The 129,737-nt window shown below is 37.2% G+C and overlaps 4 protein-coding genes across 10 annotated transcripts; all 4 read left to right on the top strand.

Moving 5' to 3' along the window:
* The first annotated feature begins 8,114 nt into the window (after nt 1-8,114).
* LOC127800461 (uncharacterized) lies at nt 8,115-22,057 on the top strand. Its single transcript, XM_052335079.1, has 2 exons — nt 8,115-8,470; nt 21,383-22,057. Exon 2 carries the CDS (start codon nt 21,464-21,466, stop codon nt 21,794-21,796), a length of 333 nt encoding a protein of 110 aa, XP_052191039.1. The 5' UTR covers nt 8,115-8,470; nt 21,383-21,463; the 3' UTR covers nt 21,797-22,057.
* A 3,738-nt stretch (nt 22,058-25,795) lies between these two features.
* LOC127799345 (ABC transporter F family member 5) lies at nt 25,796-45,502 on the top strand. 3 transcript variants are annotated; one of them, XM_052333293.1, is made up of 9 exons: nt 25,796-26,916; nt 27,806-28,147; nt 41,347-41,487; nt 41,586-41,765; nt 41,896-42,051; nt 43,100-43,201; nt 43,296-43,424; nt 44,792-44,896; nt 44,980-45,502. In XM_052333293.1, exons 1-9 carry the CDS (start codon nt 26,038-26,040, stop codon nt 45,073-45,075), a joined length of 2,130 nt encoding a protein of 709 aa, XP_052189253.1. In that variant the 5' UTR covers nt 25,796-26,037; the 3' UTR covers nt 45,076-45,502. The 3 variants fall into 3 exon arrangements, 2 of the variants coding, with proteins under 2 accessions (XP_052189253.1, XP_052189254.1); XR_008022603.1 differs by lacking the exons at nt 44,792-44,896; nt 44,980-45,502 and having other exon boundaries at nt 41,896-42,158; XM_052333294.1 differs by lacking the exons at nt 43,296-43,424; nt 44,792-44,896; nt 44,980-45,502 and adding an exon at nt 42,899-43,009 and having other exon boundaries at nt 41,896-42,158.
* A 4,241-nt stretch (nt 45,503-49,743) lies between these two features.
* On the top strand, nt 49,744-76,776 carry LOC127799346 (uncharacterized). 2 transcript variants are annotated; one of them, XM_052333295.1, is made up of 8 exons: nt 49,744-49,904; nt 50,199-50,299; nt 50,393-50,476; nt 50,604-50,701; nt 50,816-51,135; nt 51,404-51,638; nt 70,097-70,301; nt 76,121-76,776. In XM_052333295.1, the coding sequence occupies exons 2-8, from the start codon at nt 50,207-50,209 to the stop codon at nt 76,247-76,249; spliced, it is 1,164 nt and encodes a 387-aa protein (XP_052189255.1). In that variant the 5' UTR covers nt 49,744-49,904; nt 50,199-50,206; the 3' UTR covers nt 76,250-76,776. The 2 variants fall into 2 exon arrangements, with proteins under 2 accessions (XP_052189255.1, XP_052189256.1); XM_052333296.1 differs by having other exon boundaries at nt 49,755-50,041.
* A 20,267-nt stretch (nt 76,777-97,043) lies between these two features.
* Nucleotides 97,044-114,860, top strand: LOC127799981 (F-box protein At5g39450-like). 4 transcript variants are annotated; one of them, XM_052334317.1, is made up of 3 exons: nt 97,044-97,514; nt 97,672-99,573; nt 100,154-100,366. In XM_052334317.1, the coding sequence occupies exons 2-3, from the start codon at nt 97,712-97,714 to the stop codon at nt 100,206-100,208; spliced, it is 1,917 nt and encodes a 638-aa protein (XP_052190277.1). In that variant the 5' UTR covers nt 97,044-97,514; nt 97,672-97,711; the 3' UTR covers nt 100,209-100,366. The 4 variants fall into 4 exon arrangements, with proteins under 4 accessions (XP_052190277.1, XP_052190276.1, XP_052190279.1 ...); XM_052334316.1 differs by having other exon boundaries at nt 97,644-99,573; nt 100,154-100,365; XM_052334319.1 differs by lacking the exon at nt 100,154-100,366 and adding an exon at nt 114,426-114,860 and having other exon boundaries at nt 97,045-97,514; nt 97,644-99,573.
* Nucleotides 114,861-129,737: the final 14,877 nt, after the last annotated feature.

Raw genomic sequence — 129,737 nt, 5'->3', positions numbered from 1 at the left:
AGAGAACAGAGAAGCTAAGCCAAGCAAAAGACAAAAAGCACTCTAAAATAACCTCTTTGTAAATCTCAATTCATTGCTCGACTACCTCCACCACCCCTTGCCAATTTGCTGCTACGTGGACCGCACTAAGAAAGGTTGAGGCAACACCGGGAGTTGACTCCCACTGCAAGCCAGTCGAAGCTTAAGTTGAGGCAAATGACCCTCAGTGCTCCAGTTCGTCAACTATTGACATACTGCTGTCATTAACACTTAATGACATATCCGAGACACAATGGGTGTACAGTGTCAATACCAGACGCAATGCTATATGGTGTGTGACTTTTTAGGTTCATTGTCCGCTAGTAAACAAATAGCGCCAAAATCCGTTTAGCACCAACCAATACTCCTTGATCTATCAACAGAATCTCTCCATATCCCAATGATGATCTAAGAGGTTCTGGAAAGCGCCTAGCAGCGATCTAGGACAATATAAAAGACAATGAAGTTTAACTTCAAGTGAACCTATTATAGTTAACGATTACCGTGTATTATAATCCTTTCGTCACCTAATGTACTGACTGAGCAAAAGTCATTGAATGATAAACTCGTAAACTCAGTAACTATGTGTCAGATCTTATCAGCGTGACTAAATGATACCTCAGAAAACACCTTTCTTGATAATCAATCTACTCTGGCCAGAGACTGTCATGTCACACTAACAATGTACCACATAGGACGTTCACTTCATCAATAACGACAAGGGTGACGGATCCTACTCCTGAACATTTATCTCCATATACCAGTAATACGAAACCACATAAATGAACGTCCCCTCTTCGCAATTGGATGGTTTGGCCCATTAGCAAATCTTGCACACTAATATACAAGACAACCGAGTCAATTCAAATTTAAGGATCAACTACACTATCGTGACTAGACGACATGACTATTATCCACCATGTTATGTGGTCAATCATCAACGTCACATTTAGTGTGTTGTTGTCCAATAACCACCCACGAGTTTAAGGTAGTAAACTCTGTGTTAGTCTATACTTGACTAATTAGAGTCCCTATCCAATTACTCTAAGGACCAAGAATCATTTAAAAAATCTTGTCACCAGAGAATCTCGTCACATAATCTTTAAGAATAAGACTCTCATACAGGAGATTTAGGGACTCATTCATATATTAAACTGGAGAGTTTATGAATGAAAATAAACTCGCCTTTTATAGATATATACAAAGATATATTAAATGCATTTATTACAAGCCCAATAGACATCATCTAAATCTAGCATTAGAGCACATAACACTAACATCTATGTGGTGACAAGATTTCTAAAGGATATACATTAAAGGATATTTTTAATTATCTCTAAAATCTTACGATGTTACGATTCGAGTTTACAATTTGATTTAATAGACCCTTCTTCGATCCTATTGTAAAATCTCAAGTTTAACAGTCCCATCCCAAGTTGGGAAGAAGGCTCAAGGAATGAGCAAAACCAAGGAGGATGTTGGTTTGATGAAGGGTTAAACAACGGTACTAGTGGCAATGGAAAAATGTTGGAGTCACAAGTGGCTAAGATTCAGCCATGTTGAAAGTCTACTATTTGGGGGAGTTTGATAAGATTTGGAAGGAGATTGGTTACCTGAAGGAGTCCAACATGCAAGGGGACACTCAAACAAATATGTTGGACACTTGGTTGATGAAATCCATGAACAAATTCGGAATCTTTCCGTCTCTGAATCTGTCCTTGAGTGTAAAAAAAAGTATCATGGAATTTTTTCTACCTCTCAAGGTAAAAAAAAATCATTTTTATGTTTTTTTTAATAGAGATAGATTTTCTTCCATCTCTATTCAAAATACTAACTGTCAAATAGAGGCCTCAGAAACGGAAAATTTTCATCTCTAAATTGCAATTGTCTCAGAGATGGAATTAAAAACGGAAATATTTTGTCTCTAATTTTTTTTCCGAAAACGTCTTTAGAGACTGAATATTTTCTGTCTCTACTTGAGATTTGGTCTTACACCAATCTCGTCTTCCTTCTTTATTTGGGAAATCTTTTAGGTTTAGCCCTAACCCTTCTTTGTCACGTCATTAATTCTTTGTCCCTGTCGTTGTCCTTTCATCTTCTCGTTGGCATCCTTCCTTCTTCTTGTCATTCCATCGTATGCCCGTCTTCTCATTTTCTCGTCAACTACCAGCAACCACAACCACCACCATCTCCAAGGTCTTCATCTGGTGACCGCAACTCCATCCATCTCATCTTTGATCGCCAATGCAAGAACCATCTCCTATGAGTAACTATATTTTTATTTTTTTTGAACATTTTTTTTTTTTGCTAAGTTATTATTATTTGCTAACTATATGTAGTGTATATTTATGTGTGTTTATGGATGTATGTACATATATAGCTATGCATCCATAGGTTGAAAACTAATAGATTGAATATTTGAACTGGAGCTGTAATATGTAAATTGAAAGTTTGTTTCACTAACAAAGGACTATATGGGGGGACTTGTTTTTTGTGTCACAATTTTTTAGCTTGATCAATCTTATCTATGTTATTTATTCATTTCTTTTAAAAGTTTAATTTTTGTAAATTATAGTTGTCAATATATCATTATTTTTGTCATCATTCGTACAAGTTGTGAAACTATACACTTAAATTAACTATTTGTTTGCTGACTATTTGCTTGGTTAATCTGAAAAATGAGTAGGTTTTATTCTTGCTTTAATGCAAATATCTTTTGAGATATCATATAACTCCTTTCTGAATGGTAAAGCAGGGTTTCTGTTACCTGAAAATCCCTTCTCTTTCTTTTTTTTTTTTTTTTATTAATTAAAGATAAGCTTGGGTACCTAAAAACCCTTCCAATTTATAGAATTAAACTCAACCCCTTGTTCTCTAAGCATCTCCTCAACTGCCGACATGGAGTTGGAAGATTAGGATTGAGACTTTTACTCCTAGCTAGTTATTCTTGGGTGGATGGTCCAAGTTTTCTTTGCCTCCAGTGACAGCAGACTTCTTTTTGATTAACTGGGGGCCGGGAAGGAAGATCTCCACTCATTTCATTTATTCAATGCTTGCAGTGAGGCACAGCCCGAAAAAACAAGGATGCAAGCTTGCTTCTTGTGGCCTACTTTAGTAGATTAGGCTTGATAAAGTAAAAGCTAAAAGTTTGTTATGAAGGGAGAGGTTATGATTAGCTGGGAAGCCTTAGGTTCAACCATGGCCCATGACCTCCTCCTAGATGGCAATGGGGCTACGGTTGTGGCTCTGGCTGCAAGGGTTTTGTTGATTTATGTTCCTTTTTGAAATTGACCTGTTCCTATTGTTTAATGAAGGAGTACTAATAGTTGCATTAATTCTAAGCAGAACAACAAATCCCTTCGTGCATAGTTTTTATCATGTCCAAGTAAATCCGCTTCACTGGCTGTCATTCGTTTTCATGGATTAGTTATTGATACTTTTGATTTAAATGAGTGATTGTGATGGATTGTATGATGACGGATCACATTGAATTTATAATTAATGGCAAGTCAATTTAAGCCTAATTAAAATCAATGCTTAAGTGTATCCTCAAGATAGATGTTGTCTGCCGATGCCTTCTCTACATGCTATAGCTTTGTTATGGAATCTACGGTAGTGCAGTTTTAGAGAAATGCAAAATAAATGTCAGTTGTTACTTTTGAAGACAGCATAGAGACGTGCTTTTGATGATGAGTTTTAGCAATCATTTGGCCTTGCAGTTTTTTTTTTCTTTAATTACAATGCATGCAGTTTTCTTCTATGTTGCACGGAAACAGAAATAAGAAACGTTTTTGATAGAAAATGAAAACGTGGAAACGAACATTTTTCTAAAAAAATAGGCATAAATAGGGTTCGAAACGGGAATAAGAAACGTTTCGAAAACAGAAAAACGGCTCCTATAAGGTGTTTCCGTGCAACATAAGTTTTCTTATTCTTCTTCATGTATTATGTATATCTTTTCATGGAAATAAAAAGTAGGATTGCAAATGAGCTGAGTCGCGTGCTATCGACTCTGTACTCGACTTATTAAAAACTCATTTGAATTTGTTCGTTAAGATAAGCAAGTCGAGTTTGAATTTAACTTTAAAACTCGGTTTGTAAATGAGTCGAGCTTAAGCTCGAGCTCGGTAAGGCTCGACTTGGTTACTCGCGAGATGACTCAATTATAGGTTCGCGAGCTAGTTCGATTAGAGGCTCACAAGTAAGATTGATTATAGTCTCGTGAGCTGAATCATTTAGAAGATCGCAAGCAAACTCGATTATTTGCTCGTAAATAGGCTTATTTATAAATATATTAATAAATTTATTTATAATTTTATAAAAATATTATTTAACATAAAATTATCAAACTTTACATTATTATAATAGTATCATTAACAAAATTTGTTATAATAAGATATGTTGTAACTTGAAAATTAATCAATTAATATATGAGTTTAATAGAGAAATTATCATTTTAATCGATAGAATAAATGTTTAGTTAAGTAAATGTTTAGTTAAGTAACAACTAATAAGTATAAAGTACGTACTTAGCTGATTTTTTCTTTTAATCAAGTAAGACATAAACATTTAAGAGATTAATCGATTATTATTTATTTCATTCGAATTGTAAGAAGTTAGTGGTAGAATTCCAACCTGAAAAGCTAGTTTAATAGGTGGAGGAATCATCCTCCTTATATATAGCCCATGTCTCCCTTGTGGAGGCAATTTGGGATTCTCAGCATTCCCTCCCACGCCGAAGTTTCTTCAGTAACTAATACATGCCCAGGTGATCAAGCAGGGTACTGGTCCATGACCACGACAATCAAGAGTTAGCTCTGATACCATGTGAGAAGTTAAAGGTAGAACTCTAACCTGAAAAGCTAGCTTAATAGGTAGAGAGATCCTCCTTCTTATATATAGTTCAGGTCTCCCTTATGGAGGTGATGTGGGATTCTCAACATGAATATATGATGAAATAATATTAATTAAATAATCAAATAGTTAATCGACTAAGTGATGTATTAGTTGAGTAATTATAACATTTAACCGAGTAATAAATCTAAATTAAAATGGCAAGCCTCTAGACTTGTATCATTAATCGAGTAAAATTATAATTTACTTAAGTATCTAAAATGCTTACTTGAATAATTGCATATTTCACTCCCTCGAGTAATACTTAGTTTACTCAAATAATGTTACATTAAATTTTAAAAAATTAATCGTTACATATATCATTAAATACACATTTTAAGTATTTTATCTAGAAACAAAATTTATAAATTAGCATGATACTGAAAAATTTATAATAATTATATTTAAAATCAATAATAATTCGTAATAGTGATTAGAATTATTATTAATTTTAAATAAGATTATTATGAATTATGTAATATTACATCAATATATATAAATAATATTGTCATAAAAATATAATAATTATTTAAAAGATATGAAAATTTGTACATATTTTGAGTAATATGCCAAATAATTTTTTTTATTTTATATATTATATGTTATAAAATACATTAACACTATACATTAATTTTTAGACAATGCATATTTATTATATCTTATTTTTTAAGTCTAACTATTTATTATTAATTAATTTTATTATAATAAATGTATTTTCTAAACAAATATATTTAATGCTTGTTAACCATATATATGAATTACAAAAATTAATTGAGAAATCAAGAGAATTAAGTTAATTAGATTATATATTATATTTCATCATCTGTATGCATGTTTCTCATTCAACTAAATTTTTCTCTTGAGAATTTTATTGCGATGTTTTAACCATTATTCTTAGTTATTGTTATTTTTTTTGAAAAAAAAATGAGTTATATGTGAAAAATAATAGAACCTAAAAGATTAGAATAAAATAAATAAATGGTGTATGTGAAAATAATTTATAATTTATATGTTATAAATAGTATTATAAGTTGCAAACTTGGATTGCAAAGCAGCCTGCTGATTCGCTTAGGGCTGTAAATGAGTTGAGCCGTTCGCGAGTGGCTCGATGTTCAACTCAAAAAAAACTCGTTCGTATTTGGCTCGATTCATAATCGAGTCAAGCTTGAGTTTGGATTTAAAGTTCGAAAGTTAAACGAGCTAAGGTTGAGCAACCTAATACTTGGCTCATTAGCTCGTGAGCTAAGTCGTTTGTAAGTTCATGAACTAGCTCGTGATTTGGCTCAATAAATGGACTCGTAAACAAAGCTCGTGAGCTAACTCAATAGTATGCTCGCGAGCTAACTCGATAATTGATTCGTGATCAAGTTCGCCAATTGTCTTGGAAATGAACTCGCAAGCTAGCTTGACTATGAACTCGTTAATAAAATGAATTGAGTTAATAATTAAAGTTAATTATGTAAATTTAGCAATATGTCAATATGTATAAAATAAAAATATATAAAGAAATAATATTTTATTCCTTTAAATTAATGACTAAATAATATCAATTTTATAAAAAATAATCTTATAAAAATATTAATATTATATTAAAAATAATCTCTTGACAACCGCATGAATTTTTATATAATAAATTGAATATCAATATGTATAATCTTAAATAAGTCAACAAGTAAATAAATATTAAAACATTGCAATTTTAGAAAAAAAAAATACTATTTTTGTGATGATTCAAACCTACAACATTTAGATTTTTATATTTTAAATAGCCTTTTTACCATTAAATTAGGCACATTTAGTCAACAATTAGTGCTATATATTTTTAAATAAAAATGTATATAAAAATATAATATACACTTAGTTTCGTAATATTTGTTTATATAAAAATATATCGTATATTATATTTACATTTAATTAGATTTAGATATATATATGTATATAAATATAAGAAAATTAATTGAATTAATTATAGAATTTCTTGTTAAATACATATATGTTAATTGAATCAATAAATGTCAATTATTATTTTTAATAGGTTAACCATCAATAAATGCATTATGTTTGATTAATCAAACACTTACACTGTCATCTTATATATTTATTAATTAATTATTAAATATCATAATAAAATTTATCTTTCTCCTTATATATTAAAACATTAAATTGTAAGTAAAACTAATGTTTTCGTATTTTTATATTTGTATAATCTACATTTTAGTTATCTTAAGAAGAATATTGTTTCTCATATGCTTTTAAGTTTTGAACTTTTGGTGTCATTAGTTTGTTTAGGAATCAGGATTTGAAGACTAAAATTGACTTTTTTATATATATATTTTGAATCGAATATTAAACACTAAAATTATTATTTTAATTTTTATATATTTTATTAAACATTTTTCATCGGTAATCTTATTCTTTTTATATTTTATATTTTTATGCATTAAATTATTTTTGTGACATTTTTATTTAATATTTGTTTAAATACCTAAAAAATATAAAAATAAAAGATTAAATCTCTACACGGTTTATAATTTCTAATATCCCTCTTTTGCTCATCTTCTCATTTTTAAAATCTTTAAAATTTTAACAAATACACGACACCATTAAGCTCATAAAAATGTTCCTATAGAAATAGAGACAAAATTGTAAAACTTTGAATTTTTTTTCGTCATTTGTAGCGTTTCTCATATTGGTTAGTTTTTAGATCTATATTAGTTTCTGTTATCCTTCTCATCTTTTATATTTTTTATTTTTTTTTATTTTTTCATGTTTAGGATTATATTTACAATTTTTTTATTAAATTTATTTTTGTTAATTCTAATAAAAAATATTAAAATTAGTAATTCCTAATATAATTCTATAAATGCACCAATATAATTATTAAGCTATTATAATTAATTATATATTATTTATTTATTGATAATATAATATATTAAAAATTACTAATATATCAAACTAATTTATTATAATTATTAAATTTATTATATAATTAAATTTTTAAATAAATATTCACTTGATATAATAATTTAAATTATTCTACTATCAAAAGATGATTATCATAAATTATTTATTAATTATCATAATTTAAATAATTTTATCATTTATTACAATATTAAATTATTTTCTGAAACCACCCCCATCCCCCAAACAAATTCTCATTTCCGATTTCCCTCTGCGAAAAGTTGAAAACCCTAAACCCACCCCCCCTTCTCTCTCTCTCTCTCTCTCTCTCACTCACTCACTCTCTGAACTCCCGCCGTCGGCCCCTCCGCTTCCGTTTTCGGCCGTCGTCGCAGCCTCGAGATCTGCCGCCGGTCGCAGCGCCGCATCTAGATCTGCCTCCGCCTCCGCCCCACCGCCTTCGCCTCCGTTTTCGGTGGTCGTCGCCGCCTCGAGATCTTCTGCCGGTCGTCATCGCCGCCTCCAGATCGGCCTCCGGTCGTCGTCCGCCCCTCCGCCTCCGCCTCCATCTTCGGTCGTCGTCGCCGCCTCCAGATCAGCCTCCGGTCGTCGCCTAGGAGTTTTTTGCACCGAATCTGAATACTGTTCACACAGACTGGTAAGTTTTTTTTTCCCACCCTTTTCTTTGTTGATTCGTATATTTTGTATATATATTTATTTTGATTCTAATTTTTTATTTATATAAAAATGTATTTCTCAAAACTCCAAATGCAACCCGAACAGTGTTTTTCGATGTAATGTTAAAAGATTTTTTGGAATTAATATTTTAAATATACATATGTTAGTTTTATACAAAATTGTGTTAGGACTGCTAGTTACGTGACTATACTGTGACTATACTGATCGCACAGACTGCTGGTTATGTATAATTTGTCTCTTAATCTCATTTCTATTCCAGCATTGAATAAAGTTATTTTAATGCTTATTTTAGTCCAAATATAAGAAAAGTTATTTAAATTTGAGTTTTATTTTATTATTAGTTTAAACTCAAGCTCACAAACGAGCTTTTCTTGAGTCGAGCTCAAGCTTGGCTCGTGAACGGATCTAAACGAATTTTAAGCGAGCCAAAAGATAAGGGATTTTCACCTAAAGATAAGCTTGGGTACCTAAAAATCATTCCAATTTATAGAATTAAACTCAACCCCTTGTTGTTCTCTAAGCATCTTCTCAACTGTCGACATGGAGTTGGAAGATCAGGATTGAGACATTTACTCCTAGTTGTTCTTGGGTGGATGGTCCAAGTTTTCTTTGCCTCTAGTGACAACATACTTCTTTTTGATTAACAAGGGGGAAGGAAGATCTCCACTCATTTCATTCATTCAATGCTTGCAGTGAGGCACAACCCAAAAAAACAAAGATGAAAGCATGCTTCTTGTGGCCTATTTTAGTATATTAGGCTTGATAAAGTAAAAGCTAAAAGTTTGTTATGAAGGGAGATGTTATGATTAACTGGGAAGCCTTAGGTTCAACCATGGCCCATGACCTCCTAGATGGCAATGGGGCTACGGTTGTGGCTTTGGCTGCAAGGGTTTTATTGATTTTTGTTCCTCAAGATGTTCGTTTTGAAATTGGCCTGTTCCTATTGTTTAATGAAGGAGTACTAATAGTTGCAATTCTAAACTGAATAAATCCCTTGATGCTGTTGTCAGATTACGAATCTGACAAGGGTCGTTTCCTCGCAATTCAGCAAGGCTTGCGTGGGAAACCCGTGTATGAGGGAGAGAGAGAGAATAGTAAGGGAGAGAATTGAGAGAAGAGAGTGAAAGAGAGCGCGAGAGAGAATTGAGAGGGAAATATTGAATCAATTATATTCTCCAAGTTGCTTTCTCTGGACGCGAAGGCTGGTTATATAATACCCATACATTGGCGCCACTATTTGATTACATTTGAAAATCGGCCCATGTGCTGTAACGGCCAGCTTACTCCTTATTACACTAATATCCTATAATCTTCCCTTATTTACATTCTAATCCCGTGACAATCCCCCTTGCTAGAAACCTTACTTGTCCTCAAGTAATTCATAGGAGACCAGCGACCTTGGGAAACTGTTGCAGTAGGTTGGGAAGATATTCCCAAGTGTTGTTTTCTGGGTGCAAGTTGGACCAGCGAACCAACACCTCGGTGATAGGAGCCTGGTGTCAGTAGATGATTCTTCTATCGATGATGGCCATTGGTTCCGCTTCCTGGTATGCAGGTTGTATAGTAGTAGGTAATGTAGAACTGATAGGATGACTGCCTGAAGAAGGTTTGAGGAGTGACATGTGAAACACAGGGTGTATGTGCGACCCTTCTGGTAGTTGTAATTTGTACGCCACCTGCCCGATTTTGCCAATCACTTCAAAAGGGCCATAAAATTTGGGACTTAGCTTCGAGACGGCCTTAGGTGCCAGAGTCTTCAACTGGGCATGTCGCATCTTGAGATACACCTTGTCTCCCACAGCGAATTCCCGTTCGCTTCGCTTTCGGTCCCCATATTGCTTCATTCGATTTTGGGCAGAGGCTAGCTCCTCTCGTAAGGTCTGTAACAATTGTTGCCACTGACTTAAATAATCGTCGACGGTGGCCACTTGGCTGTGGCTGCCTCGCAATGGTAAGAGAGGAGGCTTGTAGCCATATAGGGCTTCAAACGGTGTCACCTTCAAGGAGGAGTGTGAAGTGGTGTTGTACCACCACTGGGCTAGGGAAAGCCATTTGTGCCACCCTGTAAAATGCAGTAAATTGACGCATCTGAGGTACGTTTCCAGACATTGATTGGTCCGTTCCGTCTGACCATCCGTCTCCGGGTGGTATGAGGAAGACATGTGCAGCTTAGTACCGAAAGACTTCATCAGTTCTTTCCAGAGGAGGCTAGTGAAGATTTTGTCTCGGTTCGAGACAATTACTTGAGGTAGCCCATGCAATTTACCGATCTGATCCAAGAAAACTCATGCCACCTCTTGGGCGGTGAAGGGATGGGCCAGACCCAAGAAATGGGCATATTTGGTCATACGATCCACTACGACCAACACACAGTCCTTACCTTCGGACTTCGGCAAACCTTCGACAAAGTCCATGCTGATGTGGGTCCATGCTTGAGCGGGAATGGGAAGTGGTTGCAACAATCCGAGAGGGTGTATGTTCTCATGCTTGTATCTGTTGCAAGTGTCACAACCTTTGACATACTCCATCACCTCTTTCCGTAATCCTGGCCAGAAGAAGAGTTGTTTAACTTTGCTGTAGGTGTTTTGGATGCCCGAGTGACCCCCCACAGGTGAGTCATGCAATGTTTCTAGGATCTTGTGACGTAGAGCCTGGTCCTCCCCAATTAGTATTCTATCTTTGTACCATAATAACCCATTTGTCAACACATAACCCGGCTTGCTGTCGGGTGTCAGAATGAGTTGTTCCAACAACTCTTTGATCCATTCCCCTTTGTTGTAACTGGACGCCACCTCTCGTAGCCAATCCGGGGTGATCGCGGTGATGGCTGCAGAGGCTCTTTCTTCCACACAATGAGACAGAGCATTAGCCGCTCTGTTCTCCTGGCCCTTCCGATACTGGATGCTATAATCCAGGCCCATTAGCTTCGACATGCCCTTCCGCTGGAGGTGTGTATGCAATTTCTGTTGTAGGAGAAACTTAAGGCTCTCATAGTCAGTTTTGATAACAAACGAGCCTCCTTCAAGGTAGTGTCGCCATTTCTCTACCGCGATGAGAACAACCAGGAGCTCTTTATCATAGACACTTAAGCCCAAATGTCTGGGTGCTAGTGCCTGACTGATAAAAGCCAACGGCCTCCCTCCTTGCACCAACACTGCCCCCACCCCTCCATCACTAACATCGGTCTCCAATATGAAAGGCTGATTGAAATCGGGCAAGCTGAGCGTGGGTACCGTACTCATAGCAGTTTTCAATCTCCTGAAAGCTTCCTCTGCCCTCTCATTCCAACGGAACCCTTCTTTTTTAAGCAGCTCCGTCAACGGTTTACTGATGATACCATAATCCTTGACGAACCTTCGGTAGTACCCTGTGAGGCCTAAGAATCCCCGTAAGGCTTTCACGTTAACTAGTCTGGGCCAGGCTGTCATGGCTGCCACCTTTTGTGGGTCGGTGCTAACTCCCTCTCCTGAAATAATATGGCTAAGATACTCCACTTGGGATTGTGCAAATGTGCACTTCGATTTCTTAACATACAACTTATTGAATCGGAGGATTTGTAGAGTAGTCCGTAAGTGCTCCAAGTGTTTGTTAAAGGAAGGGCTGTAAACCAAAATATCATCAAAAAATACCAAGATAAATTGGCGGAGGTAGGGTTCGAATATTTGGTTCATAAGTGATTGAAATGTGGGTGGGGCATTGGTTAAACCAAAGGGCATAACCAAGAATTCATAGTGGCCTTGATGAGTTCGAAAGGTTGTTTTGTGTATATCTTTGGGATGCATTCGGATTTGGTGATATCCCGACCTAAGGTCGAGTTTAGAGAAAATGTTGGCACCCCGCAATTCATCTAAAAGGTCTTCAATGATGGGTATAGGGAATTTGTTCTTTATGGTTTGGGAATTGAGTTGGCGATAATCAATACAAAATCGCCAACTCTCATCTTTCTTCTTTACTAACAACAAGGGTGAGGCATAAGGACTGATACTAGGCTGTGTAACAGAAGTGTGTAGCATGCCTTTGATCATGCGCTCAATTTCTGCTTTCTGTTTTGGGGGTATTTATATGAACGGATATTGATGGCTTCAATATTGGGTTTGAGGTTAATGGTGTGATCAAGGGGGTGGCAGCGACTTTGGTTCCTCAAACAAATCCACAAATTCATCTAAGAGTAAATTAAGAGAATCGGATTGAGTTACCTCCCAAGGAGCGGCCGTCACCTTAACTAAGTTAAGCCTGTAGTGCTCGTCATCATCTGTAGTTTCTCTCATGTCCATAGTCTGTATGGAGAATAACTGGGCTACTTGTGTCCACTTACTTTTGAACAACTTTTGCAACCTTCTTCCTGAAATCATCTTACAAGCTCCAGTCTCTATGCTGCCCGTCAGAGTCATTCTCTTTCCCCCTTTCTCAAATGTGACCTCCATCTTGTTAAAGTCGAAACAAATGGGGCTCACTTCTCTCATCCAATCTACACCTAATACCATATCACATCCCCCCAGCTTAAGCAATTGGAGGTCAGCTTCAAAGTCTTCCCCCTGCATCTGCCAACAAAACCCTACACAAGCTAATTTACACAAAACCTTTTGCCCGTTAGCTACAGTCACAGACAAGGGTTGAGTTCTCGAAAGTCTGCATTTCAGTGTCCTTGCAATCCTCTCATCCAAGAAGCTGTGTGTGCTTCCACTATCAATTAGGATCATCAGGCTATCTCTTGCTTTGCCTTCCACTTTGATAATCTTGTTAGTCACAACTCCCCTTAGTGCATGTAGGGAGATCTCGACCTTCTCCTCATCTCCAACTTCTTCCACAATGTTGCTATCCTCCTCTTCCAATCCTCCTCCGTCTTCTTCCCCTTCTAACAATAATAATTGTCTTCGACATTGATGACCAGGTGTGTACTTGTCTCCACACCTGAAGCACAAGCCGGCTAACCTCCTCTGCTCGATCAACTGTCCTTGAGGCGGCTGGGTAGGTGCTGGTAGGGCAGCCAATCCTCTGCTACCCGTTCCCACATGTCCCCCATTCCTTCCCCATCCCTTGTTATTGGATGGTAAGGGCGTGGTTTGCCATACTCTAGCCCCACTCTTCTGTTTTTTAACCAGAGCCTCCACTGTTAACTCTTGCAACCTAGCACATTCAACTGCTTGTTGGACCGTCTTGGGCTGGAACATCTTAACTGTGGGACGAACTTCTTCGTTCAAGCCGCTAATGAAGCTTGATACAAAGTAGCCTTCTGTCAATGTGGGATTTGATAGTAACATGAGAGCCTTCAGCTCCTCAAACCTCTGTTGGTAAGCCTGTACTGAACCTCCCTGTTTCAGTTTATTAAACTCTTCTACCACATCCAACATTCCTTTCTCCCCAAATCGCTCACAAAGTCCTGCCACAAATTCATCCCACGAGCACTCTTCCTTCACCCCTATCCATCCCTGATACCATGCATCCCCTTCGTCATTGAGATACGCAGCCGCTAGTGTCACCTTCTGAGCATCAGCCACATTGTGCAGGCTAAATACTCTGCCACAACGTCTCGCCCACCACCGTGGGTTCTGGCTATCAAAGAGAGGTATCTCCATCTTAGGCATAGGAAAATCGATCTGGTGTGATCCGATTCCGTGACCTGACCTTCTAATTCCCACATTCTCCTCTCTGCCTGGAGGCTCGACCTCTAATTCCGCCTATCCTTCCGATCGGGACATTCCCCCGTGGTCATGCAAAATCGGCTCTGATCTATCCCTTGGAGGAAACTCAGGAGAGAGTCATACCTGAGTTTGGCGAGTGAGCATCAGAACAAATTGCTGCATTTGATCTCTGAGGGCTTGACCCTGCTCCCTCATCTGCTCCTCCAACCTCGCTGCTTGCGTCCTGCTTTCCTCGCGCCAAACTTGCACCACTTCGTCCATTCGTCGATCGACAGAATTCTCCAGTGCCTCCATCCGGTTCTGCATCTCTCCCATAGTTGTCGACACCTGATGAAGCTGCGATTTCATCTGTTTCATCCAAGTACCGTCTGCCATCTCCGACTTCGTTCACCCAAGATGATGCTCTGATACCAAATTGTCAGATTACGAATCTGACAAGGGTCGTTTCCTCGCAATTCAGCAAGGCTTGCGTGGGAAACCCGTGTATGAGGGAGAGAGAGAATAGTAAGGGAGAGAATTGAGAGAAGAGAGTGAAAGAGAGCGCGAGAGAGAATTGAGAGGGAAATATTGAATCAATTATATTCTCCAAGTTGCTTTCTCTGGACGCGAAGGCTGGTTATATAATACCCATACATTAGCGCCACTATTTGATTACATTTGAAAATCGGCCCATGTGCTGTAACGACCAGCTTACTCCTTATTACACTAATATCCTATAATCTTTCCTTATTTACATACTGATCCCGTGACAGCTGTCACACCCTTGGGGTTGAACTAGGGTGTGAAAGGGGATTCGGAAATTAAGAGAGAAATTTGGGAAGAAATCAGATGAGAGGGAGAGAGAAATACTAAGAAAGAAACAGCAGCAAGAAAATGAGAATAGAAGAGAGAAAGGAGATCACAGAAGATAAGAGGGAATTACAGAAGTTTCATTAATTCCATATATCCGCCAACGAAGGCTGTGGTGCTTAATATATAAGCTCACAGCTGTAGCTACAAGACAAGGCATTATAACTACCTAAGCTACAAGACAAAAAGGGAAAAAGACAAAAGGAGAAAATATCCTAACTACCTCTAAGACAAATAATCCTAACAAAAATGGAAATTAAAAAACAAATTACAGAAAACCAAAATTACAAATAATACCTTTGGAATGTGACATATGCATAGTTTTTATCATGTCTAAGTAAATCCGCTTCATTGGTTGTCATTCATTTTTATGGATTAGTTATTGATACTTTTGATTTAAATGAGTGATTGTGATGGATTGTATGGTGACCGATCACATTGAATTTATAATTAGTGGCAAGTCAATTTAAGCCTAAAATCAATGCTTTTGTCTATCCTCAAGATAGTTATTGTCTGCTTATGCCTTCTCTACACGCTCTAGCTTTGTCATGGAATCTATAGTAGTGCAGTTAGAGAAATGCAAAATAAATGTTAGTTGTTATTTTTGAAGACAGCATAGATGTGCTTTGATGATGAGTTTTAGCAATCATTTGGCCTTGCAATTTTTTTCTTCAATTACAATGCATGCAGTTTTCTTATTCTTCTTCATGTATTTTGTATATCTTTCCAGTGAAATAAAAATGAGGAGAATTGTGTTCTATATTGGGGGGATGAGATTTTGATGGTACATCTTAAAATCTTTGAGTTGGATTTGTCCAACTAATTTTTATTCAATAAAATATATTACTTTTAACATTCAATGTCGGATCAACATCTAGTTTAGCTTGTGCACTTCAGAGATCTCAATTTGGGGGGGAAAAAAGAAATTCTAGCAAATGTCATGACCCTTGGGGTATTATAGGGTCAAAGTTGTAATTAGTTACATTGTTGGTTAGGAAATGCTATTAGTTTTGTTGTAGTGCACATGGGTGTTGTTCTTAGACTCTACTTCTAGTTGAACAGTCTATAAATAGGCCCTAGTATGTAGAGAAATGTATGTTGAAATAATATAGTAAATTCACATTTTCCCTCCCTACTTTCTCTCCCTCATTTCTCTTGATTTCTACTCTATATCTCCCTCCAATTCTTCTCCGTTTCTCTCCTAAATTCTTCCTATTTCTTTCCTAGACCCTAGCTAAACCCTAAGGTCGTGACATTTGGTATCAGAGCCGACGATTCTTTGTGTCATGATCCACGTAGCAAGGAGAGGGAGATAGAGTAATTAAACGTAATAGGCAGGGAGAAATAGCTATTAGCAATATAGGTAGTAGTATATGCTGTAGGGGGGGGGGGGGGTACAAGTTTGTTGCTGCTTAGGCGGGTTGTACATTCCCTAGCTGTATGCGGTTAGCCGCACATGGGCAAGGAATCCAGCTATATATTCAGCTGCTCCTTGCCACGGATGGGTATCAAATGATTCTAACAGAATTCTGACATTCTCTCCCTCATTCTCTGTCCGTTCTCTCTTTCTCCCTAATTTCTCTCCCTATCTGTATTCTTTATCCTTCGAACAGTCCACTGGACGAAGGAATTCTAACCAAGGTCCCCGAGAGCTGACACTCTATTGTGTTCTGGAAGTGTTAGCAATCGATCAAGGTGATTATGCAAATGGATATTCGTTGGTGAATTCTGATCGATTCATTGGTTGTAATTTCAATTTGGAAATTTGAAGGCGATGGATTGCGGCACTGACCGAGTGCAGTAGGCGTTTCCAAAAGCAGTGGTAGAATTGATCGAACAACTGAGTTGATCAATTATAGAAGGTGGAGGTTTAGTTAGAGCAAACTGAATTCAAGCGAATTCAGTCTAGTGATTCAGATGGAGGATTGGCTTCCGGCTTGATAAATTCGAGTAGTATTGTTCGATCAAGGAAGGCATGCATGTGGCCTAGGTGATGAAGGTGACCTTGGTTGTGGAGAAGCGGCTGGGGACAATCGTTGAATCTGTAGTGATGGCAAGCAAGGCCAAAGGGTGTTTATCCATTGCGATTATCGGCTCTGTTTGTGAGTAGATAGCGAGAAGGAAGGCAAGTGTTGGAAGCAGATCCCTGAGCATTCTGATCATCGCTAATTGTGGACATAAGCGATTATCGGAGGCAAATTTGGAGCTGATCCAGGTTCGGAAATAGTAGCCGGAGTAGATTTCGTAATTCGATCCGACTTGAATTTTGGAGGCGACATTCCTCAGAGAGGAATCTAATGCACCTAATCATGATCCTAACTGCAATCTGGAAGTGGGGATAAACTCAAGGATTGCGTATCAGATCGGATCAGTTCCTTTGAAGCGAAGTTGTGCGATTTTGAGCCAAGATAGAGATAAGGAATTCCAGTGATTACGAAGCTTTTGGTTGGTGATTGGGTAAGAAGGGGCGTAGGCTTGGGGCGAATTGAAGTAGAGCCGATCAGTATGTGGCTGCAATTTTGAAGGTGAAATAGACTGGGGATTTCAATTGTATGTTTCCAGGTCTAATCATTGCATGTGCAGTGGGTTTTTGCGAACTCAGGATGTGGGATTTAGATTCGAGGAAGGCGAATCAAATCTTGGTGAATACCGAGTCGCTGGATTAGGTGATTATTGGAGGCGGTGTCCAGGTGACTCTTAGCTGATAATTGAGGCTCAAAATTGGATGGAGAATACAAGAAATGATTGCAGCAAGTAACTCGAGAGGTGCTATTCAAGTCGATTCCTCAAAGGACTGCAACGGAGCAGCTCTGTGACTTTCGACCTCTCTTGTCCTAATCGTACGAGGTTCCTAATTGAAGGCAAGGGCTAGGTCTATCACCAAGCAATTTATTTCGATCGAAAATTGGAGGCAGGTGGCTAGTTGGTGTGGTGAGTTTTGGCAGCGAGCAAGGCCAAGCTATTCAGGCGATCCAAGGAGAGGACTCAGATTAGAGGCATTGAGATTCAAATCTAGGTGTGCTGCGGTGGCTACCACTTCGGTGAGGTGAACCTGATAGGGCAACCTGGTAATCGGCCATGGCAGAGGGGATGGGAATGAAACGGTTGGAAACCAAGACACACAAGCTGATAATTGGTGTTAAGCAGCTCCAAGTGGAGGCAAGTTGCTACTGATCAGAGTGTGTAGCCATTTTGGATCGATCCTTTAGCAGACTCCGGGAGGAAATTGCTGGATTAAGCCAGCAAATCAGCCAGCAGTTGCATATCGCCTTGAGCAGGTTAGTTCAACAACCTAATGCCAATCTTCCAACGAATTTCACTCCCAAGGCTTCATCGGCGCCAATTCTAACCACGCCAGGATCTAATGATGCTATGGAAGTAGGGGAGAGGTTGGAGGTAGAGGAGGGAGATGTGGTCAGAAGAGTTGGAGGAAGCCCTTCCACATTCCCAGCACCACAGATGGCGATTCCAGCATTTGAAAGAGATAGGCCTAAATGGTGGATTAGGAGGTGCGAGAGGGTGTTCTACGAATACCGAGTAGCTAAAAGGGAGAAAGTGAACATGACTGCAACTTATTTAGATGGCGTTGCAGTGCTTGGTTTAAAAATTGGAGCCACGGGAGGGTGGAATTGAGCTGGCCACAATTTATGATCAACTTGTGTAACTGGTTTGGAGAAAGGACCAAAACCTATGTTATTAACGGAACTTCTAAGATTGCTAATCAAGTAGTGCAGGAAGCTGATGAAGTAGCAGTGGAAAAGGAAGATGGTGTACATGCAGCTGATGCAAAGTATGAGACTGACAAGGTCATAACAATGGGAATAGTAGCTGCAAAGAATGAGGAAAAAATTGAACTGAATAAGGCAATTCTGAACGACAAGAAAGAAAAGGCAATTGTTGAAGAAGAAACTAAGGTTCTACAGGAGGAAATACTTGTTGAAAGTGTGCCTAGGGTATACTCAAGCAATTAGCAAGTAGGAGGTTGGGGCAAACCTCCTGCTGATGAATATGGTAGTCCGCTCAATGGGATGTTCTGCAACAAGACCAGCCCAACTATGAGGAAGAACCAGTTAATAAGACCAAACATTGGGGTGATCTGGAGGAAGAAGAAGAGGAGGTGGAAGAAGAGAGGATTGTACTGGGCAACTTGCTTGGAACATCTCATACGAATGTCATTGGCATGGGCACACAAGACAAGACAAAGGTGACATTGCAGCCAGAAGAATTGAAAGTATTGTATAGATTTTTGCATGTAGAGAGGTTTGAAATTTTCTCTATGATTGGAAAAGATAGGGTTGCAAGACTAACAGCTCATTCGGAACCATTTTTAATGGCAATAAAGAAGAAGTGGATGGCTAAGATTGGTATTGCAGCAAGTCATAAAACTGTACTTGTTGAGAAAGAAGAAAAGAGAAAGCAAGAGCAAAGAAAAATATGGGAGAAGAACAAGAAAAGATGAAGAAGAAATCAGTTGGTGAAGAGAGGCATTGGATGAAGAAACACCGGCTTAGTTGTAATAAGTTTTTTGGGAACAAGAAACCTTTCAAGGAGGGGAAATTGTCACGACCCTTGGGGTATTATAGGGGCAAAACTGTAACTAGTTACATTGTTAGTTAGGAAATGCTATTAGTTCTGTTGTAGTGCACATGGGTGTTGTTCCCAGACTCAACTTCTTGTTGAACAGCCTATAAATAGGCCCTAGTATGTAGAGAAATGTATGCTGAAATAATATAGTGAATTCACATTTTCCCTCCCTCATTTCTCTTGATTTTTGCGCTATATCTCCCTCCAATTCTTCTCCATTTCTCTCCCAAATTCTTCCTATTTCCTTCCTAGACCCTAGCTAAACCCTAGGGTCGTGACAGCAGAGAGGTGGATGATAGTGATCCTGAAAAGAATGGACTAAGAAGCAGTTTTAACACTATCCCTCGACTTAGATGGTCAATGTGGAATCAACCCTTTCAAACAATTGGCTACTTGAAAAATTAATTGTTTCAAAAAGTATGATTAGGACTCAGCAAAAAAAGTAAGATTAGGAACTGTAGACCTAAAAATGTGGAAGAGTAGAGATAAAGAGATGAGGTGTCTAATATTTTCATTCTGTGCTATATACATAGCCAGGGTGTGCAGCTTGTTGTGACAAAAACAAACACTCTGGAACATTGTATCCTTTTAAAGATATTTTTATTTTCTTTAAGAAATCTTGATTAGTAAAAAAAAAAGTGAAATAATTCGGTCTCTGCTACCAAGATGAACTGTTCCATGGTACTAAATGAACCTGTCGTTAGAAATAAGGCATGCACAACATATAAATGCTCATATAAATCACAACAGAATTATCAAAATAGAAAGGGATAATTACAAACTTACCTAAGGTTTGGCATAATATTCACTTTCTATTAAATTTACTTGGACCATCTTTAACCTAAGAGAGACCTATTTAAAGCCTAGATCCTCATGAAGGGCAATTCCACTAAAAAAGTCAACACAGTTCCCTAGGGTAGCGAAAAGTATTGGAAAATAACAATTCTACAACCGAAAAAAAGAAAAATCATTTGAGGGTTTTAGGTATAATAAAGTTAATATGGAGGAAAATTTTTAGAATCATATCGAGTGGAGAGAAGAGGTTATAAATCAAAAATGGTTTTAGAGACGTGGAAAAATTTGTAAAAATAACATGTGAGTCTCAAATGTCACTTTAGAGTTGTTGATGAGGTTTCATAGTGAAAAAGAGTGAGGATCCTAGACCTTATGACAATAAATTTAATGGCAAACAAATATTATATCAAACATTATGTAGGCATCTGTAATTATCCCAAATATAAATTGTAATTGGTATGTACTTCTTGTATTGTAATCTCTGATTGAAGAGAATCACCCAAACTAATACTGGTTATAACTTGTATGAATAGAGAATATTAGGGAATAAAAATGTGTGGGCAAGTGAATGGTTTGTACCTATCCGTTCAAACAAGTTGAATTGTAGTCTCACTCAAACACACCGTAGGAGGCTTATATAGGCAAGGCTAAGTCTCTTGTATGGCAAACATCACTGACCAGTTTTTTTATGGTCGCTTTCACACCTGTACTCAATATTCATGGCCATAAATCAAACTTTTAAACAAAAGTATTAATTCAATGAATGTATTTGAATTTTGAAACCACACAATCAATTCTTTAACCTATTATATCTCATCAAAAATATTATTTTAATTTCAATTAAATCCTTTTCAATTGGCTTGCTAAATTGGCTACTCGCATAGTTGTCACAATTGTGCTTGTTATTTACTGAATTTTTTTTATGCATCTTAGATTTAATAGGGAATATGGACTTGAAATTAATGCTCTGGATGTAGACCTCATTGCTTTCTATTGCGCAGGAGGACTAAGTATCAAGTTAAGAGGGGGGTAATTTGTTTCTCATCAGCCAAATAAACAAAAGGCTCAAGAGAGTAGAGAAAATGGCCGCCCCACAAAATGAGGATGATGGACAAGCTGCAACCCCAAAATCTTCTTTAGCTGTTGGTTGGATAGAGGAACGATATCAAAAAATCAAAGCGAATGCAGAGACATATCCCTATGTATGGGGTTCCTACATCGTTGTGTACGGTGGATTTGGCCTCTGGTTTGCCTATCGATGGAGGAAGCTCCGGAAAACTGAGGACAGAGTCCGTGTTCTTCAGGAGAGGCTCCGCAAACTTGTTGAAGCTGAGTCGTCGTCAACAACAACCTCCTCCTCCTCCGCCGTAGCGCCTCCTCCTGGTCCTCCATCTACTGATAAACTTCCCAAATAAAGCGCGCGCGCATTTTGTGTTTTGCTACTTCTTACAAAGTGGCAAGACAGCAGTTTTGGTTGGTTGAAGTGGAGCACTCATATTTCTTTCAATTTTGAGAAGGCTGTAGGGAAAATTATGTTCTGATATAAGATTGGGGATTGGGGATTGCAATAGGACATTAAGCTAAAAATTGAATTTTTTAGGTACACTATTGAAACAACACCTCACAATACCCAATCCCAAGCAGGAAATGACAAAAGTTTTTGGGTTTGGAAGCAACGTTTTGTTAGTTTCTTCAATCAAAACCAAACCAACCAATGTGTTCTCATTGGTCAAAATTATTTTACCACTTCTAACCGGTAAAGGTCAGTGCCCTATAAAATTAAAATTGTGGGCAAGAGTCCCACAACTTATACTAAAAAAAATTTGTAATGCGCGATGAATAGCATCTGCTCCAATGTATTTTAAATTAAATTGTTAGCTATATTCCCTGGCTTTATGAGTATGATTGATGGGATTAATTTAACGCTGGTGTCCCTTGGACCCTTAATCTTACTCAAATTCTTAACAAAAGAAAAAAGTTAAAGCCACGTTTTGATGAGTAAATTATACTGGGGACTCTTTTTGGGTTTGAATTATTTAAAAAAGTCTTTTAAAAACTATATGGTTTTCATTTTTGTAAATAAATGATGAAATTATTATATCACTATTTAATAATTTAATTAGACATAATAAGATAATAATCCTAATTGAAATTGATGATATAATTTAATATGATTATGAAAAAAAAAATATTTTTTTATCTAAATTAAAAGTTGTATTTTAAAAATTTACTATTTAACATGTCATTGACTCTCAAATTCCAATCACTTTTTTAAGGACCCATCTTGTTAAAACACTCTTTGTATTATTTTTTTTCTTTAATACTATTACCTCATTATTGTATTTTAACAAAAAAAATAAATCATTAATTTTTTAAAAGAATAAAAGACAACTCCCTTGTTGTTAGCATTTTTTAAATGTTTTTCTCAATGTTGTTTTCTTCTCACTATAAGATAAATTCATTAAAAATTCTTGAACTTAAGTTCATTGGCTAATTACTCGTTGTACTTTAATTATTGTTACCACAATTATTGAAGTTTAATTTTTGTTATAATTTAATTCCTCTTTTGATTTTTCATAAAATTTTGTTAATGAAAATTTATATAATATGTGATGATATTTTAGAGTTGATTATTACTTGACTCATCTAGTAATTATGTTTGTGATTGTCCTCTCTAAATCCAAAGGCATTCCTAGCAAACCTTGAGTCCAATCTTGTCCAAAATTAGCCCAAATTGCAAAATAAATGCATGACTTGATCCCCAAGTAGGTTCTCTTCTCCTTTGATAGCTTGATGGCTATAATGCCTTTCAATTTTTGTCCAACGGTTAAAGAGATGAACATGTTATCTGTAGAGGACATTCTCTAATACAACCATCCAACGGTTAGTTTAATGCATATTCAATTTCAAACATTATATTTTTATTAAAAAAACATTCAAACAACATTTAATGCACCAATCATAGTCTAAAAAGTGAAAACTACGAGCATTAAATACATTGTCAATGACTAATAACGGAAAATTTTTTAAATTTTAGCAAATAGATCCTCGAGTGAAAAATAAAAATACTTGATTGGATTAACATATACTCGAGTGAATTTTAATGGTAGTCAATTGAGCATAGGCTCTACTCAACTTCATAAATCACTTAGCCAATTACTATTTAGAATACAAAGATTTATTCTCTATTCAAGCAAATTCAATTAACTAAGTTACATATTATACTCGATTGTATAATAACACTAGTCAAATACCAATTAATTCACAACCGATTAGCATTTATGCTTTAGAAAGGAGTACTTGATTGAACACTTTTGATACTTGATTGAATCATGTCATTACTCAAATATTAAATGCCTGATAGTCAATTGAAAAATGAGATAAAAATACTCATTCTCTATTCATCATAATTTATTCGACTATGGTATAAACTTACTCGACTGAAGAACAAGATACTCGATTGAGCATAAATCTTAGTCGATTACTGTCAAAGAGATTTGACATGTTGTAGTCTATATAATACTCAAATCTATATTCTTTTACTCGATTAAAGATACAAACGTAAAGATTTGATATTTTAGCTCACTTTCTTACTCGATTACTTTGATGATTCACTCAAATGCTCTTTGATCACTTGATTGGAGATTTCTCGTAGAGGTATTTAAGTACAACAAGTATATACCCAATTAAGCATTACAATATCTTTGGAGATATGTGATTAGAGTAAGCCCAAACATTTATCTGTTCGATTATTAACACATGAATATTTGAAGGATGGTTTAAAAGTTAGTTAAAACTAACTTTTATATTACATTCACTCGACTCATAGTAGACTTAACTTGAGTAGATTAAATAGATACATGATTTTGCACAAAGACTTACTCGAATATTAATTAAAATTTTGCTCTAATATTTTATCTTCAGCATCATTGTCAAAACAATAACTCAACACTATTTAACACTCATTTATAATATTTTTATAATATTAATATATTATATTAATATAAAATATATAATAAATTAGTATATAAATATCATAAAAATATCACAAATAAATATCTAATAATATATTCACGTATATTAAATTTTATTTTTAGTTTTAGAGTCATCAAATATTCACAGAATTTGTTGGATTAAGAAATGTCATTAAAAAATACTTCAAATATAATTTTTTATTTTCATAATAAAAGATTCTCACTTGGCCTATTATGTGCAGCCACCTGTCATTCCCTTCGACCTTGTGGCTGGAAAATATTTTAATTTTCTCTTGACTTTTACATTAAGTTTAGTTTTCTTTTTCTTTTTTAAAAACAAAATAATATCTCCGCAAGGTATTTAGAGCAGCCAATGCACTCTTTTCATAATTCATTTAATAAGCGAGTATCTTATAAATTATTATTTTTATTTTTTAATAATTTATAATTTATCTCAAAATAAAATTTAAAAAAATATATCTATCTTTTATCTTTTATTATATAAGTAAATATGGCATTTTGGTGTTGTGAAACTTATCAGTGATTTAATTTTTAAAATACATTTTATGTATCTTAATTAAAAAATAATTAACTATGTTAAATATATTTAAATTCATAATCCTAAATAATAATTAACTTTTAAAATAATTTTATTCTTAAAATAAAACTTATTTTATTTAAAATTAAAAAAAAACTAAAATGAGTCACTTACATACATTAGACAATTGAACTAAACCAACATTCGCTCAATCTTCTCTCATAAAATTACAAGAGAGAGTCCTTTTAAAAATAGACGATTTGATTGCTTTTGTTTTATGTTTCTAAGAGCAGTCTGGTCAAATAAGAGATTAGATTGCTCTTGATGTTCAAACTAATTATATTATTAATAGTCAATTTAGATAGCGTTGGTTAAGATGAGTAAAATAAGATTATATCAAAAAAAATTAAAATACTTTTTAGACCAAAATTTGAAATGGTCAAGATAAACTTGTAAAGTATTTTAATATTTTTATTAAACTGTTTGTTATATTTTTTAAAATATGCTGAAGTATATATGTGTCGTTTTTCTTATATGTGAAGTCTAAAATAAATTTATTTAAAGGAAAAAAAGATAAGTATATCTGAGAAATATTAAATAAGAAGTAACTTATTTTTAAAAGATTATCTGATAAGTTTAATAAATATATTAAAAAAATAAATATTTAAAATATTTTTTATATTTTATTTTTTTAATTTATATCTTAATTAATACATTTTGGCAAGCTTTGAAAACTTTTTACTTAAATATTTAGTTTACGCACATAAAAGGGCGACCCTAATTTAATCAGATGATTCATATCCATCCACTTGGCAATTTATGAAAAATAAAATTTTCACCATAATAATTCTATGAATTAAGCTAAGCCTTTGGCTCTGTATAACTTGTTTTTTTATTTGAAAATGAAAATTGCGGCGGCGGGGGCGGGGGCTGCTGCTTCTTCTTCTTCTTCTTGTTTGTGGACTGGGAAGTGCCAGAGCTGAAGTGATAGGGGAAGAGAGTTTCTCTCGCACTCTGTTCTCAGAGTGTCCACAGCAGAGAAGCTTTCTCACCCTTCATTGCTCTCTTTACAGAGTCCTATAATTTTCTCGCTGGAGTTTTCTGGGCGTCTCCGTGTTTTCCCGCACTTTCTCGGCCGCCAGACATGGACTTAGCAACCAAACTCAAATTCATCGATCTCCGCTCAACGTTTCTCACTGGTTCCGCCCTTCTGGATGCCTGGAAACCCTGTCTCCTCCCACCTCTCCGCCCAATTTTAGCAGACAACAATCATTCGATCAAAGCTAGCCCTTTCGTATGCTCCAGAAAGCCTGTAAACTCTAGAATTCCAGCTAAATTTTCGGCCGATTCTGAGGAAGGGCCGGTCGGGGAGACCGGTGGTGGAGACGACGTTGAGTCGCTGCTTTCGGACAATTCGGTAGACGATGTTGATTATAAGGCCGTGAACAAGCAATCAAATAGCGGTGCATCGAGTGTATCTTCGGGCGTTAGGTTAGAGAATGTGAGTAAGAGCTATAAGGGCGTGACTGTATTGAAAGATGTGAGTTGGGAAGTGAAGAAAGGGGAAAAAGTGGGGTTGGTGGGAGTTAACGGCGCTGGGAAGACGACTCAAATGAGGATTATTGCCGGCCAAGAAGAACCGGATTCGGGGAATGTGATCAAGGCCAAACACAATATGAAAATTGCCTTTTTGAATCAAGAATTTGAGGTTTCGTTGAGTAGGACTGTTAAGGAGGAGTTGCTGAGCGCGTTTAAGGAGGAGATGGGGATTGCGGCCAAGTTGGAGAAGGTGCAGAAGGCGATTGAGGCTTCAGTGGATGATTTGGAGTTGATGGGAAGGCTTTTGGATGAGTTTGATTTGCTTCAGAGGCGGGCACAGGCAGTGGATTTGGATGAGGTGGATGTGAAGATCAGTAAGCTGATGCCAGAACTTGGTTTTGCCCCCGAGGATTCAGATAGATTGGTGGCCTCATTTAGTAGTGGGTGGCAAATGAGGATGTCACTTGGGAAGATTCTCCTTCAGGTATCATTGCCTTTGGATTGCTATTCAGTTTTGAAATTTAGTTCACTTTGTGTTTGCTTGATGGGATTGCAATTTCCTGCTGATGACGTTGCAACAATTAGGTTTTGATATTTCAGAAGCAAATAATGTCGACATTCCCTTGGATAAGTAATTAACCCATGAAAAACTTGACTTGAAAGAAAATTTGTAGGCTTCTTGTGGTGCGTGCCTAATACTGGATCAGTATGGAAAACCTCTTTAAATACTGTAAGAGACATGTTTGGTGCATGAAAGGTGAAGTGTAGCATGCAAGTATAGTAGTAGACTATAATTGTCGTTGAAAACACGAGAAAAGAATCTTACTTTGACTACTTAGTGTAGAAAAACTAGGATAATGAGATTAAATCCTATCAGGTTTGGTTCCTGTACTTTATCCATAAAACATAATCCATATTTTACTAGTGGAATTTATATGAGGTCAATTAGCATTTTTTGGAAGATTGATAAGTTAGGTTTTTTACTTTATTTATTTATATTTACTCTAGCCCTATTGCCAAGTCTTTGGTGCTTCAGCATCCCATTCGTAATGTTTAGATTTTTTTTTTCCCTGGTGTTTTCATGTGGTCTTTTTATTTTTATGTGTACTTTGCTTTAAGTTATGTGTGTGTTCTGAGTTAATCTAGAACAAATAAACTCTGATATTCTACTTTATACTGCAGAATTGTTAGTACTGTTCTGGATACAGATATAGACAAATATTTAAACTGAATATGTCTACAAACAGATTTATGCTTTATTCATGTATATTTACCCCCACAACTTTAAGATTTTAGTAGTTAACTAAATTTTGGACGTGCTTCAGAATAGAAGGTGTTTTTGGTTGATTGTTTACTGATTTGCTCATATGCAGGACCCAGATTTGTTACTATTGGATGAGCCTACTAATCATCTTGATCTTGACACTATTGAGTGGCTGGAAGGATATCTTAATAAACAAGATGTGCCCATGGTCATCATCTCCCACGACAGGGCTTTCCTTGACCAGCTCTGCACAAAAATTGTGGAAACCGACATGGGAGTAGCAAGGACATTTGTGGGCAATTATTCAGAGTATGTTGTTGCAAAGGCAGCCTGGATTGAAGCTCAGCATGCAGCATGGGAGAAACAACAAAAGGAAATTGAACAGACAAAGGACTTAATAAACAGATTAAGTGCAGGAGCAAATTCTGGCCGTGCATCTACTGCTGAAAAGGTATCTTGAAATCATCGTATTGACTGAGTAGTCAATATGCATTCTAATTTATTTTTCATCTTAAAACCATAGCAGGGACATCTCTTTTGTCATGAATGTTCAACTTCTAAGATGCCTAATAATGCTAAGCCAACATATATTAATTAGTTTTTGTCACTTGCAAAACTCATCCCTTTGATTCATCACTATAGAAACTTCCTATAAATGCTAAGTATCAACATGAAGACAGATGCACCGATGTGCATCAGGTCCTGCCAAGTGATATATCTGGTGTTGCATGTTTTAACTATACAAAATGTAGTAAATCCGGGTTATGTACCCGCGTCAGTCCTCCCATAACAGGCTCTGGACCCAGATCCAGATCTACAACCACTATGTGCAGTTGCGATGGGAAAACTGCCATTTAGCAGTTGAGGCCACTTCCTCCAAGTATGGAGGAAGTGGGCAGATGGCAGAGAAGCATGCGTGGGCATGCCAGTACATATGTGTGATATATACAAATGGAAATGGCTGCTGAAATGTTGAAAAAGGCTAGAAAAATTGAAGTGCTCGTGTGTTTTCGAACTTGTATAGAAGTAAACAAATTCTCTATGTAAGTGCAGCTTTTAGGCTGTGGCTTACAAACGATTTTCCTTTTTTTTTTTTTTTTTTGTGATTTTGTTTTCGAACTAGTAACTCAACCAAAGATCCAGTTTCAATTCCGCTGCAAAATCAGGTAAGTCCTATTTCAATTGTTAATGGTTTTCGTATGCCATTTAAACTCAATTCTCCCTACACAAACTAATGCATTTGAATCATAATATATAATACTGTTGTGTTCAGGTGGTGATTGGTGAGCTCCATTCTTTGTTTTTCTTTTCTTTTTTTCTATGGGTCTTTTGAGGAACATATAGTGGATACTCCTTCCTGAATCTTGATGCTCAATTCCGTACCTTGAAACCATAAATATTGTCAACAATTCTTGGGAGCCTGACGTCAGGAACCTGGACCTGACCTAGGGTTTCTTGAAGATAGAATTAAAAGAGAGAAAGATGAAGGAGAAACAAAGAGAAAATAGGGAGAGAATTGAAGAGGGAGAGAGAGAATTGAATTTTTTTATTACTCAACAGTCTCCAAAAATCATCTTGAGTAGCTTATATAGCCACTCATATAATAGTTCTGTCAGTTACAATTTGTCACTGAGAGTATTACAGCTGTCAACTGTATAACAGAAAAATTAATAGCTCCTCCTGAGAAATATTCTGCTGCATTCAAGATCTTAGACATCTGTCTACCTCCGGGATCTTGACATTCCCCCCCCCCCCCCCCCCCCCCCTCTTCTAAAATCTTTCTTGTCCTCAAGAAATCAAAGAATCTAAGTAGCTTGAGGAAACTGAGTGAACAGGTTTGGTAAATACTCCCAAGTAGTATGATTCGGATGTAAATGGGACCATTGAACCAACACCTGTGTAAGGGTAGAGCATCCTTATAAATCACCCGTTTGTCCAAGATAGCCAAGGGCTCAATCTCAACCTGGTGGTCATCAGGTATAGGTGGTAAGTTAGTGCTAGGAACATCTTGAGAGCCAATTGTGTTCTTGAGTAGGGAACATGAAAACTAGGTGTACAGTAGTGTTGTCTTTCAGTTGTAATCTGTAAGCCACAGGACCCACTTTCACTATTATTGGAAAAGGACCATAATTCTTAGAACTAAGTTTGGATATAGGATAGGGAGAAAAAGACTTCTGTTGGGGACTGTTGACTTGAAGGTAGACCAAATCTCCCACCAAAAATTCCCTTTCATTTCTTCTACGATCTGCATATTGTTTCATTCTGTTTTATGTATTAGCCAATGTCATGGGAATGATTGAAATAAGGGGTCTCAATTGTAATTAGCGATTGTTAGTTGATTGTAGTATAAGCGGGAATGTTGGTTGGTTAGTTAGGCAAGTTGATTTCAAACTTTTGTAAATGAGGCAAGTGGCCTTTGGCGCCTAAGGGTGAGCGGGAGTAGTACATATATAGCTCTAATGCCACCCTCCCAAAGCATTTAGAGAACTATCAATACATTCATTCTCTCTCTCTCTCTCTCTCTCTCTCTCTCTCTCCTGCCAATTCTCTCTCTCTCTCTCATTTCTCTCTTTCTCTCCCCCTCCAATTCTTTCTTTTTCTTCCTAAATATCTCTAAATTCCTCTTGGGTTAAGAGGAATTATTGCCTGTCAGAATCAGAATTTGACATTCTAGTATCAAAGCAAATCTCGAGCCGTAATCTCACCAAAATTCACTGTGGCCGACGACACGTGTATGAAGCAAATGGAAGCTGAACTGCAGCAAGTCACCGCTGCAGTGTCCGACATGCAGATACGGATGGGTGGTCTGGAATCGTCCATGGAGGCAGTGGTGGAAAGAAGGATTGAAGGCGCCATGGAATGATAGAGGGATGAAAACCGGCAGCAACATAACTAATTGCGTGATTAGATGCAGATGTTTATCCACATGGTCATGAGTCAGAACCAGGTGGGACTCTCGTCGGATTTCCCTCCTCAAGAGAGATCGGATCCCATCTTACTTGGTCATAATCCGACTTCTTGTGCCGAAGGCGCCTCTGAATTTGGGAGTGATTCGACAATGGTAGAGGAGAATCACGCGGAGAGGCAGCAAGGCAATCAAGTTGCTCCCCATCCACATGGATTTCCAACTCCTGGATTTCCAACTCCTAAATTGGAAATACCAATGTTCAATGGGATGAACTCGAGGTGGTGGGTGCGTAGGTGTGAAAGGATGTTCAGTTGTTATGGGGTGCCGGAGCAGCAATATGTAACTCTTACAGCTGCTTACTTGAATGATGCAAGGGATGCATGGTTTTAGGGGTGGATCGGGACTAAAGAAGGTTGCCAGTGGGCAAAATTTGTGGAGGACCTTTGCGAGAGATTCGGGGACCGGAATATGCTGGACGTGGTTGAGGAGTTCAACAAGCCTCGACAGGAAGGAACGGTGCAAGCATACCAATTGAAATTTGAGGAGCTTAAGTCCCTCATGCTCATTCTATACCCCCACCTGATCGAGGGATATTTCATATCTAGTTTTGTGAGTGGTTTAGGCAAAGAATTGAGGCCCACTGTCAAAATGCTGCAGCCTAGAATGGTTAAGCAAGCCGCGGAGTGTGCAAGGCTGCAGGAGTTGACAGTAGAGTTGTTGATGAGGAAATAGAGAGGGCAAATGAGGGCCCTGAATGTGGGACTAGCTCTGATGGGAAGCAGAGGGGTAGGGAGAGAAGGAAGTAAGATGATCCAAGGGAACGCAGGCGGGGGAACAATCCTTTGCCTTAACCCTCGTGCCCCTAAATAGCAGAAGGTTTGCGGAACAGAGGAGGAGAGCAAGACTCTCTGCTTCCGTTGTGGGGATTGGTACACCCTCGAACACCAATGTACAAGGCAACTCCTACTCATAGAAGGAGATGAAGAGATGGAGGAACAAGAGGAAGGAATGTTTCCCCAAGGTAGTGAAGAGGGGGACGAAAGCGTAGAGATATCCCTCCATGCCCTCCGAGGACTTGCTAACAACAAAATCATACGAGTGGAAAGGAAATCCAAGGACCACCAGCTAATGGTCTTAATAGATAGTGGAAGCACTCATAACTTCCTTGATGAAAGAATGACCAAGAGGTTAAAGTGTGAATTGATGGGGACTCACCCCATGTCAATAACGGTAGCAAACGACAACAAGGTGATGTGCAGATCTGTGTGTGAAGGGTTCTGTTGGGAGATGCATGGGGAGCCATTTGGAGCTGACCTGAGATTGCTAAAGTTAAGGGGTTGTGATATAGTCCTAGGAGTGGATTGGATGAAGGGTGTGAGCCCTATCAGCTTTTGACTTCAATACAACAGAAGTTATATTTGAAAAGGATGGCAAGAGAATGACCCTTACATAGAGTCCTGAAACGGGAGTTCGTAAGATGATCACCGAGAGAAAGTTACAGAAAGTCCTAAAATCCAAATAGACTCAGGTGGCCCAGTTGTTTTCAATTGAGGCAGTGGAACATGGAGAAGGGGATACAGAGCAGATAGAAGCGGAGAATACTACCCAACCATAACAATGGCAGGTACACGAAGTAGACTCCCTTAGGGGGTGTTTATTAAAATAAGCAAGATAAGAGACATCAAGATAAGTTTGGAATGCTTTTTAGACCAAGATATGGAATGATTAAGATAAATCTAGAAAGTATTTCAAGATTTCTATCAGACTGTTTATTAAATTTTTAGGAATTCACTGATAGTTGTACTTTTTTCTTTCTATGTGTTTGTTAATGCATATGATAAGTACCAAGATAAGAGTTTTTTTTATTAAAATATTCCTATTATCAAATTCATTCAAAATTGTTTGTTAACATCAACAACAAATTTATGATTAAAATAGTATTTTATGATTAATATGAATTGTCAAAAAAATAAAAATAATGTTTTATTTTCTAAATCCATGTTCAAAAATAGATTTAAAAAGAGTTGAAAAGTAGAAATAATTATTGTTGGAATTACAATAATTCCACCTAGATAATTAAAAATGGCCAAAACATATTTTCATAATAGATAATAAAATATAAAATTGAATAAAATAATTTAAAAATTGGTGAAAGGAATTGTATGAGTTAATAAAATATATATATAGAGAGAGAAATTTAAATTTTAAAAATCGGTGAAAGGAATAATGTCATTTAAATTTTAAAAATTGTCAAAAACATATGACAATTTAAAAATGTATTAAATAATATTAATTATAAGACTTAAATGAATAAGTTCTTTTAATAAATTTAAATTTTTAACATGTATTAAATGGCATTAACTATCCTATAAGTGGCATATAGGTAATCGAGGCTTATTTGTAAAATGTTAGATAAATTTATCTGACCTCCCTCCTTAGATAAATTTATCTAAGGAGGGAGGTCAGATAAATTTATCTTGAAAAAGAGAGATAAGAGGTCACATGAAGACTTTTTCGAAGATGGTCAGATAAGTTTAACAAACACGTTGAAAAGGCCAAGCATTCGGAATGCTTCTCATATCTGACCTTTTCTCCCTTTTATCTTGGTTAACAAACACCCCCTTAATAAACTATTGCTTGAATTTAAGGATCTTTTTGATGAACCCCAATCACTGCCACCTTATAGACATTTTGATCATTCTATTGTTCTAAAACCAAACACCGAACCTATCAATATCTGAACCTATAGATATCCCCTTAAATAGAAAGCAGAGATCGAGAACTTGATCAAAGATATGTTGGCAAGGTCAATTGTTCAGCCAAGTCAAAGTCCCTATTCCTCACCCATACTATTAGTCAAGAAAAAAGATGGGAGTTGATGCTTTTGCATAGATTACCGCCATCTCAATTCCCAAACTGTAAAACATAAATTCACTATTCCTATAATCGAAGACCTCCTGAGCTAAAACATGCCAAGGTATTCACCAAATTGGACCTAAGATCAAGGTATCATCAGATTTGGATGAACCTTGATGATATTTCCAAAACAACCTTCTCTACTCATCAAAGACATTACGAATTTTTGGTAATGTCCTTCGGCTTAACCAATGCCCCTACTACATTCCAGGCCTTAATGAATCACATATTTGAACCTTACCTCCGTAAATTTGTGTTAGTATTTTTTTATGACATTCTCATCTACAACCCTTCATTCTCACAACACCTAAACCATCTAAAAACTGCCCTTGAGGTCCTGAGATTCAATCAACTGTTTATTAAGAAGTCAAAGTGTTCTTTTGCCCAACCAAGGATGGAATATTTGTGATATGTCATATCTAGTGCAGGAGTTAGCATTGATTCCAAAAAAATAGCCACAATGTTATCATGGCCGAGGCTTACGTCAATAAAGGCCCTGAGAGGGTTCTTGGGCCTCACAAGCTACTACAGGAGGTTTATAAGGGATTATGGAGTAATCAACAGGCCCCTCACCAATTTGGTGAAAAAGGAAGGGTTCCAATGGGATGAGAAAATAGAAGAGGCGTTTGGGAGGCTCAAGAAGGCGATGAGTGAAGCCCCTACCCCGGGGCTCCCTGACTTCTCCAACCCTTTCACTCTAGAGACTAATGCTAGCAGCACGGGGATAGGAGCAATGCTATCCCAAGAGGGGAGACCCCTGACTTTTATTAGCCAAGCTTTGAGCCCTAGGCATCAAGGGCTCAATGTCTATGACAAGGAGCTGATGGTGGTATTAATTACAGTTGATAAATGGCATCACTACTTGGAGGGTGGACAATTCATCATCAAAATAGACCATGAGAGCCTCAAATTTGTCTTACAACAGAGGCTATACACGCATCTCTAGAAAAAAGGGATGGCGAGATTAATGGGGTTGGACTACATTATCCAATGCCGAAAGGGAAAGGAGAACAAGGTAGCGAATGCACTGTCCAGATGTACCGAATAAGCAGTAGTGACCTCCATCACAATAGTTATACCTAACTAGTATCAGGAGGTCAGTGATAGCTATGCACGGGATGCATGGGCTAAGGGAATAATGGAGCAGCATACCTTAAACTCTATCTCAAGACCTGGGTTCACCCTAAAGAATGGAGTATTGAGATATCAAGGAAGGCTGATAGTAGGAGATCATGCGGAGTTAAAAGGCAAGATTTTGGAGACACTACATGGCTCTCCACTTGGAGGCCATTCCAGGGTGCAGGGCACTTATCAGAGGGTAAGGCAGATGTTCTTCTAGCCTAAGTTGAAGAAGTACGTTATGGAGTTTGTGTTGAAATGTGATACATGCAGGAGGTGCAAGCATGAAACAGTAGCCAAACCTGGGCTACTCCAACTGCTTCCCATTCCCACCCAAGCATGGACCAATATTTCCATGGACTTTGTGGAAGGATTACCAAAGTCCGAAGGCCGGGATTGCATATTAATGGTAGTTGACAGATTCACTAAATTTTCCCATTTCATTGGCCTAACTCACCCTTTCACAGCTTAGGAGATGGCTTGCCTCTTCCTCGACAAAGTAGTGCAACTACATGGTGTCCCCCAATCCATAGTCTCGGATAGGGATAAAATCTTTACTAGCCTTTTCTAAAAAGAGCTATTTAAGAGTTTGGGAGCTAAGTTACACATGACCTCAGCATTTCATCTGGTATTAGATGGCCAGACTAAACGGGTGAACCAATGCCTAGAGATGTACTTGAGATGCCTATGTTTCCTACAACCTAAGGGGGGTGGCATCACTAGCTATCCTTGGCCCAGTGGTGATACACCTAGTGGTGATACAATTCTTGCCATCACAGTGCCATCAAGATGACCTCATTTGAGGCCTTATATGGGTATAAACCCATTCTACTGCTGACAATAGCAGGGGAAGTAACAATGGAGATAGTGGAATCCTATTTGCAGCAAAGACAACAAGTGTTGCGTGTGTTGCATAAGGAAATGACCAATGCTTAGAACCGCACAAAGCAGTTTGTTGATCAAAAGAGGACTGACCGAGACTTTGAAGTAGGAGATCTGGTCTATCTAAAGTTCAGAAAGGCCCACGTGTAGACCTTGGCTCCAAGTCAACACTCCAAATTGAGTCCAAATTGCAAGGATAGGCAAGGTAGCATACAAATTGCAGCTACCTTCGGAGTCCCAAGTATATCCCGTGTTCCATGTCTCTCTGTTGGAAAAGTCTACAGGGGCTCATGCAGCCAACACAACCCTACCAACCCTCCTAATCGATCCTACAAAGGCTTCGAAGCTTGTGGCTATTGTGAATTGGTGGATCATACACCGACATGGGGCCCCTTTGATGCAAGTCTTGGTCTGGTGGTCCAATCTCCATCCGGAGAATAACACTTGAGAGTACCTTCTCAACTTACTTGATCGGTTTCCAAAGGTGGCTAGCCTACTGTGAACTTCTTGAGGACAAGAAGTTGCTGAAGGGGAGGTAGTTGTCACGGGAATGATTGAAATAAGGGGGCTTTAATTGTAATTAGCGATTGTTAGTTGATTGCAGAATAAGCGGGAATGTTGGTTAATTAGTTAGCCAAGTTGATTTCAAACTTTTGCAAATGAGGCAAGTGGCCTTTGGCGCCTAAGTGTGAGCGGGAGCAGTATATATAACTATAATGCCACCCTCCCAAAGCATCTAGAGAATTATCGATACATTCATTCTCTCTCTCTTGCCAATTCTCTCTCTCTCTCTCTTTCTCTCCCCCTCCGGTTCTTTCTTGTTCTTCCTAAATATCTCTAAATTCCTCTCGGGTTAAGAGGAATTATTGCCTATCAGAATTAGAATCTGACAGCCAATTCCCTTTTAAGAAACCCTAGCATTTCTTGCCTCTGCTGCAAATATTGATCCACCAATGCAATTGGAGTAGAGTCCACAATGGCAGGTGAAGTGGGGATTTAAAACCAAAAAATGCCTCAAAAGGAGACATCTTTATTAAGCTATGGTAACTGGATTGTACCACCATTGGGCAAGAGAACCATTAATGCCAGCTCTTCGATTTAGAAAACAAACACATCTCAAATAGGCTTCCACACATTGATTTACTCTCTCAGTTTGTCCATCCATTTCAGGATGATAAGTCGTAGACATGTGTAATCCAGCCCCCAAATTTTTGAAGAGTTCCTGCCAAAAAACACTTTGTAGAAATCTGTCTCTATCAGAAACAATAGACCGTGGCACCCCATGCAGCCTGACCACTGAATCCATGAACACTCTTGCCACTTTTTGGGCAATAAATGGGTGAAAAAGGCTCAAGAAATGAGCAAATTTGGAGTCTGTCCACTATCACTGAAATCACATCCTTCCCTTTTGATTAGGCAACCTTCAATGAAATCCATGGAAATACTGACCCAAGCCTGTCCTGGAATGTCCAATGGCTGCAGCAGTCCAGGATAAGCCACCTGTTCATGCTTGCAATGCTGACATACTTCATAGGCCATCACATACTCTGGAACAATCCTCTTAAGACTGGGCCAATAAAACTACTGCCTAACCTTATGATAGGTGGCCCTTATGCCTGAGTGACCCCCCAAAGGGGAGCTATGTAAAGACTGCAATATCCGCCTTTTAAGGCTCTCATTGTCACCTATAACCATTCTTCCCTTAAACCAGATTATACCATTAGATAGGGTATACCCAGGTTTACTATTAGGGCTGACTAACAATTGGGCCAAAATATCTTGAGCCCACCCTGCAGCTTCATAACTAGCAGTAATCTCTCTCACCCAATCTGGAATTACTGAAGTGATAGCATTACAGACCCCATTTTCCACCTGCCTAAACAAGGCCTAAGAGCTTTAACATTCCCTTCCTTTGCAGCTGTGTATGGAGTTTTTGTGGTATGAGAAAATTCAGACTCTCACGGTCAGTTTTGAAGACAAACTTACTGCCCTCTAAATAGTGCCACCATTTCTCCATAGCCAATAGGACAACAATCAACTCCTTATCATAAACACTTAGGCCTAAATGTTTAGGTGTAAGAGCCTAGCTAATGAAGTTTATTGTTCTTGCATCAGGACTGCCCCTACTCCTTTGTCACTGTCATCTGTCTCCATCACAAAAGGTTTTGTAAAATCAGGCAAAGCCAACACTAGAGCCTGTATCATAACCTTTTTCAAACGTATAATGACTGCCTCTGCTTGATGATTCCATTGGAACCCATCCTTCTTAAGCAATTCAGCTAAATGTTTACTGATAACCCCATAATTTTTAATGAACCTCCTATAATATCCAATTAATCCCAGAAATCCCCTTAAAGCTCCAACTGTAGTTTGTCTAGGCCATTCAACCATTGCAACAATTTTATTGGGGTCCATACTTACTTTTGCACCTGATATAACATGCCCCAAATACTCCACTTGTCCTTTAGCAAAGGTACACTTGGACTGCTTTACATACAATTGGTTGAACCTAAGGACTTCAAATGCTGTCCTAAGGTGAACAAGGTGCTGATCAAAAGTTTAGCTATATATGAGGATATCATCAAAAAATACAAGGATGAAATCCCATAGGTAAGGACTAAAATATGATTCATGAGGGATTGAAAAGTGGTAGGGGCATTGATTAAACCAAAAGGGAAGACTTTGAATTCATATAAGCCTTGATGGGTCTGAAAGGCTATTTTTGTTATATCTGCAGGTTTCATTCTTATGTGATGATAACCTGCCCTTAGGTCTAGTTTAGAAAAGACAGTAGCTCCTTTTAATTCATCAAGGAGGTATTCAATGATAGGTATAGGGAATTTATCCTTGATGGTAATGGCATTAAGCTGACGGTAGTTAATACAAAATTGCCTTGTCCCATCCTTTTTAACAAGGAGAACAGGGGATGCAAATGGATTATGACTAGGCTGTATAATAGAATTAGCCAACATTTTTTTGACTAATTTCTCAATTTCAGGCTTTTGAATAGGAGGGTAATGATAGGAATGAACATTAACTGGTTCAGTGTTTGGTTTTAAGTTGATAGTTTGGTCAAAAAGGTCTTTGTGGTGGTAGGGTTGTAGGCTCAGCAAACAAGTCCTCGAATTCAACCAATAGTAACAATAAAGACTCTAGTTGTTGTACCTCAAAGTTGGATTGAAATGCAGCATTGCAGGCTGCCACGAGATAGTCTACTTCTGAAATCAACTGCTCCAGATTTTCTGTCTCTGTAAAGTTTTCCACTTCCATAGCTTGTACAGAAAACAACTGAGCCACTTGACTTACTTTATTTCTGAGAAATTTCTGTAGTTTCTTCCCTGAAATCAACTTACAAGTTGCCTTCTCCATGTTGCCCACAAGAGTCAAACTTTTTCCCTTCTATTTCAAATGTCACCTCTAGCTAATTGCAATCAAAGATAATGGGACTGACTGTCCTCATCCAATCCACTAACACAATATCACAGATCCCTAGCTTGAGAACCCACAAATCAGCAATAGATTCATGCCCTTGAATCTTCCAACAGAACTCCACACATCTTGACTTACTGTACATCTTATTCCCATTAGCTACTGTCAATGATAAGGGAAAAGTAGTTTTCACCTTACAGTGCAGTTCTTTGGCAGTCTTTTCATCCAAAAAACTGTGAGTTCTGCCACTATCAATCAAGACCATCAGTTTTCTATTTCCCACCAATCCTTCTACCTTAATGATTTTGTTAGTTGGGCAACCTTTCAATGCATTCAATGATATTTCTCCATCTTCAGCTTCAGGAACATTCTCAGCTGCCATTTCTGTTTCTTCCTTCCATCTGCAAAAATTGTCATTTTCACTGATGGCCTGGACTATACTTTTCTGCACACTTAAAACACAATCCTAGCAGCCTGCTTTGATCCATAGTGAATGGCTTAACCAGATTGGAATTTGGTAAAGCCTTAGGATTCATGTTTCCACTAGACATTCCTGAATTTGCAGCCCTAGGATTTCCTCCAGGTTGTTGGCCAATTAAAGGATAGCTTTTAGGCTGAATTTTATGCTTCCTAAAAATTGCTTCCAATGCCAATTCCTGCAATCTGGCTTTTTCATCAGCCTGCTTAAAAGTTGCAGGTTGCATCATTTTCACTGTAGGTCTCAGTTCTTCATTTAAACCACCAATAAAACGTGACACAAAGTAAGTCTCATTTAACGATGGATGAGAAATAAGCAACAATGATTTCAACTCTTCAAATTTGAGTTGATAATCCATCACCAAGCCTTCCTGCTTCAGCTTATTAAATTCCTCTATCACATCAACCATTGATCTCTCACCAAATCTATCACAAAAATCCTCCACAAATTCATTCCAACTCTATTCAGATCTCATCCTACTCCATCCTTGATACCAGGCATCAGCCATATCATTGAGATAGGCTGCTGCTAGGTTAACTTTCTGGCACTCCATCACATTATAATACTGAAAAATCTTTCACACCTCCTAATCCACTAATGCGGTTTAACACTTTCAAAAATAGGAATTTCCAGCCTTGCATAAGTGTGTGTTGGTGAGTTTGAATAAATCCTCTTACTTGGACTACTGGATCTAATTCTGGTCATTCCTCATCTTCCTATAAAGTAGAATTATGAAGAAGGATACCTGCTCCTGTAAGGATTGGTTCTGAAGTGGATCTTGGAGGAAAATCCACTGGTAGGCTGGCCTGAGGCATTTTGAAAACATGCTCAGGAATCCTTTCAACCTTTCTCCAAAATTGGAGAATTCTTCCTTAACTCCACTTTCTAATATCTGCACAATTTCTCTTCTTGCAGCATTCTTCTCTTGGCAGCGACTCACCTCCTCCTGAGTCTGCCGTAAACCTAGTTCCATGGTGTCCAGTCTCGCCTCCAACTGCTTCATGCAAGTTCCTTTGGCCATCTCCATTGCTTGCCTTCGAAATTCAACTCTGAATCAGCTTCCAAGAATTACCTGGATCAGCAACCGAGGATTGGCTGCTTTGATACCAATTTGTCAGGAACCTGGACTTGACCTTGGTTTCTTGAAGATATAATTGAAAGAGAGATAGAAAGAGAGAAAGATGAGGGAGCAACAGAGAGAAAGTAGGGAGAGAATTGAAGAGAGAGAGAGAGAGAGAGAATTGGATCCTGTTATTACTCAACAGTCTCCAAAAATCATCTCAAGTAGCTTATATAACCACTCTTACAGATAGTTCTGTCAGTTACAATTTGGAACTGAGAGTATTACAGCTATCAACTCTATAACAGAAAATTAACAGCTCCTCCTGAGAAATATTCTGCTGCATTCTAGATCTTAGACATCTGTCTACATCCGGGATCTTGACACCTGAGAATAATTTATGTACACATGTGGCACTTGGATTTGCTAGGGGAAAAGGACCAGGATATTAAAGGAAAGTGAAAATAACCCAATTCTTTTGTGTTTTCCCACCTTGAACAGATAGTCAGATCATAGATTGAGCTCATGGCCAAGCATGTCCCTTTTTCCTGAGTTCAGGATTTGTTGCTGAATTGCAGTATTTAGTTGCTGGCCTTATTATCTTAATGTAGTGTTCCAGTTCTGTTACTTTCTGTATTCATATGGGAAGCTGCTTCACAGGTATAATTGGGCTCCTTAGACTATTATTAACTCTTTTGATGTTTTTAACAATTAAGGGATCACATACTGATGCTTTGATAACGTGATTTTTATGCCCTGCTCTGTGCATTTTGTTCTCTGGAAGCTGTTCTTTGACTCTAAAGCTGTGCATTTTGTCTAGCATTATTAATTAAATTTTTATTTACTTTATGAAAGCAGAAACTTGAAAAGCTTCAGGAAGAGGAACAGGTTGATAAGCCATTTATGCGAAAGCAAATGAAGATTAGATTCCCTGAGCGTGGTAGAAGTGGAAGATCTGTTGTAACAATTAAGAATCTGGAATTTAGCTATGAAGATGAGGTAACTGATAATTTTATCTCTGTAACTTAATGAAGAAAACTTTAATTGTGGTGGAATTTTTGTTTCTGATAACTATCTGCACAAAATTCTCTTATCAGATTTTATTTAAGAAGGCTAATGTTACGATTGAAAGGGGTGAGAAGATTGCAATTATTGGCCCAAATGGTTGTGGGAAGAGTACTTTGCTTAAACTTATTATGGGTATAGAGAAGCCAACTGGTGGTGAAGTGCTTCTCGGGGAACATAATGTTCTCCCAAATTATTTTGAGCAGAATCAGGTAAATTATTGTCCCTTAGCTGTTATGATTTCTTTGGTCTTATTAGTAATCTGAAATTAGTTCTTGCTGCCAGTTCCATTTTTATGCATGCTGGTATTTCTCATTTAGGGTAAAATTACTCTATTATCAGGCTGAGGCACTTGATCTTGATAAAACAGTGCTTGAGACTGTAGCAGAAGTTGCAGATGATTGGAGAATTGATGATGTAAAGGGTCTCCTGGGCCGTTGCAATTTCAAAGCTGAAATGCTTGATAGGAAGGTTTCACTCTTGAGTGGTGGTGAGAAGGCAAGTACTTATTTATGTTTCTATGTCCTCTTTCATGAAGTGTTCTGTTCGTATGTAACAAATCTTTTGTTGGACACAACTGTTGGCTTTCTCCTATCTTTAATGAGGTATGTTTCCCTTCCAAGTTCTCTCAAAATCTCATTATGCTGATGGTTATTAATGCTTTTTTTTTTGTTAAGAATTATTTAATTGCCTTTGTTGCAAAGAATGACTATAGTTTTAGTTATTGGTTGATGGGTATAGGATTAGAATTAGCATTGAACATAAGAGGTTCATGGCTCAGCCATATGACAATATCAGCAAAGCCCAAAAAAAAAAAAAAAAAAGATCCATTGACTGTTTAGGTAAAAATTTACTAACCTTGTTGCTGGTGGAACATATTTGGGGAGTTAACTGAAGTGTTTTGGTTGTCTTTGGTTGGGGCATAGACCTGAAGTACCATGGATAAATGATGAAGTGATTTTTGTCAACTCCATGGGCTTCATCTAATACAGTCAAGTCAACCCACTCATAAAGTACTGTCTCCAGTAAGAATGATAGCCTGTTATCTGTTATAAAAAGAAGAAGAATGACTATCCTTTATTGGCTTAGTTCTTTATACCTGTCTTCTGTTGATTAATTATCTTGGGCATTGGCGTGCCTTTTGTTCTATATGATACTCGTTCTTGTAAAATTAACATTGTCTAATTTTTGTTTGGGGGGGGGGGGGGGGGGGGGGAATATCAAAGACAAGAAAGAAAATTAATTTACCTGTTGACGGACAATACATTAATCTGACAGATAGTCATATACATTTGAAGACAGGTTCAAATTTATAAGGTGCAACTCACTCTAAGCTATATTGTAGTTATATGGATGTTCCTGCTTGGGACAAGGTGTCTGATGTGGTTTATTTGACAAGAGATTTGATCAACTGGCAAGTTACTTTTGATGAATTATGCATGTTCTGCTAGCTTTGGTAGGGTTTGCAGATGGTGTTTTATATTTCTGTCTTTCTGTTTTTATTGAGAGTGGACTGCTGTTAACCTGACTTACCTTTTGGATTTAGGCACGTCTTGCCTTCTGCAAGTTCATGGTAAAACCATCCACTTTGCTTGTTTTAGATGAACCAACCAATCACTTGGATATACCTTCCAAAGAGATGCTTGAGGTTGGTTTATGTTCCATTTTCTTCTGTAACTAAGATATGTTTATAACATATATGAAGACCCTTGACGTTCATTTGAACTCTTTGTTCTTATTAGGAAGCAATAAGAGAGTACAAGGGCACTGTCATTACTGTTTCACATGATCGGTACTTCATAAGACAAATAGTTAACCGAGTATTGGAAGTTAAGAATGGTAATCTACAAGACTATGCAGGCAATTACAATGTAAGTATTGTCATAATTTATTGATAGGACCTTCTACTTGCAATTTTGATCTTCTTTTCAAACTCGCTTCGGTTTTGTTATAAATATAACCTTTTCTTTCTTTCTTTTCTTTCCTTTCCTTTAGTTTTTTTTTTTTTTTTTGGGGGGGGGGAGAGGGCGTGGTGGGTGTTTTTCTCCTTGTAGGGTGTGTCAACTTCACTTTTTATTATCCTTAAATGAAAATATATCATCATAGTATCACAGCATCTTAGTACAGACTGATCATATAAATAATGCCCAGGTAATAAGTTGGAAAATAATTTGAATAGTTTGGTGAATGTTGCAGCCAAACATGACTTACTTTGGATTATGCAAGATCAGGGTAAAGGACATCTAGCAGATTGCTAATGCCATTTAAATGGCAGATTTTTTGTTTTTTTATTTTGCTAACTAATGGCAGATAATTTGAACTGCTGAATTTCCAGTGTCTTTTGGTAATTCATGTCGATCCCTGTTGTCAGTTTCATTGTCAACTGTATGGCAATCCTCTTAAAATCTCTGTTATCTAGTAACCATAGTGATGAGATAGTTTTTTATGAACACACATATTTCACCTTCTGGTCACAAAAGAGCGATCTTACCATTACTACAAAGGCTCTGCCTCAAGTGAAATACCAAAAGACAACACTACAAACAAATACATCCTTCCCATGACCCTTGCAAAGCAGGAATCATCGTTACACTTAGGGTACAACACTTAGGGTTAACAATGATTTCCCAGTTTTTGTGTGTGTGTGTTTTGTCTGGCGGGGGGGATAAGAAGGAATCTTATCAGAAGATGGGGATATATGGCACACTCTATTTGTATTGTACGTAGATGCAGTTGCACCTGCATCTGTGCTTGATCTCCACTGGCTTCAAAAATGATTTTCTGGAAATTGCTAAAACAATTTTGAGGGCTACCCCTGGTAGTAATAGTAATCTTGCTCTTTTATGACTAGAAAGATAACTCGAAAACAACTGCCTCTTTGCAATGCAAAGGTAAGGCTGCTCATGAAATGAGAGTCACCCAACCCTCGCTAAGCAAGGAGCATTGTCCACTGGGGATTCCCATTTTGCTAAAACCTAATTTTACATAACACCCAAAAAATTAGATTCATCCTCTGTTTCTACTTGAAAGTATGTTAATTTTACATGTTTGCTTACACAAAAACTTTACGGTGCTTCACAACATGAAGGAGGCGCTGCCTTCTATCAATATAACAATATGGATTTATGTATCTTTTATGAGCTCACCCACAAAAGTTTTGACCCAGAATTTGTACTTGGATGCTAAGATATATACCTTTCAAGTATTAAAGCGTGTTTCTGACGATCCAAAATTACAGTATTATCTAGAGAAGAACATTGAAGCAAGGCAGAGAGAGCTTGAACGGGAAGCAGATATTGAGGAAAAGTCTCCCAAAGCAAAAGCCAAATCAAAAATGTCAAAGGTATGTTGCCTCGTACTCATTTGATGGTAATCTTTTGCTAACCCAACAAATGCTCATAAGTTTCGTATTTTATTTTCACACAGGCTGAGAGGGAAGCTCGTAAAAAACAGAAAATGCAGGCATTCCAGAATGCCAAAGCAAAATCAAAAGCTCAGAAGAATGCTAAAAGATGGAAATGACCCAAGTTTCCAGCTCCTTTTACATCAAAGTATCGATATCTTATAGACTTCCACCTTGTTGAAACCCAAAACCTTAAAAGCCCGGGTGGTCAGATGGCTCGACTGTGGTGTATATATATAATACATGGATAGAGATAGTTTAGCTGATTGCGATTAAAAGGAAGCTTCACATGGAAATGTTCACTGCCCCAGGTATCATTTCATCTGAAGATACCTACCTACAGGCATCATTGACATTGATCACAAACAATACTATACTGTCATCGAACGAATTTTACGGGTGTCTGTTTGTTACAGTTATTTGAAATTTGATTACATTACAAAAACGAATGGTGGAATCATTTGGAGTCAGTGTTGAAGAAGGAAAAATTTTAGTTCAAATTACATTGTTTGCCTGAATAACATTACCACATGTTCATTTGTTCAACACCAGGGCTTGTTTGGTTGTGCGCTGAGAAGGTAAAAGGGTGTTTTTTAGAATGCAAGTGTTTTTGTGAGTTCTTTGCGGCATTTGGTTAAAATTACAAAGGTACTTTTATTGACAATAAAAGTTATTTTTTGCTATAAAGTAGAAGGAAAAATTTGTAGCTTTGAGTTCTAAAACAAAAGCAAAATTAAAAATAAAATTATTTTTGATTAAAATTGTCCCAATCAACAGTTAAAATTGCAACATCATATTCATGGGCAAATTGCAAAAGAATTAATTTTATTTTTTATTTCTTTTATTTGGAAAAAGTTCAGAGACTACCATGAGGTTAGTTTAAATAATATCAATCATTCTTGTATTTTGAGAAGTGGCATTCATTTTACTTGAATTTTATAAATGTGTAGTATTTATCTGGTTGATAATTTGTTAAAATTTATAAAATACACCACCTTCTATTGTAATTATAGAAAAAAAAAAACCAATAAAAAATCAGAGGAGAAACTATGTGTCAAGTGAACTTTTTGGGTTCAAACTTTTAACCCAATTAGTTTGAAAGAAATTAAACATAGTGAGTCTGAAGAGAAAAAAGAGACTTAAGATTATAGTATTATATTTGTCGTGGTGACACCATCTCCACCATCAATCTATGATACATAGAAACGTCTCAATAATGTTATTTTGACATTTCCTATCCACAAATTTTTTATATCTCTAACTTGTCGTTTTACTAACTCTTATCTCTTTATTATTCTCTATCTTTCTAACCATCCCCTTATCATTGTTCCCCCTTACTACCTAGTTGCTCAGTGACGTCGTTGATTTATAAACACAAACTAGGTTGAGCCACCATCAATTCACAAACATGAATCAATGTTTTTTGTTCTTAGTGCCACAATTTTCTGTTCAACATGAATCTTTGCTACCCTTTGCCATTATTCATTACAAACACAAACTCCAATTACTTGGTGTCACTGTTTATTCAGCTTAAAGGAGTATGATTTCTTTTGTTTTTCTTATTTTGTTTGTTTTTTTGTCTTATTTCTCGTGATTCTCATATTGCTTCATTTTGACTTAAAAGGGTTTTGTTTTTTGTCTATAACCTAATGATTTTGCTTTCATTATGATAATTTGATTGTGTTGTTATAATATTTCAAAGTGATAAAAACATTTTCTTGCTAGGGTTGTTGATTCGTGTCACCCTAATTTTGAGTTTGCCCTATTTGATCAAATAAACAAATTCAAAATTATTATAAACTAAATTATTATTGATTTTTTTAATTTAGAAGTGAAATTTGTCAAGTAGCAATTAAACAGATGCGCCCACTTTCATTTCAACCCAATAAATAGTTAGCATTTAGCATAACTGACTTTGTTATCCATCCCAACTCACCAACCTAAGTTGCATGAAAATGAAAATAGAAAATAAACACAATATGAAACGAAAAACGAGAAAATGACATTTTTTTTAAAAGTAGAAAATAAAAACGTGGGAAAACACGTAAATAAAAAAATATAGTGTTTTTTTTGTAAATATAATTTTTAATATAGAAAATTATAAAAATAGTTATTCAATCTAAAAATAAACATAAATTTCATAATACATTCAAACAAAAATAAACACAAGTTCTATCATCCATGAACTATTACTTACTAATTAAAAACAAATGGTAAATTCAAGAAAGGAAAATAATCAAACATAATATAATTTATAGAAGTCCCTATGGTCTCATTGACATCTTCATCAAAAAGGATGGTCCCTAATGCTGGTTTATTCAAGAAGAGATTAGCAAATTCAAGAACACCTACATCTTTCATACTACTAAATTCATCTTCAATTAATTTTACATCTTTTTTTTTTTTGTCGTAATATTGGAAGGTGCTTATTGATAAAAGATGAAGATTGTTATAAGCAAATACTAAGTCCTTTGTACATTTTAGAGTTAATTTATTCATTCTAAATGAATGAATAGTGGAATAATTACTCCAATTCATTTCACAACAATATGAGGATAGGGATGAGATCGAGATTTGAGAAGAATGAAGGAAGATGATAGTGGTGATACATTTGTTTTAGGTTTTTACAAAATGAAGAAGGAAGAAAAGATTCAATTTAGGCTTAAAAATTTTGAGTTCATCTCTAACATTTTTAATATTACAAAATAATATTTTTCTAATATTACAAAATTTTGAGTTAGAGATGACACGTTTTTTAATATTTTTCTAATATTATAAAATAACCCCGAGATATTTTCAAAATTGTAGAAATGGCCCATGAATATTTTTTTGGTGTTTCTCGACATTTCAATGTAGAAAACATTTTGAAAACGTTGAAACAACACTCTCAAAGCATTTTTGTCCATCATAGCTACCATTTAATATGTTTTTAACAACTCTATCTTCTTTGTCCTCTTAATTGTACAAATTTAAGTTGTTGGACTTTAGTTTGGGAATGAATTCAAGTGTGAACTTGGTTGATGTGTTTATTAAATGATATTGGATTTGGTTGATGTCCAAGATACCATAGAGAAAGATAATGATGAAGTGGATGAACTTTTATAAATTGTATTATATTTTATTATTATTTTTTAAAAAATTTATTGTTAGTTTTTAATAGGTAAGTCATAGTTAATGTATAATAGAATTTGTGTTTACATTTGTTTTAAGGCATTGTGAAATTTATGTTTATTTTTAAATTGAATAACTAATTTTTTTTAATAAATTTTTATATTAAAAATTATATTTAAAGGAAAGCCCATATATTTTTTTTATTTACATGTTTCTCCTATCTTTCTATTTCTTATTTTTAAAAAAAAATATTATTTATCTATTTTCATTTCATATTATATCCGTTTCCTTACAATCTAGCCACTAACACCGTCACTTCCATCTGTCTCCACTAGTTAATACAACAAAAAATTCTCATGGTACTAACAAAATTATTATTATTTTTTTGTAAATATGCAAAACCAAAATTAAAAGTTATATGCTACTGAAAAAATGACGTTGCCTATTGTTTGAAGTAAGATCATTATTTGCATTTTGAGTAAGAGTAGGATTAGGTTTAGAGCCGGCCCAATAGAGTTGGGGGCCTTAGGCGAAAAAGTTTGTTGAGGCCTTTCAGTATTAATTTTTTTTATAAAAAAATAAATAATACATTTTTTTACATAAATATTTCATCATTTTATTAAATAAAAAAAAGTTAAAATTCAATTAACTACAAAATATAATAATCTCTTAACAATAATAAATTTTCAACTAAAATATAATGTCTCAGAAAAAAAAACCAAACAACTTACAATAATAATAAAAAAATAAATAAAACTAATTTTTTTTAAAAATCTAAAAAGATCAGTGCGAGCAAAAAATTATACATTCATAATTCTCTTATAGAGAGAAATAAAACACAATATTAAACTGATAGTATTAAAGGATAAAATTCACTAACAATAACTTTTCATTCTACAAATATGTGTTGGACTATATTCATCTTTATATAAAATTAATTTTTCTTGCTTTTTGAGATGCAAAATTGTTGATTAAATTTCCATAATCAAGTTTATCTAATAAATTATGAGTTTTATGGGAAACACCACAACAACGGTTAAAAAATGGAAAATGGTGAAGGAAGTTAAAAAAAATTAAAATATTTTATATTTAATTTTTAAATAAAATATTAATTATTAAAAAGTAAAAAAATATAAATATTACAAATTTCTAAAATCTAGGCCTTCTAATTTTGGGGCCTAATGCCATGGTATAAATGGCTTCAAGGTAGGGCCAGTCCTGATTAGGTTACTATATAAATGAGCTCCATTGCTTTGATTTGAGCAAAATATGTAAATCAAACAATCAAAGGTTTTTTCTACTTCTTTAAATCTCTGAGAATTATAAGAAATTAGTCCCTCATTATCCATGTAAGTTTTTATTTGCTTAAATTGATAATTTAGTTCTTCAAATTATTGGGTTTTGTTATGCTTTTCAAATATTATTTTATTTTATAATTCTAAGTTGTTACGAATTTATTTGACTAAGTTTAAAAGTTGATCGATACCAACTTATTTTATAATTATTGATCAACTTTTCTTAAATGAATTGAATTGTTTGGATGGTGTAAACATTAGGTAGCTTAAAGTTAGGAATATGTGTTTTAAAAAAGTCGAAGGGGATTAGATTTTCAATTTTGAAGCTTAAAAAGATATAGTTGGAAGAGAACTATTATATCAACAAATTAAAAATTTCCCACTATGTCCCAAATATCTCAAATATTCGGTATCCCTTTCTTCTCATCTCCCTTCTCTTTCCCGTTGTTGGATCTCCGGCATCACTTGTCTCATCTTCGGCGTCGCTTCCGGACGCCGCCCGCCGGCACCGAAGAGGACGAAGCAGCAATCGGCCGCCGCCGGTTGTTCCTCCATCTCTCTCTCTCTCTCTCTCTCTCTCTCCGGGTTCTAGATAGCCGGAACCCGCGCAACGACGACGGGTTCCAGCGATCTGGAACCCATCTGCGCGATGGCTCCAAATTATGAGCAGAATATGCAAGTTATGTGTATAGATGTGCAAATTTAGGGTTTAGGGTTTAGAGCTATGAAAAACTACTATTAATTCTGCTCAAAGTTAATATATCTTTTGCGTGGATCATATCCTATTCATATTATACAAGCTACACTTGTTTGTTTACGGTTCTGTTCTATCACAGATTAAGCGATGGGTGAAGTAATTCTAGGCATGCCAGGACCATGGGCTGATTGTAAGCATGAAGCATCTGATCACTATACAACAAAAATAGGTGGACTTCCGGTAAGTTAGTACTGTATCTTGTACATCAGTACATGTAGTTATGTTATTGAGACATGCACTTTGTAATTGTAAAGCTTCATGTCTCCTTGACAGGACTGGCCAATTCCAAATACTGCCTTAAGATGTGATCTGCTTTTGTGCAGTGCATGTGGAAGCAAGCTCTGTCTCGTTATGCAGGTTTTACATTCTAAAGCCATGTGACTTCTGTTCTTTCTTGGAAATCTGTCTTTAAAATGTGATTCAGGTGAAACTATTTAATTTACCATACTCCCCCCTCCTATTTCTCTTTTAATGTGCCTCTAAGGCTTATGCTCCAGTTTCGAGTAAGACTCTGACGATTGAAGAGCGTGTACTCTATATTTTTGGTTGTGTAATGCCAAAATGTGGGGGCTCTCCTGGAAGGTATTTTCAAAATTGTCATCTAATCATTTATCAATCTAATTTAAGAATTTCTCTTGGACTATTTTTGATATAGTCATCCTTTCTTCTTGGTGGCGATTCTGGTGACACATGCAGCTGGAGGGCTATTCGTGTGCAAAAATCTTTTAGTGGTGGGAAATCAAGTGTAAACTATCATGAAGAGATCGCTCCAACCACATCTTCCCTTTCAGCTTCAGCCAGTGACTGGCGGGAGGATTTGTGGGCATTTGACTCCATAGAAGATGAAGACGCGGGCAATGATGACATAGATCTGGAGGAGTTGCGTAGGGCACTTTCTGATGCTGCAAGCTTGGCTTCTTACCCCAAGAAACAAAATAAAGTTCATCAGTCTGAGACTATTGTGGAGGCTGCTCCCGTAAGAAAAACAACACAGGAGGTTGACAACCAAACACCAGGTTTAATGCAATTAAAGTAGGAATCAAAATTTGATATTTCTAATCCTCTAAAGTTGGTATTGTAAATAAAATTCTAAAATAATTAGAACTCTTGCAGTCCATTAAATTCACTATTTGGGTCTTCTCTCTCACTTGGTTTAGATGATCGTCTTGAAAAATTTCTTGTCCTTTTGTTGTAACCTGGTGATTCAGCCAGTTGTTCTGACTTGGCATCCATTGAATTGGTGTTATGAAAGGTTTATGTCTGGTTCATGTGTTTGCCATGCAGTTTTGCCTTGCTTCTACATGTATACACAAGAAGAGGCATTATGTAGGGAAGTTACATTCTTGTCTTCAAGTTACACCTCACTTTCCATTAAGGAAGCCAAAAATGATCTTGATTATAATCCACAAGAGGAAAAGTGGGACAAGGAGGCTTATGAATATGACAAAGCTTTGAGTGCTGATAGGACTTATCTCAAGTTCAAGAAACGAATGGACGCATACCCAGAACAATGTTTCAGGTATAAAGACCTAGTAGTGAATACTTGTAATGTTTGGAAAGTCTTTTCTATTCTTGTACTAGATAAATGCAATTGCTTCTCATTCATATTGGTATAATTGTTATAGATTTCCTGCTTGACCTGAAGGAACAACAATTGTAAAGCTTTTATTATTAGACCTATTAATTATTTCCAAAATTTAATTTACACCTAAAGGGCTGTTTGTATACAAATTAAAGTTAAAGGGCCACTTGATGGGATAAAGTTAAAGATAGGAAAAAATTGTACTCTTCCAGGTTTGGTAAATAAGGTATAATTTGAAGGTATAAAACTATTCCATGTTTGGTGTGTGAAAATAAAAATGAGGTATTACTTAGTATTAACGGCCAAAAGAACAAATTATCGCTTTGCCCAAATGATGGAGCCATGCACAACATAACAAAACCTGATTAAACTCACAAGCCAAAATCTGATCGGAACCCCAAATCTGATGAACCCACAAACCATAATCTGTTCAAAATCCCAAATTGATCAAACCCAAAATTTGATTGAGAAGGCAAAAGTGATAGGAGGGAGAGAGCAGAGATGAGAGGGAGATTGAGAAGGCAGAGGTGGTGTTGGTTGGAGATGGCAGAGAAAACTGAGAGAGGGGGCAGTGAAGGTGGTAGTGGGAGGGAGAGAGCTGGAGGCCAATGATGGTGGTGACGGTGGCATTAGAAGATAGCAACAAAGGAAATGGAGATATGTGGTGGCGATGATGGTGACAGAGGCTAGGGGTGGTGTCGATTGCAAAGAAAATGAGGGAGAAGAGATCGGAAGGGAGGGAGAGGATTGGGGATGCTATGACAGTGGTGTTAGTGATATGCCTTAATGCTAGATTTAGATGACATCTGTTGAGAAATATGATTAATTCTTGCAAATTAATATAATGGTCATTTCTTTATTCATGCCTCTCCAATGTTATATGAATGAATCCCTAGATCTCCCATTAAAGATCTTATTCTTAAGTTGTTAAGAATATGGTGACGAAGTTCATTAATATAGGATTTCTTAAAGTGTTCCAACTCCTTAGATTTCTCAAACGAAGACTTTGATTAATTGATTATGGACTAGTGCATGGTTTGCTACTTTTGATTAGTATGAAATGCTAATGATAAAAATGATGGTGAGTCACATTCTATATTGCATGAGATGCAGATAGTAAACATATTGGTGGATGTTGGTTGAACGTCCACTGAATGTGACAACAATAATAGATCACATGGCTAAGAGGATTAATGATCTGTTATTGGTTGCGATTGTGTAATTGATTCCCAGAGTTGAGGTAACACGTTTGTCTTGTATGTTGTTGTTGGAGATTTGCTAGTGAGCAAAACCATTTAATTACGAGGTGAGAATATTCACTGTGTGGTCTCTCTTCTACTAGTGTATGGATGCAAGTGATTACTAGATATGATCCATTAACCTTTAGCGTGAGCCGAACATCCTATGTGATCTTTGTTGCTGGTTGATTGATAAAACCCTTGGCTAGGGTATGAATGATCAGAAAAGAGTTTTCGATGTGTCATCTCGATCACACCAAAAAAGATATTGCCATAGTTATCGAGTCTAGTGAACTTAATTAGTCCATGGCTTTCACTCGAGATGTTAGTTAATGTAAGGATTTTATTACACGGTAATCTTCACCAAAATAGGATCACACGAAGTTTGACTTTATTGCCTTATAGGATCGTCTTAATATATTGCTAGATGTTACTGAAGACCTTTCGGGGTATTTTGAGAAGATGGAGAGATTTTCAAAATGGATTGAAGAGTTTGGTTGACGTCAAAGGGGTTTGACATTTCCTGATTGCTATTTGGCGATGAACCTAGAAAATCGCACACCTAAAAGTAAAGCGACTAGATTAGTGAGTCTAAGCTGGTATATTGTTCTTCACCGCCATTAAGAGTTAATGGGGTTTAAAATGTAATTAATAGTGGCGGGATAAAAGTGTAATAAAGCAAAATTAAAGGCAAAAGAGAAAAGGTCTCTCATGCCTCCATGTGCATTTAATGCATGATTATATATATATGTATATGTATACAAGTTATATATATATATAAAGAAAGATTGAAAAGAAAAGCAAGGTGGCAAAGGCCTTTAATGGGCGAGACTTGCATTTAAAGCAATGTTCCCCCCTTTGCATTTATTATATATATATCCAATGGCTATCTTGGTCTCTCTCGCTCTTGGCATTATATATATATACATATATATATAATAAAGAAAGCTTCTCGTGGAAGCTTGGAAGAAGGAAGCAGAAATCAAGAAAAAAGGAGAAAGAATAGATTAATCGAGAAAAGCTGTAGGTCACCGTCTTTCTTCATCTTCTTCAAAGCTTTTTTGAGAGTTGCTATCGATAGGCAGATTGCAGCAGAGCTTCTCTAAGAAGCTTTCTCCTTTTTCTCATATATGTATATAAATATATTATACTGCCGATAGAATGGAGAAGAACGGATGGTTGTTATGTGAATATATATATATATATATATAATAAATGCAAAGGGTGGGGGAGGGGGGGACATTGCATTAAATGCAAGTCCCGCCCATTAAATGCGCCTGCCATCTTGCTTTTCTTTTCAATCTTTCTTTATATATATATAACTTTTATACATATACATATATATAATCATGCATTAAATGCACGCAGAGGCATGAGAGAACTTTTCTCTTTTGCCTTAATTTTGCTTTATTACACTTTTATCCTGCTATTATTAATTACATTTTAAACCCCATTACCTCTTAATGGTGTTTTATTTCACCATTAGGTGGCAGAGGAAGAAGGGTGGTGATTTTGCGATGGCATGGCAGCGAATAGTGGTGTGTTAAGATCAGATTATTTCTCAAGAGTAGTTACCATTTATTAATTTTTCTGTTAATTTAGTTGATAGCTGTACACTTTCAGTTACAATATGTAATTGAAACAATTCCCATAAAGAGTAGCTGTATAAGCTACTGGGGACTACTTTGGAGATTGTGGAGTAATAACAAAATTGAATTCCTTTCTCTCTCTTCAATTCCCTCCCTAATTTCTCTGGTTTTTTCCTCTTCTTTCCCTCTTGTTCTCATTTCTATCTTTAAACAAACCCTAGGTTAGGATTAGTTCCTGACAATTTGGTATTAGAGTAGTTGATCCTCGGTTTGTTGTTATTCAAAGTTGAGTAGAATTGGAATTCTTTGAAAGGAGATCATGGTGGAAGGGACAAGGATGAAGCAGCTGGTGGTGCAGATGAGCAGCCTGCAGGCGAGGCTGTAAAGATGGAGTTAGGTCTGCGCCAGAATCAGGATGAATTGATCAGGAATTAGGAAGGATTAAATTGGAATCAAGAAGCAATTCAATCTTTGGAGAAGAAGTTAGATACATCTATAGATGGTTTGGTGAAAAGGTTGGATGGATTCTTACATATGTTTCCTAAGCTGCCACAGGTTAGCATTCTGGTGGATTTTCCACCAAGAGAAAATGCTGAACCAATCATAACATGTAATGGATCCCTCCTAATACTTCAAGGTTACCTGTAGCAGAGGTTAATCCTGTTAATGAATTTGAGAATCTGATTGTTAGTTCTTCTCAGAATCACATTCATACCCTTTTGCCAAAGCTGGAAATACCTATATTTGATGGTCATAATCCTAAATTGTGGATTAGGCGATGCCAAAAGTTTTTCTAATTCTATAAGGTGCCTGAAAATCAAAAGGTAAATCTAGCTTCAGCCTATCTTAATAATGTGGCCGATGCTTGGTTTCAAGGCTGGTCACAGTTGAAGGCAAATTATATTCGGAGAGAATTTGTCGATGAATTTTGTGAAAGATTTGGTGATCGAAATATGACTGATGTCATTGAGGAATTTAACAAGTTGAAACAACAAGGATATGTACTAGATTATCGAATCAAGTTTGAAGAATTAAAATCATTGATGATTGTGGCACATCCTACATTAACAGAAGTGTATTTCATTTCTAGCTTCATTAGTGGACTGAATGAGGAATTAAGGCCTACTGCAAAAATGTTGCAACCTGTGATAGTTAAACAGGCAGCTGAGAAGGCTAAATTGCAAGAACTAACAGTAGAACTGTGGAAGCCATCTTTAAGAAGCATCAGATTCCTTACAAAGGAAATAATTCTGGTCGTCAAGAGCCTTTGAATAATTTCAGGGCTAATAATCAAGGGGTGACTAAGGGAAATCTCTATCCTAGGGTTCCTCAAGGTCCTAGTATGGTGAAATCCTCCACTTTAGAACAGAGAAGATAGGCTTGGTATGTGCTTTAAATGTGGAGTGAAATATAGCTCTAGACATCAATGTAAGAGACAATTGTTGAGAATAGAAGGATTGGATGAAGAAGAAGAAATCTCAGAAGAGGCAGAAATGGCTGCTGAGAATGTTCCTGAAACTGAAGATGGAGAAATATCATTGCATGCTTTGAAAGGTTGCCCAACTAACAAGATTATTAAGGTTGAAGGATTGGTTGGGAATAGAAAACTGATGGTATTGATTCGTAGTGGCAGTACTTATAGCTTCATAGATGTAAAGACTGCCAAAGAACTGCACTGTAAGGTGAAAACTACTTTTCCTTTGTCAGTAACAGTGGCTAATGGGAACAAGATGTATAGTACGTCAAGATGTGTGGATTTCTGTTGGAAGATGCAAGGGCATGGATTTACTGTTGATTTGTGGGTTCTTAAACTAGGGGGATGGTATATTGTGTTGGGAGTGGATTGGATGAGGACAGTCAGTCTGTCCCATTATCTTTGATTTCAATAAGCTTGAGGTGACATTTGAAATAAAAGGAAAGAAGTAAACTCTTGTTGGCAGCATGGAGATGGGAGCTTGTAAGTTGATTTCAGGGAAGAAACTACAGAAATTCCTCAGAAATAAAATAAGTCAAGTGGCTCAGTTGTTTTCTGAACAAGCTATGAAAGTGGAAGGATTTGCAGAAATGGGAAATTTGGAGCAGTGGATTTGTGAAGCAGATTATTCAGTGGCAGCCTGCAATGCTGTACTTCAGTCCTTCTCAGAGGTACAACAATTAGACTCTTTACAGTTACTATTGGTTGAATTTGAGGACTTGCTTGTTGAGTCTACAACCCTACCTCCACAAAGACCTTTTGACCATGCTATCAACTTAAAACCAAACATTGAACCAGTTAATGTTCATTCTATTGTTACCCTCCTATTCAGAAGGCTGAAATTGAAAAATTAGTCAAAGAAATGTTGGCTAATTCTATTATGCAGCCTAGTCATAGTCCTTTTGCATCCCCTGTTCTCCTTGTTAAAAAAGAAGGATTAGACATGGTGATTTTGTATTAACCATCGTCAGCTTAATGCCATTACCATCAAGGATAAATTTCCTACACCTATCATTGAAGATCTCCTTGATGAATTAAAAGGAGCTACTGTTTTTTCTAAACTAGATCTAAGGGCAGGTTATCAAATAAGAATGAAACCTGTCGACATATCAAAAATAGCCTTTTGTACCCATCAAGGTCTTTATGAATTCAGGGTCATGCCTTTTGGTTTGACTAATGCCCTTGTCACTTTTCAGTCCCTCATGAATCATATTTTTAGTCCTTACTTGCGAGATTTCATCCTTATATATAGCCAATCTTTTGATCAACACCTTGTTCAGCTTAGGACAACATTTGAAGTCCTTAGGTTCAACCAGCTGTATGTAAAGCAACCCAAATGTACCTGTCACAGCCCTAGGGTTTGGCTAGAGTTGTGATAGGAATTTGGAGGGATTTAAGAAGAGAAAGCAGAACGGGAGGGAGATTTAGAATTGAAACAGAGAGAATTGGGGAGGAAAGAGAAGAAGAATTGAGAGAGAGAATTAAGAGAGAGAATAGAGTTTGAAATTCATTCTTCAATTCAAGCATATCCTCCCATCCGTTTACATAGCCTTATATAGGCATATTTGCTTCTAACTAACTACATAACAACATCCATGTGCTTATAACCAATAGCTAAAATATCTAAAATATCTTCTAACAACTATTATCAACCTATTCTATATTGCCTCTCAATAGATTCTTGGGTCATGACAATTCCCCCCTCCTTGAAAGAGTTCTTGTCCCTAAGAACTTACAACAATTTAGCCATTGCTCCTCAACCAATACCAACTCTCTCTAGCTTGGTTATTCTTTCTTTTATCATTCCCTTTCTAGGCCGCTTCTTCTTTGTTCTTGGATACTTTTCAACTGTCAATGTGTCCACATCAAATGCCTTCAATGAATTTAGCTGCTCCTTGTCACAGGTAGTAACTGAAATCTGCAACCCTACATCCTTTAAATGTCGATCATTCTGAAACTCACGCAACTGATCAGCTACCACATATGTTTCCCCCTTCTCATCATCTTCATTGTGTGTTGTTTTGAATACAGAAGGTTGACTAACCAGTTTTCTAGCCATCTGTTCGTCCTTCAATGTAATAGACAAGCATTCGGATTTACCAACTAGAGGAAGAACCAATACAGCAGTGGGAATTTTGTCCCCTTTGACTTCTTCAACTACCTCCTTTAGCTTTTCCCCAGCTACAACTGGCTTCAAGAATTCCTCATCACTTTGAATCTGCTGTTGGTGGATAGAGCTACTATCAAGGTCATAATTCGCAAGAAACTTGCCTTGGCTGGAAGAGAAATCTGCAATTTGGCTTAACCCTTCATTTCCTTCCTGCCAGCCCTCATTCGGCACATTCAAGTGTATTAACTCTTGCCTTGGCTGCTCCTTTTTAAGAAACTTCTCCTTGTTAAAACTTCCATGATAGTCATCAAAGTATTCGACGGGAAAACTGTAATGATACTCCTTAGATAGTATCATTGCAAACTCTTGCAACTTCTCGCGTATCATAAGACCAAATTCCTTGCTCGCATCATGTATCTCATTGCTTGTCCCTTTGTCCCTGTTGCTGCCAACTGAAAATGCAGCCTTCTTTGGCTGCTATTGAAGCTCAAATTCAGCTGAAAATGAAACAGTGTTCTGCTACAATTGAGATTCCATTGGACTCCTTCGTGCACTATTCCTCCTGGCTGAAATCTCACTGGATGGAAAAACAATAGGCCAAGAAACAACAGCTCTTTCCATCCTAATTTCCTTCTGTATCTGCCTCACCCAATCACCTCTAAAATTGATCCAATAAGTGGCAATTACAGCCACTGTTATGCTTCAAGACCAAGTTTATTGTAACAGCAGAAAAAATTGCACACTTACAGCGACTTGATCGGCCTCCAAGAGTCCTTTAGACCGTCTTAATTGTCAGCCGAGAATCACAATCGAAAACGCAGCAATTGAAAATCATCGGAACTGCTCTAGGAGTCTCCTTCAAATTCTGAATATAGATCACAGCCAATAATCGATGTGAATGCACCCTAGACACCCTGGACTGCTTGTTGTCAATTTCCGATCAACCTTGTTTCCTTCCAACTTAAATCTCAAACACAGAAAATCTACTGCTCAGTTCTTCAGCAAGGTTCACCACACTTCCGCTGCTCTGTCACACAATGGTTGAGGCTCACCGGCTTAGGAATGCTTCAAAACTACACTCCCGGTTGCCACGAGACTTGCTGGAATTAGATACTGGAATTTTCGCACTTCTTAGTCGAGACCCCATAGAATTTAGCGGCAGTAAGAAGAATCGAAGGCTGGAATTAGTTGTTGTACTTCAGCTTGCTGACCCACATTGCCCAACCTCGGAAAATAGCCGCAAACAACCTGCTCTTCTGCTTCACATTAGCCGCCTAGAACAAGCGATTGCCTCACCTTTTGGATCGACTACAACAATTCGGAAAACAACAGCAATTCACCTTGTTGTTCCACCTTCAAAATTGCGACAGCCAAGATTGATTTGCTGCCTCTTTCGCATGCACGTCTTTCTTCTCGCTCAAGTGAATTCAAGATCGCTGGTGTAATCGCTACCCAATCACCGTCCACAAGCTCCCATCATGAATCTTCCTGGTTGGCTCGCCTTCAATTCTGGACACGATTAGAGTCTTACCCGTGAGCCGTCAGCCTCTTGCACTGATCGTTCTCCACACAAGATTGTAGGGGATTAAGATAGCCCAAGCTCTGTGTGCGTTTGTTGAGAATCAATGACTACTCCCAAACTCGCTTCCACTTCGTGCCTTCCTTTCTCGCCCGAATCAGCTCCTTTGTCTCACCCAACCGTCTTCGACGGACTCCCTCACCAACAACGAGCGTTGTTTGTTCGCGACGCTTCAGGTATGCTCGCCTATCGACCCACTCCAATCGTGAACGCTCCTCTATACTGATTGATGATGGGCTCCGCTATGAATTGGCGACGGAAATTACAGTCGACCAAATCAACCCATTCACTTACAAGAACGATTGAATTTACAACCGATGAATGATTGGCTTTGGCTGGAATCACTTTCCAGAATCGTCCAGATCCAATTCAACAGATGAGGACTGCCGCTCAGTTGTAGTCGGACTAATCCAAATCTTAGGGCGGGCTCTGTTGCGGTCTCTGAGGATTCGATCGACTCTGTTGGAGCTCCCTATGAGTTCGATCAATACTATTGCAGCTCCTGAACAATCGCTTGTATCACTGGAATCGCCGAATTCTGCAACTCATTCGCTTCTGCTAAGAGTTGCTTGAATTCGCTTTTAATGACCGTCTTGCTCCGCTTCGAATCTGGCTTGCTTACTTCAAATCTGATCGGACACTATTGATTTTCCAAAACCACAGCTAAGGAATGACTGCTCTGATACCAATTGTCACAGCTCTAGGGTTTGGCTAGGGTTGTGATAGGAATTTGGAGGGATTTAAGAAGAGAAAGCAGAACGGGAGGGAGATTTAGAACTGAAACAAAGAGAATTGGGGAGGAAAGAGAAGAAGAATTGAGAGAGAGAATTAAGAGAGAGAATAGAGTTTGAAATTCATTCTTCAATTCAAGCATATCCTCCCATCCATTCACATAGCCTTATATAAGCATATTTGCTTCTAACTAACTTCATAACAGCACCCATGTGCTTATAACCAATAGCTAAAATATCTAAAATATCTTCTAACAACTATTATCAACCTATTACTATATTGCCCCTCAATAGATTCTTGGGTCATGACAGTACCTTTGGCAAAGGACAAGTGGAGTATTTAGGGCATGTTATATCAGGTGAAGGAGTCAGGACAGATCTGAAGAAAATTGTTGCAATGGTTGGATGGCCTAGACAAACTATGGTTAGGGGCTTTGAGGGGATTTTTAGGATTGACAGGATCTTATTGGCAGTTCATTCAAAATTATGGTATCATCAGTAACCATTAATAGAAATGCTTAAGAAAGACTGTTTTAAATGGAATCCTCATGCAGGGGCAGCTTTTATACACTTGAAAAAGATTATGACACAAGTCCAGTGTTGACTTTGCCGGATTTTGCAAAGCTTTTTGTGTTGGAGAGATGCCAGTGATAAAGAAGTAGGGGCAGTCCTGATGGAGGAAGGCAAACCAATAGCCTTCATTAGATAGGCTCTTGCACCTGAACATTTAGGCCTAAGTGTTTATGAATAAGAGTTGATTGATGTCTTAGTGGCTGTGGAAAAATGGCGGCATTATTTAGAAGGTAGTCAGTTTGTCATCAAAACTCACCATGAAAGTCTTAAGTTTCTCATGCAACAAAAACTCCATACACAGCTGCGAAGGAAGGAAATATCAAAGCTCTTAGGCCTTGATTATGTTATTTAGTACCGTCAAGGAAAAGAGAATGTGGCAGCTGATGCTTTGTCTAGGCAGGTGGAAAAGGGATTTGTAATGCTATTACTTCAGTCATTTCAGATTGGACGAGAGAAGTTACTGTTAGTTATGAAGTAGCAGGATTGGCTCAAGATCTTTTGGCCCAGTTATCAGTCAGCCCTAACAATAAACCTGGATATACCTTATCTAATGGTATAATCCTGTTTAAAGGAAGAATGGTTATAGGTGATAATGAACAGCTTAAAAAACATATAATGCAGTCTCTACGCAGTTCACCTTTAGGGGGTCAATCAGGTATAAGGGCCACTTATCATAAGGTTAGGCAGATGTTTTTTCGGCCTAGCCTTAAGAAGACAGTTACAGAGTATGTGCTGGCCTGTGGAGTTTGCCAGTGCTACAAACATGAGTAGGTGGCTTATCCTGGATTGTTGCAACCGTTGGACATTGCTGGACAAGCTTGGGCTGGTATTTCCATGGATTTCATTGAAGGGTTGCCTAAATTTGAAGGTAAGAATGTTATTCTAGTGGTGGTGGACAGACTAACCAAGTTTGCTCATTTCTTGAGCCTTTCTCACCCATTCATTGCCCAAGAAGTGGCAAAAGTATTTATGGATTCAATGATTAAGCTGCATGGGGTGCCACAATCTATTGCCTTTGATGGAGATAAGATTTTTACCAGTGATTTTTGGCAGGAACTTTTCAAAAGTTTGGGAGCTGGTTTGCATATGTCTACAGCTTATCATCCTGGAACGGATGGTCAGACTAAGAGAGTTAACCAATGCGTGGAAGCTTATTTGAGATGTTTTTGTTTTCTAAAACTGAAGAGTTGGCATAAATGGTTATCTCTTGCCCAATGGTGGTACAATTTCAGCTACCACAACTCATTAAAGATGTCTCCTTTTGAGGCACTTTTTGGTTTTAAACCCTCACTTCTACTTGCCATTGTGGACTATACACCAACAATTGCAATGGTGGACCAATATTTGTAGCAGAGGCAAGAAATGCTGCGGTTGCTACAGAAAATAGAATGAAGCAGTATGTAGATCGGCGACGGAGTGAACAGGAGTTTTTGGTGGGGGATTTGGTCTATCTTCGGGTTAACAGTTCTCAAAAAAGTTTTTTTCTCCCTATCTTGTTTCTAAACTCAGTCCTAAGTATTATGGCCCTTTTCCAATAATAGCTAAAGTGGGTCCTGTTGCTTACAGATTGCAGCTGCCATCCAACACTACTCTACATCTAGTCTTCCTTGTTTCTTTACTCAAGAAGACAATTGGTCCTCAGGATTTATCTAGCACTGCCTTACCCCTTATAACTGATGACCATCAGGTTGAGTTTGAGCCCCTGTCTATCTTGGACAAACAGGTGACTTATAACGATGCTCTACCACTTACACAAGTGTTAGTCCAATGGTCCCATTTACATCCGGATCATACCATTTGGGAGTATCTGCCAGACCTGCTCACCCAATTTCCTCGGGCTACCCAGTTTCTATAATTTCTTGTGGACAAAAAATTCTTGAGGGGGGAATGTCAAGATCTCAGGTGTAGCAGATTATTTCTCAGGAGTAGTAGTTACTAGCTATTAATTTTTCTGTTATTTTAGTTGATGGCTGTACACTTTCAGTTACAATATGCAACTGAAACAACTGCCTTAAAGAGTAGCTATATAAGCTACTCAGGACTGCTTTGGAGGTTGTGGAGTAATAACAAAACTGAATTCCTTTCTCTCTCTTCAATTCTCTCCCTAATTTCTTTCTGTTTTCTTCCTCTTCTCTCTCTCTTTCTCTCTCGTTCTCATTTCTGTCTTCAAACAAACCCTAGGTCAGGACTAGTTCCTAACATGGTGGTGCTATGCTATTGTGGTGAAACCAAGTGGTGAAGCTGCAGAAGCAAGTTGAAGGAGGAGGAGGAGGAGATGGTGGTGGCAGATGGCAGCCTTGGTAGTGGATGGCGGTCTGACATTTTTGATGATGGAGCCAGCGAGGAGGAGGGTATTACATAAGGAGAGAGAATATGGTGAGGCCTTTCATAGAAGAGGGACAAATTGGTCAAGTTCGTTTAAAATCTTTATTACCCCTTGGCCTGCTTATTTAGTATTAGGGGTGCATGTGGGACAAGCTTATCCCACCCTTGTTGGGATAAGTGTATCCTGGAATAACTTTATCCCAAGAACAATGAGATACCAAACATGGTATTAATTGATTCAATGGTATTACCACCAATTATACTTGTACTGAACATGCTGTAAGACTATAACCTCTTGCCCTTCTATGGAATTGTGTAGAGCATAATATGTTCCATTTTTATAAGCTCATACTTGTTCTAAGTATCCATTGAAAGAAACTACTGGAGACTGTTCAATAAGGAGAACTTCAACCAAACCACTTTAGAAGCTTGTTGGATCAATGCTGCTAGGCACTGTCAGTTCCTTTTCTGCCTTGTAATTGGTTGCCATTTTCCTTGCCCCCCGCTTTCTGCCTTTCTGGACTAGATATTTTTCATAATTCATCCGTGTTAAATGTCAGTTATTCTATGGTATCTTAATTTAAAACGGAGATTTTATTCACTCAATAAGAGGTTAATGCTACATACCCAAATCTTTTCAAATAAAATTTCATGATTTGAGATTTTGCATGTGGGAAAATGGTCAACTGTTGGTTCATTTTCTAATTTGTTTATTATATGGATTAATTGTTTGAATATTATTTTTATTAACATCAAATTGTACAAAAAAATTATTAGTTGCAAATACATTGCTGCTCTTCTTGGAGAGAGACTAGGAGATGATCCAGTTTAGATCTAAAGACACTACAGTGCCTGATCTATTCCAGACTATATCGTATAATGCCTTTCCTTTATTTAATTATATTGTTCATGTACTTAGTTCACTATTGACACTTCATCATCTTTAATGTTGAAACCTTTTGTCGCAGAATGAAAAGGAGGCCGAATTTTGCTGCAGATTTTGGTTGCTATTAATTGTTTTCTTTTACTGCTTTTAATTGTAATTTCCTTTTCCAGCTGGATAGTTAGTTAAGCCAGTACAACTAGGTGTAAAGGTGACTAGAATAGGACAAAATAGTTTGTTATAGGAGAGGTGATCTGCTGTGGCAGCACCCCTAGAGCAAACTATATAAGCTCTTGACTCCTACTGTAAGAGGCTATCGAAAATCAATCAAGAATCTGATTTCTTCTTCTCTCTACGCTTCTCTCTTCAATCTTTCTCTCTTATTCACTCTCTCTCGTTCTTCTTCACCGTTCTCCAATAACCCCTTCTAATTCACATTGAATTAAAAGAGTTGCTATTGTCACAAATAACAGTGACATTTGGTATCATAGCTTTGATTCCGACAAGAAGCTTGTCAGCGACAAGAGAGATGGAAGAAGGGACTCGCATGAAGAATATGGAGTCACAACTCCAGCAAGTTAATTCGGCCATGGGGGAGTTCCAGAATCGGGTGGACCGATTGGAATGGGGCTCCGAGAAGAACTATAATGCGATAGGGGGACTAGAGCGGAGGCTAGAAGGTGGACTAAATCAGATGAGGGAAGGCATCAACTAGATGAGGTAGGAGATGGGAAACCAACTTCAACAGTTCATGTTGATGTTTACCCAGCAAAATCCCTTGACTTTCCCTCTAGAACTAGAACAAAATTGGTTTTACATAATGATAGGGTGAATCGAGGGACATCTGAAATTGAAGTAGAGCAGGAGGATGAGGTTGAAACGATGACAAGAAGAGGTCGTGAGGACCGGGTTAATCCACCTCAACCGGGGTTTCTCATGCCACGGATGGAAATACCCGTGTTTGAGGGAACTAATCCTAGATGGTGGGTTAGGAAGTGTGAACGATTGTTTGAATGGTATAATGTACCTGAGGAGAGAAGGGTAGCTTTGGCTGCTGCCTACTTTGATGACATGGTGGATGCATGGTTCCAAGGATGGACCTGAACAAGGGAGAATTATACATGGGGGGAATTTACTGAAAAGCTATGTGAGAGATTCGGAGAAAGGAACATGTCGGATACCATAAAAGAGTTTAACAAGTTAAGGCAAGTTGGGGACGTTGGGTCATACTTGAGGAGGTTTGAAGAGTTGAGGTCATTAATGAGCAACCATGACCCTCACTTGTCGAAAGCGTATTTTGTTTCTAGCTTCCTTAGCGGCCTTAGTGAGGATTTGAGGCCTATGGTGAAGATGATAAAACCATGAACGATGGAGCAAGCAGTTGAGAATGCCAAATTGCAGGAGTTGGTAGTTGAGGCCGTGATAAAAAAACAAAGGCAACAGCAAAAGGTTGTATCCATGGGGAATTGGCAGCAAGGGGTTCAACAGAGATTTGATCAAGGGAAATGCAGGGGGAAGAAATTTTGGAGGTCCATATCTTGGGGGAAGGCCTAATGAACCAAAGATACAACTTGGTGTGTGTTACAAGTGTGGGGATAAATACTATCCCGAGCACCAATGCAAACGCCAGTTGTCACTGTTAGAAGGAGATAAAGAGGAAGGACTAGAGGAGGAAGAAGGAGAAGAGGTAGAAGGTTTCAAAGAAACTGGAGGAGAGGACAATGGAGAGATATCTCTCCATGCACTCAAAGGAATCACCAATAATAAGATAATCAAGGTTGAGGGCAAGGTGAAGGAGGGTAGTTTGTCAATCCTTATTGACAGTGGAAGCACCCACAACTTCCTAGATGAGAGAGCACTGTCAAGAAACTCAAGTGTCCACTCACAAGCACACTGCCTCTGAGTGTGACTATTGCTAATGGAAACCGAGTATTGAGTAACTCAGCTTGCCTTGGATTCATGTGGGAAATGCAAGAGGAGAAATTTGAGGCAGATCTCATGCTGCTTCAACTAGGGGGGTGTGATGTTGTTTTAGGGGTAGATTGGATGAAGGGGCCAAGGGGGTGAGCCTCATAAGTTTCGACTTCAACCGGATGGAAGTGTCCTTTGGAAAGGGGGGGTAGAAGAATGACTCTTACAAGTGAGAAGGAGATTGCTACTTGCAAAATGATTACAGGTAAGAGGCTGCAGAGAGTCCTTAAGAGCAAGTGGAGTCAACTCACACAACTATTTTCTATTGTGGAAGTAGAGGAGAAGCATAACAGAGAAGAATTAGGGGAGCTACAATTGACTGTCAGCCACTAGCAAGGTGGTCCTGACCAAGTATACATGCTACCCCTTATTGATGAATTATTGGTAGAATTTAAGGACCTTTTTGTGGAACCAAATACCCTTCCTCCTAGTCGTGTCTTGGACCATGCAATTAACCTAAAACCTAATGTCGAACTGGTCAATATCAAATCCTACCATTATGCCCCTGTTCAAAAAATTGAAATTGAAAGAATGGTGAAAGAAATGTTGAACCAATCATTTATTAGACCAAGCCAAAGCCCATTTGCTTCCCCAGTCCTTTTGGTAAAGAAAAAGGATGGCTCCTGGCGTTTTTGTGTGGATCATTGCCAACTTAACACCTTAACCATCAAGGATAAATTCCCCATACCCCTTGTTGAAGACCTAATGGATAAATTCTTTTCCAAACTTGACTTATGCTCGGGCTACCATCAAATTAGGATGAAGCCCAAGGATATCCACAAAACTGCCTTTCGAACCCACCATGGCCATTTTTAGTTCTTGGTGATGCCCTTTGGGCTCACCAATGTCCCAGCTATCTTTCAATCCCTAATGAACCAAATATTTGAGCCCTAACTAAGAAAATTCATACTTTTGTTCTTTGACAATATCCTTGGCTATAGCCCAACTTTGGACCGACACCTTACCCACCTAAGAACCACCATTGAGGTCCATAGAAGCAACCAATTATTCATCAAAAGGTCTAAGTGTGCATTCGGTCAGAACCAAGTGGAATACTTGGGGCACTTAATCTCGGGGGAAGGGGTCAGTATGGATCCAAGGAAGGTGGAGGTTATGCTAAATTGGCCCAAGCCCACTACAATAAGGGCTCTTGGGGGTTTTCTTGGGCTTACGGGGTACTACCACATATTTGTTAGGGGTTATGGAGTTATTAGCAAACTCCTCACAAATTTATTGAAGAAGGGGAACTTCCATTGGGGACAAGAGGCGGAAGTGGCTTTTGAAAAGTTGAAAGTGGCAATGACCAAAGTACCAACGTTGGGGCTGCCTGACTTCAACAAGCCTTTTGTGCTTGAAACAGATGCATGTGGAGTGGGTGTTGGGGTTGTGTTGATGCATGATGGCAGGCCATTGGCTTTTCTAAGCCAAGCCCTTAGTCCAAGGCGCTTAAGCCTAAGTATATACGAGAAGAAATTCTTGGTTGTCCTCATGGCCGTGGAGAAGTGGCGACATTACTTAGAGATGGGGAGGTTTGTAATCAAAACTGATCATGAATCTCTAAAAGTTTTTGCTATAGCAAAAGATGCAAACTCAATTGCAAAAGAAGGAAATGGCCAAGTTAATGGGGTTAGATTACTCCATACAATCTAATAAGGGCAAGGAAAACTTGGTAGTGAATGTCCTATCGAGATGCCAAGAAGAAGGGAGTGCAGCTGCCTTGATTGTTATAATCCCCGAGTGGTGCAAGGAAGTGGTGGACAACTATGAGAGAGATGAACACATAAAAGGCATGCTGGAGAAACTGTCTCTGGGAAATAAGGAGGCAGAGGGGTACACTTTGATGGATGGTTTGTTGTGATATAAATGCAAGATAGTAGTGGTCCACAGTGATGAACTCAAGAGAAAAATTTTGCAATCCCTGCATGAGTCCCCTTTAGGGGGGCATTCGGGCTTCCAAAATACTTATTTGAGGGTGAGGCAACTGTTCCATTAGCCCTAGCTCAGAGTGACAATGAAGGAATTTGTTTTGGGGTATGATATGTGTAAGAGATGTAAGCATGAAAATGTAGCATACCCAGGGCTGCAACAACCCCTACCAATTCCGGAACAGTCATGGACAAGTGTCCATGGACTTCATTGAAGGCCTGTCAAAATCCGAAGGAAAGGATTGTGTAATGGTTGTGGTCGATAGGCTTACTAAGTATGCACATTTTGTAGGATTGGCCCACCCCTACACAGCTCAAGAAGTGGCAAGAGCATTCATTGATTGGGTGGTAGCTATGCATGGGGTTCCGAAGTCCATTATATCTGATCGGGATAAGGTGTTTACGAGCCATTTTTGGAGGGAGTTGATGAAGAACATGGGTACGAAACTCAACCTTTCAACAGCCTATCATCCCCAATTTGATGGGCAGACAGAAAGGGTAAATCAAAGCCTAGAAACCTACCTCTGATGCATGTGTTTGTTGCAGTCCAAGAGTTGGCATAGGTGGCTGGCTTTAACACAATGGTGGTATAACTCCAGCCACCATGCCTCTATAAAAATGTCACCATTCGAGTCTGTATTTGGGTATAAACCCACTATCCTACCAACCACTGAAGGGCATGTCACGACCACAACTGTTGAGGAGTATTTGCAATAGAGGAGGGGGGTGTTGCAGCAACTTAAGTAGGAGCTGGTCTCAGCTCAAAACCGGATGAAACAATATGTAGATAGGAGGAGGAGTGACCGGGAGTTCGAAGTTGGGGAAAATGTTTACCTAAAGCTCAGGTATCCTCATCTAAGTCCATCTCCCAAGGGCAAGTATCTAAGCTCAGCCCTAAGTACTTCGGCCCATTTCTCATAACAGGTAGGGTATGCAAAGTGGCCTATTGCTTGTAGCTACCAGAGGGATCCAAAATCTATTCGGTCTTTCATGTTTCTTTACTGAAGAAGACAACCGGCAATGAGCAAGTTAATTCGGAGCTACCAGCACTTCCTAAGGAGAAAGAAGCCACAAAGGACCCAGAGGCTATAATGGAAAGAAGAGTAGTCTACCACCAAGGAGCTCCTCTCATCCAAGTGTTGGTCAGGTGGCAAGGAGGATCTTTGAGGGAGGATACCTGGGAATACCTTCCCCAATTGCTACAACAGTTTCCAAGGACAGCCAGCCTCTTGAATATTTCTTGAGGACAAGAAATTGTTGAAGGGAGGGGTATTGTCACAAAACAAAAAGGAGGCCCAATTTTTTTGCGGATTTTGGTTGCTATTAATTGTTTTCTTTTATTGCTTTTAATTGTAATTTTCTTGTCCAGTTGGATAGTTAGTTAGCTAGTACAACCAGGTGTAAAGATGACTATAATGGGACAAAATAGTTGGTTATAGGAGAGGTGATCTGCTGTGGCAGCACCCCTAGAGCAAACTATATAAGCTCGACTCCTACTGTAAGAGGCTATCAAAAATCAATCAAGAATCTGATTTCTTCTTCTCTCAAACTTCTCTCTACTCTTCTCTCTTCAATCTCTCTCTTTTATTCTCTTCTTCACTCTCTCCCATTCTTCTTCACTGTTCTCCAGTGACCCCTTCTAATTCATACTGAATTAGAAGGGTTGCTATTGTCACAGCATAACAGTGACACCTTTTTTTTCTCTGTTTATTTGCTTGATCGTATTAAAATCAATGTGCTGGTAGCTGGTTGGCAGAATTTCTTGGGTATTGGGTTAAATCTTGTAGCTTCATGACCTTTTTACCTGATAATGACAATGCAATTTCCCTAATTCTCTAAAGAGGATAAAGGAAAAAGAAAATGAAGTAAAATAGCTTCACTATACCTGGCAATTCTTACTTTAGTCATATCCATATAACCCTGCAATTTATCTTTAGATTATTTTGGCCCCTGAAAGTGTTGTCTTACCCCAATATGGTCTTTATTGCGCCTCTCAGATACTCCTTTGGTGGAAAGCCACTACTGGCTACTGGAGCAGCAGTTGATCCAGGGATATGCAGCCTTTGTGGGGGATCACGACATTATGAAATGCAGCTGATGCCTCCATTATTATATTTCCTACAGGAAGAGGCTCTTGATTCTGAGGATTATTCTTTGGAGAACTGGGACTGGATGACAGTAATTGTATATACTTGTTCTATGGTAAGTTTTTCAATTACTTTGATTTGTAGCATTGATAGATATATAAAGCACGTTGTATATGGTATTTCATTTGTTTAAAGGATGTTGTATATGCAAGTCGTTCTCTGGATTGAACAATTGAATCTCTAAACTGCCTACTTTAGGATAAATAACACCTTGAGATGTGCACAAAAAATGCTAACCATTGTTATTGGGATTTGTAGAAATTGTAAGAGCATTTTTCTCCTTATCTTTCAAAATTGTTATTTGATTAAAAGTTATTTCATTGATAGCTATATAAAGCACGTTGTATATGGTATTTCATTTGTTTAAAGGATGTTGTATATGCACGTCTTTCTCTGGATTGAACAGATTGAATCTCTAAACTTTCTACTTTAGGATAAACCTTGAGATGTGCACAAAAAATGCTAACCATTGTTATTGGGATTTGTAGAAATTGTAAGAGCATTTTTCTCCTTATCTTTCAAAAATGTTATTTGATTAAAAGTTATTTCAAGTTACAAGGTAAAAATTAACCATAAAAAAAGTGAAAAAAAGGCCACTGAAAACTTAAGAAAATCCATAACTAGTAAAATCGCATAAGCAATAATTGTTCTCTCTCTCTCCCCCTCTCTCTCAATTGGCACATTCCTCTTTGTTCCCCTCTTGTGAGATCTAGAATAATTTCTTCACACCAAGATTTGAAATGATTTCAATAATCAGAGTGGCGGTTAGAGGAGTGTTAAAGGTTGATTGGGTTGAAAAGAGATTGGTGCTAGTTGCTAATGACAGTGGCTCAAGTAGGAAGGAAGACAGTGATGGGCTAAAGGTGTCCACTTAGTGGTCTTTGGTGGTGACTGCTCAGATGGGATTGGTTGGTGGTGGTTGGACTGGGATGGGAAATGTGCTGGTTGGTGGAGGTTCAGACCGGGTGCTGGTGGGTTTGAGGTGGTAAACTGGTGAATTTTAGACTTGGTGCCACTGGGCTTCAAACCTTGAATGCACTGCTGACTTGAGTGCTTGCTATAGTTCAATCCTGTTCTTATAGCAGGATTTCTTGCCGCCAGCAGTCTCTGATCATCATCCATTTTGCAGTTCGATGAATCAAGCCATTGGGTTGGCAAATTAAGACTGTTTCGGTTCAAATATTAGGGTGTGGAGTTGAAAACAACCTACACCAGAGGTTCTTCTAGGTTGAGAGGGTGAAGAGATGCATAGGCTGAGTGGTGGTGCCCTGGCCTTGAAATTAGGCCACAATTTTGATTATGGTGGTGGCCATAATTGGGTAGGAGATGTAAGGTTTGTTGGTTGTTGTAGAGGTGGTGGATAAGACTAGAAATTGGTGGAGGGGTTTGGGGTGGTGGTTGTGGCAACTATCAATTGCATTGATAAATTAGGAAATTTTGAAAATTTAAGGAGGTGTTTGTTGTGGAAAAAAGCACCAGTTTTCTGAAAATTATTCCACAGAAAATGGAAAATTAGAAAACTTGTTCAAATACAAAAATTTTCTAAATAGAAAATGAGATTGGGAAAAAGCTATTCTCCAAAATTGAACTGTTTTTATGAGTTTTCCAAGTTTTCTTTACTAATTTGGAGATTTGGAAAACAGGGTTTTCTACAATTTTTCCCAAATCATTTTTCTCCTCTAACACAAGTTACAATTGCATTAAAGAAAAGGGCCTATTCAGTTATAGAAAACATTTTCTACTTTCCAACTTCAATTTTCTATTGAATAATTGAATCTCTCATTGAAAAATAGACATATTTTTAGAAAACATCTTTTTTTTTATATTTTCTAAATTTTCTGAAAATGAATGCATTAACTTTTTGAAACATAAAATGCTAGGACATCGACATCTTTAGTTATAAAATTAGAGTTGAAAACTAGAAAATGTTTTCTGAAACTAAACGGGGGCCAAAACTTCTTTGTTTCTCCCTTTTTTAATATATATGATCTAATATTCTAGATTGAAAATTAGTTTTATGCACTTCTAACATTTGAATGCATTTTTCTATATTTTCTATGGAAAATGAAAACTAGAGATTTTATAGAAAAATTGAAGATAGAGAACTAGAGAACATTTTTGACAACTAAACAACCCCAAACTATTTCTTGTGCTCAATTTCACTTGGTCAAGTAATGGTGAGCAAAGGGAAAATTTTTCACAAAAAATTCCAAGGTGAGTGAGGTCACTGCAAAATTTTACAGTCTGGGTTAGTGTGTGATTTAGTTAAACTTAATGGGTAGTTAGTATTATTTAGGTTATATAACTTAACACTCCCCTTGTCTTCTACAGTGTCAATTAATATGTCTTGAATCATTAGAGTTGTCTTGATCAGTGTGATGTTCATAGGGAAAGGATCTACAGTCTGTTCTCATGGATGGTACTGATTCCTGAACCACATATGTATATATATATATATATATATAGAGAGAGAGAGAGAGAGAGAGAGAGAGTGGAAAAATGTTGTAGGACTGTTGACTATGTTCTTGTAATCACATTGATAATAAATATGCAAACATAAACACACACACATTGAAGCATCTGGTTTTGGTGCTTCATTGTGCATCTCTGTTTCATCTATGCCAAATTTTGATGGAGAGGAAGCTAAAATGTGGTCTTAAGTTACCACCAATTCTTGGCTGGTTATCTTTTTTAAAATCTTCTTTAGTTTGGCTTTCATAGAAATATCTCTACTTATTATTTTTTCTTTCGAGTTTCACAATTTGTAACCAAACTCCTCATCTCCACACCTACAGAAGTCCATGGAGTAGATTTGCTGATTAGCTTTTATCTCCATTATGGGTACATTTACAAATGCCTTACAACTGTATATTCATAAATAAGAGTACCTAACATGCATTCCAAACTATATCTTATTCTTGTCTTGAATGTTAAAACTCAGGGACAGTGGGATGAATATTTATTGATTAGGTACATACCGTGCAAACAACTTTAGCACAAGTGATTTAGGTAGTTACATCATTCTGAGCATACATTCAACTCTATAATGGTGCAATTAGTTCCCTTGAGCACACTATTTCATAATGGTGTGTTAGGAGCAATCATCTCATGTTGAATTCCATAGTGATCATAATATGATTTAAATTCAGACTACTCAGCAATGGTGTACTTGTTACGATTGTGTATACAGAGATACTTACACTGTTGGCCCTCATGTCAAATTCCGTGATGATTGCAAATATGCTTTAATTTAGCAAAGGTGTACTGACTACTACTTTCTGCACAGAGACTTCAATTGTTGGCCCCATCTCTCTTTCTAATTTCTACCATGGCATGGAACTTTTGAAAGTATTCAAATACCTTGTTTTTTCCCCCAAGAGATACTCATGTCCTGGATATCATCAAAAAAGATAAAATTTTAATTACCACCTAAAGACTCCTTAGGGGACTACATACACTGGAGTAAATCGTACAGAATAATTTTTATTTTCTTTTAGTAGATGAGCTAAATCAGACACTGATGCTCGTTAAATAAACAATACTCACAAGGGTTCAAAGTAGTACCTTAGGCAAAGGGAATGAGGGTCTTCTTTGCCAGAATATGCAATCCCTTCTCTCTTCTGCGAGCAAAGCCTCTTGTACCACAAGTGCAGATTCATGTTCTAATACATTTAAACTGTCAGGTTGTACTTTCATCCAAGTATTGTATATCATACTATTGGCCTGACATTGAGGAACCACTGGGGAACCATCTATAAGCTTCAAATTGTCACCATCAAAATGGTTCTAATGCTGAACTAAACAAGGTGTAAATCAAGAACATTGTCTTTTAACTCTAATGTGTGCCTAACATATAATTAGATGCAAACACCACCTATTGCGCATCGATCACAATGTCAAAGTCTCCTACCTTATTTTAATTAGAATTCTCTTTTGGGAAATAGTGAGGCAGTTATATCAATGACCAAATTCAAATCCCAGTCTTCTGATTGAAGGCATTCGCAACAAAACATCTTCAGCTGTGATGGCTTTTATATTCAATCCTTTACTGATTAGCAAGGCATTTTTTGGTCTCTCTTAACTTAAAAATTTGATGATCCCTCTTTATGTGACCTCCCTAGCTACAATAGTATTAAATTGTTGGTATTTTTGTGTAAACTAAAATGGATTTGTGGCATAGTGCCGTGATAAAATTAAGGGTAAATTGCCATACACCCTCTGTGGTTTGGCCACTTTTGCTTGGACATCCCCTTTGTTTTATTTTTTAACCAAATTAATCCCTGTACTTTACTTAAATTGTTAAAACACCTTCTCTGTTCCTAATGGTGTTAATTAAGCTGTAATTAATATAAAATTAAACTAAATCTCTTTAATTAATAAAAGAAAAATTAAAAATTAACAAAATTAGAAAAGCTTTGGCAACCAGAACCCATGATTGGTTATAGCAGCCAGAACCATCCAGCGCTGCAACCCATCTGGTGGGTAGCAATGTGTTCTGGGACACAGATATGTGGGCTGGGCAGAGGACAGCTCTCCACTGATGTCGCCGCCAGATGTGGAAGCCACTGCTGACCTCCAACCAAGATCTGGTTGCCTCTGCGACTATATTGCCACTGACCTCCACCTGAAGAACCCTTCTTCTTCTTCTCTCTCACTCACTTGTTGAACCCAGCAATGGGTTCTGCACCAGAAGGGTTCCAGTGTTGGAAGTTCCAGTGATGTGCAGAAACTCGGATGGGTTCTGGCAATCCATTTATTTTTTTATTATTTTTATTTTGTTTTGTTTTTTCTTTTATTAGTTGAAGAGATTAAGATTAATTTTATTTTAATTAAAGCTGAATTAACACTGATAGTAATAGAGGGGGTGTTCTGACAATTTAAGCAAGGTACATGGATTAATTTACCTTAAAAAAACCACAGAGGGTGTTTGGGAAAAAGTCCCAAACCACGTGGTGTGTACTGTCAATTTACCTAAAATAATGGCTTGAAATCATAAAAGTTGGAGACTGCATATTGAAGATATATTACATGGCAGAGCTGTCACACCCGTGGACATGGACAGGCTCTGACCATCTACTTAAAATGCACTATATTTTGTTTTTCTCTCCAACTCTTCACACATTTTTCTGCACTCTGCAATTCTCAATTTATACAGAGCTGTGAGATATGCTAATCCGATTTGAAGAGGGACAAGGTTTCTGATGCAGAACCAAAAGGAAGAACACAAGAACACTAAAAACTAAACTCAAATCGATTCTCAAATTCAACATCAATGATCAAAGGCTACTTCGTAATACATACAACAACAACAACAACAACATATCCAGTCTTTATCCCACTATGTGGGGTCGGCTACATGAATTCTAGACTTCCATGTATTTCTATCTTTTATCATATCTTTATTGAGATCCATACACTTCATATCAAACTTTAATGTCTCCTAATTAGGAAATATATCAAAGATTAAAATCCTATCCTTATTAGCATCCTAAATCTTGGAAATTTTAATCTTAACAAAACTAAATAGGAAAGAAATAAACAATAATACTCTGAAACAAATAACAAAGTGTATTAATGATATCTTCTAAAATATTTCAAGAGTGTTCACTTAATCTCAAGAGTGCAGGACATTTAATTCAACCACACGTCACATTTCTTCATGTGTGAAGTTTTTATTAAGCCTGGTCCATCCACATGGATGGACACCTAACATTATGCGTATACTATTTTGTACAGTTCAATTCTTCCCCGATGGCTCCATTCATTAGTGCATTTGTAATAGTAGTTCTGGACGCTTGTTTATGTTGTTAGACTATTAATATTTTCAGTTGTTGAAGCTAAAGATAACAATGTTGCTTTCCTTTTGGCTTTTAGAGCTGTTCTCAACCTAGTCAACAGAACTCGAATGCGGATGGCTGGATTATAGCAGAGGAGGCTGTTACAATACAATATGAGGAGTTGCTACCTGAATTGATCCAACATATGTGGAAGTCTGGATTATAGCAGAGGAGGCTGTTATGATACAATATGAATAGTTGCTACTTGAATCATCCCAACTTGGTTCTTTCATAGATTTTGCATGTTTCCAGGGAGAAGCAGACAAAGACGAGCACAAACTATATGCAAAACGTTACCGAGCCCAGCAGCAGTTTTTGGTAGTGGTTTGTTTCTCAATAGAAAATGAGCTCTAGGGGTTTCCTTTACATTATTTATTTGGTTCAATATGTTAGCAGTAAGGCTTTCTCATGGTACCGAATTTCATTTTTAGATATGTTGGATAGCTTAAATTAGAGAATTGAGTTGTCTTTTGGCGGAAGAAAGTTTTGAAGGTCCTGATCTCTATCTAATTTTCTGTTTCCCCTTAGTTTATGTCAGAAAAATTATGTATGTAATACATTACCATAGATAAGAAGATGTATACACACGTATAGATTAATCCCCAAATTGAAAAGATGGACTAGCCATTTGGCAATGAATGTGGGGGAAAGTACTCTTATTGAGTTCACGAGACTAAAATTTGAGACTTCAAATTTATCGGTGTTACCATCTACTATTAGGCTACAATTCCAATTGTATGCGGGAAAGTATTTTTGATGTCTATGACGATGAGGTAGCAAGTATATTTTCGGTGAATGCGTGTTGCGAAGGATGCTTCTTTAATTTGGGTAAGTTGGGCCGTGGCTAAAGGTTTGAGTTTACAAAGATTTGGTGAATTGAAGGAAGGGTTAAGAGGGAGGGTTGATCGAGTGAAGGGATTGAGAAGGGCTACGATGAATGGAAACGTATCAGGGTGTTGTTTTTGTTGAGAAACACAAAAAAAAATAAATAAAATTTGAGTCATTTTTGTATTTTTTAAAAATATTTTACAGTCGTTCTGTAATAATAGAAAAATATCACCGGTGAAACAATTTTACTTTGTGTTCATTTTCCTTTATTTCTTTGGGTAGCATTTGTTAAAATGAATAAGATAAAAGAATATCAAGATAATGTCAGAATGCTTTTCAAACCAAGATATAGAATAATTAAGATAAAGTTGAGAAGTATTTCAAGATTTTTATCAAATTATTTTTTAAATTTTTTAAAATATACCAGAAGATACAAATGTCATTTTTTTCTTAACTATAAAGACCAATATTTGTTTATCTTGAGAGAGGGGAGAGATAGGTATATCTTGAAAGATCACGATAAGAGCTCACTAATGATTTTTTCAAGAATAGTCCGATAAGCTTAATAAACATATTAAAAATGATAGAAGTATGAGATGTATCCCATATTTTGGCTTTTTTACTCCATATCTTGATTAACAAAAACCCTTTTAGAGAATTAGGCAAATTGCAATGTCATTATCAGGTAAAAAGGTCTTGAAGGATACTACCAGATTCAACTCAAGCATTTGATACAAGGGCAATGATCAAATGCTCGCGTTGGGGGTGGGGGTCATGTCTTCCCTTTAATTTTACCTGTGTCGAGTAAATTTTATGTTGCTCGACACGGACAATATAACAATCCACCTTGATACAATACCCACAAAACTCTGCCGACCAGTTACCAGTACATTGATTTTAATATACAATCAAGCAAATAAGCATAAGAAAAAGGTTTCAACATGAAAGATGATGAAGTACCAATTGATGAACTAAGTACACGAGCAATGTACTTAAACAAAGGAAAGGCGTCTGGAATAGATCAGGCACTGTACTGTCTTCAGAACTGATCTGGATCATCTCCTAGTCTCTCTTCAAGAAGAGCAGCAATGTATTTGCAACTAATAAATTTTTTCATGCAATTTGATGTTAATAAAAATAGTATTCAAACAATGAATCCATATAGGAAACAAATTAGAAAATGAACCCACAGTTGACCATTTTCCCACATGCAAAATCTCAAATCATGAAAATTTGTTTGAAGAGATTTGGGTATGGAGCATTAACCTCTTATTGAGTGAATAAAACCCACCTTTTAAATTAAGATAACATAAGAATAATTAGCTGACATTTAACACGGATGAATTATGAAAATGACCATATTATTGGTATCCCTTGAGTTATACATTAAACTACATAATGTATCGTAAATGACAAAAATACCTCTCACGCCTCACTGTGCCTTATTGCCTCATGCCTTCTCACCGCGTTGGATGAGGGATATTTTAGTCATGCGCCTCACTACCTCATAGCGTCTCACTCTCTTAGGTGGAATATTTTAGATATTTTAGTTACATAATATAACTTTAGATATAAGTCATGATATACCAATAACATTTTTCTTATAAAAATTACCTAATCCATAGAAGCAGAAAGCAGAAAAGGAACTGACAGTGCCCAGCAGCAGCAACATTGATCCAACGAGCTTCTGAAGTGGTTTGGTTGAAGTTCTCCTTATTGAACAGTCTCCTGTAGTTTCTGTCAATGGATACTTACTTAGAACAAGCATGAGCTTATAAAAATGGAAAATATTATGCTCTACACAATTCCGTAGAAGGGCAAGAGGTTATACTCTTACAGCATGTTCTGCACAAGTATGATTGGGTGGTAATACCATTGAATCAATTAATACCATGTTTGGTATCTAATTGTTCTTGGGATAAAGTTATCCCAGGATACACTTATCCCAACAAGGGTGGGATAAGCTTGTCCCGCATGCGCCCTTGATACTATATGAGCAGGCCAAGGGGGATAAAGATTTTAAACAGACTTGACTAATTTGCCCCTCTTCTATAAAAGGCCTCACCATTTTCTCTCTCCTTATGTAATTGTTGTCATAAATTCGATGTTGGCTAGGAATATGTGTAAACTAATAATAAAATAAAAATGCAGAAGTATAAAGAAATGAGATTTGGATATAGAACATAAAATAAGATTAAAGTAAGGTATATGAAGAGAATTACTAGTATGGCGGTACAGGTAAAAATATTTTTTTACTGTGTTTCAGATACACGCTACGAAAAATAATATACACGCCATACATAATTTGGGTATTTAAATAATACGCACATTCAACAATTGAAATATAAAATCGATTTCTATATTGAGACAGAATCCATCTCAAGATGTGGTGGTTTAAGTTGGTTCACACCTAATATACTGAATGATATTATTCTAGTCATCTCTTTCTATGCTAAACACAGAGGATCTGCGTATTACTGGTGCCTGTGTCTCAAAATTATGCACGTAACAATTACACGTATAATTTTTATGATTTTTCAGAAGAAGCAAGAGGAAGAAGAAGAAAACAACGTGTGTGCGAGTGAGAGAGATAAAAAAAAAAAAAAAAACAGAGGCCCTGCCTTTATTTTATTAAATAAAACCCCCTTCCCTTTGTTCTTCTTTCCCCAATTCAATTTCAGCCTTATGTCCGTACATCCCCCTTAGTTATTGTGCAATAAATAATTAATTTTACTATGCAATAAATAATTAATTTTACTATGCACTATTTGCAATTCGCCACTAATCTACCGTGCAATCAATAATTGATTTCACACTACACACTATACACTATGCACTATTTGCAATCTGCACACCAATCTACTGTGCAGTCAATAATTGATTTCGCATTATATACCATGCACTATTACTATGCACTATGCATTATGTATTTTAACTATATACTATGCATTATTGGCAGGGGGTCAAGGGTGAACTTTTGACCAACCATTTTCAGAGACATTTTGGGCACACGACGTTAATACAAAACGTAACACTATGTGGTGTGTGACTTTTTAAGTTCATTACCCATTAGCAATCAAATAACATTGAAACCCTTTTCGGTATCAGTCAATCGCTTGACCTATCATCGAAACTTCTCCAAATTTTGACAACATTCTGAGAGTTCCTAAATAGCGCATAGTAGCAATTCAGAACAGTATAGATGGCAGTGAAGTCTCACTTCAAGTGAATCTATTACAGTTGATGATTACCGTGTGTTATAATCATTCCATTACCTAATGTCCTGACTAAGCGAGAGTCATGGAGTGACAAACTCACATACCCAATAATTATATGTCAGACCTCATTAATGTAACTATATGATACCTCAGGAAACACCTTTATTGACTTTTAATCTGCCTTACCTAAGGATTGTCCTGTCACATTAATAGTAGATCACATAAGACGTTCACCCCATCAAATATCGACGAGGGCAACAGATCCTATTCCCAACACTTGTCTCCATACACCAGCAATACGAAACCACATAAATAAATGTTCCCACCGCTTAATTGGATGGTTAAGCTTATTAGCAAATCTCGCACACTAATACATAAAACAATTGTGCCAGTTCAAGTCTAAGAATCAACACATCATCGCAATCTGATGACTCGACCATTATCTACCATGCTATGTGGTCAGTAATCAGCGTCACATTCGACTGATCATTCTCGAAGGACCACCCACAGGTTTACTAACGATATCTCATGTCATATGGCATGTGACACATCATCCTCCCATTAGTATCTCCATACTAAAAGAGGAGTAACCCCTGTGTTAGTCTATACTCGATTAATCGGAGTCTCCATTTAAAGAATCTAAGGACTAGAAATAGTTTAAGAAGTTTTGTTACTAGAGAATCCTGTCACATAGTCTCAACATCTTGATAATAAGATTTTCACACAGAAGATCTATAGACTCATACATATAATTAATTGGAGAAAATATAAATGAAGAAAACATAAATGAAGAAAACCTTGCCTTTTATTAATTTATACAAAAATAAAATTAATGCATTAAAACAAACCACTAGATGTCATCCAAATCTAGTATCAAGGTACATAACACTAATAATCTCTCACTTGCAGTAATGTTAATTTACATCACATGTACATATAGTGCTGCACCATTGGTAGGAATTGGATACCCATATTCTCAAGATGCAGATCCAGTTGTGACTGAGTCATAGCTTTGGTGAGTGGGTCAACTATATTATTCTCTGTAACTATAATAATTTCTCGAATCAAATGAAATCGGTCCTCAATGTGTTTGAACTTCTGATGAAACCTCAGTTCATTCGCTGCCTCCATTGTTGTCACAATATAAAGGTATTGGTGACAGAATGACCGAAACCACACAACCTCTGAAAGAAACTTCTAGATCCAAACAACTTTCTTAGCAAAATCATATGTCGCAATATACTCGACTTTAGTGGTTGAATCATCTGTGATTGTCTGCTTGGAGCTTTTCCAACTCACAACACCACTATTCAAGAGATATACAAAACTAGACTTTGATTTGCGACAATCAACATTTGATTGAAAATCCGAATCAGTGAATCCATCCACATGGAAATCACCCTCTCCATAAATCAATAGCATATCTTTATTCTTTCGCAAATACTTTAGAATATGCTTCACTGTGATCCATTGACTCTCACAGGGATCAGACTGATATTGGCTTACAACCCTCACAACGTATGTATTATTTGGTCTCGTACATATCATTGCATACACAAGGCATACAATCTCTTTAGCATAAGATACCTTACTCATACAATCTATCTCTTTAGGAGCATTAGGGGACATCTCTTTAGAGAGATGAACTTTAACCCGGACAGACAATTGTTCTTTTTTGAAATTCAATATGCTAAATCTCTTTAGCATCTTCTCTATGTACAAACTCTGGGAGAGATTTATTAATTTTCTGACTAAAATCTAATCCCCAAAATATAGTTAGCATCTCCCAAATCCTTCATGGAGAATACTCTAGACAACCAGACTTTAGTAGACACCATCATGTCCACATTGTTACCCATAATTAAAATATCACCCACATACAAGACTAGGAACATAATGTTTCTCCCATTAGATTTCTTATATACACACGGTTCATCTGGATTTCTCAAGAAACCAAACCCTTTGATCTCATAATCAAAATGGATGTTCCAACTCCTTGATGCTTGCTTCATACCATATATTAATATCTTCAACAAACACAACTGACGTGGATCAACGGACTCAAATCTACTCGGTTGTTCCATATAGATCTATTCTTTAAGAAATCCATTCAGAAAAGTCGTCTTGACGTCCATTTGTCAGATCTCATAGTCATAGTAAGCACCAATAGCTAACATCATCCTGATGGATTTTAACATCATAGGTGAGAAAGTCTCGTCATAGTTAATACCTTGACATTAATGATAACCTTCTGCCACCAACCAAGCTTTATAGGTAGAAACCTGTCTATTTGAATTGATCTTTCTCTTGAATATCCATTTACACCCGACAAGAACAATTCCCTTATGTGGATCTACCAAGACCTAGAGTTGGTTGGAGTACATAGACTCCATCTTAGATTTCATAACTATCTACCACTTCGAGGCATCAATATTAGATATCGCCCCTTCATAGGTGGTAGGGTCAACTAACTTGTCACTGTTCCCAAACAAGAATAATTCATGTATTTGCTCCATCGATAAACCATACCATCGATCAGGAGGATGGGGCACTTTACCAAACCTACGGGAAACCTGTGGATGATTTTCTTGACTTGATTCACCTTACTTAATAATCCGATCATGTATTTGTGGAACAAAGATAACATGCCTAGCAACTACAACTATTGGGTCAACCAAAAAATATATATAATACCCTAAACTATCTTTAAGATATCCCATAAAATGACCCTTCTTAGATCTAGGATCCAACTTCTCTATTCTCAACCTCTTCGTAAAAATCAGGTAACCCCAAATCTTAACATGCTTAAGACTCGGAGGTTTCCCAACGTATATCTCATATGGTGTGGTTGAAACAGATTTAGATGGTACTCGATTTATCAAATAAATCGCGGTAAGAATTACATAACCCCACAGTGAAATAGACAAATTCATGTAGCTTAACATAGAGTGAACCGTGTCCAACAGAGTTTGATTCCTACATTTAGCCACATCATTTAACTGTGGTGTGTAAGAAGGAGTCAATTGTGAAATTATACCACAAGCCTTAAGATAATCAATAAACTTTTTACTCAAGTATTCATCTCCTCGATTTAATCAAAAAACATTGATACTCTTTCCTGTTTGGTTTTCTACTTTAGTTTTGAACTCTTTGAACTTTTCAAATACTTCAAACTTATACTTTAAGTACACGTAATCATACCGTGAAAAATGAAGATCTTATGTTCTTGAAGGCTAAGAGATAATGTTGTTAAATTGGTATAACCAGAAGATTATATATTTTGCTGACCGAGACTCTTATAGTTCTATATTGAGTATTTTTATGAAAATGGGCCCTTATATATTTGCTACTGACGTGGGTTATTTGAATGTTTGTAAACTTGAATTTTATTTTAATATATATATATATATAAGTTCACGTTTTTCATAATTCATTATTGTTTGGTGTACAAAAGATGATATGGTCATCATAATCAACGGTAGACATGTAAATAAACTTTATTCTTAGGTTGATTCTGGTCAATCACCTTAATTTATTATGGTATTAATAATTCACAAAGTAAGGAGATTAAAGATAAATATATATGTGACTTTTTTTTCTGTAATTATATTTTTATATGCTTTTATTAGAAATTGATCTCTAAGTTAAGTTTTATTTTTGGAATAAACATAAATAAATGTAGATATGATTCTTTTTTAGTAGGGTAAAGAGTAAAAGAGAAAAAGAGAAAAAGAAAAAAAATATTAGTATGATTAAAAAATTGAAAAATTGAGGGCCATTTTGACACTCTCCCTCAAAAAATTTATAGCAAAAACCCAACTTATAGGCTAACTGGTTGAACTCACTAAAAAAAGGTGGCTGATTTTGCCTTAAATTGGGTTAATATTGAAATTGATTCTCAATTTTACTAGTCAATTGGATGAGTCTAACCTAATTTATAAATGATTGATTACACTCTATAAACTTTATAATAGTAGAATATTCATATATTGTTAGGACTAGAATTAAAGAATTGAATCCACTCCTATTACATTGATGCCACTGTTGGAATAAAATTTGAATTTGACTAGGATAATATGCACATTAACAATAAAATGGAAACACAATTGTTTATTGAAAATGAGATTTGGAAAAAGAATATAGAACTAGATTAAAGTGAGGTATGCCAAAACAAATCTCCTCAAGATAGATTTCGCCCCCTCAACGGTGTTAAAGGATTAATGGACGTCTGTTTCCCAAGATACAACATCTTTTCCAATAATTAGTATAGCACTATACTAACCTTGACGGGCGAACCAAATTTGATAGTACTCTTCTTGTTGACTAGAGGAAAGAGATTATAATCTCACACACTTGACAATAATTGAAGTTTATAGAAATGAAGTATATTGGAGGAGGAAAGAAATATATCAATTTACTTGAATTGATTTTTGGAGGGAGAAAATGGAATATGGGGGTCCTATTTATAGTTTCCAAGTGTCCAATCATGAAATGTCATGTTGCTTGACCCATTTCCAAGTATCTAATTGTGAAAGGTCATGTTGTTTGATCCAATTTAATTTTGATATTCAGATCGCATCCTTCCATATTTTGGTGCGACTTGACAGTTCAGATTACACCCTCTGATGAAGGTACATATCTATTTCCTTGCACCTTTCACATCCAAATAGACATGCACACTCACTTGCGCCTCGTATGAATAGTTGCGTCTAGTTTTGGAGACTTTTTCAATTCACATATTTAAGACCCATTAATTCCAATAGTCACTACTACTAAGATGGTAACCTAAATAATAAAGGTGCATTATTTGTATTTAGAGATAGATTATGTCACAAGACTACCCTTCCCAAAATTCGGTTGACGAACTTGTGATGGCCTTAAATTCTCTCCTTAGGTCAGCCAACAACCTTATGGGGTTAAGCACAGTAAAAATGGAACTCCTAACTTTATATTTAGATCCAAGAATACAAAGACAATAGCTAGGCTATGCTCTCTTTATACTACCAAAAATGCCCATCTAGCCACATGTATAGGCTACAAAAATATAAGTGATTATCACACATAATCGTCGCATCAGACTCAATTGGGTCGCATGCATCTCAAGGGAAAACCATATCTATGGGTCGCATGGCTTGCTAGGCCGTCGCTTGGTCTAACTGCCTCAGCCGTGCGCACGCATGGGCTTTGTGGGCACGCATCTTGCAAACGTGGGCCCACATCGAGCAGATAAACATCGCATATTGTGGGAGCACGTGGGCTGTGTCTTTGCGAGTGTTGCAATCATTCCTGCTTGCTTCCCTTAACCCCGTTAAGGCTATGCGGATTGCCCTCATGTCCTGCACATGTTAGCTTACCTCATGTTCCACGTTTCTAGGCGTTACTTGGCCTGCCCCGTGGCTTCTGCATTCCTCGGCCATTTGCTTGCATAAGACTACGCTTGGTCGCATTCGTGCACCATAGCCATGTTGCACACTGCCTTGTCTACAAGTGCCTCAACTTTAGTGGCCCATTCTCACATACTTGCTTCCACTTTGGCATAGTAGTCCTGTGCCATCCAACACTTGAGCCATCTTCCACCAACATCTTGCCTTGACACGTCATCCTCGTGCTAACATGCTTCATTGGCATCGGTGGCACGTTGGTGAGCTTACTGGAGACATCAAAACCACCCCTACTAGAAGGTTTTGACAACCCCGTCGGAAGTGAAGATAAATACTACTATATGATGTCTTTAAACTGCCATAGAGTTGTATCCCTCTCCTAACTTTCTTCCTCCTCTAGAGCTCCCTTCCACCTTACCAAGTATTGAATGTTGTTTTACTTTTGTATACTTAGTTTTGATGATGAAAAATAATATTTTATTTAATCCCTAAGTCATGAATCAATGTTATGGTTTTCAACATAAATCAATTTCAATATCAAGTATTACTTTGTGAGAATGAAAATCAAATGAATTTTAAGTATCGAGATTTTGAAGTCATATTTTTCTAAGTTTGGAAAGTTAGCACCTTATAAGGAGACATATATGAAAATGTTTTCTTTTTAAAAAACTAACTCTCTGTAATTCAATAGCTAACATTCATTAGTGATAAAATGATTTTTAACGAATTTTTCAAGAAATAGAAAGTATATATCTTGGAGGTGGTAAAATCGCAAAATCATAAGTTTGTATTAAAACCCAAATTCTACTTTCTTATTCTTATGGATTTTGATTTTTTTGATATTTTTATTGAATTCAAATGGGGGGTTCATTGTTATTTACATTTATGTATTAAAGTAAATGAAAGGTAAAATATAAATTAAGGTAAAATATGTTGTAATGTATTGGTTTGAATTTACTCTTGATTGGTCGACTAATAGTATGCTCATTTACCTTTAAAGCTTGACTTGGTCGACTAAAGCTATGGGATCTATCGATTAACAGTGTGTTTGTTTTTACCTTGGTCGACTAACTATAAGCATTGGTTAACTAATAGTATATATGTTATGGTCTTGGTTGACTAACCTTAAACCTTGGTCGACTAACAGTGCTTTTAATATGACTTGGTCGACTAACTCTTTGAGTCTGTCGACAGATGGGTACCCTTGGTCGATTAACTGCCAAGCCTATTTTTGTCTTGGTCGACTAAGTGCCTTGTTGTTTTTATGACTTGGTCGACCAACCTTTTTTCTCTGTCGACTAAGCTTGTTATTTTTGCTTGATTCTGTCGACTAACCATTTTCATCTGTTGACTAAGTTTCTTTCCCAGAAAGCACAACGACTAGTTTTTTAAATCCCAATGATCACAAATGGCTAGTTTCATCTTTAATCTTCTGGGATGCCTATATATATAACTAAATGATGATCAAGAAGAGACTAATGGATGAGAATGAAGTAAAGTGAGCTTAAGAATTATTTCATACTTCTCGATTTGCATTTGTGCTTCAATTTTTCTCTCAAAAGGCTTTGTACTAAATTTGTTTCATTTGATTCAAGTCTTGTATCTTTATTGAGAGTCATTGTAACTAAGAGTATATACTCTCAGAAACTTTCTTTTGTATCTTTCCTATTTTTCCTAGCTTGTATTGCTAGAGGGCTTGCTTGAAAGCAAGAGGTTGTATTTCCTACCTTGGTGCTAGAGGGCCTATTCGAAGTGATAGGAGGTTTTAATGGATTGTTTGCAAAATCCTTAATGAGGAGCTAAGGTAGTGGATTAGGTTTGGGTTAAGCCGAACCACTATAAATCCTTGTGTTCTTTTGTGCTTGCATTCTTTGATCTATTTATCTCTCCAAGCATTCCATTATTCCTCACTTAGTTCACTTATTTATCTTTGCAAACTTATATTTGTCATTTTATATGCTTTACGTTTTTAAATCACTAAAATCTCAATTTGTATCAAAAAGTTTTTCAAGTTCAATTAAGTTTTTAAATCATCCAATTCACCCCTCCTCTTGGTGTGTGCCATAGCACTTCCTAGTCTAACATTGAATACGCTTGTTCTTGTTGCTTGCCCCCAATGTGCGATGGTCTAAGATTGCCTCAATCTCACGATCATGTTGCACTCGAATGGTTGGAGAGGCCCTCTTGGCTTGTATCCAATTAGGTGTATTGTTTTTATAGTAAAGCTTCAAGAAACTCACATGGAAAGTTGGATGAATTTTCACTCGTTCGGGCAATTACAATTTATATGCCACAACACCAACTCGCTACAATACCTTAAAAGGTCTATCAAATCTCAGAATCAACCCAGGATGCACTTTTTTATTGGTGATTTGCTTCTATATCTAGGGAGTAAGCTTCAACCATACCTTATCTCCCACCTCAAACTCCAAAGGTCACCTCCCTTGATCAGCATATTTCTTCATACGGCAAGCAGCTTTATCCAAGCTGTCTTGTGCCTCCTCAAGCAAATCCTACCTCTTCTTGGCAAATCGGTATGTAGTAGGGCATTGACTCGTTACCTCCGTTCTAGCTACCTCATGAGCCATCAAAGGCTTTTAGCCCATGGCCAATTCAAACGGACTTCAACTTGTTGCTGAAGACTTATGCAAATTATAGCAAAACTGAGCAGTGTCCAAGAGATTTACCTAATTCTTCTAGCTTGCTGTCATATAATGCTTGAGATACTCTTCCAACAATGCATTCAGCCTCTTTGTCTGACCATCAGTTTGAGGATGGTTTTCTGTTGAAAACTTTAGCTCAAAGACCATCATATTGAACAACGAAGTCCAAAATTGGCTTGTAAATCTCGCATCTTGATCACTAACAATGTCTTTAGGCAACCCAAAATACTTTACCATGTGTTTGAGAAACAATTCAGCAATGGTGTCAGTTTTGCATGCTTTTTGTGTAGCCACAAACATTGCATACTTGGAGAATCAATCTACCACCTCCATGATCATGTCTTTCCCATTTACTTTGGGAAAACCTACTATGAAATCCATTGAAATCGACACCTACAGTCTCTCGGGGGCAGGAAAAGGCTACAACAAACTTGCTTTCCTTTTTGTTTCAACTTTTTCCTACTAGCACACCATGCAGGTCTTGACATAGGCCTTTATATCATCGTCCATTTTAGGCCAATAGTAGCTGCGTGCAAGCAATGCCTTCATTCGTGTTGTTCTTGGATGGCCAACCCATGCCGTGTCATGGGTCTCCCGCAAACCTGTGCCACAGGGCACATACAGTCAGTCTCCTTTGGCACACATCAAGTCTTTACTGAGCCAATAAGGTAGCATTATGCCCTTAGCCACTTGCTGCACCAGCTTCTGACACTGATTGTCAACCTTCACCTGCTTTCAAAACCCGGTCTAAGAATTGAGTATGGATTTCGCTAATGGTTTCCATAACCATCTACGCATGCTTCCTACTCAAAGCATCAACTACTCGATTGTTGGCCCCTGCCTTGTACTGCCACACAAAGTTATACTCAAACAATAGTTGCTGCCAATGCGCCTGCTTGGTTGTTAACTTTTTCTGTGTTAAGAAGTATGTATTAGCCACGTTATCAATGCATACCACGAATACTATCCCCAACAAATATACCAGCCAAAACTGTAAGCAATGCACTACCGCTAGCATTTCCTTCTCGTGAGCTGAGTACCGCTGCTTAGCTTTATTCAACTTCCGACTCTCGATGTCACAAGATACCCATCTTGGATCAAGTCACCACCAATGTCCCTATCAGAAGCATCTGTATGTATCTCGAATGGTCGCTCAAAGTTGAGTAACTTTAGTATAGGTTCTGAAGCAATTGCTGCCTTCAACTTGTTAAAGTTTGCTTGACACTCACTAGTCCACTGCCATGCCTTGTCCTTCTTCAACAGATCAGTCAAGGAAGCAAACTTCTTCAAGTAGACTTGGATGAACTTCTGATAGTTCACCAATCCAAGGAATGATCTAAGTTCTAACCTTCGCCAGAGCAGACCAATTGATTATTGCATGCACCTTCCTCTCATCCATTTGTAGGGGTGAGCAAAAGTTCGGTTAAATCGAACTAACCGAACCGAATCGAAAAGTTCGGTCGATTCGGTTCAGTTTTTCAAAAATAATGGTTCGGTTCGCTTATATTTTTGTTTAAAAATCGGTTATTCGGTTCGGTTCGATTATTTTGATAAAAATACCAAAAAAACCGAACCGAACCGAACTTATAAAACATAGCCTCACTCACTTGAACCGAACCGGCCGCAACCCCCCTTCACGAGTCACGCACGCGGGCGCGACATTTCATTTCTCTGTTCTTCGTTTTTCTCTCTCTCTATCTTTCTCTCGCGTCTAGGCATTTCATCTCGATTTGATTTCGAGTTCACAGATCTGGCGATGGCGAATACGAAGACGAAGGCGAAGGCGATGGGGAAGACGAAGGCTCTTCGAAGGCGATGGGGAAGACGAAGGCTCTTCGAAGCTTCGTGGATTAGGCACTGGCCGAAGGCTTTTTGACTTCATCTCTTCATCTATTCTCTCTCCCTCCACCATCCGTCGTCGATGCTGAAGAAGAAGACAAAGGCCGGAGATGAAGACGAAGATTGCGCCGATGGTTTTTCGATAAGTTTGCACTCTATTTCTCTTTTACATTGAAATTTTGAAACCTAGATCTACTAAAATCCAACCATTAGATGCTTTTAGTTTTTGGGTATGTGGGTCACCGTGGTTGGGGGAATCCGATGATCAGTTTCGATCATCGGAATCACCGATCGGCTAGGTGGTCGGCAGCAACAGCAAAGCCGGTCTCTTAGTTTGTTTTCAGTTTGATTTTCGGTTTCGGTTCGGTTAGCATGGTTTAGGGTTCGGTTAGATCGGTTTCGGTTAGATTGGTTTGTTGGGGTTGGTCGGTCGGTTCAGTTCGGTTATTGCATTTGGTTCGGTTCGGTTCGGTTCACAATTTTTGGGCGGTTCGATTCGGTTAAAACCGATTGCACACCCCTATCCGTTTGGACTCGCCCTTTGCTAATACGATGCCCGAATAACATGATCTCTTCACTGGAAAACTTGCATTTCTCATTCTTTACAAAAAGCTAGTGTTTCCTTAGCCAAGAGAACACCTTCCTCAAGTGCACCAAATGGTCTTCCAAGGTATTACTGTAATACCCTGAGAGTCCAGAGAATGGTAGTATATATCGAGGATAAGTAAGGAAAGAAACAATACTAGCTAGATACCTTTTGAGCTGAATGTAGGCAAGGAACTCCCGAGTTAAGCGTGTTTGAGCTGGGGTAGCTCAAGGATGGGTGACCCCCTGGGAAGTTCATGTAGGCCCATCAGGGTAAGTTGTTTTGGTCCTTCCTATCGCTCGATACGGAATGTTACAGGTGGTATCAGAACCGACCCTCGAGCTTCTGAGCTTGGTGGTGGGGCAAACCTCAACTAGGATGCTGAGTCCCTAAGGTGGGTGCATGTAGGCACCTTAGGTGAATCCCACATCAGCTATGTAAATGGGGGAGATCTGGGACCGGTTGTAAGGTCGCATGACAAGGACGTCATGTGCTCAAGGGAGGGAGAATGTAATACCCCGAGAGCCCAGAGAAGGGTAATATATATTGAGGATAAGTAAGGAAGGAAACAACACCAGTTGGATATCTTTTGGGCTGAATGTAGGCAATGAACTCCCGAGTTAAGCGTGTTTGAGTAGGGGCAACTCAAGGATGGGTGACCCCTTAGGAAGTTCATGTAGGCCCATCAGGATAAGTTGTTTCGGTCCTTCCTATTGCTCGATGCAGGATGTTACAATTACTATAGATTATAATATTGTTAAGATACACGAGAACGAATTGATTGATATATTCATTTAAAACATCATTCATCAGGTTACAAAATGTAACCAGGCATTAGTTAATCCGAATGGCATCACTAAAAACTCATAAGCCCCATACTTGGTTACACATGTGGTTTTCCCCTCATCCCTCGGTAATCCTAACTTGCCAGTACCCTAAATGTAAATCCAGCTTGGTGAAGTAGGTGGCCCTTGCCAGCCTATCAAACAAGTCTACAATAAATGGAATCGGATACTTGTTCTTGATGGTCACTTCGTTGAGGACACGGTAGTTAACACACATTCGAAGGGACCTATCATGCTTTTTTTGAAAAAGCACATGCACTCCATATGGTGCCTTCAATAGTTGGATCAATCTTGCATCCAGCAGCTTGGTTAATTGTTTCCTCAACTCTACCAACTCGATTAATGCCATCCTGTAAGGGGCCTTCACAGCCTTTGCACTAGGCTATAACTCGATGTGATGATCAGTCATGCGTCTAGGCGGCAAGGCCTTTTGCAGCTTAGGCAGCATCATGTCTGCAAACTCAGCCAGCATATCTGCCACCACATTTGGGACTTCCACCCAATGATCTAGCTTTATCTCGACTAGTGTTGCCAAATAAGTCACCTCGCCCCATTTAAGGCCTTACTTCACCTGTATGGTAGAGAGCATGTTGTCCTTGTCTTTGTCTTGTAACCTGCTAAACACAATCTGTCTAACAAAACTTGGTCGGGCTTCATCAAAAATGAAAATACGTCCCAGGTGTATCATTAGTGTTGCCTTGGCCCTCATCAAGAAGTCCACACCAAGGATAACATCAAAATCTTCCAACTACATCACCATGAAGGTTAACATCCCCCTTCATGGACTAATAGAGACAACAACTTGTGAAGCCATACCCAGCACACTTTGTGCTGTGGAGTTTACTACTTTTATGCAGTTTTGGCACAACTCAACTTGCAGCCCTAATGCGACCACCATCTGTCTTTCCATGAAGTTGTACAAGGCTCTACTGTTGTGACCTGACCCTCACTATCGGGTGTCACCGTAAGCCACGGTTATAACCCCGGCTTATCATGAAGGACGGTTATGCCCTGCTAACATAAAGTATTGAAATAATATGGGCGCCCTGGGTGGCATCCAGGCTTTGCCATTTTCGACTGTCGAGAACTCGAATTTAAAATACATATAGGCAGTGAAAATTTACCCAATCCTCGTGCCTGATTAAGCCTTTAAAATATAAATTCAATTTCCATAAACAAATCAAAATAAGTTCCAACATGCTTAATAAAATACTCCAACCGTCAAGCATAATTAAATAGGTTTTATATCCGGACCACAATCGACCGATTCAAGCACACACATTGAGTTACTCATAGCGATAACCTTAACTTAATCTTGATCAAATTTTATTTAAATCGTAGTCGTCTCCCGTAGTCAAATACAGAGCATATATATATTACATAAACAACACAGAAACACGATCCACATTCTCATTGTCCGTAATCACTGTTAATCGGCCACTCTTCCACCAACACCGCTTTCCCTTTCTTAGACTCGAGCCATTTGTTGGGTTAATGGGGGTAAATGGGTGAGATCGGAGACTCAGTAAATTAATAAACATGACATTATAGATAAAAATGAAGTGCAGTATGCATTCAAACCCATCCATCGCACCTCTCTCAGGCTTTGAGTGGCCCCTAGTAGTTTCTTCTATGACCCCGTCCTAGGACTCTCATGGTCAATAATCCACTGCCCCATGCCTAAGCACTTTCTTAATATTTTATGCAAGCCATAACAAAAGTAATTCACACACAAAGCATATTAAATCCTTACCTCGAAATGTGTGCCCAGATAATTTATTGGCTTCGGCATGCTCTACTAGCCCCAAATTAATTTTCAAAAATTTTCCTAATTTTTCAACTATTTTCCCTCATTTTTCTCCTTTTTTTTTTAATTTTTTCTTATTTTCTTTTTCTTTTCCCTTTTCCCCATCTTTTTCTTCCTTCTTCCTCCCTGCACACCAGTAGCCATGCCCCACGCAGCACCCTCGGGCGCCATCCACTGCGCGCGCAACTGCCATGGCTAGCTGTTGGCCCTTCCGCGCCCGTCGTTGATTTCCTCCAAGCGCCACTGCGGTTTGACTGCCTGCTGCACAAGGCCACCACCACAGCCCCCTATTCGCTGTTAGTTGCCATGGCTGCCGCACAATAGCTTTGCTGCTGCTACCATGGCCGAATTCAACCATTCCAGGCCACCTTCGACCGTGCTCAGCTGCCGTTGTGTCATTGCTCCTTGTGGCTGTTTCCATGGCTGCCATCGTCGGTCGCTGCAATCGACCACCTTAGCTGTTGTCCGCTCGACCACTTCTCTCTCTCTTTCAAGCTTTCTCTCAGTTTCCTACTCCCCATCATTTCTCTCCCTCCTATATATACGTATACGAGGCTTGGGCATCAAGCATAGGCCCACAGATTTACCATCCACAGCTTCTGCAATCCCACGAGTATATATATATATATATAATACTTCCTATGTATTCCCACCTTGTCACCCACAGACTTTGGCCACGACCATGCACATATATATAATTAGATATTATATTATAACTATATAATATATTATGTAATATAATATTCTAGAAAAATTATTCATTTAATTCCCAAATTTCTTCATCATCTCGCTTAGATATTTCCTCTGATAGTAATTATAACAAAAAACATTTAATTAATTCTTATCGAGATATTTAAAATAAAAAATTAATAACTCAAAACTTACTCGATATGTATGTTTTTGCCCCAATGTCCTTACAAGACCTTTGTTTCATCGCGAAACCACTTCAGGGTTGATCTTCACATAAAATCAGAGCCCCCTCAGGGTTCCGTTAACTTTTCAAAAATCCCTTATGTTCATTCAATTTTTCAGGCTGCATTATAGTTGTACCAAAAACTACCCCCATTTTAATTTATTTCAGTGTCATAAATCTCGTTTCAAGACGCTTGTCAATATCTTATTATTTTTCATAAATTTCCTCAAAATCGCACATAACTTGATAAATCATCTTAAAACCCATAAAATAATTATTTCCAAAGTTAGGGATGTTACAACTGTCCACTAATGCATATCAGTCTTCTCCATTAACAGTGATTTGTGCACGGATCAAGCCCTCAACTAGAGTAGATGCTTGTATCGCACCAACCAACACTTGGAGGGGGTTCACTCGAACCTGCTCCTTCTCACCTTCACTATTAGGGCCCTATTTTCCATCAGCAACTAAGACACTCATCCGCTCCCTCCTTGGGCAATCACGCGCCCTGTGTGACCCATCATAGATGAATTAACCCCTTATCTTGGGTTTGCTTGAGTCGCCTACTATAGCTTTACCCTTGCCTTTGTAACTGCCTTTTTGCTCAGACTTGTAGTCGTCCTTTCTTTTTCCGTCGTCATTCGCCTTGTTGCTAGCACCATCTATGGCCTTCAAGGCCCGAAGGTCTACTAGGGTGTTTGCAGCAACCATAGTCGACGGTAGATCCTTCACATCTTGCCTCTAAGCTCTGTTTAGGCCCAAGCTTGGAGACCCAATATGAAGTTGAAAAGGCAATCCTCCTCAGTCATTTTCTCGATGTCTAACATCAATGAGCTGAACTGCTTGACATAGTCCCGCACTGACACGGTTTACCTTAACAGCTTTAGTGCCTCACAAGCCAACCATGAGCCGTACGAATTGAGCCTTCAATTTTGCCTTTAGTTCTTTCTACATCTAGATCTTGTCCTTGCCATCCACAGACACTTTGGTGCGCCACCATAACTTGGCATCTCCAGCAAGAAACATACTTGCGAGATCCACTTTCTCACCATCAAGAATGCAGGTAGTCTTGAAATATTGCTCCATATCCCACAAGAAATTCTCGAGGGTTTTCAATTCCTGCACGCTTATAAAGGCCTTGGGCTAGGGCACCTTTAACTTTGGGGCTGCCTCATCCCTACCAGAGGGTGTGCTTAGCATGATGCGCTTGAGCAAGGTAATGTCACCTTCCAACAAAGTAATCTGGTCCTTCAGGGCTACCTCATCTGCCTCTAGCTACAAGCTCAAGTGTTCTTCAAGCTCAGCCATCTTGGTCGCAAACATCTCATCCTAGGCCACGACCCTGTCTTTCAAGGAAGTGCACAAATCGTCCATAAGGTCCTGTAGATCCTCTATAGATGAGACTACATCTATCGCCTTCTGAGTCAACGAGACTTCATTAGTGGGGTTCTTTTCCCCCACATAGGCTTCCAGACGAGAGACACGGTCACAGACAGTTTTTTTTCCTCCAACCATCTATTTTACCCACTTCTTTGCATAGAAACCAACCTTGTGCTCTGATACCAACTTGTCACAAGATTACCTTTCCTGGAATCCGATCGACGAACTTGTGATGGCCCTAAATTCTCTCCTTAGGTCAGCCAACAACCCTACGGGGTTAAGCATAGTAAAAACGAAAGTATGCATAAAAAAATACGAGAAAACTCCCAACTTTATATTCAAATTCGAGGATACAAAGATAATGGCTTGGGCTATGCTCTCTCTAAGATACCGAAAACGTCTCTCTAGCCATATATATATAGGTTACAAAAATACAAGCAGTTATGACAATAACTGTCGTATCAGACTCAGTTGGGTAGCATGTATCTTTTGGGAAAACCATTTCTGTTGGCTACATGGCTCGCCATGCCGTCACCTAGCCTAATTGCCTAAGCTGTGTGCGTGTATGGGTTTTGTGGGTGCGTGCCATGCAGACGAGAGCCACATATTGCCGGAATGTGCGGGCCGCGTTCGCACGGGTGTTGCAACAGTTCTCACCTGCTGCCTTTGACCTTGTCAAGGCTATGTGGATTGCCTTTGTGTCTCGCACATGTCAACCTACTTAGCCTGTCTCCATGTCCCACGTTTCTCGGCCTACGCAGCTTGCCCCTTGGCTTTTGTATTTCTCGGCATAGGACTGCGCTTGGCTGCATTCACGGGCCATAACCATGCCACACATTGCATTGTCTACGAGTGTCTCAACTCTCGTGGCCCATTCTCCCGCATGCTTGTTGCCACCTTGGCACAACAACCTTGTGTCATCCAGCACTTGAGTCATTTGCCACCAGCATCTCACCTTGACACGCCATCCTCATGCCAACATGCTTCATCAGCATCGGTAGCACTCTAGTGAGCTTGTCGGGGACATCATAGATTACCTATTTAAATTTCTTTAAGAGCAATTTTAATTTACTTTTGTAACTTAATAATATATTGAGTATACTATCTACATGTTTATTGGGTTTAGCGTATAAGATTTGAGTATAGTGCTTATAATTTTGTCAAAAAGAAATTTCTAGCAGAATTTTATTCGAAAAACCTGAATTATTTGATAAATTATTCTTACGAGGGGTTGATTATTGTCATTACAAACAAACTCAAAGTAATGAACGAAATGCTCCTAAATCTGTCACAGCTCGTTGATTTCCATCGCCGTTATAATTTGTCGTTTCCAACAGGAGGGAGGGATAGTCGTGTGAGCCATGAGTTCACTTGTTGACCCGAAGAAGTTTCAAAGGTCCATCTTTGGACCCACGTTACATTACAATACAAGCTACGCCCATGGCCCACCCAAAAACTTCCAAGCGAATGGAGGCACTGCACAGTACTATGCACTCTGCGAGAATAATGTGATGCCCTTTGGAATTCTCGCTGTCTTCGCAAATACATGCTCTCTGTGTGTATGCCGTTTGTTTTGGTTTGGTGGGGCTGCAGTTGTTTTAGACCCTTCCTCCTTTCTTTCTTTCTTTCGGGTGGGTCTGCCTTCAACTACAGACTTAGTTCAATTCAATTCAATAATAATGGTTGGACTACAGAGAGAGAGAGAGAGAGAGAGAGAGAGAGAGAGAGAGAGGCATAGATAGATAATTCCAAAGCTTGATTTGGAATATGGGCCCTTAATTCTCTAATTCAGAACGGGTGAAGAAGATCTGGAGTTTTTCAATCAATTCAAGAACGTATAGTTTTCGCCCTCTCAATCATTCTGTCCACCAGGAAACAACAATCTGTGGATGCAGAAATGAAGAATTCAAATTAACCCCTCTGAGGCGCGTGTTAATTGGAGGATCTGAGGCAAACCCACTTCGTTTCCAGGTCAGAAATTCCTTTAATTTTGCCGCACTCACTTTGCGTTTTCCGTTTTCCCCAAAGTTTCCTGCTCAATTATGTTGTGGATTCAGATTTGCTTTACTGTTGTTAAATTTTTGTACTTTACATGTGTAGAATTATACGTTTGTAACTCGACTTTCAGTTCCTGAGGAACCCTTTAATTACTAGTCAGTTCAACTGCTATGGCGTCTGATCACTGTGGATCCAGCCTGCTTCTAGCGCTGCCAGACGATGTTTTTGCCATTGTGACCCGGTCTCTCTCTCCCAGAGACGTTTGTAATCTGGGTTTGTGCTGCCGGAGCCTATATGCTCTTGCAGCTTTTGATAAGGTCTGGCTTTCCCAATGTGACGTGACAGGAGTTGTTCCCCCTCAGGACCTTGCTGATTGGCGAAAGGGTGTTGCGTCTTATAAGGCTCTTTGTCGGTTCCTTGTCAGCGTTCAGCCGTTAATTGGAATTTGGGTTCATCAGAACCCGGAGCTAGGAAATGTTGTTTATGTGATGCCTGGTTTTCTTTCAGTTGTTGGATGCCGTATCATCCCGCAAGAGCTAGGTCCGTTGGGTATTGAAGATGGTCCTATTTTGTGGACTCCCGTCTTTGAAATTGTTGCTGATTTTGATGGGTCAGCTGCATTCTTTTTACATGGGAGGGAGAGGGAAAATGACTATTTTTATCCTGGTTTGCTCAAGCCTGTTGACAGAAACTGCAATGCGCTATTGCTTGAAGCTGAGCCCAGGCAACAAAGAAATGGAGGCAAATTGGTTCATAATAAAAGCTTTGGTTATAATTTGGATACAGAGTCTTCAAGAAGGATTTCTCGATCAGATAGTGGGCTTTCAAAATCTCAAAGAGTAACTAGGCATGCTGCTCCAGCAGTGCCTTTCAGCCGATTGGCATTTGGTGATCGAAGAAAGCTGCTAGAGATTGTCACCAGTCAAGTTCGTTTCCAGGTACCAGATTCAGCAAATGGGTTGTTCTTTCCGTGTTTGAGGGGTGATGAGGCAAATATTCACCAGGATGTGGCACTCTTATCTGAGCGGAGATCATTACTTATTCAGATGTATAAGTTTGGTGGGGGGTGTGACAATTTGAAGGGCAGTCCAGATCTGCCTCCAGATCCCACTGAGTTGCAATTGAGTGAGATCAGGAAGAGTCTTGATCGTTCAGGGGGTCTTCATAAGTCCTCCAATGGCCATGATGGTTGCACGCAAAGCATTAAAAGGAAAAGTCTTGGTGGTTATTTTAGGGATAGCCTAAAACAGATATTAGGGAGGTCAAGCTCAAACAATGGTAGCCATGAAATCCGGAAAACTGGTTGTTCAAGCAGCGAGAATAGGCATGCCAAACTTATTGAGTTTCTGCGGTCTGGTGATACAATTGGATTGACTTTACATGCCTCAACTTTGAAGTTGCATTCTTATAAAGCATGGCCAAATATGCATGATAGTCAATTTGCTCTTTACAAGTTGCCTGTGCAGGTCCCAAAGGTAGGCCAAGAATATGCTGGTCTATGGGGAGGGACTTTTGGATGGCCTCCAGGAAAGCCTACTGAAGACAAACCTGGAAAAGCTCTGTTCTTTCTTCTGCTCTCCTATGAAGAATCACAAGGACAGCAGCTCCTCATTGCAACCAAAATATTAGAGGGGACCCATTATGTTTTGCATCCAAATGGCTCTGCAATGTTTATAGTGAATACTGACATGCCTTCACTTGAGCCTTTCCCCTGGGCTACTGATGGAGATTCCAATCCTGTTGATGTTAAGAATGCCTTTGTTGGGAAAGGAATTGCAAATGGATATGGTTTTCGATATCCTGGCTCAAAGCCTGGTTTTCTTTTTGTGATCGAAGGTGGATTGCTTGCCTTTATATGGAAGGAATCCAGGGCTGTTTTGACCTTGCAGAGGCTTAATTTGCCAGAGCTTTTGAAGAAGGGTCAACGGGTGCCTGCTCTACCTCCTAGTTTGAACTTCTCATATTTAACAAAATCCTACTCAAATGTGTTTGCTGGCTTCTCAAACACTTCAACCTGCCTGTCTTCACCAAGGTGTGCACTTCCTCTGTAAAGTAATGCTCATTAGTCTTTTCTTCTCCTTGTGGTTTTCCTGTTTTTGTACTATTACTCTTGATTGTATATGTAAGAAACTAATGATGTATGCTGGAAATTCTGTTATTTGAGGATCATACATGGATTCTTTTACACTTAGTAGGTTGCGATTAGTTCTCTTGTGAAAGTCGAGTTTGATGATAAACTTACTTAAATTCTCTAGTTGGCAGGAAAGTAATTCTTCACAAGTTTTATGGTATTTTGTTGATTTTTTAGGACTTCGATTTGCTTGGAACTAAATTGAGTTTTCTTGTTAGCCTTGCAATATTTGTTTTCTTAATCCTTTTAAGTCTTTTTGATTGGCGAGTTAGAATTCATGTTGCCGGCCCCACCTAGTAGGATTAAGGCTTGATATGTTGTTGTTCTACTCCTATTAAGTCCTTTTGTATTTCATTTTTCTTTTGGTAATTTCTCTTTCTGTTTAATTTTCTATCTTAGTTTCTTTTGGAACTATAATGAAGGCAGCATAAGGAAAAGCTTCTACTTCTTTGACATTTGTTGTTTTCTTTCTGGATTTTAGTGGTGCAGGAACTGATTATCAACTTCATGATTTAGGCATTAATAGAGATGGCTAGAGGTGTAGAATTCATGTAGCCGATCCCACCTAATTGGATTAAGGTTGTGATTGTTGTTGATGAAGGCACTAATAGAGATCGTTTCTCAGTTGAATTTTTTTACTTTGATAAGTGATATACTCATAAAGCTACCAAGGGAATAGGAACTAATTATCATGCTGAAATCTTTAACACTGGTAAGAAACATACTCCATGGAGTCTTATAAATTTTTTAGATTTGGCTATGTCATATGCTAATTATAAGATACCAAAAAAGCCATGGCTGGCCTTTTCTTTTTGTTCTGTGTGAGACACAAGCAGGTGTGTGATTTGAATCAATGAGCTCACTGTGATGTGCATGAAAAGGTTGTGAAATGCAAACTACATATGGTTGAGAAATTATGTAGATGTTAGGATGGGGAGATAAAAAAAAGAAAGTAACTCTTGAGGCTTAGAGGCACATAAATGCTTATTGAAGATAGTTGAAGCCTCTGTCATGAGCAAACAGAAGAGACCATGGCGATACCATCTTTGGGATTTAAATAAGCCCACAATGAGTGTGTTCATTTAAGAGAATTGTTCTTCTCTACTAGAACCTATGTAATCACTTCAAATTGATTCTATAAGTTGCGATGAAGATGGTAGAAGAAAGTAGAAGGATTACTTTACCTAGCGCAAAAAAAATTCTGAATTAGATTTGATGACATGAGAGACAGCATTCCCCTTTTATGGACCTCCAAAATTCAAAAGCCCAAATTTTCTTAGAATTAATGTAAGATACATGAAGTTACAAGTTTAAGAATGTATCTATATATGTATAGCAAAATTCATTACTAGGAAATTAAAAGACATGTTGATTAAATTCATTTTGGAAAACCAAGTACTCATTGTATTTCTTGAAAATACTATGACCTAGAAATGTTGGAACTTGAAAAGCCATTTTTTTAAGTCTAGGAATTTTGATCACATTCAAGATCCCCCGCTTGTTTCAATTTCATAAAATTGTTGAGACAACCAATACCATTATGTGCTTCAATGATGGTGTTTTTTGACTTGAACCATCACCAAGTGTAAGTACCCTGAATTCATTTGGATTTTAGTGAAGTAAATCTTAAACTAAGATCACAAAATGAATTGAAGTACTACTCAAAACATTTCTGTGTCAGAGATGAAATACTAAAACATGGAATGTTTTGACTGTGGTTGGGATCCAATCTATTGAGGGCTTAGATTAAACCTTGTTTAAGAATCTATAGGAAGCGGGCTCACTTCCACACTCAGGTCGAGGAATCCATCAAGTGTTCTTAAACACCTCAATTGATATCAGTTTACAGATTCATTAAGAGAACTTAATCTTATCCTCACCTTAGATTTATTCGGTGAATCTATCAAGAGTATTTCTCCTCACTCAAAACTGACTCTATTCCATAGGTTCATTAAGAGAATAAAGCCTCAATTGAAAGTTGAAACAGATTCCAATTTACTTGACAAATAAAAAAAACACATTCCATTACGTCATTGCACAAAGGTTTCTAGGACAAATGTTAGCAGGTCAGTACTTATGCAATACAAAACCATAGCTTAGTGGCTAAATTGTTGCTATGTGTCTAAAAAATTAGCATCATCCTTAGGAAGCACTTTTGATAGTTCAGTATGCTTGGGAACACTAAGTTGCTTCATTTAACCTTTGCACTAAAGCAATTGTGCTAAATATGATTTACTTAATTAGGCCATTAGAAAAGATTTGCCTCTCTAATGTATGGAAACTACCAACATATTAAGCTTTTATCTCATTATGTGTGGTCGACTTCTTGAATTCTATCTCTCCAGTTATTTCTACCTATGACTTTATCTTTTGTAAGTCCCTTATAACTAAATCATACCTAAGTGTTAACTACTTTTTCTTTTCCATCCACTCTTCTCACAAGAACTTCTATTAGTCTTTTTCTCATATGAACAAACCATCTTCATCGTGTTTGATGCATTTACTCTTCAATAGGAGCCATTCTAAGATCATTATGAATAACCTTATTTCTAATTTTATCTTTTATTGTATGGCCATACATCCATTGTAGCATCCCCATCTCCATTACACTCATATTTTGGATATTTTGGTGCTTTATTGCTTAACTTTCTACAATACAACAAAGCGTGTCTTGTAGTTGTCTTAAAAATTTTAACCATGCCATGTTACTTCTATAGGTAAGATCTTCATTAATCTCCCCATCTTTTTAGATGATTGATCTAAGATATCTAAAGTAATATTTTCTTAGTATGACTTGATCTTCTAATTTTACCATAATATCATCCACTCTTATATTTTTACTAAACTTACATTTCATATATTTAGTTTTCATTATGCTTAACTTAAAACCTTTAGATTCTAAAGTGTTACTCCATAAATCAGAGTTTGTATTCACGTCTTCTTTTGTCTCATCCACTAACACAATGTCATATTCAAATAGCATACACCATTACACCTTTGCCTCGATAGGTTTATTGAGTCCAGTCCATCCATTATTACGAAAAATAGGTAATGACTTAACACAAGTCCTTGATGTAATCCCCATTGTAATTGGAGAAACCTTAGTATCTCCTCCACATGTTCTAACACTTGTTCTACCATATGATACATCTTTTTATAACCTATATATAAGCAGTTTGAACTCCTTTGTTTCCTAAAACCCTCCATAAGACTTCTCTAGGAATTTTATCACAAGCTTTTCTTAAATCTATATATGCCGTATGTAAATCCTTTTATTGACCTTTATACTAATCCATTAGGCACCTCAACAAATATATTGCTTTCATTGATTTTGGACACCTAGATTTCTCCTCTTAATCTTTGCTCAATCACTCTATCCTAAAGTTTCTATGAGGCTGATTAGATTAGATTCTTCTATAATTTCCCCAACTTTGAAAATCTATTTTATTCTTGTGAATAGACACTAAAGTGCTCTTCCTCCACACATCTGGTATCTTTTTTGATTTAAGGATCACATTAAATAATTTTGTTAACCAAAAAATACCCTATTCTTCTATGCATTTCAATAATTAGTATATTATTTGATCCAATTACTTTACTATTTATTATTTCTTTAGTGCTTTTTTTATTTCATTTGGATATTCGTCTCTAGAAATAGAACATGCAATTTCTATCTTCTTCAATTATTAGAGATGTTCCAACGTAACACTTGTTTCTCTAGCTTCATTGAATAACTTTGAGAAATATGCCTTTGATCTCTTCTTGATTGCCTCCTTATTTATTAGTACTCTTTGGTTTTAGTCTTTTATGCTTTCCACTTTGCTTAAATCTCTTGTTTTTCTCTCTTGCTTTAGCTAGTTTATACATGCATACATACATATATGTATATCTTTTTCTCCATCTTTGGTATTGATGCCACACCCCTTTCTAATGTTGTGTAAACATCCATGAACCCTAAGCCAAGACTTCAGTTCACGAAACCCGAAATCTACTCATTTGGTTTCATTGAAAATCTCCAATATCTTACAAAAGAAATAAACTAAAGTAAAGACCACTAGCATCCTTAAGTTTACATAACAGTAACCATTGACAATAATTGAAAATCAAACTATCCCAAATTGAATCCATTGATAATCCCTCGATCCAAGTCTGTGTTTAGCCCCACTAATCCTTCTTACCTGGAAAAAAAAAACGATAGAGAGAGTGCTAAGCTTAAAGCTAGTGAAGGTTGTTCCACATAATAGATTAATATCCAAAATAAAGAATTTCATATATATACAATAAAAACAGATTGTAGTTTCAAATATTCACCAGGATTCCCCATGCAATACATGTATCACCAATAAAAAAAATCACATCACAACACATTATGTAGCTATCAATTTTCCACAATATAAATAAATCATCATCTCAACAAATACTTCAATGGCAATATGGCCTAGATTCACTAATGCAAGAAAGGGACCCGTTGGAATTCTTTGTTGTAAAGTTTGTTGGATAATCAATCCCACAATCTATGGAATTGATTATCAATCCAAATCAGTCCCTCAATCTATGTAATTGATTATCAATTATCCCACAATCTATGGAATTGATTATAATCAATCTTATCCCACAATCTATGGGATTGATTATAATCAATCTTAATTGTTGGGATTGATTGATTGATGTAAATCAGTAATTGATGTAATTAGGATTCTTTTTTTTTCCTTAATTCTAGGGATTTGATTGATTTTTTTCTCCTATATATATTTTTAATCCAATGGAAGAGAAAGTATATACCAAGTTTTCTTACAATTGTTCAGGACCCAACACTCTTCCTGAATCTAGTCAATAACTAGCCAGTAACCTAGTTCTTAAAGTCCAATATTTGTACAAGGTGACCTAGTACTCTCCCCGGATCTGCTAGTACCTAGTTCCTGGATTTACCAATACATAGGGTGATCGAGTACTCTTCCTAGATCTAGTGGATACATCTTTCTTCCTAGAGTTTACTAATGTACAGAGTTTCAAACCATTGTATAACCATTCACAGAGTCTTTATATCATGTTTCTTACAACAATTTTTCCATTTCCATTTCTCAATTTAAATTTCAAATAAATAATTCATGTCTGTTTGTTCAATAACAGGATTGGGGACTTGTATCATGCCAAAATAGTTTTCAAAACATGCATGGGAATAATTTTCCAAAGGTTCTAGTACAGGAATAACCACTCACCTAAGCCCTTTGTAGAGGAAATCAACAAATATCCGGCGACTTTGCTTCTCATTCATTCTCATAGCTCAAAGTTTGATGATTTAATCCTCCTCTAAGCTTGTATTTACAAGCCTCTTAGGATTCATCAAATTCCTCTTTGGCTTTGGCTTCAATTTTCCCTTTTATTTCAAATTCCCTAATTAATCATCATTATCCTTATCAAATCCAAATCAAATAATATATAGGTCTTTCTTCTAATTTATCCTCAAAATCGACATCTTTAATCCTAATCCCTCTTCAATAATGAATTAGTATGCCTCCAAACTTTAGATGAATAATTTCCTCTTTTACAAGGAATTGATTTTTTTTTCCAATTCCTTAATTAATCTTAATCCTTATCCTTCACAAATTGTATTTAGATAATATCCATATATGTTTCTGATTTATCTCTCAATTATCCCTTAGAGTCAATCCTAATCCTTCTCAAATTATCTTCAAATAATATATATGTATATATGATTTTGTTTTTATTTATCGTAGACTTAATCAAGTTTATCCTCAATTCAAACTTCCAGCCCTATCTAAATCCCTCCACAATTATGATAATCCCTCTCATCTCAATCTCCATATAGAATCTGAGCTCAATTCACAATTTCTTTGAAATTATGATTGAACTATCCTAATCTACAAAAATCTTATTTCCTCCTGGATTTAACTCTTAAAAATTTGGGTGTTACAATTGAGTTCTTATTTTTCATAAGCTTTTGACTTTGCTTCACTAATTGCTTTTTTCCCCTTTTTTTGGGGGACAAATTGTACTGTTCGAGGTTTTCTTCATTACAGTATTTATGTACTCTTAGTAGCAAGTTCTCTTAGTTTTGATTTTCTCTTGGACATCTTCATTCCACTGCCAAGACTTTTTTTGATTTTGGACCTTTCCCTTTGAATATCCTATAGAGATGATAATGGTGAGGGTCAGAGTTTCCAGGAATGCGGGATGCTAGGGGTCGTGGTGCGGGGTTGGGGATGGGGTACGTAACTTAGTATAATAGGTGGTATGTGGGGGTAGGCTTAGTTGATATGCTACTTGGGGTTGTTGTATAGTTTGAGTATTTACTCAGGTCAATATTAAATATATGTTAAGGTAGTAGCGTTTGTTAAAATGAGTAAGATAAAGTTGTATCAAGATAAGGTTGGAATGCCTTCCAGACCAAGATATGGAATAATCAAGATAAGACTGGAAAGCATTTTAAGATTTTTATCAAACTGTTTGTTAAAGTTTTTTGAATGCATTGGAGGACATATGCATCATTTTTTCTTATCTGTAAGGTCCAAGATATGCTTATCTTGAGAGAGAGAGAGAGAGAGAGAGAGAGAGAGAGGCGAGTGGGGGGGGGGGGAGGGTGGAGAGATAAGCATATCTGAAAAATATCAGATAACAAATCACGTGACTTCTTTTCCAAGGGTCGTTAGATAAGTTTAATAAACACTTTGAAAAGGACAAAAGTTTGGAATAGTTTCCATATTTTACCGTTTCCGGTCTGTATCTTGGTTAATAAATACTACCTAACTAAATTATATATTTTGTTGTTTCTTAATAAAAAATAATACTTTTCTTGATGTTTTAAAGCTTTTTTTTTGGCCTTTTAACATTGGTTACTTTGACTGTCCTCCATTCTTTCCATGTTCCCATGAAAGCACTATTCAGCTTTCCAGAACCATCAACATTTAAATCTCATCTCATGTTGTTTTGCTGTAATAAAAAAACTTGGGAATCAAGATTATACACAGAAGTGGAAAATATTATGATACAAATGGATAAATTATCCAATTTATTTATACATCAAGGGCAATTCATGTGATTTGTTAGTCTCGAGCATTGAGATACAAAATCAGTTTTTTCAAGCATTAAACATCAGAAAATTTGGGCGTCGTTGGTCTTTTCTCTCTCCGGTAGAGTTCTGTTTTGAAGCTAAAGTTCAAACGATGCTAATGAGAAACACCAACCATTGGAGTACCAATGCAAGAGTTTAACCAGATTTTCAAAACTTTTTCGAAAAACTAATAAAATGACAGTGGAAACATAAACCAAAATCACCTTGCAAGACTTGTTTTCAATGTCCATATGTAAACCGAAGCTAAACCATGCCATAGGGGGTTAAGCAAATATACCTTTCGATGTTTGAAGGGCAATGTAGAGGCTGGAATGCCCACTGGACAGCAACTCCCTGCTCCCGAACAGATTATGACTAGACCAAATTGACTCCCAAAAATACGGGAGGCTAGTTAGTCCACGCTCCAGTAAATGATTGAATCCCTCAACTCACTCTATGTGCTAGATAGAGAGAGTGAGGGAGATTAGGCTGGAAAATAGGTTCAAAGAACAGTCTTCAAACCAATATAGACTATCTATACGGCTTGGTTGCTACAATAGCAATGGAGAGATCAAAGAGGAGCAATGGGGCAAGGGCTTCTGGAATCAAGAACGAGTAGAGGCTGAGAGAGATTGCAACAACTTGAAAAGGCTAACTTTTAATTTGTTCTCTACTCATTTTGGCTTATATATGAAATATATAAACCCTAGAATTCCAAAACCCACCCAATCGGACAAAACCAATTAGGAGAGAGAGAAGGAACCAAGGGACAACAAGGACACACGCCTTCAAGCCTCTCGTCCTCCCATTGTCCTCTTGTGCCACGTGGCCCCAAATCCGTTGCACATATGACAAACGGATCAAGGAATTGCGACCCTTTGTAACAGGAATGATCGATCTTTCAAAAGGAGTTGTTGACCGTTTCTCTTGAAACTGGTCGACAGCTTCCCAAGGTTGTCGACTGTTTTAGCCCCTTATCTAAAACTTTTAGAAATTGCATCTGGACCCGCTATTAACTCTTAATAACGCTTTCATTATCTCATAATGACACTAAGGCCCCTATCAATTCTTAGTGACATGCTTGTCAACTCTTGACATATGCTTCTCATTAATTTGATCATTGAACTCAATCCGTTTACTCTTAATGGTAAACATCATTAACTCTTAATGATGGTTTTAGCTTTAATCACTTAGTCAACCATCACACCTAGATATGCGTGTAATCTTCTAGGTTCACTACTAAGTAGCAATCAGGATACGTCAAACTCTTTGATGTTGACCAAACATTTTAGTCTACATCGAGGATCTCTTCATCTTCTCGATGTACCCTGAAAGATTTTGAGTGACAACTAGTATTATGTCAGGGCGATTCTACCAGTAATGAAGTCTTACTTCAAAATAGAACCTATTTAGGCTTTCGATTCTTATGTACTATAATTCCTCCATCAGTTATCATCCTGATCGAGTGAGAGCCATGGACTGATCAAACTCAGTAACTCAATGACTATACCAAAATCAATATGTGGTGAGATTAAGACGACACATCAGAATTCTTTCCAACATTGGAACACTTTCCAATCAAGTGTATCCTATCTAGGGGTTTCTATAATCAAGACCACAACTGATCGCTTAGGATGTTCGCCTCACGCCAGAGATCGATGGATCTCATTAGTAATCACCTGTCTCCATATGCCATTGCACAGGGACCACACAGTGCATCTCCTACCCGATAACCGGATGGTTCTTAGCAATGGCAAATCCCTGGCACTGATATATAAGACAACTGGTTGTCTCCGGTCTAAGGACCAGTAACACAAGCGAAACCTGTGATAAATCATAGATTCTTTTAGCCATGTGATCTATCACGTGTATCACATTCAGTAAGTGTTTCACTAACACCTACCCATACATGTATACTATATCCATCTCATGGATTATGGCATGCCACTCACCATCCTTTATCATTAGCATCTCATACTAATCAAAAGTAGTATCCCATGTACTAGTCCGTACTCGACTAATCATAGTCCCCTTCTAAGAAGTTTAAGAATTGTGAATTATCATTAAGATATCCTTATTTCAAAGGTCAATTTCCATATATTCTTAACACTTAAGAATAAGACCTGCAACAGGAAATTTAAGGACTCATTCATATATATAATAATTGAAGAGTTATGAATGAAGATATGACTTCAAAATATGAAAAACACATTTGTTATATATTGCAAGAATTACATCATTAGTTCTATAATTATAATTGCCAAATGCCATCTAAATTTAGTATTAGGGCTCCAACACTAATAGATGCTACTCTCAATAGTAGATTGATGTTACGAGCTTGATGGAATTGTAGAGGTGTTGGTGGAGGGTGAAGATTAGGTCAGTGATGTTGCGGTTGTTCTCTCCCTCCAACCTATTGTCCCTACTACTTCCGGTCCTTCCTTTTGCAACGATCTTGTTTCTTTGGTAAGTCTTCACCAATGATCTCACTGTAACTTTCTCCTTATTTGCAACGTTATTTCTGTAAGCTTCACTGTAGTTCTCTTCTTGTTCATGACATTTTCAGTCTATTTTCGCTTGAAAACCTGGATTGCCATCCAGTTTGTGACCCAAAGTGGCTTGGGTCATTTTCAACCCACAAATTGGGATGTTAGTCCGATTCGTGGTTCCATTGGGGGTATTGCAACCCTGGCATCTATGGTTTGGATCGGGGACCCCTCCCTCGTTCCCATCCTTGCATCCCCATTCCTATCCCCCACCATCCTCCTTGGGTATTGTCTAATTGCTTTTTAGTGTTCTTGTCAGGTAATGGGTACTTGATGGGTACTTGTATCCCATAAATCTCATATAAAAATAGCTAAAGATTATTTTTCATAGTTTAAATAATCTTCTAACAATTTTTTATGCTACTTCTTAATGTCACTCATTCATTACAAAGAAAATGAAAACAATCAAAAAATAAAAAAAACATATAAAATTTTTCAACATTCTTACCAAAAACACAACCAACACAATTTAACCATTCTTTTGGGTTGATTTTATTTTAGGGAGAAGGGTTAACTGGCAAAGGGTATTGGGGTTTTTAGATTTTGTTTTTTATATAAATATAAAAAAATTAATTTAAATATGATTGGGTTGGGGACCCTATACCTGCCCACTGCCCATCCTCAAAGAGGATTTTAAATTTCTCCCCAAGCCTCCCTTGATAGGGATTTTTTTAATACTCCAAACTGACCCCAGTGGGGTGGGTTCACATTGCCATCCCTAATCTCCTAGATCCATTTTTTCCATATTTTGAATAGCAATAACCATTTCACTCCAAATGTGGTTAGCCTCTTTTTTACTGTCCAGTGTCTTTTGTCACACACTGTTTCCTTGAAAATGGTTTGTCTTTTACCTTTTAAATCCCAGCATCTGATTTAGGGGTGTAAACAAGCTGAGCCAAGCTTAGCTCTATTCAGGCCCGTCTTGTTTACTTTTGAATTTGTTTGAGCTTGACTCATTTACTCTATAAAGAGTGTTCGTTCGAACTCAGTTCGTTTAAATGGTTTTGTGCTTGAGATCTGTTTGAACTTGTTTCATTTTAACTTGCTCTATTTGAGCTTGTTTATGAATAATCAACGAGCCTGTTAGTAAGCTTGTCTATGAACAATAAACCAATTTGTTTGTGAGCAATAAACAAATTCTTCTGTGAGCAACAAACGAGCAATAATTGACCGTGAATAAGTAATCAACCAAAATAAATTCTCCAATTGAAGAGAAACAGTTCCTCAATGAAAGTATTATAACAAAGGCAGAGTCCAATCTCTAACAAAATTGTAGTAATCTACATCTAATACTCCTACATTCGTTTTATGTAGCAAAAAAGGCAAGCGAGATTGGCACAAGGGCTTCATTTTCTAAGCGAAGGCACAGGAAAATAATCCAAACTGGAGAGAGGGATTCAGCAAGTAGGAGAAACAAAATATACAGAACAGGAGAGAGAGGAGTTGGTTCATTTCAGTATCAGGGTTCAGGAGTGAATTAGAAAGCCTAAGCTGACGCATACCTGATGAAGTTTTCTCCTTTTCTTGAAGAAGATGTCAAAGCCGATCTAGGTTCTTAACAATAAATACCAAACATGGTGAAAGAGAGATGCATTATGTAAAAAGAGAAACACATATCACAAGGAGGAACTTGGTGCAAGAGAGAAGAGACAACAATGGTCATCAGTTGGTTGCATTGGGATGCGGAAGTGCGACAGATCTAGCCTTGGCATGGTGGTGTGTAAGGGTTGTGGAGAGAGAGGGAGGGAGGGAGGGAGGGAGGGATGTGGCAGCATCTGATTGAACTTTTTCTGCTGACTTGATGTGTCGGGCACAAAAATAATCTCTTGAGGAAGAGGGGGCACCTTAAAAAATCCCTATTAAACAAACAGCAAACAAGCTTTACATGAATTATAAACGAGCTTGTTCATGAACATAAATGAGCTTCAAATCCTTGTTCAAATTTGTTTAATTAATTAATAAACAAATAAAAATGAGCCAAAACCAAGCTCGTTTATGAGCTGTTTTGTGAGCATATTGGTTCATTTTCACCCCCAAGGATTCTGATTCTTGTGATCTGTTCTGTCATTTTTTCTCCATTTTTTGACATGGACACCCATGACCAAAACTCTATGTTGAGTGGTCAAGCATTTTTCTTGTATAATATTACAATCCATACAACATAAGCAGTCCTCATCTCATAAGAAACTATTTAGGTAGTTGCATTTTATATGTGATTAAGTATTTATCTTCTTTTTTAAACTTAGTGTTGGCTAAGGTGAGGTTATATGTTATGATAAAATCTAAAATAGCTTTACCTTCATTATTTTTTTCTCCAAATCCTTAACTTCCATGTACCCCTGTATACCCATGTCCTTCTCTACCCACATGACCATTTAAATCACCTTCTATAATGATCTTCTCATCTAGGTATCTTTTGTACCAGCCCTTCTGCATCTTTCCAAAATTTTGCTTTTATTTCCTCTCCCAACACAAAATGCAGCGCATAAGTACAAACAATATTCATATTTTCCTGTCCTAGAACAACTTTAGCTGTAATAATCTTATCTTATATTCTCTTCACATCCACTACCCTATCCTTTAAAGCCTTATCCACAATAATTGCCGCTCCATTCTTTTGTCCAATTCTTCCCTGGGTACCAAGGTTTATATCTAGATTACATCAACATTTTAGCCTTCTCTCCAAGTCATCTTGTTTCTTGGTGGCACACAACATTAATTTTTCTTCTAATCACCACGTCCAGCACTTCCATAGATTTTCCTATCAGTCCCGATAGTCTATGACACATGTTCTGCAGAATTGATCAGTTTCTTCCATAGGAAGGGGGAAGGGGGCACTTTTGGGGTACTGAGCTTGCCTTTGACTGGGAGGAATTTACTGGGAAATTTTTCTGTTCTGCTAATGCCTAACAGCTGTGACTTGAACAAAAACTATTTTGGCAATGATGTCCTTGAAACCTGGTCTTTAAATCAGATGTGTTATTCTTTTGTTTCATTGTCTCATTGGTTTTGGAGGTTTTCCATAACAGTTTCATCCTTGCTTATGACCATGCATTTTATTTTCAAGAATTCCTTCTTTTTCTTTTGTTTTTCTATAATAATTATTCACTCTTAAGAGATCTTAAAATTCCTTTAAAGCCACAAGGGAAATTTTACCATACAACTTTAAGACTAGTTCTATTATATGGCATGGAATGTTGGATAGTTAGGTACCAATATGTTCAAGATTTGAGCATAATTGAGCTGAAAATATTAAAGTGAACATGCAACCATACAAGAAAAAAATGGAATTAGAAATGAAGGTACCTGTAATAAGGTCAGAGTGGTGTTTATTGAGGATAAAATGTGAGATACATTTAAGATGGTTTGGACATGTAAGACAGACAAATGCATGCACTTGTAAGGAGTGTGGATTTGGAATGGAAGGAGTTGGTAATAAAAAAGGTATAGGAAGACCAAAGAAAACTTGGTGGAAAACTCCCAAGCATGACATAAAATAAAAGATCCTTAATCGTTATACAAAATATGGTCATATAAATGATTGGCGAGTTAGAATTCATATAGCAGACCCTACCTAGTGGGATTAAAGCTTGGCTTTTTTTTTTTTTGTATTTCATCACTTTGAGAAATATTTTCTCATGGTTTTCTGTGATGTTCCATCTGTGACAATTTTTATCTACAATTTGTGTGATACTCTCTTGAGTCTCTCCATGTAGTAATGATTGGAATAATTGCACTTGTTACACTTAGGTGTACCCATGTTTGAGGCAAACATTTGAGCTTATTCTTTATCATCTGGTCTGATGCCAATTTAGTTTCTTGCGAAACTGTCAGTCCTTTTATTTACTTTTAGATTGCAAATAAAAGTTTAGCTAATTGTTTTGTTGCAAGACAGATTTTTTTAGTGGGATTATTTACTTTTCATAGTTCTTTGCAACTGCAGAGACACTTAAGTACATACAAATATAGATACTGGAATAGTGATATTCCTACGGACCTTAGGTCCGTTTATGTAGACTCTGGATAATTTGATTTCTGATAACTTCTGTTTATTCCATTTGCACGAGTAACATAGTCCAGCATTATAAGAATATGGAAGGTCTTAATTACCATTGTAGAGAAGAGGAATCGATCTCACAGATCATACTTCTAGCTATCTGCTTCACTGGGATATATTCAGTTGAGGAAACTGACAGTTTGGTTACTGTATCATAATTTTGTATTTTGTTCTTATGCAAGAGTAGTGAGCCTGAAATAACTTTGATGATAGAAACTTATTTATTATTTGCTATACAAATTCAACCATAATTTTTTTGTCTGCGAGGCATAGACCACCTCATGGCACACACCAATCTTTGTAGACTTGAGAGCAAGCTATAATTGCAGCCTGACATGTTGGGTTATTCGCAAAATTTGCATGTTAAAGCCAATGGTTATATAATGCAGGTCATGTCTGGTGTAAAGGGTCTGGCCTACATCAGGGTCTAGCAGAGGTAATAGGTAGAGACCACCTTGCATACATATTCTTTGAGCAGGTGCAGATTTCCATGACTTGAATCTGCACCAAAGTTGTGGGACGAATTAGCACTTGCCATCATGTCATGTTACAGCTTTCATACTGAAATTTAAGGTGATAGTAAAATCGTTTAGTTACATTTTCATAGCCATATGAGTCCTACCATAGTTTACACTACTTAGGTACTGCAACCTTGTAGAGAAGTATGAGGTGCATTTGAAGTTTATATTCTGAAAAATATTCTATATCAATAAGACATTGAAGTTGTGGGTTGTTGGGGTGCGATTACAAATAAGGTGCAATTACAATGGACCACCTCTTCAAAATAAACTCATTTTTTGACGCAACAGAAGAGGTTGTTTTTAAAAGAAAATAAACCATAGGGACCCCCAAAATACTAAAAATAAACAAGGTGGAATTTTTCTCTTTTTTATATTAAAATGCATATTGATTCATTGTGAGGATTATGTTGTTTATACTGAAGGCATATTTCCCTCGTGCCACACATGATTTTGAAGTGCCTAACTTGTGTTTTACGTCATTTTCTCAGCTCAACGTCACTTGGAAAAGCTGCTCCGATATTCTAAATGTCAACTTCCATGTTTCTTCTATTCGACAGGGAAAATAATTTGTAGGACATTTTGCAGTGGGTTTAGAATGCAAGTATCGACATTTCGTAATTGGTGTATGGCCACTACTTCGGATCTTGCAAATGTCCAGAGCATCTTATGGCTGCAAACTGGTGTTTCAATGGTGTCGGACTTCATTTATCATAATAATTCTCATTGATGGCGTTCACTTTGCTGCTTCCCACTGTGACAGGGTTGTTCTCATAAACACGGTAAAGTTTGTGGTTATCTTCTTTGTGCTTGAAATATTGGGGTGCTTGCAAACAGAGATCATTCATTAGGAAAATAAACATTAACATTGGCACAGCTGAAAGTATATATAGCAAGATTTGGCTTGTTACTAGTAGGAGAAAGAACAAATTGGGGTGATCCTAATAAAGTTTCTTCATTAATTCAAGACAGAAAGTTCAATGTGCTACCTTCTAGTTGTCCATCTACATCAGGGTGCATGCATTATATTATCATTGTGACTTTAGAAGTGAATTGACATTATGCTTGCTTACTCTTAACTTGGTTAAAATAAGGTAGATTTGATGATGATATGTCCAGAGATAGCATGGTTGTTGCCTTCTTATCTTGAACTCGAGTCAGATTTTCAAATAGTTCCCTTGAGATTGAGTGGTGTATGCATCTCTCTAAAAGTGTATGCCTTATAATGATGTGACACAACAATCTCTATTATCATCTCTTTTTTCAAATCAACACTTGAGAGTTGTCTCTGCTTTTGTGAGTCCACTCAATCGAAACTCGGGTTGACACACCATCAGCTCAATTGTTGAACTCTCTGTTCGAGTACTTGGCTTGTCGTTGTCACTTGCTCGGACTGTGGCACGGCGAGTGAGCTGTCGGGCCATATCTGATTGTTCATATTGCTTGAACTTGTTGGACTGGCGTGCATGATAACTTGGGGGTTGAGACCTCTTAACTTGTTGCAATTTTTACTCAATCCAAATGGTATTTGACAACTTCGATTTGTCAAACCAATGCTAAGTATTGTCATGTGGACTTAGAATTTTATTCTACATGGTGCTGCTTATGAATTAGGAAGATAGAAACTTATCTGATGGGTAGTGACAGAGAGCAAGGATTTATAACAACGGGCACAATTTTTTTATAAATGTAGTATTATAGCATATTATATGTTTAATTGAGCAGATGAAGTAAATGAGCTAAGACATAAAAGAATTCCTTACTTTTTAGAGGTAAGTCTATAAAAGTAGTTATACAATGAATAATTAGCATAATTTACTATTTTGTACTCCAATTAATTGTTAGCTTTAATAAAATTTTCAATAAACTTGTGTACTTTTCCTAAAAAGAATATAATATCAATGTGGAAGAAATTTCATTTGTGCATGTAAATTCTAAGTATATTGTCTTGATAATTTATGGTTTTAATATCTATCCGGAGAACTCTTACAGTTTGTTTCAAAACCTCGTTTTACCTCTATAGGTTTTAGTAAAAACATTTACGATAAAAAAATTTTCTCTTAAAAGTATAAGATGGCATGGCAACAAATATATTGATTATTTCAAAAAACTAAGTTTGATAATAACATAAAAATTATTAATATAAGAAAAAAAAAAGTGAACTAGAAGGTATATTTTTGAGAAGTAAACTTGACATGAAATTGTTGAATAAACAAAATTCTTGTCCATTTATTTTCTTCATATTTTAGTCATTTTTTTTCTTTTTTTAGTTCTGTCCTCGTCCTTTTCGTTTTTCTTCTTTGGTAACTACCATTATGTACTCAAAAAAAAAAAAAAAAAAAACCTAAAGAAGATAAAAATTACTGTAATAGTGTTTTTATATTTTAAATTGGGTTAATAGATTGATTTATCTTGAACTTTGAGTTATTTTTAATTTTATCTCATTTTAAAAATTGTTTCAATTTGAGCCTAATACTTTAAAATTAATGTCAACTTTATTATATGTTGCCCAGACGTGTGTCTCAATTAACGTGGCAAATGAGGTGGTGTACTAACGTGTCAAATAATTGACACATTAACAAAATGATGTTATTTTACTTTATTCTTGTTGCATACCATAAGGTAAAATGATATTGTTTTTGCCTTATTCATATTATCCCAATTGTTGAACTAATTTAGGGTTTTAAGTGAGGAGGAAGATGCTACATGGTGACAAATTGATGACGGAAGGCAATGAATCTACGACAGAAGGTTAGGAATCAAAGTGACACTACACAACGATTGCAATGGATTACGACGAATCGAAGTGACACTGCACGACGACTATAATGGAAGGTGATGCATGGTGACAGCGACGAAAGCCATGCACAATGATGGTGGCAGAATTGACGACTCACCCTAATTGCTACACGATGACGACAATGATGGCGAAATCAAAGACTCACCCTAATTGCTATACAGTGACAATGAAGGAAGCGATGCACGATGAAGGCAACATAATCAATGACTCACTCCATGTCATGCTGCACGGCGATAGCAATGAAAGCGATGCACGCCAATTGCTGCACGTCACCTTTTGTTGTCGATTTGTTGCCTTCTGTCGCCGTGTGTCATCGTGCAGCAACTGCCTTGTAGCCTCTTCCTCTTTCTTCTCGCTTGAAACCCTAAATCAGTTCAACAATTGGGCCAATATGAATAAGGTAAAAACGATGTCATTTTTCCTTATGATCTGTAGTAAAAATAAGGCAAAACGATGCCGTTTTGTTGATGTGTCAATTATTTGATACATCAACACACCACTTCATCCGCCACATCAGATGGGACACTTGCTTGGGCAACATAGGATAAAATTGACATCGATCTTAAGGTATTAAGCTCAGATTGAAGCAATTCTTAAAACGAGAAAAATTTAAAAAATGACCCCCAAAGTTCATGAAAAATCAGGCTATTAACCCTTATATTTATAAAGAAACATACTAAGTGGCAAGAATGGACCTTCAAAGTATATTAATGGTGCCCTTAGCAAAGTGTGTTATATCAAGATTGCGAATATAATGACATTGTGGAATATATAAATGTTGATTAAGCATAATCTCTTAGTGGTTGATGGTTCACATCTAGATATTGTGCATTTATTGATAAAAACTTAGTCTCTTGTAAGAATAATAAATAGCGCGTCGCTTTGAGATCTAGTGAGGCTAATTATAGGCAATGGCACCAACAACATATGATTGATGTGGTCGAAGCAATTGTTGAGAAGTTAGAAACTTGGACTTGTAGAAAAAGTCCATGCAATTAGTTCGTGACAATTAGGCAATAATTCATATAGCTTTTAATTCCATGTTCCATGAGAAAATGTGCTTTTTAGAGATATTGCCCCAACATTATCTATGAGTTCTAATGATCTTAACTAACTTATTTACTAAGTCACTTAGAGATACTCGTGTGAATTTAATTAATACTAATTTGGGTATATTTAATATATATGCTTTAACTTGAGGGAGAATGTTGAGATATATAAATGAGATTATTTGATGAGGGTGTGCCTTGTTTAGCAAATAATGACTCTTCAATGTCTAAAAACGAAGAAAATGTAATTGTTATTCCCAACTTTTTATTGGAAAACTAGTTTATGGAAAATTTAAAAGAGATGTATGTGGAATTGTTTAGAATTAATGCTCTCTCGGGTTTTGATGTCTTCAAGGAGTTTATAGTTCCAAGCAAGTCTCATGTTGGATCATGGTATATGGGTTAAAAAATACGAATCATGTTTTCTTCTATTTTGAGTAGGCCCTCATTTCATTTAAAAGGTTATTAGACCAAACAATGACGATAACATATAAAGTCTTTATCTCACTATCTATAATTGACTCTTAACTTTTTATTTATTTCTATTTGTGACCTTACTTTTTGTAGAATTGCATCCATAAACAAAGACAAAGGTGAGTGCAAACTTAAAGATATTCTTCCGATGCATGACAACTCCAAAATTCTCAATGTATGCTATATTGGAAATCCTCGCAACCTTCATAATCTACAACAACATATGTAAGATATTCTATATTATTGATTTGATGCAACATGGAAGCGAGTAGATACAATATCTACTCGGGCAACAAGACTTAACCTAGAACTTCACAAATTTCTATGGTATACAATAATGACAAAAAAAAGAAAGAAAAGAAAAAGAAAAAGAAAAAGAAAAGTCATTTAAATTACAATAAAACAACAAACTAATCTCATTGTAGATTTCCAGTTAAGAAGACAAGTTTGAGGGGTAGACCCCCCCTCCTTAATTTATTGGACAAAGAGATGGGATTAAAAATAGCTTCTTGCAACAAAAAGAAATAAAAATTTTATAAATTTTTATATAACTGATATATCATGGTAAAAATATCAAAAATAATTAATTCAAGAATTAATTAGTAAAAAAAAAAAAAGGTCAACTTAGAAAGTCAAGTCAACCCAAGAGCTAATCAAGCCCAAGCCCAAGCCCAGCCGTGGGATACCTTTGTAGGTCTCTTGCGTAACCTGGTCGCAAGAGACTTGCAAAGGTCTCCTGTTGTGGTCAAGTGGGAAACCTACAAAGGCCGGCTACGGGAGACCCTTGCAAGTCTCCCACCGTGGTTGGTTGCAAGAGATTGTATTGGTCTCCCATGCTTGAAAACTACTCGAAAGTGGTCACATCGCCAGATTGTTTTCCCCATAAACACATCCGGGGGGAAGGGAAGGGTCCTACATAACACGCAAACTGGATTAAACTCTGATATCAAAGAATCCCTCCGAGGGTCCTACCAAAAAGGACATACATCATCCATAAAGATTCTTAATCCTAATAAGACATTGGAATATTGGAATAAGCATAATCTATAAGGATCTTAATTCTAGTGGATTCTAGAATGTCAACATAGACATCATCTGTAAGAGTCTTAATCCAAGTAGATTTAGTATTACTCCATGTTCCTATATAAATAAACAAACCTTTATTCCAAAAAAGGTACGTCTATGGTATTGGCGTGAATATAACCTTTAAGTCTTTAGCATCATTAGTGTTTGACTTAAGCATCAAAGTGTATGTGTGGTGACTTCCTTCCTTGCGCTCTCTGATTGTTCTCTTTCTTGCAGACCTAGGAAGCTTGATGATGACGTTTTCAGATAGAAAATTCATTATTGTGTTCAAGCGACAACAATCGGTGCTGTAAGTGGGAATTGTCCAAAAAGCCAAAGAATAGTCAATAATGGCTTGAACGAGAAGTGCAACCAATTAATAAAGTCAAGAAGAAACATAGACTCAGTCTTTGGGGCACCCACTTAGGACGCAAGATGTCCTCCCTTGATCAATGAGACCTCCACAGAATAACCCTCTTCATACCATTTGAGAGTCTCACTCTCAAGATTGATGGAAGACTCACTCTTAAGATTGACAAGAAACCCATTTTGCTAGTCTCGCACACCTAGCTTGATAAGCTTTCTCAATGGTACCATGCGCAGAGTATGAAGCCTTGCAATGCTAACATAAAGATGGAATACAAACACACTGAAAGGTGGTAGGATTGCTACAAAATATTGCCATATGTGTGACATTACCACCAACACTGAAAATTTTTGTGCCCAGCTTAGTCCCTATCCAAGGAGTATAAGAAGAAAGTTTTGAGACTACATTAGAGCCGTAAAAGACTCGGTGATTGTTTACTCCTCGAAGGACACACACAAAACTCTCTTCTTTGCCGGATTCAAGATCGAGAAAGGGAGGAAGCCCATAAAAGGCCAAGAGACACCTAGAAGGGCCCTCGAAAAGAGAAATACCTTGAGACTATGGGAAGCATGTCCACTTGTTATGGCATAGCCTCCTAGGAGAGTTCTCCTGAAGTAGCCAGTGCATCAGATGTCTTTTCACCTTTTATTGCTGCTACATCTTGCATTTCAAGAAGACCTCATGCTTGTGATTGCTTTCTATTTTGTGGACCCATCCACAAGGTGAAAGATCTCCCAATGTCTTGTAGCAATCCTCATTCTTCCGGTTCGATAGCTCTCCTAACTCGCGGATCGAGCCCTTTCTAGGCTAGTAGACTAGGTCCACCCTAGACAACTTCTTTTTCCCCCGAGTCTTGCGGTCAAGGCTGGAAGGCTAAGGGACTTCTCTTGTTCTTTCGGATGCTCGTTATGTTTCCCCAAAATAAATAAATTTTAATTATTGTATTCCGACAACAACAATTTAGTGTCGTCTGTGGGAAACATAAAAAAGGTCAAAGACGAGATTCTCCAAGAGTTCCCTAGAAGCTTTCTTATCCTTTGATAGATTCATACAAGGAAGCCCTAACAACTAGAACATGTTCCTTTGGGCCAACCTCAGCCTTTGTAGGCCAACATCATAAGAGGCCTCTGGAGCCATTTTTAAAGGGACTATGCTCTCACGCCTCCCTAACCAATACTTAGGGAGCTAGTAATTAGCTTGAGGTGGAGTCCCTAGAGAAAAAAAAAAGACATACAAAAACACAATGGAAGTATAATATACATAGACAAGCGGTCAAGTATGGGGGAGACTATACACAACAAAAACCACTAGTCAATCACTAGGGTACTACCATACACAATGTCAAAAAGAACAAAATGACATCCTCTAGCACCTAAGAACAACGACCATTCTCTCAAGGATCTTCGGCTGGGATTGCCTTGTACACACTCAACCCTGTTGGATCAGACACTACCCTTGACCTTCGTTTTTTCTCGTACTTGGAATGATGGAGAGCAAGAGTGAATCACAAAACTCAACAAGCATAAGGAAACGAAAAGGCTACAAGGCTAGAGACTACCTTGCCTGTATTTCACATACAAATCGTGCCATCAACCACAACTCAGGCTACACAATAACACATGTAACAATGCACAAATAATGAACTGGAGGCCCACACATAAGACACAAACTGACACCTAAGGTTCCATACCAACCTGCATGCAGCCATGAATTGGCTAGCATATCCTGAGCCAAATGCTCTCGAGCCCAAAGCTCTCACAACAATCGAGCTAAAGCTCCCTCGAGACGATTATTCTGTCACTCGAGCCTATGGATGTACATCTTGCGGATAAATCCGTCTCACATTATAATAACCATGCAATGCAACATATAAGGATGCAAGGCTATTGCAACATCGAAAATGATACATAACTCCCATAATCCACGCATCAAGCCATGCTATACCCACATAGGAATACAGATGCCATGTATATGCTTTCTAAATGCGAGTATGCTCATGCCCTTGCATATTCAATACATGAACCCCCAAATGCTAACAACCCATAACCATGCAACAATAAAATAAAGTTATAAGCATACAAACACCACTCCCAATACCATCTAGGAACCTATCATCGCATCATTCCACAAAATAATTATAGGGCGATCCAAACCCTATAAAATTAAGCAAGTGTCAAGGATAAGGATTTTTAAGTGTAAATCACAGACTGATTGGTAACTAATTGACCGAACAATCAGAGAGTATAAGAACTCACATGGAAAGGAGGAGAAGTTGCACGGAAATGAGGAGAACTTGCACAAAAAGATAAAGAACTAGCCAAATGGAAAGAAGGTGATAGGAACTTGTCTTAAATTTTCACTTTTGAACCTCTTACAGTACCAAGGTTGTCGATAGCTCAGCTCAAGCCTCTTCTTAATAAAATTAAGGTTCGAAAGGAAGAAGAAATATTTAAATTAAATATTACCAAGACCACATTCTATTTAATTCTAATTAATTTTGCACCTACCTTAACCACGCTGTTCAAATTTCCTACTTAAGCTTGCTGTCTCTCTTCCTGTTCTCCAATTCCTTCCCAGCCCCCTCCTATTTATAGGCTCAAGCAAAAGAGGTAAGTGGCAAAAATGACACGTGGTAGCACATAGTCGTGCCAAGCTTGAAACAACGTCGTTTTGGAGCTTGACGACCGAAAATTCCAACCCGCGGGCCTCTAAGCTCGAACCCATGACCTCTGCCAGCCTTCTCACGCGTGCATGCCACTTGTTCTACCAACTCCCCCACTTATTAATACACATATTTTAATTTTAAGGGAATCCTACTCCCAATTTTTGAAATTACACTTAAACCCCAAAATTTTTGGATATTTGTTATTACTTCCTCATTCAAAAATACATTAAATTTAACATGTTTTACTTAATACCTCAAACCCCCAAATTGACATTAAATCATGGATAAACAAGTCATTACACTCACCGGCTTCTGGTCAAAGAGGGCACCCCATAGCTCTTCCTGGATGATCCCTTCTCCATGTTCCGACATTTAACCCGAGGAACGCCAATGACACATCATGGAATATTAGGATTTCCCAAAGTGGGAGACTAAGCTTGAATGTGGCCTTATAGTGCTTAACGAAGTTTCTGACTTGTGACAAGCCCATCTTCCCACGATTAGCTTCTTCTTTCGCAAAGGCACTTGGCCATAATTATCAAGCTCTATAAACCACATCCATCTCTCCTCGAGACTACTTTAAGTGGAACATTATGATATGTTACGGCATGCAATGCTACAATTGAAGCTATTTGGATGAGGAAGTTCATTGCTAAACTTGAAGTGGTTCCATTTATTGAGTTGTCGATATTCCTATATTGAGACAACAATGGAGCCATTGCACAGGCAAGGGAGCCCAGGTCTTACCAAAAGTCCAAACATATTGAGCGACACTTCTATTTGATCTGAGATATCATAGCACGTGGAGACGTGCAACTGTAGAAAATCGTGTTATTGGAGAATGCCACGAACCCACTCACCAAAGCACTATCATAGTTTTACCTTGATCGCCACCTTGAAATGATGGGTATTAGATACCAAGCGAATCTAGAATAGGAACTTGTAAGCTATAAATCATCATTAATGCAAGTGGGAGATTATAGTATTAATGCTCTAACGTTAGATTTAGATCGCATCTAGTAAGTTATTGATTAGCGATTAATTTTGTAAAAAAATTGTTATAATTATACCTCTATTTTAGCCTTAAACTTAGGTTTAATTGGATATTTTATGATTATATGCAAGTTTATATGAAAAATGAAAATTAAATCAATATTAGGGCATATTCAAAGATTTTAAAAAATATATAATAATAATAATAATAATAATAATAATAATAATAATAATAATAAAGATATATATAATATATAATATATAATATATTATAATACGAAGATAATAGAATACATATCTATATAGAATACATATACATGCGTGCATGCCATATATATATATGTAATATAATCTAACACATACTTACCTCCATGCGTGAAGTCCAGCCCATGGAAGAAAGTAACTTAGAGGCCCACATCTAAGAAGGCCAGCCGCATGCCCTACCATTTGAAGCCCAATGCAGAAGACCCAGCAAGGAAGGCGCACGGCAGCACTCTTCTGCAATTAATCATCAATTCATGGGCAAAATTACCGTAGTTTGGCAATGCGGTTTTACTGTTTATAAGTTATTAGTTTAGCTTATAAGCTAACAAGTTTCTTTTCTTAAATAACTTAAAAGTTATATAACTTAAATACAAATTCAATAGCCTTTCCTAAAGCTATCAGCCACCCACTTTTACAGAAAAACTCTCTAGAGTTTTTAGAGTTGACCAATTGAATTACCATTTCACCCTCCAACAATATTAAAATTTACACCTCCCACCTTCTTCTTCAACCTCCCGCCATCTTCTTCAACCTTTGTCTCCCACCTTTTTCTTCTTCTTCAGCTCTTTCGACCGCAACTGTTGGCCATCGCCGTCGCCCCTACTTGCTGTTTCTTGTCGGCAATAGCGGGTGGCTGATAGTTTTTGGAATACTTTCTTTATATTGAACTAAAAAAGTACGAGACTTTTGATAATATTTGAGAGTCAATTCGAGTGACACATGTTTACTAACAAGGCCACACTTGGCCTTATTAACCTAGAGGCCCTGCTCGACTTGAACAGATGGTCTTTCACATACTCATGAGCAATTTTATCCTATTTTGGATTGTTTTAATTCAACTAGGATTCTTACCTAGAGCAAGTAATAAACTAAATTAAGATTTGCAATAACTCCCTAAAACATAGTGATCTAGAGAGATCTTGATAAATTTGGGATAAACTCCTGCTAAATCTTAGGAAGATGATCTGTCAAGATAATCCTAATTCCTTCGATTTCATCTAGGATAATCAATCCTACGCACCTTCTAACAAAGATACATAATCCTAAGCAAATGTTTTTCCCCTCCTCTCAATTGCTCCATGTTTAACTTAGCATTAGAGTGGCTTTCCCAGCTAGTCCAAGGTGATTTCATCTCTTTTCTTTTATAGCTTAGCAGTTTCTGCTATCCAAGGATGTATCCCACCATCTGGAATGCTCTTTCTTTATAAATATATTAGTGGTCAAATTTGTGCATCATCAATATAATGTTACTAAGAGACAATGATCTTTGTACGAATTTTACTAGTAATAAAGTTCAAATTGAAATTCTTTACATCATATAAAATGGTGAAATTAATTAAATTTTTATGCAACTGAAAACTATAAAAAAAAATTTAAATTTATATATGTAGTTGAATTCCAAATTAAGCTTACACTTATTTAGTCATTTCAAATTATAGTCACCCATATAAAGAGGGGCAGAAACAAAAATCACATTTTAGTATATGTTTTACTATTTTAGAATAATGTGTTTCAATTTTACTAGTTTTTAGTTTTTATTTTTAGTTTTAATTAATTTGAGCTTTGGTCCAAAATGGAGACCAAATTAGATCGATTTTTTCAAGATACTAGGATTGAGGACTCGGCTGAATACACTTCATTTTGGGGATTTCGATCCAATTTGGTCTAGTTTTTCAGTTCAAACCAAAATTTGAACACTCCTAATAATTTTAACATTAATTTGAAAATTGAAACTTAGACACATTAAGATTGTCTAAATTATTATATGAATGATGTTATATAATTTTTATTGATTGCCATTATGTTGTGACATTTTTTTTATAATTTTTAATTCTTAAAGTAGTATACTTATTAAATTATATATCAAAAATTTAGAATTAAAGTTGCAATATAAAATATTTTAGTTTTTCTACTTTAAAAAAATGAATTTCAAAAACAAATTCATTTTCAAAACGAAAGATAGGCCGGTCCTTAGCTTGGCCTTTTACCCATTGCTGTAGTTGTATAGGCCTCTTTCTCTTTATGATGAGGTTTCGAGGAAGAAGGTGGCTCAGGATGCACAAGATGTGGAGCAGGGCCCAATGCCTTCTTGCTCGGAAGAGCTGGCTTGAACCTTTCACATTGGCATTTCTTTTGCTCATCTTTAGCTGACTCCTTAGTGGCAATACCACCTCCAAAGGACTAGGCCTCATCAAGCATATGATTTACCATAAGTGTTAGTTGGATTAATTGAAATAAAAGAGAATGAAACAAGGAAAAGAAAGAAAATGACCTAGCGAATGCCTCAATTTTGAACATGATTGAGGGGAAGATCATTGAGTTAGGAAGAATGGTCATATACGACTTACATGCTCGAGGCAAGCAAGCTCCTTAATGATTGATCTCTCTTCCTTGGAGAATTTGATAGTCAGCTCACTAATTTTCACTTTTCTCGAAAAGGGTGGAACGATGAATTGGCCCTCTTGGGGTTTGACGAAGAAGAATTAGCTCTTCCACCCCTTGATCGAGGAAGAGGTGTCAATTACAAACTGTCGGAGGGTGATGGCAATGAAAAAATATCACTTTAGCTCGAAAGTTGCTGCTCAAAATAAAGAACGAAAAAGCAAAGAAGTAAGAGGAATCTACTTGGCCATGTAACAAATGAAAAAAGAAGAAAAGTTCCTCCACCCATTCGAAACAAGTTGGGAAGGATTTGTCTTGATGAGACAAAACATCGTAATAGGCACAAGGTGAATACAAATGCAAAGGTTGGCCTCAAAGGCATCCACATAGATCACTAGGTTACTTGTGAGAGCTTCATGGGTTTGGTAGAATTTCAAATGAGAGTAGGAATACTCGTTCTTATCAAGTCTACACCATCTTGTGAAAGCCTTAGCTATCTCCCTGCTGAGGTAGGTAACCTTCTAGGTTAAAAGGGACTCGAGTCTAAGCAAAAACTCTCAAAATTTCTCACTCTACCCTAAAATACATGATTACCCTCTCATAGACAACATTAGATGGGTTCTTGGAGATAAAAGAGCTTGAGCTTAATAAAGAATCCAATCTCGAGCTCGCCCCAATAGTCAAGCTCATCCTCTTTATATCTATAGACTCGGATGAATAAGACATACCTAGTTTGATCAAGGAATGAAATTGAGAACTATGATATTGGAAGATGGGAGAATGGAATAACAAGTGTGGGTAGGATGGGGCCATCCCCCCTTATAAGTCTCAGAAGAAGGCCAATTGATGCCTTTTCCTTTAACATTAATGAGTGTGGCACCTTCTCAATTGTCCTTTTTTAGAAACAGAAAAGGGAAGGAATGGTTGTCTTTCTCTTGATTGGAATGGACCAACTAATGGCCCAACCCAACATTAAATACAAATGAGGCATGGGGAGAAGTTTAAGAGTTTATCTTCAGCTTTAAAAATGGGAGGGTGAGAATTGAACAATTTCAACCTTAGTCCTAATTGTGAAGTAGCTAACAGATGGACACTATTTCAAAGCCTAGAATAACCCAACCTTGAGAGTCGAGCCCTAAGATAGAGATGACCCAATAAGAGCTCGACCCACGTTCATGCCCTATAATAAAGAGCCTAAGGACACACCCAAGATGGGCTTAGGGACTTAAGCAGGGGCCCATAATTGGTCCACCCGACCCATCTGATAGATCTTTTCTCAACCATCCATGAGGCCTCGTCTTAATCACCCTCTTATCATTGATCACCTATATAATTAAAGGCATAATGCCCAACAAGTGAGGGAAGAGATTTATTACGTTCGTATTATATCACTTTTGCATCATTTCTCCATAGTGACTAATTTGAATGTTAGAGAATTTATCGAGAGATGAGACCCCACCCTCCTTTTTCTTGCAGGAATAGATAGTTCAAGACGTGTTCAAGCCAGAAAAGTGCTAGGATAATATTGGATTTGAGAATTATAGAAAAGGAACATGAACACATCATGAATTGAGTGGTGATAAGCCCTCCAAAAACATATCAAAAGATTTAGTTAAATTTCATTGCAATTCTTGTTGGTGGTTATTATTATTTTAAATGGCATAAATTGAATGCTAATTTAAGAGAAAAACAAAGAAAATCAACCAAAAAAATAACAAAAATTCAATCTAATAGGAAAATCAATGTCATCAAAATTGGATCGGACATAGAACTAGAAAGAAGTCAAGTTCAAGGTTAAAGGTTGAACTAGTTTTTATATTATATTAAATAAAAAACAATTAAAATGATGTATAAAAAGAAAAACTATAATCTATGACTTTTCTTACCAAATCTTCACATTCTAAGCTTTCTCATATATATATATATATATATATATAGATGTCCATAAGTAGGAATACTTTTTAAATCTACAAAATGTTGGAAGAATTAGTCAAGTTAAAAATTAGAGGTAAAATAAATTGAGTAGATCATATTTGACAACAAAAGTTAAAAAATAGAGGAAAAAGGTATAGAATAAAGTTGTAGATCAATCTTTTAATTCCAAATGACCTTACACCATCTAAGTTTTTAGGATTTTATTTCATATTATTATTATAGTCATTTTACCTAAAAGGAAAATAATGTTGTTTCAATTCCAAATGTCCCTACTACTTTAAGTTTTTTTTTTTTTTGGGGGGGTGGGGGGGGGGGGGGGGGGAAGACTTAATTTTATCTTATTTCTTCATTTGTTAAACTTCCACAAAGAGAGAGTTACTTTTTATTTAGATCTTCTTCCTCATTAAAAGATCTAGCTCCTTGGAATTTATAAAAAAAAAAAATAATTCAAATTCAATAGAAAAATAAAGACTCAGTTAAATTTCACTCCAATTGTTGGTGGGGCATCTCTTTCTTTTCTTAGATATGACATACATTGAATGCTAATTTAATAGAAAAAAAAAAAAAAAAACTCAATCCAATTGGCTAATCAATGTTTTCAAAATCAAACCGTATAGGAAATTGAAGGATGACAACTTCAAAGGCTTAATGCCTGAACTAAGGTCAAATCCATATATTGCAAGTATGCGACACACATATGTACTTAGGACATAGGTTGAGTAGTCGGATGAATAATATATCGGTATTAATCCAGTGGATTGCAAATTCAATTCTTACCCTGCATAAGAGTTAAAGACTCAACTTGATATTTATTTTCTTTAGCTTAATCAAGAACATGAATATCAAAAATCATGCAAGAACGCTCATCCCAAGCATATAAGATACATTTAGTCATGGGACCAATAAAGTTGAAGTAGAAGAATACATAAACTATGGCCAAAGCAATGATATAGTTGAACATGTTGTTGCTTTACTAAGGGGAACCTACCCTCTCCCCATGTTCTAGCGACATACTGAGAGGTTGGGGAAGCCCGTGGCCAAAGCTAGACCTTGGCCTGGCCCAAGGGAAAACCTAAAAATAAAAAATAATTTAGAGTGAACGAATTGATTTTCTAATAAACTGAGAAAGGCACCAAAAATCACCCCAATCCTCAACAAACCATTAACATGCACCCATGTTAGATATTATGGTATTTTGGTTTTGAATGGACAAATATTGGCTAGTTGATTTCGAGGAACAGTAGAAACATGGGCTCTCGATTTATTTGATCATGAGAAGCAGATACAAGAGCTCTTTGGATGAAGACTTAAGTTGATTTACTTGTTTTTCTATCTTACATACATGCATACATAGCTATTTACAGGCTGTGCTCAACACACTTGGAATATCTAGAATTTTCTAGTTAGTTGTCTATTACAGTACAAGTCAGTTGCAGCTTCTAAAAAGTTGAAGAAAACATGTTCCCACAATTGTTGACCTAAGAAACTTTAATTCTCTAGTATTAAGAACTTTTATAATCTTCTAAAATTATCAAGAAGAGCATTACTATTTTAACAACTCATTTATCTGCAATCACATTTGCAAAGGTGTTAGGTTTTACCCCCAAGAGAGTGAATATAATAATAACACCCACTCCAACTCCATCAGCCCCCACTTACCCACATTTTCCCCTATCTCTTTTTTTTTTTTTTTTTAATTATGTTAAGGTATTCGAATTTCACCCAACTAATTTTTAAAGACGGATGACCTTCTCTCTTAATACATCCTTCAAGTAAATTTGCATGCGGACACAACTTATACATACTTAAATTGAATATTTAACTGACCCCTCCAATGATGTGGAGACCCCAGACCTCCCCTCCCAATACTCCATAAAA

The sequence above is a fragment of the Diospyros lotus genome, chromosome 4, assembly GCF_014633365.1.
Source record: "Diospyros lotus cultivar Yz01 chromosome 4, ASM1463336v1, whole genome shotgun sequence".
NCBI lineage: Eukaryota > Viridiplantae > Streptophyta > Magnoliopsida > Ericales > Ebenaceae > Diospyros > Diospyros lotus.
This window is presented reverse-complemented; position numbering and strand designations above follow the sequence as displayed.

Excerpts from the sequence above, each read along its gene's own strand:
- LOC127800461 (XM_052335079.1), top strand. The coding sequence starts at position 21,464 with ATGGCCGCCCCACAAAATGAGGATGATGGACAAGCTGCAACCCCAAAA.
- LOC127799345 (XM_052333293.1), top strand. The coding sequence starts at position 26,038 with ATGGACTTAGCAACCAAACTCAAATTCATCGATCTCCGCTCAACGTTT. Across the intron at positions 43,425-44,791 it reads ACTATGCAGGCAATTACAAT|TATTATCTAGAGAAGAACAT; the intron begins GTAAGTATTGTC and ends CCAAAATTACAG. Across the intron at positions 44,897-44,979 it reads CCAAATCAAAAATGTCAAAG|GCTGAGAGGGAAGCTCGTAA; the intron begins GTATGTTGCCTC and ends ATTTTCACACAG.
- LOC127799346 (XM_052333295.1), top strand. The coding sequence starts at position 50,207 with ATGGGTGAAGTAATTCTAGGCATGCCAGGACCATGGGCTGATTGTAAG. Across the intron at positions 50,477-50,603 it reads AGCTCTGTCTCGTTATGCAG|GCTTATGCTCCAGTTTCGAG; the intron begins GTTTTACATTCT and ends TGTGCCTCTAAG. Across the intron at positions 50,702-50,815 it reads TGTGGGGGCTCTCCTGGAAG|CTGGAGGGCTATTCGTGTGC; the intron begins GTATTTTCAAAA and ends TGACACATGCAG.
- LOC127799981 (XM_052334317.1), top strand. The coding sequence starts at position 97,712 with ATGGCGTCTGATCACTGTGGATCCAGCCTGCTTCTAGCGCTGCCAGAC. Across the intron at positions 99,574-100,153 it reads ACCTGCCTGTCTTCACCAAG|TGGTGCAGGAACTGATTATC; the intron begins GTGTGCACTTCC and ends TCTGGATTTTAG.